The sequence below is a fragment of the Artemia sp. Qi Xiang Cuo genome, chromosome 10, assembly GCF_049724085.1.
Source record: "Artemia sp. Qi Xiang Cuo chromosome 10, ASM4972408v1, whole genome shotgun sequence".
Taxonomy (NCBI): Eukaryota; Metazoa; Arthropoda; class Branchiopoda; order Anostraca; family Artemiidae; genus Artemia; species Artemia sp. Qi Xiang Cuo.
This window is the reverse complement of record NC_142803.1, coordinates 25132025-25276203: the sequence shown is the minus strand read 5'-3', so window position 1 is coordinate 25276203 and position 144179 is coordinate 25132025. Positions and strand designations below refer to the sequence as shown.

General features: G+C 35.4%; 1 protein-coding gene across 1 annotated transcript; it reads left to right on the top strand.

Moving 5' to 3' along the window:
• The first annotated feature begins 38399 nt into the window (after nucleotides 1-38399).
• Nucleotides 38400-142393, top strand: LOC148947612 (uncharacterized). The gene is made up of 10 exons (XM_089095952.1): nucleotides 38400-38537; nucleotides 45421-45563; nucleotides 51607-51749; nucleotides 62574-62716; nucleotides 68929-69071; nucleotides 75748-75890; nucleotides 117600-117700; nucleotides 133750-133849; nucleotides 139041-139135; nucleotides 142205-142393. Exons 8-10 carry the CDS (start codon nucleotides 133753-133755, stop codon nucleotides 142391-142393), a joined length of 381 nt encoding a protein of 126 aa, XP_088952078.1. The 5' UTR covers nucleotides 38400-38537; nucleotides 45421-45563; nucleotides 51607-51749; nucleotides 62574-62716; nucleotides 68929-69071; nucleotides 75748-75890; nucleotides 117600-117700; nucleotides 133750-133752.
• Nucleotides 142394-144179: the final 1786 nt, after the last annotated feature.

Sequence of the window (144179 nt, the reverse complement as noted above, 5' to 3'; positions counted from 1 at the left end):
ATATAGATTCGTTTTTAAAATTAATGGTGCTCCTGACTTTCAGTTGATAATACCTGTTTTTTTATTTAATTTCTTATCGCTTAACTAAAATTTCTGGGGACTCTGGTTTACAATAAAGATAAATTTCAAGTTCCCACCTTACCTATCCATAATGTATCTTTTCGCAACTGTGAGCATATGTTTTGACCCCCCCACCAAGGAACAAATCCCGCATGACCACGTCAGCATACGTCCTTATACCACCGCCTCTCCGTAAACACTGGGGAAAGTTCATACCGTGCAGCCCGTTCCTCGGGAAATGTGTAGGACAACGCCATCATCAAAGAAATATTGATCAGATTTTTGTATATGATGAAAAAAATGGATTTATAAATTTTTTAGTTACTTAAAAAAGTATAGTTTTCAATATCTTTTAGAATGAGCCCTCTCACGATATTGTAGGATTACTGGATTTATACAATCACCCCTGGGAAAAAAAACAACTAAATAAACATCCGTGGTCGTCTTTCCTGAAAAAAAATACAAAATTCCAATTTTCCCAGCTATTTTCAAAAACAAAAAAAAAGTTCTGTACTATTATATTATCTACAATAAACGCACAAAGGGAAATTTAATTAAATCTATTAAAATAAAACTAAATATTATGAAAATATGCAAAGTTTCTTCTTTTTTTATGGGGATTCAAAAAACGTATGGTCTCTTACTTTATTAACCTTGCCAATCCCTCGTTAATATCAGATGGAACTTTTCATTATTTTTAAATTTAATAAAGGAACAAAACAAGTTTTTTCAACTAAAAGTAACAAGCAAAAATAACACTTAAAACTCAAAAAAAATACCAAAGAAGCCTACATAATAGATCTTTTTTTCTTGAAAACAAAATTACAAAACTCCATATTTTTGTAGAGTGGAGCTTGAAACAACTACAGTAGGATAGTGTTTACGCTGAATATAATTTTTTTATTGTCATTAAGATAATACCACTTTTGGGAATTTTTCCCTCTATTATCAAAATAAAGTGAAATTTTTTCATTAATTTAAAGGTTAATTGGTTACACTACATATAATTAAATTTATAAAATTGTAATCAGAATATCGATTACCGAATTTGGTTGCGTCAGGTTGTCTACGTCTGCCGTTTTATGGAGTGGTGGTTACTACTGAGCCGGGTCGCTCCATAATTACAGTTAGTAAAAATGACATTTGTGTTGCCTTGATAATTAAAATTCAAACTAAAACAAATGAATGGTATATTTAAATAATAAATTTCAATTCAATTAAAATGTTTTATACTTATTGTAATAATATTTTAACTTATTTGAATGGCTGTAACTAAAAAAGCTTCTTTAATAATTTTTTTTTCTTGTTTGTCACTTCGGAAAATATCCATCATTTTTTTGAGTGTGGGAGGGGGGGGGGTTGATCAGAAGCTGCTCATGAGAAAATGCAAAGAAAATATAACATTTCTTGTAAATGGCTTAATTTTTGGAATTTATTAGATCAGACCGAGAAAAGATCAGACCGGGAAAAGATGAAAACTGACCAAAAACAGATCATATTGGACAAGGAACAGATCAGTGCAGACCGAGTACAAATCATTTCATACCCAAAACAGATCATATAACACATAGAACAGATCAGATAAGACCAGGAACAGATCAGATCAGACCAAAAACAAATCTGGTTTAGGCCAAGAACATATCAGATTAGATAGAAAACAGATTATATCAGACCGATAAAAGATCGGATCAGACTGAAAACAAACCAAATAAGACCAAGAACAGATCAGATCAGACCAAAAACAGATCAGACCGAGAAAACATCAGATCAGACCGATAACAGATCATATTAGACCGAAAACATATACAATAAAATCGAGAACAGATCAGACCGAGAAGACATCAGATCAGACCAATAACAGATCATATTAGACCGAAAACATATCCAATAAAATCGAGAACAGATGAGACTGATAAGAGATCAGATCATACCGAAATCAGACAAATAACATATAAGATAAGGACAAAAACTGATCCGACAAAAAACACATAAGAACAGACATATAAAAAATCATTTAAGAAATACCAGTAATCGTATACACTCAAGAACATTTTATGTAGAAAAACCCAAAGACCATAGCAGCCAAAGAACCGCTTGTAGTAGACCAATAAAATATCAGAACGGATATACAAGAGACCAGATCAGAACTAAACCATATCAAATCAGACAGAGAACATATCATATCGATACGATATCAGATCAGAATGAAAACTGATCAAATCAAATGACGAACATATATATCATACCTAGATCATAGGAAATTAGACCAAGAATAGATCATATAATACTAAGAACAAAGAAGATAAGACAAAGTAAATATCATGCTATATAAAAAACTGATCAGACTGTACCAAAAACAGATTAGATCAAACCGAGAACAGATCAGATAAGATCAAGAACATATAACTTCAGACCAAGAACTGGTAAGATAAGACAGAGCAAAAGCAAGATCAGACCAAGAAAAGATTAGGTCAGATCGGAAATAGATTTGATAAGACCGAGAATATATAATATCAGACCGAGAACAGATCAAATAGGACAGAGAAGAGATGACACAGCACAAATATTAGATTTTAGATCGAGAAGAGATCATATCATATCAAGAACAGATCAAATTAGAAGGAAAACATATCTTTTCAGAACGAGACCAGACCAGCTGAGATCGAGAACGAACAGATGAGACCAGGGCCAGATCAGACCAGACCAAGAAAAGATCCGATCAGACAAGGAACAGATCAGTTCAGACCGTGAACAGCTCAGATCAGATCGAAAACATATCAGTTGTGACTTAGAAAAGTTCCGATAAAAGAACAAAAACGTATCAGATAATACATAAAACATATCAGATCAGACATAAAATAGATTATAGAATATTTAGATCATATAAAATCAGTCTTAACAAAGCTCCTATCCCATATAAATAACAGATACTAGTAGACCAATATTATAAGATTTAATACTGTAATCATTTAATATTTTAAATTTACAATAAAATAAACTATCTATAACAATTAATAAGAGACAATCCCCAGAACATTCTCGAACAAGAATATTTGAAATCAGACTAAGACACTATAACACAGAGAACAGTTTATATTAGAAAAAGAACTTATCAGATCATAAAAAAAAAATATATGATCAGACAAAGAAAAGATCAAATAACTTCAAGATCAGATTAAATCAAACCAAGAATAGATCATAGCAGACCAAGAGCATATCAGTTCAGACACAGAACAGATCGGATCAGACCGAGAAAAGATCAGATCAGACTAATCGAAAAAAAATCAGATCAGAAAGATAAAAGATAAACACAGACCTTAAACAGATTAGAGACAAAAATGACAATATAACATCATACGGATACAAGGAGATCTAATACCCATGCCTGTAGCTATCAGACTGAGGAAATATATGATAATAGACAAAACTGAGTATATCACACAAAGCAAGTAGAATATAAGACACCTACAAAATCATGATAAACCGACCATAGATCAGATCATAAAAATAACAGCTTAGAACTGAACGATAACACATCGGATCAGATCAAAACACGATAAAGTAGTACCGAGAAGAGAACAGATAAGACAGAAAACATATCGAATCAGACCGAGACCAGATTTCAACCTTAACCTGCTGGATCAAAATTCTGCTTCGGCTGCAGATTTTTTGTCAATGATTCTTTCTGCGGGAACTCTAACTTCAGTTTGTATACCAACCCGAGTTACTCAGATGTATGCATCACTTATTGATAATATTTTTTCGTCACTAGATGTCTTAGATAATTCCCTGCATAAAGGTGGCAATAGACCCCTCATCAAGAAGGCACACTTGTGCCTCTATAAAGAGGCAACCCACCACAATGTTAAGCGATTTCAGGTCCTAGAGGTCGCAGAGAGACGGCGGTAATCGCATTTTGTAGCCCAAGCTCAAACTAAGAAACTTGCAAAATTTCATCCTCCTCCGACTTTATCTTCATGGGGTAAACTGGGCCGGAAGTTTCGACCCTCCCACCACAGCCCCCCTTTAACGTTGTCCGATTGGGCTGAAATTTAGAAGTTAAGCTTTCCTAGGACCCGGGAGCTTATCTTCGAAATTTCAGCTCAATCCAATCACTCCGTCCCTGTTTTCAAAAAACCAAATATAGCCACTTAAAATTCATCATCATTTCTTTTTATTTTTCTTAGCCACGCCTACAGGCCATAGTTTGCACCGGATCCGGTTGAATGAGGACTCATTCGAAGCACAATTCGACCTGTTAGGGCCTTTTGATATTTTCAGACCGAAAAAATTATCCCCCGAATTTACATTTACGAAAAACCTCGTTTTCCTATATTAGCCCATGTTAATTTTTCCCACCACAAACCCCCTTTTACGTTGTCTGATCGGGCTGAAATTTAGAGGATAAGCTTTCCTGGGGCCTGGGAGCTTATCCTCGAAATTTCAGCTCAATCTGATCACTCCTTCCCTGTTTTCCAAAAACCAAATATCAAGTTTTTTGGGAATTTGCTTGCGTCGAAAATAGCTTGGATTTACTAAAAAACAATTACTATTGTGTCTGTATAGTCCATCGATTGATACTCCAGACTGTCAGGCGGAAAACCCGGGTTCGATTCACCATCAGAGCAAATTTTTTATATACTGAATTTAAACTTTAAAAAGAAACTCAGTTTCTTTTTTAAATTATTTGAAAAAAATTACGTTTTCTAAAGAGTTAAAGAGGCTGAGTTACAAGGTCGACCCTTAAAACGTACAGGGATTAGGAGGCACAGTGGGGGGGCTGTTAAAGAGGCTGAGTCACAAGTTCGAACCTTAAACGTACAGGGATTAGGAGGCACCCTGTATGACGTGATTTGAGTATTCAGGAATTAAAAGCCTTAACACAAGATTGTTCAAGAGCGGGGGTTTGGGGGGCGGCAGCCCCCCAACTTTAACTCCTGACACGATCAGCTAACAGTTAGTCAAGCAATAATAAGTAATAAACTGTACAAAAACGTGCAGAAATTATTTGAAAAAAACTACGTTTTCTAAAGAGTTAAAGAGACTGAGTTACAAGTTCGAACCTTAAAATGTACAGGGATTAGGAGGCACCGTTGGAGGGCAACTGCCCCCCAAACCCCCCGCTTTCGCAGCCTTTAAATAAAAAAAAAATTTCTTTAAACTGAAAGTAAGGAGCGACATTAAAACTTAAAACGAACAGAAATTATTCCGTATATAAAAGAGGCTGTGCCCTCCTCAACGCCTCGCTCTTTACGCTAAAGTTTTTATTGTTTAAAAAGAGTTGTGAGAAAGTCAAACTTTAGGGTAGCAGGCCCATGCCAAACAACTCTGTTGATAAGACCATTTAAACTGTATTAATTAGGGAAAGGATTTGAAAATATCAGAATCGACTTCAGAGGACACGTTATATCATGGGAAGATGTTTTTAAAATCCCCCTTCCCCCCAAACTCAAATTTTCCAAAATTCTACTTTAGAAGCTTTTTAAATATTTCTAAAGCACTAATAGATATAGTGCTGAAAACATCAGAATCGACTTCATAGGACACATTATATCAAGGGAAGAGGTTTTTAAAATCCTCCTTCCCCCCAAACTCAAAATTTTCCAAAATTCTACTTTAGAAGCTTTTTAAATATTTCTAAAGCACTAATAGATAGAGTGCTAAAAACATCAGACTCTACTACAGAGGATACGTTACATCACGGGAAGAGGTTCTTAAAAAATCCCCCCAAACTCAAATTTTCCAAAATTAGACTTTAGAATGTTTTTAAAAATCTAAAAAGCAATAATATATATAGTGATAAAACCAGGAGAATCAACTCCAGAGAACACGTTATATCACGGGAAGAGGTTTTTAAAATCCCCCTTCTCCCCAAACTCAAAAATTTCCAAAATTTTACTTTAGAAGCTTTTTAAATATTTCTAAAGCACTAAGAGATAGAGAGCTACAACATTCAGAATCGACTTCAGAGGACATGTTATATCACGGGAAGAGGTTTTTAAAATCCCCCTTCCCCCCTAACTCAAAATTTTTCAAAATTTTATTTTGAAAGCTTTTTAAATATTTCTAAAGCACTAATATATAGTGCTAAAAACATCAGAATCGAATTCAGAGGACACGTTATATCACAGGAAGAGGTTTTTAAAACCCCCCTTCCCCCCAAACTCAAAATTTTCCAAAATTCTACTTCAGATGCTTTTTTAATATTTCTAAAGCACTAAGACATAGAACGCTACAAACAGCAGAATCGACTTTAGAGGACACTTTGTGTCATGGGAAGATGTTTTTGAAATCCCCCTTCCCCCCAAACTCAAAATTTTCCAAAATTCTACTTTAGAAGCTTTTCAAATATTTCTATGGCACTAATAGATAGAGTGCTAAAAACATTAGAATCGACTTCAAAGGACACGTTATATCACGGGAAGAGATTTTTAAAACCCCCCTTTCCCCCAAACTCAAAATTTTCCAAAATTCTACTTTAGAAGCTTTTTAAATATTTCTAAAGCACTAATAGATAGAGTGCTAAAAACATCAGAATCGACTTCAGAGGACACGTTATATCACGGGAAGAGGTTTTTAAAATCCCCCTTCCCCCAAACTCAAAATTTTCCAAAATTCTAGTTTATAAGCTTTTTAAATATTTGTAAAGTGCTAAGACATATAGCGCTACAAGCATCAGAATCAAATTTAGGGGTCAATTTATGTAACGGGAAGATATTTTTGAAATCCCTCTTCCCCCCAAACTCAAAATTTTCCAAAATTGCTACTTTAGAATCTTTTTTCAATATTTCTAAGCTGCTAGGTCATAGAGATTTACAAACATCAGAATCTACTTTAGACGACACTTAGTGTCATGTGACGATGTTTTTGCAATCCCCCTACCCCACGAACAAAAAATTTTCAACAGGTTTACTGTAGAAGCTTGTTTAAATATTTCTAAAGCGCTAAGACATAGAGCGGTACAAATATCAGAATCAACTTGACAATTTATGTCATGGGAAGATGTTTTTGAAATCCCCCTTCCCCCCAAACTCAAAATTTTCCAAAATTGTTACTTTAGAAACCTGTTTAAATATTTCTAAAAGCGTTAAGACATAGAGCGTTACAAACATCAGAATCAACTTTAGAAGACAATTTATGTCATGGGAAGATGTTTTTGAAATCCCCCTTCCCCCAAACTCAAAATTTTCCTAAATTGTACTTCAGAAGCTTTTTTAAATATTTCTAAATCGATAAGACATAGATCGATACAAAAAACAGAATCGACTTTAGAGGACAATTCATGTCATGTGAAGATGTTTTTGAAATCCCCCTTCCCCCAAACTCAAAATTTTCCAAAATTCTAATTCAGATACTTTTTTAAATATTTCTAAAGCGCTAAGACATAGAACGCTACAAACATCAGAATCGACTTTAGAAGACAATTTGTGTCATGGGAAGATGTTTTTGAAATCCCCCTTTTCCCCAAACTCAAAATTTTCCAAAATTCTACTTTAGAAGCTTTTTAAATATTTCTAAAGCACTAATAGATAGAGTGCTAAAAACTTTTGAATTAACCTTAAATGACACTTTGTTTCACGGAAGAGGTTTTTAAAACCGTCCTTCTCCCTAAACTCAAAATTTTCCAAAATTCTGACTTTAGAAGTAGTTTACATATTTATTAAGAACTAATATATATAGCGCTACAAATCTTAGAATCGACTTCAGAGGACAATTTATGTTACGGGAAGATGTTTTGAAATCCCCCTTCCCCCCTAACTCAAAATTTTCCAAAATTCTACTTTAGAAGCTTTTAAAATATTTCTAAAGCACTAATAGATAGAGTGCTAAAAACATCAGAATCGACTTCAGAGGACAAATTATGTTACGGGAAGATGTTTTTGAAATCCCCCGTCCCCCAAAACTCAAAATTTTCTAAAATTCTACTTTAGGAGCTTTTTGAATATTTCTAAAGCATAAAGACATAGAGCGCTAAAAACATCAGAATCGACTTCAGAGGACACATTATATCACGGGAAGAGGTTTTGGAAATCCCCTGTCCTAACAACCACGACATTTTCATAATTTTTAATTTAGAAATTATTTTAAAGATTTCTAAATCTCAAATAACTGGAACGCTATAAACCCCTCAATTGATTCCAGAGGACAATGTATGTAATGGGAAGAGACTTTTGGAATCATCTATCCCCCAAAACTCAAAATTTTCCAAAATTCTACTTTAGAAGCTTTTATAATATTTCTAAAGCAATAATATATAGAGTGTTAAAAACATCAGAATCGACTTCAGAGGACACGTTATATCACGGGAAGATGTTTTTTAAATCCCCCTTCCCCCCAAACTCAAAATTTTCCAAAATTTTGACTTTAGAAGCTTTTTACATATATCTTAAGCACTAATAGATAGAGCGCTACAAATATTAGAATCGACTTCACAGGACAAATTATGTTACGGGAAGATGTTTTTTAAATCCCCCTTCCCCCCAAACTCAAAATTTTCCAAAATTCTACTTTTGAAGGTTTTTAAATGTTTCTAAAGCACTAACAGATAGAGTGCTAAAAACATAAGAATCAACTTCAGAGGGCACGCTATTTCACGGGACGAGGTTTTTAAAATCCCCCTACCCCCCAAACTCAAAATTTTCGAAAATTCTGCTTAATAAGCTTTTAACATATTTCTAATGCACTAATAGATAGAGTGCTAAAAACATCAGAATCGACTTCAGAGGACACGTTATATCACAGGAAGATGTTATTAAAACCCACCTTCACCCCAAACTCAAAAATTTAAAAAATTATAATTAATTAGATTTTTAAAAATTTCTAAAGCACTAATAGATAGTCCTAAAAACATCAGGATCGACTTCAGAGGACACGTTATATCACGGGAAGAGGTTCTTAAAATCCTCCTTCCCCCAAAACACAAAATTTTCCAAAATTCTACTTTAGAAGCTTTTTAAATATTTGTAAAGCGCTAATACATAGAGCGCTAAAAACATCAGAATCGACTTTAGAGGACAATTTATGTCATGGGTAGATCTTTTTGAAATCCCCTTCCCCCCAAACTCAAAATTTTCCAAAATTGTTACTTTAGAAACTTTTTTAAATATTTATAAAGTGCTAAGACATAGAGCGTTACAAACATCAGAATCAACTTTAGAAGACAATTTATGTCATGGGAAGATGTTTTTGAAATCCCCCTTCCCCCCAAACTCAAAATTTTCCAAAATTTTTAATTTATAAAATTTTTTAAATATTTATAAAGCGATAAGACATAGAGCTTTACAAACATCAGAATCAACTTGACAATTTATGTCATGGGAAGATGTTTTTGAAATCCCCCTTCCCCCCAAACTCAAAATTTTCCAAATTTTTACTTTAGAAGCTTTTTTAAATATTTCTAAAGCGCTAAGACATAGAGCTTTACAAACATCAGAATCATCTTTAGAGGACAAATTATATTACGGGAAGAGGTTTTTGAAATCCCCGTTCCCCCCAAACTCAAAATTTTCTAAAATTCTACTTTATTAGCTTTTAAAATATTTCTAAAGCATTAAAAGATAGAGTGCTAAAAAAATTAGAATCGACTTTAGAGGACAAATTTTTTTATAGAAAGATGTTTTTTTAATTCCCTTTCCCCAAAAACTAAAAATTTTCTAAAATTATGCTTTAAGAGCTTTTTAATTATTTCTAAAGCATAAAGAAAAAGAGTGCTAAAAACATCAGAATTGACTTCAGAGGACACATTATATTACGAAACGAGTTTTTGAAAACCCCCCTTCCACCCAAACTCAAAATATTCCAAAATTCTACTTTAGAAGCTTTTTAAAATATTTCTAAAGCGCTAAGACATAGAGCGCTACAAACATCACAATCATCTTTAGAGGACAAATTATATTATGGGAAGATGTTTTTGAAATCCCCTTTCCCCCCAAGCTCAAAATTTTCCAAAATTCTACTTTAGAATCTTTTATAATATTTCTAAAGCACTATTAGATAGAGTGATAAACACATCATAATCGACTTCAGAGGACACGTTATATCACGGGAAGATGTTTTTAAAATCCCCCTTCCCCCCAAACTCAAAATTTTCCAAATTTTGTCTTTAGAAGCTTTTTTAAATATTTCTAAAGCGCTAAGACATAGAGCGCTACAAAAATCAGAATCATCTTTAGAGGACAAATTATATTATGGGAAGATGTTTTTGAAATCCTCTTTCCCCCCAAACTCAAAATTTTCCAAAATTCTACTTTAGAAGCTTTTAAAATATTTCTAAAGCACTAATAAATAGAGTGCTAAAAACATCAGAATCGACTTCAGAGGACACGTTATATCACGGGAAGTGGTTTTGAAAATCCCCCTTCCCCCCAAACTCAAAATTTTCCAAAATTCTGCTTTAGAAGCTTTTTAAATATTTCTAAAGCGCTAAGAGATAGAGTGCTAAAAACATCAGAATCGACGAGGATATTTACATCTGTTAAGAAGCGACTATTTCAAATGCAGGGAAAACACATACTAAGTTGACCAATCTTTCCAATATATTTATAACCCAATTCACTGTTGTCTTTGTTCGACTATTCCCGCCGTTTAACAATGAAACAATTAATTAAAGCCGCAATAGATATTACGAGTTACAGCTTCAGTCTGTAAATGACAATTATTGAGATTAGTCCCCGAAGCCTCACCACGCCGAAATGACGGCGGCGAATATGTGATTCAGTATCGGCGGCGCGCCGCCGCCGATTTTAGACCGGCGGCGCGCCACCGCGCGCCGATTTTTGTAATTAAAAATAATAATAAAAATTCCACTTCACCAAGCACGTTCAACCTCGATTTTAGTAAGGATTTTTAAATGGTTGGCTAAAAACATACAGGAACAATATGACAAAACAAGAATTTTTTGGGCCGTGCGGAAAGTGTTTATGTTCACCGTCGATCAGACCAAGTAGAATTCTCATTTTTAGCCACTAGACCCAGGGAAACCTATGTTGTTAAAGGAAGTGAAAAAAAACAACAAAAAAACAAATAACCACATCGAAAAAACACTGTATTCAAATCAGATACAATGGCTTAACAACACCAACAATTTTAAATCAGCGGTTACATCACTTCAGTTACAATTGATGTAACAAAAGTCAGTTTGTTCACTCTGCCTGGAGCAATTGATCTTTTTGCAGTCACTATCAGTCCTGTCGTGCTAAAAAGCCGTTTAGCTGGGGCACATGTGGCCGGTACAGGCAGAACTTGACGAGCGTAAACTGCCACTCGCGGGATCTAATAATAGTACTGGCTCTTGGGGTCCCACAGAATGCCGCAAATGGGCTTCTTCTTTGTATCTGCTGAAATAAGTTGTTTTATAAAGGAGAACAAACCTGTACCTTGACCAGAGGGCTCCTGCGCACTACACTACAGGAGGAACCAAACTGTACCTTTATCCTCTTTTCTTATCAACACGGAATAAACATTCGAAATCCTCTTCTGAAGGAATTGGTATGACGTTTTAATTCAAAGTTTAAGGCTAATTCAACTTCGTTGTCCACTGCTAACTGTGCGAAAAAATGTAATTCATTTCTATAGATATATTTCTATACAAGCTCTAGATAATCTACCAAGCGGGAAACTACCGCAAATCAGCATCGATAAATAAATGAAACCCAAAACGAACAAAAATAACAATAAATAACTGAGTCAAACTCAAAACGTGCAGAAATTAACATAAGTTGGGCTCAAAACCCCCAAGCTTTCCCAAGGCCAGAACATAATTTTCACTTTACTGAAAAAATATAAATGTTCTTACTTTTATAACTTTGATAAATCAAATAATATTAACATTTTGATTACTAAATATCAGTATATGTATACTAAACTGACAATGAATATTCATTTGTATTTTTGTCAGTAAAGTACAAATTATGTTCTTGCCTTGGGAAGGCATAGGGGTTTTGAGCCCAACTTATGTTTATTTCTGCTCGTTTTGAGTTTGACTCGGTTATTTATTGTAATTTCTGTTTGTTTGGGATTTCATTTATTTATTGATGATGGTTTGTGGTAGTTTCGTGCTTGGTAGATTATTTGATTTTATTTTTGCTCATTTTTGGTTTAATGGAGTTCTTTAATTTTCTTTGAAAAAACTTATTTTTTGGAAACAGTTTTTTTAATTGATTTCGGTTTGTTTTATTTTGACATAGTCTTTTTAGGGAAAAAGAAAATCATACTTCAAATCTTTTCTTTTTTGTAAGAATTTATAGTTTGGCTTGCTATTTGTATGCTGGAAAACAATTTTCAGCAAAATTTAACAACATTGACCCTTATAAAAATCTGGACACAAATAATAGTGTTTAATTTAGTTTCATACCTCCTCTAGTTGACCTTAAATGGAAAACTTGATAACATTCGCAAAAAAATTTTTTTACTTTCTTTGATAGCCTGGATACACTTACGTTATTTTGATTTGGTCAAGTTTTAAGAGCAGAAGAAGCCCTGAAAGTTTGAGCATAATACCCTCAGTCATTCTTGGGATACTGCTGAGATGCCTTATTGGGAAATAGTATTAACACAGTGCATTTAGATTGAATCTTATGGTAATATTTACTTTTTAAAAATAAAGGCAAATTGGAGTATGGGCGTGGGAGGGGGATTAGTTTCCCTCCAATCACTATCGACTATTAAAAAGGACATCAGCCCTTTCTATTTTCAATCGAATGAGCCCTTTTTGAAGTTCCTACGACAACTTCTTCGATACAAAGTGCCCTGGTCTAAACAACAACAACAACAAAAAAATGATGCATTATACCCACATCGATCTCTACTATAAAAATGTCAAGCCTTCCAATCACTTTCGATTATTAAAAAGGGCACTAGGCTTTTCGATTTCCAAACTAATGATCCCTTTTTGAGTTTCTACGACAACGCTTTCTATAAACACCGTATATGCCCGCCGGGCATACATTACAACCCTTACCCTAAGGGATGCGAGGGTGGTTGTCATCCTCTAAGACCTAATTTCCAGAACTTTCAACTACGTTAAACAAAATGGCTATCTCAAAATTTTGATTGTATGTGTTTCGGGAAATGGTGGGTGTGGAAGGGGTGTTAGTTGCCTTCCAATAATTTTTAACTAATAACAAGGGCATACGCCAATCCAATCTTTAATTGAATGAGCTGTTTTCAAAGTTCCTAAAACAACTTCTTCGATATGAAGTGCCCTGTTCTAAAGAAAAAAATAATAAATAATACATTGTGCCAACACCGTTCTTATATACCTCCAGGGCATAACTACAAAACCCTTTCCCTAAGGGTTGTGGGGGAGTAGCCTCCTCAAAAACACATTTTCTCTCTGGAAATCAGTTACTCTGAACAAATGGCTATCTTAAAATTTTGATTGGATGTGTTTGGGGAAAGGGTGGGCGTGGAAGGGATGTTAGCTGCCCTCCAATCACTTTTGACTATTGAAAAGGGCACTAGTTATTCCAATTTCCAATCGAATGAGCCCTTTTTGAAGTTTCCACGACAACTCCTTCGATACGAATTGCCCCGGTATGCAAAACAAAAAAAAATAAATAAATAATACATTTTACAAACATCGCCATTTTCTGCCACCTCGAGTGCACAGCCTATAACTACATCCTAAAGTGCTTATTGTGCTTTGACTATCCTCTTTTCATACAAAAAATCAGTACGACACAAGAAAGAAATTTTGAGGTGGATGGTAAACTGTTTGTTTCAAGAAAAATTTTTTCTTCTCCTTCCTACGAACCGATATACATGGTGATCCGAAGATGACAGTATTTATTTTTAAGAAACAGATGAGCCGGAATAACGGGCGAAGCCCGGTGGGCGATATTGATCCCAAAAAAAGAGAGAAAAAAACGGTGGTGGATTAGTGCCACCGCCGCCAATAGACTCAGCGGGGGCGTCAGCACGCGGAGGAATACTCGGGGGCGCGCCGTCGTTTTTTTTCGGCGGCGCGCCGCCGATTTTCGGCGCGGCTTCGGGGTCTAATAGAGATATGTCTTGCAATTTTTGTGAAATAAATTTCTGTGGTGGTATCGTTCAATTTTCTACTGTTGAGGCAGTCTTAGAGTTGTATTATAACCATGGCATGTTATTGAGAAGCAGGAACTTCGATATTTGTGGCCAGATTTGCGTAAAATATAGAAATTTGTTCCGTTGCCAGAAGTCTAGGATTATACCTATCCGAGGTGGCCGTGAATATTCTCAGGTTAAGTGTAATTTTTCAAAATCGATCTATGACAAAACATGGATGGCTCGTTCACACCTTTCTGAGCTAGAAAATTTCCGTTTTTTGATGATTTGTCTTCAAATACCGCCTCCAAGGGAGGATTTCATGATCAACAATGTTACTTGTTCTAAACAAGCCTTTATGGATTAGAGTCGGTTCTGCAGAAAGGTTTGTATGTACATATTTCATTCAAACTCCGCTCCTTTTGGAGGGAAAGAGTCATTGTTTAGATAGATGAAGCCCATTTTGGGAAGCGTAAATATAATAGTGGTCGGATCGTCAAGGGTAAATGGGTATTTGGTGGAATAGAGCGAGGAATTGGTAATTCATTCATGGTTTCTGTGCCAGATAGAAGTAGTGCCACGTTATTGGGAATTATCCAAAACCAATTCTTGCCAGGGACATCAATTATCAGTGACTGTTGGAGGGCATAAAATTGCCTGTCTAGCCAGGGCTCTCAACATTTACACGTCAACCACAGCATAAATTTTTCTGACCCTGCAACGGGTGCTCACACACAAAACATCGAAAGAGACTTGCGTGACGTTCGAGACAATATACCCAGATATGGCAGAAGAGAAGAACATATGGAAGGATATCTGGCAGAGCACTATTTAAAAAAAAAATATTCAATCTCCTTGAGACTGCACCATTTCATGAAATATACATTGGAGCTTTATAACCCCAACTAATTTGTTTTTTATGGGTATTATTTACTAATTAATGTTTAAAACATTGTAACAGAAAATTTGGCAATTTACAGTATCTAACCTCATTTGTTCTTAAAGCAGTTCAAATGTTTTTGTCCAAATAGTTTAGTGTAGCAATCTTCATTCTTGAAGCTACGAGACGTTATTAAAGTGTAAATAGGGAGGGGGAGAAAGGGGGCAGAAGTACATATTTGACTATAGATTATTCGGTACTTTTGCATTATAAATAACCCATCACTATACAAGAAAGAAGTTAAGTTTGGTTACTGCTAATTAAATAAAATAAAATAGGATGAAAATATAATAGTTTAGAAACAAATTTGGGCTATATCTTTGCACATTCGGGGGGGGGGGGGTAAAGCATAGCATATATTAAATATGTAACCTAACCCAGGTACCTCTTTCCCTCCCTAAACTAAAAAAACAACAGTTTAAATATTGTAAACGCAATAAGAAATCACGCATTGCGATCCATTTGTCCAACAAATACCCGTTTGTCTGGTTTCCTTGTATGATCTATAGCGGTGGATTATTTATACTGCATAAGTACTAAATAACCTATACGTGTCTTGATTACTTGGTTTGGAAATCCCTGAACATTTTGAGTTGAGTAACCACATAAAATATATTCAAATAGCTTTATTCAATAATGTTGAAAAATTTTGCTTTTCTTTTTTACATCAGCTATTCAAAATATGTAGAAAATGTTGGAACTTATATAAAAATTTTCTTTCGAGGGTGCAAAGGTTAGTTGAAAGGAGATTTGATAGCGGGGGGGGGGGGGGCGCGGGCGCGGTGGTCAACAACCTGCTCGCGGTGCCCCTGCTTATACTAATCTAAGCTGACCATTTCGTTGCAACGTGTTGCACCGGAATAATACTCTAAAATCTGGTTGATAAATTGCCTGTCTAATAAATTTGTCTGAGTTTCGTAAAAGGGGAAACAACCCCTAAAAGTAAAAGATTTTAATAAAACTCATACCATCAAATTTGTGGTTCTTGGCGAATACCCGCCGGAAAATCCCCCCCCCCCGGAAAATACCTCCCCGCAGAAAATACCCCCCCTCCCCACGGGAAATACCCTCACGAAAAATCCCCCTCCCCCCAAAAAATACCCCCGTGGAAAATACGGCTTTTCAAATTTCAAATTATCAACCAGATTTTAGAGTATGAAGGGGGAATGGGATGAATGGTAAGGGGGATTACTAAAACTTTGAATAACCTTTAAAAATTTGTGAGTTATAGCAACGGAACCTTGCAAAATAGATCTTCTGTTTAAATGAAGTACAACAAAATTGTTCTCAGCTTCAAAAATTTGCTCAATCCCAACTTATGAGGTTTTAAATATATGCAAATACATTTCCTAAATTTTAACGCTCTATGTCTTAGCGATTTAGAAATATTTAAACAAGTTTCTAAAGTAATAATTTTGGAAAATTTTGAGTTTGGGGGAAGGGGGATTTCAAAAACATCTTCCCATGACATAAATTGTCAAGTTGATTCTGATGTTTGTAACGCTCTATCTATTAGTGCTTGGAAATATGTGAAAATCTTTCAAAGTAAAATTTTGGAAATTCGTGAGCGTGGGGGGAAGGGGGGTTTCAACAACATCTTTCTATGAAACAACTTGCCCTCTAACGTTAAGTCTGATGGGTTTCCCGGTCTTTTTCGTAGCACTTTAGAAATATTTAAAAAAGCTTCTGAAGTAAAATTTTTGAAATTTTTGAGTTAGGGGGGAAGGTTGATTTTAAAACCATCGTCCTTTGATATAAAGTGTCCTCTGTAGTTGATTCTCATATTCTTAGCACTATCTATTAGAGCTTTAGAAATATTTAAAAACCTTCCAAAATAAAGTTTTGGAAAATTTTGAGTTAGGGGGAAGGGAGATTTTAAAACACTCTTCCCGTGATATAACGTGTCCTCTGAAGTCGATTCTGAAACTTGTAGCGCTCTATCTATTAGTGCTTTAGAAATATTTAAAAAAGCTTATAAAGTATAATTTTGTAAATTTTTGAGTTTGGGGGGAATGGGGATTTTCAAACCCTCTTCCCTTGATATAACGTGTCCTCTGAAGTCGATTCTGATGTTTTTATCACTCTATCTATTAATACTTTAGAAATATTTAAAAATCTTCTAAATTAAAATTTTGGAAAATTTTGAGTTTGGGGGAAGGGGATTTTTAAAAACCTCTTCCCGTGATATAACGTGTCCTCTGAAGTCGATTCTGATGTTTTAGCACTCTATCTATTAGTGCTTTAGAAATATTTAAAAGCTTTTAAAATAAAATTTTGGAAAATTTTGAGTTAGGGGGAAGGGATTTTCAAACCTCTTCCCGTGATATAACGTGTCCTCTGAAGTCGATTCTGAAACTTGTAGCTCTCTATCTATTAGTGCTTTAGAAATATTTAAAAAAGCTTCTAAAGTAAAATTTTGGAAATGATTGCGTTTAGGGGGAAGGGGGATTTTAAAAACCTCTTCCCGTGATATAACGTGTCCTCTGAAGTCAATTCTGATGTTTTTAGCACTCTATCTATTAATGCTTTAGACATATTTAAAAAGCTTCTAAAGTATATTTTTTTAAAATTTTGAGTTTGGGGGTGAGGGGGATTTTCAAAACCTCTTCCCGTGATATAACGTGTCCTCTGAAGTTTAATCTGATGTTTTTAGCACTCTATCTATTATTGCTTTATAAATATTTAAAAAGCTTCTAAAGTAGAATTTTGCGAAAATTTTGAGTTTGAGGGGAAGGGGGATTTCAAAAACATCTTCCCGTGATATAACGTGTCCTCTGAAGTCGATTCTGATGTTTTCAAATCCTTTCCCTAATTAGTACAGTTTAAATGGTCTTATCAACAGAGTTGTTTGGCATGTGCCTGCTACCCTTAAGGGTAAGGGTTTCTGATAAGGAAAGTGTGACATCACAACAAACCTGGTTTCATAAACCATAAAGAAAGTCGGCATGGGTTGAAAATTAAATGGCTTAGGATTTAAATAGGATTTTGGAATATATTTTAATGAACAAGGTTAAAAGCAGAAGTTTTGTAAGTTAAGCAGTGATTTATATTTATTATAGTAATATAGGATGAAATATGAGTTAAAAACAACTAGTAATGTGCAGTAATTTAACATTATATAGAGTGGGGGGATGAGTGGAGGTAGGTACTTCAAAGTACCTTCCCGGGACAAACCTTAGCATGTACATCCATCCCTGAAAGTTTCATTTTCCTAACCCAACCCCTTTCCAAGATAGCCAAAAGTAACTAAAGTAGAATTTTACCCTCGTTTTAAAGGTCATCAAAGGTCAAGACCCTCTAGAGAGAGAAGGAGTGGAGGTGGGTACTTCAAAATATCTTCCCGGGACATACTTTAGCCTGTAGACCCATCCCTGAAAGTTTCATTTTCTTAACCTAACCCCTCTCCAAGATAGTCAAAAGTAGAACTTTACCAATTTTATTTCTGATGTAAATGAGAGGTAAGTTTAAACTTTTCCCCCACCCCCCGAATGTGCAAATATAAAAAAAAGGCATCGAATGGAATATTCACTTTAGTCGTAACTCAATAATATGATTTGGTAAATATTTACCTCGAAATCACTTTGGCCTGTCACAAAGAACTTACCTCTTTATTCACTTTGTTTCAAATATCAAATTTATCCTTTATCTGGTAAGTAATACAATCCCGTCCCGTCGAAATCTCGTTATCAACTGGGCTTAAAATGCCCTTCTCTCTTCGCCTTGCAATAAACAAGTAAGTTGTTACGTTTTACTGGATAACATCTTGTTAACCCAATAACCAGAAAATTATTTTTAATGGGGTGACAACTCTAATGAGTTTTATTTTTAAATGGGAGTATTTTAATTGTTTTGAGTTTTGGATTAGTAAAACAGACAAAGTAAAGGTGGTACTGTTGTACTAAACGGACTCTTTTATGTAGTGCTAGTTTTGTTAATTATAATTAAATAAAATAAAATAGTATTTTAATATTTTATTTTAGAATAATTTGGTATAAATTTATTGGCCCATGCGGGGGTGGGGGGCATAGCATTGCTTATATTAAATACGTAACCTGAATTAACCTAGGTACCTTTCCCCCCAAAAAAACAACACTTTTAATATCTTATACGCAATTAAAACTGTATTTCTCTAGGTGTGTTGAATCATCCCATAAAAACGGGTTTTTCATCGCGTCTCCAGTTTGACATTCCATATACACTAGATAAAAGAGTCCGTTTAGTACAACAGTACCGTAAAGGTTTTATGTCATCTTTCATTGTCTTGAATAAAGCTTAATCATATGTATGCTTTATTTATTGTATCTTTATCTGGCAAGTTTCAGGTAAGCACATTTAGGGCAGAACACCTCCAAACCAAAGGCATCGACAGAGTAGGTCAAGGGTCATCACCTCCCACTCAACCTTGACAACCAAAAATAATCAAACAATGCAAAATTTATATTTGTATTCAATTTCGAAGAATACGAAATCCTAAGGACAAAACAACTTATAAGCTTTCTGGCTTCTTATGTTCTGCCCTAATTTCCATGACCTATTTTACACGAGAAAAAGAACTTTTAGAACCTTCTAAGCTCATAGGTCCTCACCAACATATTTTGAGATGAGTCTAATTAACTTTGCCAGCTGGCTGGTTATTTTTTTCAACCGTACCAAGGACAGTAAAAATAAAAAAAGATTTGGTTGAATTTGTTTAGCGGAAAATCCCAAACCCCATATATCTTTTAAAATAAGTAAAAATTAGGAATTCAACATTTAACGAAAAAAAAACTCCATAAGCAGCTTCCAAATAAAATAGAAAATGTGAGTAAAATTTCAGCAAAAATGACACCAAAACAGATAAGAAGGTGAAACATTCCATTGAAGGTGTAGTCGCCTTGAGGAATCAACAGATTGTTCCTGTTCTAATTCTTAATGACGAAAAGGGTTTTCAAATTTAACTAGTTAGTTTTGCTTATTTATCTCCAATGTTCAGCGTGGCAGCACTGACGCAAAAGAGCAATGCTCTAAAAACTTTATAATTTTCAAAAACCATAAAAAAAATCTTAGAAAATGGCACTTTTCAAGTATGAATCGACCCAAGATGAGTCTACGGGGCTAGAAAAGGTAAAAAGTTCTTATTTAGTGTTGTTGTCCCTTTTAGGTCATTTTGTGCATATACGAGATACAAAAATGAAGTTGGTAAACTCTCCACACTCTGAGTTGCCACATTATCAGTTTTTTTCTTTTTGTCTGTTGGCAGAAAAACCTACGATGCCCCCTCATTCTTGACATTTCTGTCTATATACTGAGTCATCCGTATCTATCTTATGAGGCTTTGCTTTGCTTCAAGAGCAGATTCAAAATTTCGTTCGACGCTTCTATTTTAATCAAACAGTTCCTGATAACGATGTGTAAGTAAGAAGCGACCCGGCTCAATAGTAACTGAAACTCTAAAAAACGGAATTTTTTTTACCAATAGTTATATCAAAAGAATCGGGTTTTTATGCTGATTTCAAATATATAAATTTGATACCCATCAAAGGTTACGAGCCTGAGAAAATTTTCCTGATTTTCGAAAAAAGGGGAAATAGCCCCTAAATGTCAAGTGATCTCAATGAAAATCACACCATCAGATTCAGAGTATCAGAGGACCCTACTGTATAGGGTTCAAGCCCCTATATGCAAAAATGTGGAATTTGTATATTTTGCCAGAAAAAAAATCACGAATGCGTGTTTATTTGTTTGTTTTTTGTTTTGTTTTTTACAGGGGTGATCTTATCGACCCAGTGGGCCTAGAATATCGGGAGAGGGCTCATTCGAACAAAAATAAAAAGTTCTAGTGCCCTTTTTAAGTGACCCAAAAATTGGAGGGTGACTAGGCCCCCTCCCCCGCCCTTTTCTTCCTAAAATCGACCAATCAAAGTATTGAGATAGTCATTTTGTTCATCATAGTTGAAAAGCCTAATAACTACGCCTTTGGGTATAACATGAGTAGAGATGACCCTAAAGGTCCCACGACTACACCAAATATGGGCATAGAGTCATTAGGGAGAACAAGTGGTTAATAGGGTCAATGACCTAACACCTGTGCTGTCAGTCATTAATAAAATTGTTTCCGGGCAAAGTTTAATAATGTCTGACAGGTGACGTCAAGTTAATTAATGTCTTTGGAGTTCGACCAGAATTGTTTCCAGGGCAAAGTTTAGATCACACGTGACAGCTGATGTCATGATTGATTGATTTGACACGAAAGGGGAATTAATTTGTTGTATCTAAGGGGAATTATTGATTCACGAAAGGGGGATTAATTTGCTGTTTCCAAAGAGAATTGTTTCCGTGCGAATGTCTAAATTAATGGCTTTGGAGTTCTACCAAGAGAATTGTTTCCGAGCGGATGTTTTGATCTTAGCGATGAATTGTTTTAGCGCGGGAATCAGGTTTCTTAGTAATTTGAAATGTGTCATCGCAGAGATGCCAAAAACAAAAGGAACACGCTTAAATTACGTTTAGGGATTATTTGGGCTAAACCGTTTTAGACATTTTATGGAATTATTTCGGCGAAACAGTTAGAGACATTTTAAAAGATGATTTAAAAGATGATTTTAGAGGAGAATTTGAGGGTGAAGCTCAGTAGTCATTATAATACACAAGTTCCATTTTAAAAACGTTGTGAGGTCTTCTACCCCAACCCCAAAGGGTTCAGATCCCCCCAACCCCACCCCGAAGGAAGACCCCGGTGTTCAAATGTCCCCCGGGCCCCCCAAAGGGCCCCCGGCGCCCCACAAGTTCCGGAACCACCCTGTGAATGTATTTTTGAGGTGTTATTATATCTTTTCAGATCAAATTCTTATTTTAGGGAATAATTTCGGCAAAACACCTAGAGACATTTTAAAATATAATTTTTGAAGATATTTTAGCGGAGAATTTGAGGCACAAACTCTAAAGTCGTTCTAATACATAAGTTTCATTTGAACAGTGTCGCTAGGTCCTCGAACCGAATCCCGACAGGTTCTAATTCCCATACCTCTACCCTGAAGGATGCCCCCGGTTTACAAAGGTCCCCCACGCACCCAAAGGACCACCCGGCCTTCAAGGGCCTCCCCGACCCTCGAGGCCCTCCTCGGGCCCCGTCTTTCGTTGATGTGTGTTGTCTGAAACTTATGATTTGGGATATGTAAATTACTAGTTCGGACTTTTCTGAGCTAGATTTCTTAGTCTTTTGTTGGTGTGTGTTGTCTGAAACCTATGATTTGGGATGGGTGGATTGCAATTTTGGACTTTTCTGAGCTGGATTTCTGAGCCGTTCATAGGTGTGTGTTGTCTGAGACTTATGATTTGGGATGGTTAATTGCCATTTCTGTCTTTAATTAGCTAGGTATCTTAGCCTTTCATAGGTGTGTTTTGTCAGAAAATTATGATTTGGGATGTGTAGTTTGCTATTTGGACTTTTCAGAGCTAGGATTCTTAGTCCCTAATAGGTGTTTGTTGTCTGAAACCTATAGTTTGGGATGAGTAGTTTGCTATTTCAGGCTTTTATGAGCTAGGTTTCTTAGCCTTTCGTAGGTGTGTGTTGACTGAAACTTATGATTTGGGATATGTAAATTACTATTTCGGGATTTTCTGAGTTGGATTTCTTAGTCTTTCATAGGTATGTGTTGTCTGAAACCTATGATTTGGGACGTGGGGTTTGCTATTTTTGACTTTTCTGAGCTGGATTTCTTAGCCTTTCATACCTGTATGTTGTCTGAAACCTATCTTTGGGATGAGGGGTTTGCTATTTTCGACTCTTAAGAGTTAGATCTCTAATCCTTCTATATGCGCGTGCTGCCAGAAAATCATGATTTGGGATGTTTAGTTTGCTTTTTGGACTTTTCAAAGCCATGATTCATAGTCTCTCATAAGCGTTTGTTGTCTGAAACTTCTAGTTTGGGATGAATAGTTCTCTATTTCAAGCTTTTCTCAGCTAAGGTTTCATAGTATTTCGTAGGTGAATATTGTCCGAAACTTACGATTACGGATATTTAAATTACAATTTCGGGCTTTTCAAAGTTAGTTTTCTTAGTTTTTCGTTGGTGTGTGTTGTCTAGAAACCTATTATTTGGGGTGTGTGGGTTGCTATTTTGGACTATTCTGAGCTGTATTTCTTAGCTTTTCATAGGTGTGTGTTGTTGTTGTCTGAAATATATGATTTGGGATGGTTAATTTGCTATTTTTTACTTTTATGATCTAGGTTTCATAGCGTTTAATAGGTGTGTGCTGTCAGAAAATTATGATTTGGGATTTGTAGTTTGCTTTTTGGACTTTTCAGAGCTAGGATTCATAGTCCATCATAGGTGTCTGTTGTCTGAAACCTATAGTTTGGGATGAGTAGTTTGCTATTTCAGGCTTTTCATAGTCAGATTTCTTAGTATTTCGTAGGTGTGCGTTGTCTGAAACCTTTGATTTGGATTGTGTGGGTTGCTATTTTTTTTACTTTTCATAGCTAGATTTCTTAGTCTTTCGTAGGTGTGTGTTGTCTGAAACCTATGATTTGGATTGTGTGGGTTGCTATTTTTGACTTTTCTGAGCAGGATTTCTTAGCCTTTCTTAGGGGTGTATTTACTGACACCTATGATTTGGGATGAGTGGTTTGCTATTATTGACTTTTCTTAGCTGGATTTCTTAGCCGTTCATAGGTGAGTGTTGCCTGAAACCTATGATTTGGGATGGTTAATTTGCTATTTTTGACTTTTCTGAACTAGGTTTCTTAGCCTTTTATAAGTGTGTGTTTTCAGAAAATTATGATTTGGGAGGTGTAGTTTGCTTTTTGGACTTTTCAGAGCTAGGATTCTTAGTCCCTCATAGGTGTTTGTTGTCTGAAACCAATAGTTTGGGATGAGTAGTTTGCTATTTCAGGCTTTTATGAGCTAGGCTTCTTAGCCTTTCGTAGGTGTGTGTTGACTGAAACTTAGGATTTGGGATATGTAATTTGCTATTTCCGACTTTTCATAACCAGATTTCTTAGTCTTTCGTAGGTGTGTGGTGTCTGAAACCTATGATTTGGGATGCGTGGGTTGCTATTTTTTGACTTTTCTGAGCTGGATTTCTTAGCCTTACGTAGGTGTGTGTTGACTGAAACCGATGATTTGGGAATGAGTGGTTTGCCATTTTTGACTGTTCTGAGTTAGATTTCTTAGCACTTCATAGGTGTGTGCTTTCAGAAAATTAGGATTTTGGAGATGTAGTTTACTTTTTGTACTGTTCAGAGCAAGGATTCTTAGTCCCTCATAGGTGTTTGTTGTCTGAAACTTCTAGTTTGGGATGAGTAGTTTGCTATTTCAGGCTTTTCTGAGCTAAGGTTTCTTAGTATTTCGTAGGTGAATGTTGTCTATTACTATTTTGGGCTTTTCTGAGTTGGATTTCTTAGTCTTTCATAGGTATGTGTTGTCTGAAACCTATGATTTGGGATGAGTGGTTTGCTATTTTTGACTTTTCTGAGCTGGATTTCTTATCCCTTTCATAGGAGTGTGTTGTCAGAAAAGTATGATTTGGAATGTGTTATTTGCTTTTTGGACTTTTCAGAGCTATGATTGTTTGACTTTCATAGGTGTGTATTGTCAGAAAATTATGATTTGGGATGTGTAGTTTGCTTTTTGAACTTTTCAGAGCTAGGAATCATAGTCCCTCATAGGTGTCTGTTGTCTGAAATCTATAGTTTAGGATGAGTAGTTTGCTATTTCAGGCTTTTCATAGCCAGATTTCTTAGTCTTTCGTAGGTCTGTTTTGTCTGAAACCCATGATTTGGATTGTTTGGACTATTATTTTTTTACTTTTCATATAAATATTTCTCTGCATTTCTTAGGTGTGTCCTGTCTGAAGCCTATGATTTGGATTGTGTGGGTTATAATTTTTTGAATTGTTTGAGCTGGATTTCATAGTCTTTCGTAGTTATATGTTATCTGACAACTATGATTTGGGATGAGTGGTTTGGTATTTTTGACTTTTTTGAGCTGGATTTTTTAGCCGTTCATAGGTGAGTGTTGTCTGAAACCTATGATTTGGGATGGTTAATTTGCTATTTTTGACTTTTCTGAACTGGATTTCTTAGTCTTTTTTAAGTGTGTGTTTTCATAAAATTATGATTTGGGATGTGCAGTTTACTATTTGGACTTTTCAGCGCTAGAATTCTTAGTCTCTCATCGGTGTTTGTTGTTTCAAAACGATAGTTTGGGGTGAGTTGTATTTTATTTCAGGCTATTATTAACTAGATTTCTTAGTCAGTCGCAGGTGTCGGTAGACTAAAACTTATGAATTGGGATAGCTAATTTGCTATTTCCAACTTTTCATAACCATATTTCTTAGTCTACCGGAGGTGTGTGATGCCTAAAACCTCTGATTTGGGTTGTGTGTATTGCTATTTTTGACTTTTCTGAGCTGGATTTCTTAGTCTTTTGTAGGTGTGTGATGACTGAAACCGATGATTTGGGAATGAGTGGTTTGCCATTTTTGACTTTTCTGAGCTAGATTTCTTAGCCTTTCATAGGTGTGTGCTTTCAGAAAATTAGGATTTTGGAGATGTAGTTTGCTTTTTATACTTTTCAGAGTTAGGATTCCTAGTCCCTCATAGGAGTTTGTTGTCTGAAACTTCTAGTTTGGGATGAGTAGTTGGCTATTTAAGGCTTTTCTGAGCTAAGGTTTCTTAGTATTTCGTAGGTGAATGTTGTCTGAAACTTATGATTTGGAATATGTAAATTACTATTTCGGGCTTTTCTGAGTTGGATTTCTTAGTCTTTAATAGGTATGTGTTGTCTGAAACCTATAAATATGAATTTTCCACTTAACTTTCAAGTTCTTCAAGACACTAATAAGATAAAGTTCACTTCTAAATTTTTCCGTAGAGGATAGAAAAAGTTATACTATGATTTGTGATTATTTCCCTTGAAGATAAAAAGTTTCACTTTAATTATAAATTTTCTTAAATTAAGTTCCGACTTTTCTCAAAGAGATGAAAAATTTAAAGTTCTGTTCCAAATTTTTCATAGAAGATAGAAAAAGTTATACTTTGATTGTGAATATTCTTCATGAAGATATGGAGCTCCACTTTAATTCTGGCTCCACTTTAATTCTGAGTTTTCTTGAAGAACTGCAAAATGTACAAGTTCTCTTCTGAATTTTCTTAGAGAAGAGAAAAAAAAGTTAGCTCAATTCTGAAATTTACCAATGAAAATGAATAATCATAATTTTCTGACAACACACACCTATGAAAGGGTAAGAAATCCAGCTCAAAAATGTCAAAAATAGCAAACCACCCATCCCAAATCATAGGTTTCAGACAACACATACCTATGAAAGACTAAGAAATCCAACTCAGAAAAGCCCGAAATAGTAATTTACATATCCCAAATCATAAGTTTTAGACAAAATTCACCTACGAAATACTAAGAAACCTTAGCTCAGAAAAGCCTAAAATAGCCAACTACTCATCCCAAACTAGAAGTTTCAGACAACAAACACCTATGAGGGACTAAGAATCCTAGCTCTGAAAAGTCCAAAAAGCAAACTACACCTCCCAAACCATAATTTTCTGAAAGCACACACCTATGAAGGGCTAAGAAATCTAGCTCAGAAAAGTCAAAAATGGCAAACCACTCATTCCCAAATCATCGGTTTCAGTCAACACACACCTACGTAAGGCTAAGAAATCCAGCTCAGAAAAGTCAAAAAATAGCAACCCACACATCCCAAATCATAGGTTTCAGACAACACACACCTACGAAAGACTAAGAAATCTGGTTATGAAAAGTCGGAAATAGCAAATTACGTATCCCAAATCATAAGTTTTAGTCAACCCACACCTACGAAAGGCTAAGAAATCTAGCTCATAAAAGCCTGAAATAGCAAACTACTCATCCCAAACTATTGGTTTCAGATAACAAACACCTATGAGGGACTAAGAATCCTAGCTCTGAAAAGTCCAAATAGCAAACTACACATCCCAAATCATAATTTTCTGACAACACACACCTAATAAAGACTAAGAAACCTAGTTAAGAAAAGTAAAAAATAGCAAATTAACCATCCAAAATAATAGGTTTCAGACAACACTCACCTATGAACGGCTAAGAAATCCAGCTCAAAAAGTCAAAAATAGCAAACCATTCATCCCAAATCACAGGTTTCAGTCAACACACCCCTAATAAAGTCTAAGAAATCCAGCTCAGAAAAGTAAAAAAATTGTAATCCACACAATCCAAATCATAGGTTTCATACAACACACACGTACGAAAGACTAAGAAATCTTGCTATGAAAAATCAAAAAAATAGCAACCCACACAATCCAAATCATAAGTTTCAGACAACACACACCTAAGAAAGAATAAAAAATCTGGCTTTGAAAAGCCTGAAATAGCAAACTGGTTATTCTAGATTATAGATTTCAGGCGATAGATACCTATTAGGGACTAAGAACCATAGTTCGGAAAAGTTCAAAAAGCAAACTAAGCACCACAAATCATTATTTTTTGACTTCCCACACATATTAAAAGCTAAGAAACATATCTCAGAAAAGTAAAAAATAGCAAATTAACCATCCCAAATCATAGGTTTCAGACAACACACACCTATGAAAGGCTAAGAAATCCTGCTCAGAAAAGTCAAAAGTAGCAATCCACCCATCCCAAATCAAAGGTTTCAGACAACACACACCAACTAAAGACTAAGAAATCTAGCTTAGAAAAGCCCGAAATAGTAATCTAAATATCCCAAATCATAAGTTTCAGACAACATTCACCTACGAAATAGTAGGAAACCTTAGCTCAGAAAAGTTTGAAATAGCAAACTATTCATCCCAAACTAGAAGTTCCAGACAACAAACACCTATGAGAGACTAAGAATCATGGCTATGAAAAGTCAAAAAACCAAACTGTACATGCTAAATTTTAATTTTCAGACAAAAAAAACCTATAAAAGGATAAGATACCCAACTCTGAAAAGTCAAAAATTGCAATTCACTCATCCCAAATCAGAGGTTTCAGTCAACACACACCTCTGAAAGTCTAAGAAATCCAGCTCAGAAAAGTCAAAAATAGCAAACCCCACATCCCAAATCATAGGTTTCAGACAACACATACCTATGAAAGACTAAGAAATCCAACTCAGAAAAGTCCGTAATAGTAATTTACATATCCCAAATCATAAGTTTCAGTCAACACACACCTCCTAAAGTCAAAGAAACCTACCTCATAAAAGCCTGATATAGCAAACTACTCATCCCAAACTATAGGTTTCAGACAACAAACACCTATTAGGGACTAAGAATCCTAGCTCTGAAAAGTCCAAATAGCAAACTACACATCCCAAATCATAATTTTCTGACAACACACACCTATGAAAGGCTATGATACCTTGCTAATAAAAGCTAGAAATAGCAAATTAACCATCCCAAATCATAAGTTTCAGACAACACACACCTATGAAGGGCTCAGAAATCCAGCTCAGAAAAGTACAAAATTGCAATCCACCCATCCCAAATCATAGGTTTCAGACAACAAACACTAACGAAAGACTAAGAAATCTAGCTCAGAAAAGTCCGAAATAGTAATTTACATATCCCAAATCATGAGTTTCAGACAACACACCTCACCGAAAGACGGGGCCCGGGGAGGGCCTTTGAAGGTCTGGGGGACCCTCGTAGGCGGGGTGGTCCTTTGGGAACTTGGGGGACCTTTGAGGACCGGGGGCTTCCTTCAGGGTAGGAGTAGGAGGATAGTAACCCTTTGGTGTTGTGGTAGAGGACCTCACGACACTGTTCAAATGGAACTTGTGTATTATAACGACCACAGAGTTTCACCCTCAAATCCTCTTCTAAAATCTCTTCAAAAATCATCTTTTAAAATGTCTCTAACTGTTTCACCGAAATAATTCCCTAAAATAATAATTTGTTCTGAAAAGATATAATAAAGCCTTAAAAAATATTAAAATTGGGGTTCATGCGCCGTTGGGGCGCCGGTGGCCTTTTGGGAGCCTAGAGGACATTTGAACACGTGCAGCTTCATGCGGGGTTGGGGTAGGGGGATCTGATCCCTTTGGGGATGGGTTAAAAGACCTGACGACACTGTTCAAATGGAACTTGTGTATTATAAAAACCATAGAGTTTCATCCTCAAATCCTCCTCTAAAATCATCTTTTAAATCATCTTTTAAAATGTCTCTAACTGTTTCGCCGAAATAATTCCATAAAATGTCTAAAACGGTTTTGCCCAAATAATCCCTAAACGTAATTTCAGCGTGTTCCTTTTTTTGGCATATCTGCGATGACACATTTCAAATTACTAAGAAACCTGATTCCCGCGCTAAAACAATTCATCGCTAAGATCAAAACATCCGCTCGGAAACAATTCTCTTGGTAGAACTCCAAAGACATTAATTTAGACATTCGCTCGGAAACAATTCTCTTTGAAAACAGCAAATTAATTCCCCTTTCGTGAATCAATAATTCCCCTTAGAAACAACAAATTAATTCCCCTTTCGTGTCAAATCAATCAATCATGACATCAGCTGTCACGTGTGATCTAAACTTTGGCCTGGAAACAATTCTGGTTAAACTCAAAAGACATTAATAAACTTGACGTCATCTGTCAGACATTATTAAACTTTGCCCGGAAACAATTTGAGTAGTGACTGACAGCACAGGTTATAGGTCATTGACCTCATTACCCACGTGTTCTCCCTAATGACTCTATGCCCATATATGGTGTACTCGTGGGAACTTTAGGATCATCTCTACTAACATGATCGGCCTACGCCATTTTCTGGCATTATTTAAAAAACAATCAGAAATTAAATAAAAAAGGGGGTATAAAGGGGGTTGCCCCCTCCTCAGCAACTAGTTCTTTACGCTAAAGTTTGAATTTTGTCCCATTTCTTTAATAATGAATCCTGAAACACAAGGGTCATTTAATTAGAACAAGAAGACACTTTTTTAAAATTACTAAAAAACATTAGTGTAAAGAGCGAGGTGTTGAGTAGAAGGTAAGCCTCTTTATATACGTAGTAATTCCTGTTCGTTCTAAGTTTTAATATTGCTCCTTACTTTCAGTTGAAAAAACTTGTTTTTTTTATTTAATGTAACGCCTATAAAACGGATATAAAGAGAAGCAAGTGCGCTTCAGAGCTGCAGGCTAGATGCACCTTCTTATTTAGTAAAGTTTGACTTGCGGAAAATTCTTCCGAGATCTGCAGAACGATGGACTATGAAATTGAAAGTTTTGATCGGGAATTCCCCGGCATAATCTGTCTGCAGAAAGGCAGACATGTTGCACTTTGTTTTTGCTTTAATCATGCAAGGAATCACGACTGACTTAAACAGAGAACCATAAGGTTCTGGGTGCCCCTCCGATACTTTGGCCAACTTCTTAGCCAAAAATCATACATGTTGCGTCTTTTTTTAGCCAGACCGATTCAAGAATTTGTAATCTCTTCAAACCGAGGACCAAAGTGGCCCCAAGATTCCCTGTCCCTTCCCAGTTTCCGATTTTTTTTTTTAATTGATTCAGTAATGTTCCACGTCGTCTAAATTGAGAACCTGCAATGATTTTCAACCAATTTAAATTGAGGCCCTTTATGGTTTGTTCCCCTTCAACACAAGTTGCCCACAGCTTCTTAGCGGATACGTTGCACACCTTCCTTAAGGCGAAATCATGCAAACACTTTCATGTTTATGATTGGAAGTACAAGTAGTACTGTTTTCCTTCAAGCCATAGTCCTTCAATGGAAGATAACAGATTGCATGGGCGACGACACGTGATCGGGCGTGATCTACGACACCTTACCTCTGGATGCTTCGAGGAAGACCAAAGAAAATACACCAATGGAAATTAAACTGGTTTTCAAACAAAGCATATGAAGTTGGCGAGGCATAGATAATATAAATAACAATATTTTCATTAACGGAAGGGAGATGACAGGTGGGTACACAATACTAATTTTCTGAACTGACCAAAAAGAATGACTCAGATTCGTAAACTACCGTTCAATACGTAAAAATGTACCAAGGATTTCCCATGCAAGAAATTTCAAATTTTTAATCGATTTCATTGTTGATTAAATAAGATGTGTTTCAAATGAAAGTAAAGTGAGACATCAAAGCAAGCAGAAATGATCCTGTGCATTAAAGGCATCATATAAACCTATAATTAGGCCTATTGAGAAGGAAACATGTTCTTACTTCATAATGTGCCGACCAAATGCAGTTAACAAATTTTGAAAGCAATTCCACTATACTTTACCCCCAACTTCAACTCTCTAATGTGCAAATATATTGCCCAAGTTATATATTTCGCATCGTTTTGCAACGCGTCACTTCTTTCAATCCGTGTACCTGTAAATTGAATAAACGCTGATGAAATCAAGCTGACGGAAAAATATCCGGAAAATGTGCAATTTGGGCTATGTATTTGCACATTAGGGGGGGGGGGGGTACAGTATTTTTCTGTAATTTTTTCTGCGAATTATAAAGCATGAATTGTTTTCTACGCAAATTTCCTTGTCAATTACTCCAATTCTAAGCTTATACCTAGAGAAGCAGCAGCTCAACTGCCCCCGCCCATGTGTACGAAAAATTCTTGATGCCGGAATTATCTTGCCGTTATCTTGGAAAGTAGGAGAACAAATCTTTTTGCAATCAATTTAGTGTAAACAATACCTGGGGAGTCTTTCCAAACTCATTCCAAGTTCTCCAGCACCACAACGCGCCAGCGTTTATTAGTGAAGAAAAGGCGTTGCTTCTTTCAGGGAGCATAGAGTTTGAAGAGGAGGCGGGTGCGGGACAGGTTCTTCTTCTTTTGAAAAGTCCATTGGTAACCATGTTACTCGTAGGAAACAGTTTTGTATATTCGTTTCAGACTCCCACAAGATAGAATATCTTATGACAGAAGGATCTTAAGGCTAAAGACATAAGGAGCTGACCTGATCTAAAAATCTTTTAAAGGTGGCTAAAATTTTTGTCTTTACCAGTGGAAATCGCCGTTTCAAGTTTTGACCAGTGAAATCAATACGTGCGTGTAGCTACTGTAAAGCATGTGTATTTGGGAGCTTTCTTTTTTGGACAGTACATCTCTTATTTACTAGTCATTTGCCAACTTCAAGATTAAAATCAATGTTAATGTGGTGCTTCCATTATCGACACAACTATGGTATTTGCTCCTACTTAAAAATTTGAGTGAATTGCGGGGTTGAAGTGTGCTGACGTGTTTTGTGTTAATAGCTGGAAAGGCATTTCTTATTTTTGGTTTTGTTTGTTTTCGTCTTGATATTTTATCTCCCGAAAGACTAAATTAAAGGAAGTTCGCTACTTAAGCATTATATCTTACCCACGAAAGAAGTCAAGTTTGGTCAATGCTTTTATTAAGTTTGTTTATAAACTATTATACATCCATGCCATTTTATTTAATTAGCATTAAACAAACTTGACTTTTTAGAAATTCCCATATGGTGCCCAAGTACCGTTTAAACATTGTAAACACAATAAGAAATCATGTTTTGCGATTCATTTATCCATTGCCAATACCTGTTTGGCTTGTTTCCTCTAGTATTTCCTTGTATAGTCTATAGCGGTAAAAAAAAAGTAAGTCAGTATGACAGCACTAGACCCTTAAGGTCCAAACCGGTGGCGCTGATCTCCGTTTCATGGTCCTTCAGTCAGGAAGTGCAATGGGGGGGGGGGGACCAGCCATCTATATCAGTGCATAGGATATAATGAATAAGTACCGAAATTTTAATCTGTAATGTTGAGAAGGAAAGACCCTTAGAGTTCTTAAATTTTTTTTTTATTTTTTTAGGCTTAGTCCCCACTGTCTCAGCTTTAGGCTGGCAGCCACTTTAGAGGATACAACGAATACTATCTTATTGATAAATCACAAAAAGAAATCGCAAAAGGATGGAACTTTGAGGACTCAGCACCTCAATTCTCCTTTACATCCTACATGCCTGATACACATATGACCAATCGTGCTTGTTAAAACACTTGGCATATACGGAATTCAAGCTAAAAAGTCAAAGTCTAGACAGTCTTTAATAAACAAAATCCATCCAAATCTTCAATAATCTAAATCTTTAAAATAAAATCTATCTTTGAGATTTTCTCGAACAATGATGATGGGTCAGAAAAGTTCCTATCTGTTGCTAAGAAAAATACAGATTTTCGGGTGAATCTCATACGGTTGCATAGATTAGATTAAAAATTTATATCAGTGCCAAGTTTATCAGATCAAGTGGGTGGATTAAATCATACCTTTGCGACAGTGTTTCCATTCGACATTGTCCAGAAAGAAGTAAGCAAGCCCAAAAAATAAGTAGATTGGAAGTAGAAACAGTTTCAAATATACTACTCCTACTACTACTAACAACTCACCGCAGCACCAAGCCGTCTAAGGCCAACACAACTAGGCACGCTCCTCCTTCATCCCAATCTATGCAAAGCCTCTCTTTTTACGCCCGCCAAGGAAGTTCCCATTTCCTTTAAATCTTTCTTTATGACGTCCTCCCACCCCAGAAGTGGACGACCTGTTTTCCGTTTAGCCCTAAATGGTTGGCCGGAAAGAACAATCTTCGGAAATCTGTCATCCTTCATCCGCACAACGACCTTTTTTCATTATAAAGCCACTTCAACCTTTTTTCATTTTTTCATCATTCTAATTTTGGTTTGCAAACTTATCTTCCTATTTTTCCAAACTTTTTTGAACTGTGAAAAAACACCCTGAGCCTTGGCTATTCTACTTATAACATCCTCACTGCTCCAACCATCTTTACTAATAATACTACCAAGTTAAAGTGAAACTGTCCACCTGGTCAATCTTTTCGTTACCCAACTTCACCTTTTCATCTTCACTTATTTTTAGCCTTAGTGTCTTAGTCTTTTTAACATTAATTTTCAAACCTATTCTAGCATCCCGAACTCGCAAAACCTCTAAAACTTCATTTAAATATAACTAGAAAATAAGTAGTTTATTCATAAATTGTTTGAAGAATTTGGATAAGAAATTCACCTTTTCAAGGCTCACATAAGGTTTTTCTCTGATAAAAAACTTTAATTGTAAAACCAGCACAAAAACAAAAAGAAACAATATCAGAAGAAATACTTACTAGCAAAGCCAAATGTGATTAGACCAAAAAATGTTTCAAACCCTTCCGACAATAAAGGCGGAATTCACTTAAAAACACTGCTTCACATTTCAAATCTAAAGGGGAAATAGTCATCTGCTTTAGCATTCTGAAACTGTTGCGTCAGATTTAATCCGAATTCAAATTGCTTTTTAAGCAAATCATCAACGAACATGTGGCTGTAACCGCCTTTTCGTTTTATTCCGCACTTCGTTTGAAAGGTAGTGCAAAGGGTGACACTGGCTAGCCGATTGCGCTTTTCCGTCTTAATAGATTTTAAGAGAATAAAGAGTCTTTCTGCTACAACATTTGAAAATGGCAATCAGAAGAAAAATTTGACAGCTTTCAAAACTTTTCCCAAGTTCTTGCGTCCAGTAAGCGTTTTTACACTTGCGACATGTTTCCAGAACACATCTGGGTTAACACTTTTGCAGTCCATGTCATATGGTGGACAATCTAAAGCCAATTCTCGCCACTATCTTTTATTGCTTGCTTTGTTCCATGAAGGAAGTCCAAAGGATGTGAAAAAAGGTTGCTGGGTTTTAGCTTCTCCTGAAAGAGCAAAGACGGATTCACATACTCAACAAACTTGTATATTTCACCTTCAAACGCGAATCTTTTCTGAATTTGTGCTACTGCTACTTTGTAGAATTCTCTGGCCTTACTTTTGACTTTTTCGCTGCTTTCTGCGAATCGGGGATCAGAAATCAAATCCGAAAGGCGGCTTTTGGTGTTCAAAACAAGATAGTTCTGGTCAAGCCTAAAATAATTGTCTTCGCTGACCACGTCTACATCCTTGAGGTTTTTTGGTTCCGAAGATAGGAAGCAGCAAGGAAATTCATGCAAAATGTTTTCACTACAGATTCCACCTGTTTTTGCAACTTGAAAAAAGGCACCTCACCCTGAAAAAGTGTATTGAATTCATTAAGTATTCCAAGAGTATATTCTATACTCTATCCGTACCTTCTGATAGGGATTTCTTAGCGTTGATAAAACCTGGTTGTTACCATGCGGCGGGTCTTCGACTGCTAATTCCGTCCAGGAAAGTGTCAAGGCATTCCATTACTTCATAGGGCCTACTACATTTTGTTTAAAAGAGAGCCATCGTATAGGGTAGAGAGCAACAAACTTTCTTTCCGGAACTTGGGTTTATATTTGAAATTGCTTTTATGCATGTATTCGCTTGGCACTGTGCCTAAAATGGGAAGTTACAGTTTTACAAAGATCCTCTAAGTCCTTTAGGTGGGTTTTTGCAGCCATATTCAGCTCACAAATGGGAAAGATGGAACGAGCACTTCACTATCACAATCCAAGGATACTTGGCTGTGATGAGCGTTGACAAAATGTGGCAATAGCCTGTCATAGAGTTAGTTGTGTCTGCACAAAAGCAGACCCAGCTCCGTAAGTCAACGTCATCCTTTTCCAGCGCTAGCAAACATTGCCTTAGTTTTTCAAATAAGGTCTTCCCTGATGTGTGACCCAAGTGCGTGACGCACCACGTTTGTCACATTCTGTTTGCCCAGAGTATGCCTACTCAGTAGGTCTGGCCCTAGTAGTGACTTTGCTAACTTTGTGAAGTCATTGCATAGGCTCTAAAGCAAATCAAACACTAGAAAGCATGCAATTTTGCTTTCAATCTCCGACAAACGATCTTCAATTGATTTGTCCTGGAAACGAGATCTTGCACATAACATAGTTTGTGCTGAGATCCAGGCTGTCTAACTAGCAAGGTGTGCTGACATTGTGGCATGCTTACGCAAGGCTTCCTTACCCTTAGGGCATCTCAAGTCTTTCTTGCAGCAAATACAGTGTGCCATATCTGAAAACAACATACCAGCAGTATTTCTACCTTGTCTAATTCAACTTCTGAATTTTGTACTGCTCCCCCATTGCTTTCAGTAATTCCGGTCATACATCTTGCTCTTTAGCTCTGATCTGACTGAGTTTTTCAAGCTTTTAAAATTATTCTTTGAGTCCATGCAGTGCTCACTGCTATAAACTTAGGAATATTCCAAAGAATGTTAAAACTAACAGAAGAGTTACATAAAACTAACAGAAGAGTTACATTTTCAAAAGTTTTGAACATACGATTGCTGACATACATTGATTATCTTTAAATTTGTTTTTATATTTTTACACGAAGAATTATAGTTTATTTAAGCTCACTCCAGTATTCATTTTAATTTTGTCCCTTAAATGTTGCAGGGTTTTAGCTCTGATCGGGGATCAGAAATCAAATCCGAAAGGCGGCTTTTGGTGTTCAAAACAAGATAGTTCTGGTCAAGCCTAAAATAATTGTCTTCGCTGACCACGTCTACATCCTTGAGGTTTTTTGGTTCCGAAGATAGGAAGCAGCAAGGAAATTCATGCAAAATGTTTTCACTACAGATTCCACCTGTTTTTGCAACTTGAAAAAAAGGCACCTCACCCTGGAAAAGTGTATTGAATTCATTAAGTATTCCAAGAGCATTTTCTACACTCTATCCGTACCTTCTGATAGGGATTTCTTAGCGTTGATAAAACCTGGTTGTTACCATGCGACGGGTCTTCGACTGCTAATTCCGTCCAGGAAAGTGTCAAGGCATTCCATTACTTCATAGGGCCTACTACATTTTGTTTAAAAGAGAGCCATCGTATAGGGTAGAGAGCAACAAACTTTCTTTCCGGAACTTGGGTTTATATTTGAAATTGCTTTTATGCATGTATTCGCTTGGCACTGTGCCTAAAATGGGAAGTTACAGTTTTACAAAGAACCTCTAAGTCCTTTAGGTGGGTTTTTGCAGCCATATTCAGCACACAAATGGGAAAGATGGAACGAGCACTTCACTATCACAATCCAAGGATACTTGGCTGTGATGAGCGTTGACAAAATGTGGCAATAGCCTGTCATAGAGTTAGTTGTGTCTGCACAAAAGCAGACCCAGCTCCGTAAGTCAACGTCATCCTTTTCCAGCGCTAGCAAACATTGCCTTAGTTTTTCAAATAAGGTCTTCCCTGATGTGTGACCCAAGTGCCTGACGCACCACGTTTGTCACATTCTGTTTGCCCAGAGTATGCCTACTCAGTAGGTCTGGCCCTAGTAGTGACTTTGCTAACTTTGTGAAGTCGTTGCATAGGCTCTAAAGCAAATCAAACACTAGAAAGCATGCAATTTTGCTTTCAATCTCCGACAAACGATCTTCAATTGATTTGTCCTGGAAACGAGATCTTGCACATAACATAGTTTGTGCTGAGATCCAGGCTGTCTAACTAGCAAGGTGTGCTGACATTGTGGCATGCTTACGCAAGGCTTCCTTACCCTTAGGGCATCTCAAGTCTTTCTTGCAGCAAATACAGTGTGCCATATCTGAAAACAACATACCAGCAGTATTTCTACCTTGTCTAATTCAACTTCTGAATTTTGTACTGCTCCCCCATTGCTTTCAGTAATTCCGGTCATACATCTTGCTCTTTAGCTCTGATCTGACTGAGTTTTTCAAGCTTTTTAAATTATTCTTTGAGTCCATGCAGTACTCACTGCTATAAACTTAGGAATATTCCAAAGAATGTTAAAACTAACAGAAGAGTTACATAAAACTAACAGAAGAGTTACATTTTCAAAAGTTTTGAACATACGATTGCTGACATACATTGATTATCTTTAAATTTGTTTTTATATTTTTACACGAAGAATTATAGTTTATTTAAGCTCACTCCAGTATTCATTTTAATTTTGTCCCTTAAATGTTCCTTAAAGGTGTGGTCTAGGAATTTAGCCAAATTTGAATAAATTAGTAAATCTTCAAAGCCCTCTTTAACAGGTCAGAAGAGATATGCTAATTTTTTTTAAGAGTCCAGTTCAAATTCGATGGACTAGGGAATTTTAAGGTTAAAAAGCGATAAACTTTAGTTAGAATATTAGGTGAATAACATTAAATAATAAAACATCTGGAAAATATATCTTGACGAGAGTATCTTGGTATCTTGGTGTAAATTGAGGCCACGGATTACAGCTGGTGATGCGTGAAATTCTGTGATACAGCAATTTTGTATGAAATTATGCTGGTATTAAGACTATGTGAACAGATTCTCCTTTAAGGAACAAGGATAAGTGTATTTTCCCTTTGAGTCCAGTACTCATATCTAGGCTACCCCCTCCCCTTTTTCCTTGGTTCTTTTCTATTTTAATTGTTACCTTTACCGCATTTTTTCCTTTTCAGTGTTATAATTAGTTTTAGTGTGTTTTTTAAGCTTATTTTTTTATTTTTCTTTATGAAGGTGATTGGACTGGAAGTGTCCTCGGATGATGAGATTGGTTCAGTGTCACTTTTGGACGAAGAAACTCCAGAAAGGAATCATCCACCTAGTCATTCTTTAACCATAGATATTCCTGAAAGGAGCTGCGATCATTCAGACTTCCTGTAAGCCTTTTTCCTTTCTCCTTATCTTATCCATTTAAATATAAAAAAGATAGAATGTTGCACTTCCGTTTATTCAATATTTATAGGTGTCCGCGGTAAGGTGAAAGTTTTAAATATTAAAGAACGGATTTCTTCCCTTAGATAGATCCAAAGAAAAAAAACAACCAAACTTGAGAATATTGCACTTATGACAACATAAAATGGCACTAGCTGGAATCATTTCGAAATGCATTTAATATTAGTACCACAATAGTTATAGCGTACAAAGCAAAAAAAAAAAAAATGGAGAGCTTTAGGTTTTTGTTGGAAACCATATATGGTGGCGGTGGCGCCCATATATTTTACGAGCAACCCCTTCGTATAAAAGAGATGGTGATAGAAACTTGGGAGAAAATCTGTCGATTGGAACTGGAAATAGCAAGTTATAAAAATTTTTTTTTAAAGTAAACAAAAATTTGAGGGTAATTAGCACTCTTTACTTCTCAACACTGATTTAAATTAAAATTAAATTGTCCAAGTATAATTAAAGGGGTCAATAAACACGACTTCAGGGACGACGCCCCCCACAGCCATTGAGACAGATTGTAAATAGTTTAACTTTTTCAGTTTTCGCATATAGTTTCAATTTTTATAAGGGGGTATATATTGGGAAAAGGGGGATGCTGAGAAAAAGGAATGATATGTAAGTTCTCATATCCCCTCAACCCAAAATCAAATAAAAATTGAAAGGATAATTTAGGAATAGTTCCACTTTTGGTTTGATCTCTTTCTCGTATATTTTTGTTGCTTTTACGGGTATTTGAATTTTGCAACTTCAAAGTATTTCCTTCAAAATATTTCTAATTATCGTCCAAGTACACATTTGACGGCAAATACTTCGTTTTAAATCTAGATATTAAAAATAATGCAGCATATTGTATAATTTAATCTTTCAGGTACTGGTTGCTTCAGGAACCAGGACCAATCAAATAAATGATAAATCATGTTCAAAATGTAATTGATTAACATATTTATTTCTAAATGACTCTTAATATATAATGATTAAATTGTGACAGTAAAACTATATTAAAAACCGCAGATACTTGCCCACATTTCATACCTCAAAGCTCAACCACACAACACATTTGCTTTTTCTTATCACGTGTGTGATTTACTTGATGGACATTCGAGCACTTGAGAGAATTCCTTCTAATAAAAATCCCGTTTGAAGGGTTTCTCACATGTATGTACTATTTATTTGTTTATGCTTGTTCAAGTGGACCACTTGATAAAAGCATTTCTTACACACATCACATTTAAACGGTATTTCCCCTGTGTGCGTTCTTTGATGTTGAATCAAATTGCCGTCATCAGAAAAGCATTTGTTACATACATCACGGTTTTCACCTGTATGCAGTTTTTATGCTTGTTTAAATGGTAAGATCGAGAAAAGCATGTTACATGCATTACATTTAAGGGGTTTTTCACCCGTGTGTACTCTCTGGTAATCCAATTGTGAGATCGAGAAAACCATTTGTTATATGCATCACATTGAAAGGATTTTTCGCCGGTATGTACTTTCTGGTCTTTAATCAAATCGCCGTATTCCGAAAAGCATTTGTTACAAACATCACATTTAAACAGTTTTTCACCTGTTTGTACTTTCTGGTGGTTAATCAAATGGTTTGATTGGGAAATGCCTTTTTTACACAGATCACATTTGAACGGTTTTTCATCTGTATGTACTCTCTCGTCCTTAATCAAATCACAAGATTGAGAAGAGCGTTTGCTATATGCATTGCATTTAAATGGCTTCGCACCTCTGTGCATTCTTTGGTGGACAATCAACTCGCTTGATGTCGGAAAGCATTTGCTATATGCATTGCATTTGAATGATTTTTCACTGATGGCAGCTGCTACCTTTTCTATAACCTTCACTCAGCTTTTTCAGCACAACGATTGGTTTTGGGCCAAAGATTGTATGTTACTTAATCCATAAGATCTGTCCAAGGTAGAGCGTCTCCTCTCTACAGAAAAGAAACTATTTTATTACAATTAAATAAAAATAAGAAAAGAGGCAGTGTAAAAATTATAAATGTAAACGTGAGATTTCAACAACTATTCCCTAATTGGGATCTATTTTACTTAATAGTTGTAGATTAAATAAGAAAAAAAAGAAAAATAATACCATCATATTAGTTACATTTCACACAGTAAGTAGAGTTGAATTAAAAGAAAAATCTTCGGGATCACACTTGAAACTTCAAAGAGTCATACAGTGTTGTATAAAAAAAAATATTATATGCTTCAATTGGTATTGCCAAGTTAATATCTTCTTCTATCCTTTAGTCCTAGTTTAATTTATATTAACTTTAAAATTAGTTTGTTCTGAAATGAGCGAAAAGTGAACTTAATATACAAAGAATGCCCCGCTACTCCCTTTTATGTTGCTTTTGGAATAGACCTGGGTTTTAAGGGAAAATGTATTCAGCTTTCTATTCAGCAAACAAAAAATATTTCATGGGCAGCACAGTAGTGTTGCTCATGAAAAGAGCCGTCACAGTGTGTTGTTCTTTTTTCACCAAGGCACTTATTGAAGTAAATACTGGGAAAACATCAGACGGGGGCTCATTCTATCGGAAATTTAAACTTTGAGTGTTCTTTTTAAGAGTCAGAGGTGATTTGAACACAATCAGCCCTCCTCTCCCAGAACTTTTTTCCCGAGACCTTCTATTTAAATTTTGAAACAGGCATCTTGTTTAGCATATTTGAAAGCCCCAATAAGCATGTTTCTGGGAATTGCACCCTCCCCCCCCCCCCCACAGTCTTTTGGACAAAATTGCTCTGATCGTGTTCGATTTAATATAGTTGTTTATTTTTTTGAAGACTTTTTTTGTGGAAAGAACATTTTTCAAACTAATTCATAATAAACAGCATTCCTCTGTTGAATGTAGATACTACATATTATTCTGAATCAGGGTCAATTTCGACCACCGTATATAAATAATGTAATATATTATATTTATATACAGTGATTTCTACTAAACTAAATATTAGTGTCCACTTTGGCAACTAAATTAAAAACAGAGAACTCATCCCAACGATAAGATGAAACATTTTCAACGCATTCTAAGGAAAACCAGCAATGGATTAACAGATGTCATCATTAGGATCACAAGCATTAAATACATTAGAAACACTCGAAAACCAAGAATCAACTTCAAATTTTTACTAAAATTATCATTTATTACTGTAATTAATTAAAAAACTTTTCCTACAAAATAAGTTTTCAAAGAAAAGTAAAGAACTCCATTCAACAAAAGATGAGTAAAAATAAAATCAAATAATCTACCAAGCGTGAAACTACCACAAATCAGCATTAATAAATAAATAAAAATCAAACTTAACAGAAATCACAATAAATAACCGAGTCAAACTCAAAACAAGGAGAAATTAACATGAGTAGGGCTCAAAACCCCTATGTATTCCCTAAGCCAGGACATAATATGCAGTTTACTGAAAAAATATAAATGTTTTACTTTTATAACTTTAATAAATCAAATAATATTAACATTTTGATTACTAAATATCAGCATATGTATATTAAACTGACAATGCTCATTCATTAGTATTTTCTTCAGTAAAGTGCAAATTGTTCTGGCCTTGGGAAGGCATAGGGGGTTTTGAATCCTACTCATAAAATTTCTGCTCGTTTTGAGTTTGACTCGGTTATTTATTGTAATTTCTGTCCAGTTTGTGTTTCATTCATTTATCAGTGCTGATTTGTGGTTGTTTCACACCTGGTGGATTGTTTGATTTTATTTTTGCTCATTCTGTACTTTTCTTTGAAAAACTTATTTTGTGGAAAAAGTTTGTTAATTAATTTCTGTTCGTTTTATACTAACATAGCCTTTTCAGAGAAATAGAAAATAATTCTTTAAATATTTTCGTCTTTTTTAAGATTGTATGTTTTGCCGTGCTGTTTGTATGGTGGCTAAAAATTTTGAAGCCTGTTTTGAAGTTTTTACGACAACGCCTTCTATAAAACCTTATATGCCCCCAGGGGATAACTTTAAACTCTTGCCCTGAGGGTTGTGGGGAGTGTCCTCCTCAAAAAAATATTTTCTATCTGGAAATCAACTATGCTGAACAAAATGGATATCTCAAAATTTTGGTTTGATGTGTTTGGGGTAATCTTGGGCGCGAAGGGGGGGGGGCTAGTTGCCCTCCAATCATTTTCGACTATTAAATAGGGCACTAGCCACTCCAATTTCCAATAGAATGAACCCTTTTCGAAGTTTCTACAACAACTCCTCCGATACGAAGTGCCCGGGTATGGAGAAAAAAAGCAAATCATTAACGACCATGTGGCTGTAACCGCCTTTTCGTTTTATTCCGCACTTCGTTTGAAGGGTAGTGCAAAGGGTGACACTGGCTAGCGGATTGCGCTTTTCCATCTTATTAGATTTTAAGAGACTAAAGAGTCTTTCTGCTACAACATTTGAAAATGGCAATGAGAAGAAAAATTTGACAGCTTTCAAAACTTTTCCCAAGTTCTTGCGTCCAGTAAGCGTTTTTACACTTGCGACATGTTTCCAGAACACATCTGGGTTAACACTTTTGCAGTCCATGTCATATGGTGGGCAATCTAAAGCAAATTCTCGCCACTATCTTTTATTGCTTGCTTTGTTCCATGAAGGAAGTCCAAAGGATGTGAAAAAAGGTTGCTGGGTTTTAGCTTCTCCTGAAAGAGCAAAGACGGATTCACATACACAACAAACTTGTATATTTCACCTTCAAACGCGAATCTTTTCTGAATTTGCGCTAGTGCTACTTTGTAGAATGCTCTGGCCTTACTTTTGACTTTCTCGCTGCTTTCTGTGAATTGGGGATCAGAAATCAAATCCGAAAGGCGGCTTTTGGCGTTCAAACCAAGATACTTCTGGTCAAGCCTAAGGTAATTATCTTCCCTGACCACGTCTAAATCCTTGAGGTTTTTTGGTTCCGAAAGTAGGAAGCAGCAAGGAAATTCATGCAAAATGTTTTCACTACAGATTCCACTTGTTTTTGCAACTTGAAAAAAGGCACCTCACCCTGAAAAAGTGTATTGAATTCATTAAGTATTCCAAGAGCGTATTCTACACTCTATCCGTACCTTCTGATAGGGATTTCTTAGCGTTGATAAAACCTGGTTGTTACCATGCAGCGGGTCTTCAACTGCTAATTCCGTCCAGGAAAGTGTCAAGGCATTCCATTACTTCATAGGGCCTATTACAGTTTGTTTAAAAGAGAGCCATCGTGTAGGATTGAGAGCAACAAACTTTCTTTCAGGAACTGGGGTTAATATTTGAAATTGCTTTTATGCATGTATTCGCTTGGCACTGTGCCTAAAATGGGAAGTTACAGTTCGACAAAGATCCTCTAAGTTCTTTAGGTGGCTTTTTGCAGCCATATTCAGCTCACAAATGCGAAAGATGGCACGAGCACTTCACTATCACAATCCAAGGATACTTGGCTGTGATGAACGTTAGTTGTGTTTGCACAAAAGCGGACCCAGTTCCGTAAGTCAACGTCATCCTTTTCCAGCACTAGCAAACATTGGCTTAGTTTGTCAAATACTGTCTTCCCTGAAGTGTGACCCAAGTGCGTGACGTACCACGTTTGTCACATTCTGTTTGCCCAGAGTATGCCAACTCAGTAGGTCTGGCCCTAGTAGTGACTTTGCTAACTTTGTGAAGTCGTTGCATAGGCTCTAAAGCAAATCAAACACTAGAAAGCATGCAATTTTGCTTTCAATCTCCGACAAACGATCTTCAATTGATTTGTCCTGGAAGTGAGATCTTGCACATAACATAGTTTGTGCTGAGATCCAGGCTGTCTAACTAGCAAGGTGTGCTGACATTGTGGCATGCTTCCGCAAGGCTGCCTTACCCTTAGAGCATCTCAATTCTTTCTTGCAGCAAATACAGTCTGCCATATCTGAAAAAAACATACCAGCAGTATTTCTACCTTGTCTAATCCAGCTGCTGAATTTTGTACTGCTCCCCCATTGTTTTCAGTAATTCTGAACATATATCTTGCTCTTTAGCTTTGATCTGACTGAGTTTTTCAAGCTTTTTAAATTATTCTTTGAGTCCATGCAGTACTCACTGCTATAAACTTAGGAATATTCCAAAGAATGTTAAAACTAACAGAAGAGTTACATAAAACTCACAGAAGAGTTACATTTTCAAAAGTTTTGAACATACGATTGCTGACATACATTGATTATCTGTCAATTTGTTCTTATATTTTCACACGAAGAATTATAGTTGATTTAAGCTCACTCCAGTATTTATTATAATTTTGTCCCTTAAATGTTCCTTAAAGGTGTGCTCTAGGAATTTAACCAAATTTGAATAAATTAGTAAATCTTTAAAGCCGTCATTACCAGGTCAGCAGAGATATGCTAATTTTTTTAAGAGTCCAGTTTAAATTCGATGGACTTGGGAATTTTAAGTTTAAAAAGCGATAAACTTGAGTTAGAATATTAGGTGAATAACATTAAATAATAAAACATCTGGAAAATATATCTTGACGAGAGTATCTTGGTGTATCTTGGTGTAAATTGAGGCCACGGTTTACAGCTGGTGATGCGTGAAATTCTGTGATACAGCAATTTTTTTATGAAATTATGCTGGCATTAAGACTATATGAACAGATTCTCCTTTAAGGAACAAGGATAAGTGTATTTTCCCTTCGAGTCCAGTATTCATATGTAGGCTACCCCCTCCCCTTTTTCCTTGGTTTTCTCCTATTTTTAATTGTTACTTTTACCTCATTTTCACCTAATTTTTTTCCTTTTAAGTGTTTATAATTAGTTTTAGTTTGTTTTTTAAGCTTATTTTTATTTTTCTTTATGAAGGTGATTGGACTGGAAGTGTCCTCGGATGATGAGATTGGTTCAGTGTCACTTTTGGACGAAGAAACTCCAGAAAAGAATCATCCACCTAGTCTTTCTTTAACCATAGATATTCCTGAAAGGAGCTGCGATCATTCAGACTTCCTGTAAGCCTTTTTCCTTTCTCCTGGTCTTATCCATTTAAATATAAAAAAAGGTAGAATGTTGCACTTTCGTTTATTCAATATTTATAGGTGTCCGCGGTAAGGTGAAAGTGTTAAATGTTAAAGAACGGATTTCTTCCCTTAGATAGATCCAAAGAAAAAAACCAAACTTGAGAATATTGCACGTACGTCAACATAAAATGGCACTAGCTGGAATCATTTCGAAATGACTTTAATATTAGTACCACAATAGTTATAGCGTACAAAGCAAAAAAAAAAAAAATGGAGAGCTTTAGGTTTTTGTTGGAAACCATAGATGGTGGCGGTGGCGCCCATATATTTTACGAGCAACCCCTTCGTATAAAAGAGATGGTGATAGAAACTTGGGAGAAAATCAGTCGATTGGAACTGGAAATAGCAAGTTATAAATTTTTTTTTAAAATAAACAAAAATTTGAGGGTAATTAGCACTATTCACTTCTCAACAATGATTCAAATTAAAATTAAATAATTGTCCAAGTATAATTAAAGGGGTCAATAAACACGACTTCAGGGACGACGCCCCCCACAGCCATTGAGACAGATTGTAAATAGTTTAACTTTTTCAGTTTTCGCATATAGTTTCAATTATTCTAAGGGGGTATATATTGGGAAAAGGTGGATGCTGGTAAAAAGGAATGATATGTAAGTTCTCATATCCCCTCTACCCAAATTCAAATAAAAATTGAAAGGATAATTTGGGAATAGTTTCACTTTTGGTTTGATCTCTTTCTCGTATATTTTTGTTGCTTTTACGAGTATTTGGATTTTGCACCTTCTAAGTATTTTCTTCAAAATATTTCTAATTATCATCCAAGTACACATTTGACGGCAAATACTTCGTTTTAAATTTAGATATTAAAAATAATACAGCGTGTTGTATAATTTAATCTTTCAGGTACTGGTTGCTTCAGGAACCAGGACCAATCAAATAAATGATAAATCATGTTCAAAATGTAATTGATTAACATATTTATTTCTAAATGACTCTTAATATATAATGATTAAATTTGGACAGTAAAACTATAATAAAAACCGCAGATACTTGCCCACATTTCATACCTCAAAGCTTTAACCACACAACACACCTCAAAATTTGCTTTTTCTTATCACGTGTGTGATTTACTTGATGGACATTCGAGCACTTGAGAGAATTCCTTCTAATGAATATCCCGTTTGAAGGGTTTCTCACCTGTATGTACTATGTAGTTGTTAATGCTTGTTCAAATGGACCACTTGATAAAAGCATTTCTTACACACATCACATTTAAACGGTATTTCCCCTGTGTGCGTTCTTTGATGTTGAATCAAATTGCCGTCATCAGAAAAGCATTTGTTACATACATCACGGTTTTCACCTGTATGTAGTTTTTTATGCTTGTTAAAATGGTGAGATAAAGAAAAGCATTTGTTACAAACATCACATTTGAACAGTTTTTCCCCTGTTTGTACTTTCTGGTGGTTAATCAAATGGTTTGATTGGGAAAAGCCTTGTTTAAACAGATCACATTTGAACGGTTTTTCATCTGTATGTACTCTCTCGTCCTTAATCAAATCACAAGATTGAGAAGAGCGTTTGCTACATACATTGCATTTAAATGGCTTCGTACCTGTGTGCATTCTTTGGTGGACAATCAATTCGCTTGATTTCGGAAAGCATTTGCTATATGCATTACATTTGAATGATTTTTCACTGATGGCAGCTGCTACCTTTTCTATAACCTTCTCTCAGCTTTTTCAGCACAACGATTGGTTTTGGGCCAAAGATTGTATGTTACTTAATCCATCAGATCTGTCCAAGGTACAGCGTCTCCTCTATACAGAAAAGAAACTGATTTATCACAATTAAATAAAATTAAGAAAAGAGACAGTATAACAATTATAAATGTAAACGTGAGATTTGAACAACTATTCCCTAATTGGGATCTATTTTACCTAATAGTTGTACATTAAATAAGAAAAAAAAGAAAAATAATACCATCATATTAGTTACATTTCACATAGTAAGTTGAGTTGAATTAGAAGAAAAATCTTCGCGATCACACTTGAAACTTCAAAGAGTCATACAGTGTTGTATAAAAAAAAATATTATATGCTTCAATTGGTATTGCCAAGTTAATATCTTCTTCTATCCTGTAGTCCTAGTTTAATTTATATTAACTTTAAAATTAGTTTGTTCTGAAATGAGCGAAAAGTGAACTTAATATACAAAGAATGCCCCGCTACTCCCTTTTATGTTGCTTTTGGAATAGACCTGGGTTTTAAGTGAAAATGTATTCAGCTTTCTATTCAGCAAACAAAAAATATTTCATGGGCAGCACAGTAGTGTTGCTCATGAAAAGAGCCGTCACAGTGTGTTGTTCTTTTTTCACCAAGGCACTTATTGAAGTAAATACTGGGAAAACATCAGACGGGGGCTCATTCTATCGGAAATTTAAACTTTGAGTGTTCTTTTTAAGAGTCAGAGGTGATTTGAACACAATCAGCCCTCCTCTCCCAGAACTTTTTTCCCGAGACCTTCTATTTAAATTTTGAAACAGGCATCTTGTTTAGCATATTTGAAAGCCCCAATAAGCATGTTTATGGGAATTGCACCCTCCCCCCCCCCACAGTCTTTTGGACAAAATTGCTCTGATCGTGTTCGATTTAATATAGTTGTTTATTTTTTTGAAGACTTTTTTTGTGGAAAGAACATTTTTCAAACTAATTCATAATAAACAGCATTCCTCTGTTGAATGTAGATACTACATATTATTCTGAATCAGGGTCAATTTCGACCACCGTATATAAATAATGTAATATATTATATTTATATACAGTGATTTCTACTAAACTAAATATTAGTGTCCACTTTGGCAACTAAATTAAAAACAGAGAACTCATCCCAACGATAAGATGAAACATTTTCAACGCATTCTAAGGAAAACCAGCAATGGATTAACAGATGTCATCATTAGGATCACAAGCATTAAATACATTAGAAACACTCGAAAACCAAGAATCAACTTCAAATTTTTACTAAAATTATCATTTATTACTGTAATTAATTAAAAAACTTTTCCTACAAAATAAGTTTTCAAAGAAAAGTAAAGAACTCCATTCAACAAAAGATGAGTAAAAATAAAATCAAATAATCTACCAAGCGTGAAACTACCACAAATCAGCATTAATAAATAAATAAAAATCAAACCGAACAGAAATTACAATAAATAACCGAGTCAAACTCAAAACAAGGAGAAATTAACATGAGTAGGGCTCAAAACCCCTATGTATTCCCTAAGCCAGGACATAATATGCAGTTTACTGAAAAAATATAAATGTTTTACTTTTATAACTTTAATAAATCAAATAATATTAACATTTTGATTGCTAAATATCAGCATATGTATATTAAACTGACAATGCTCATTCATTAGTATTTACTTCAGTAAAGTGCAAATTGTTCTGGCCTTGGGAAGGCATAGGAGGTTTTGAATCCTACTCATAAAATTTCTGCTCGTTTTGAGTTTGACTCGGTTATTTATTGTAATTTCTGTCCGGTTTGTGTTTCATTCATTTTTCAGTGCTGATTTGTGGTTGTTTCACGCCTGGTAGATTGTTTGATTTTATTTTTGCTCATTCTGTACTTTTCTTTGAAAACCTTATTTTGTGGAAAAAGTTTGTTAATTAATTTCTGTTCGTTTTATACTAACATAGCCTTTTCAGAGAAATAGAAAATAATTCTTTAAATATTTTCGTCTTTTTTAAGATTTTATGTTTTGCCGTGCTGTTTGTATGGTGGAGAAAAATTTTGGAGCCTGTTTTGAAGTTTCTACGACAACGCCTTCTATTAAACCTTATATGCCCCCAGGGGATAACTTTAAACTCTTGCCCTGAGGGTTGTGGGGAGTGTCCTCCTCAAAAAAATACTTTCTATCTGGAAATCAACAATGCTGAACAAAGTGGATATCTCAAAATTTTGATTTGATGTGTTTGGGGTAATCTTGGGCACGAAGGGGGGGGGGGGGCTAGTTGCCCTCCAATCATTTTCGACTATTAAATAGGGCAAGATAGTTCTGGTCAAGCCTAAGGTAATTATCTTCCCTGACCACGTCTACATCCTTGAGGTTTTTTTGGTTCCGAAAGTAGGAAGCAGCAAGGAAATTCATGCAAAATGTTTTCACTACAGATTCCACTTGTTTTTGCAACTTGAAAAAAGGCACCTCACCCTGAAAAAGTGTATTGAATTCATTAAGTATTCCAAGAGCGTATTCTACACTCTATCCGTACCTTCTGATAGGGATTTCTTAGCGTTGATAAAACCTGGTTGTTACCATGCAGCGGGTCTTCAACTGCTAATTCCGTCCAGGAAAGTGTCAAGGCATTCCATTACTTCATAGGGCCTATTACAATTTGTTTAAAAGAGAGCCATCGTGTAGGATTGAGAGCAACAAACTTTCTTTCAGGAACTGGGGTTAATATTTGAAATTGCTTTTATGCATGTATTCGCTTGGCACTGTGCCTAAAATGGAAAGTTACAGTTCGACAAAGATCCTCTAAGTTCTTTAGGTGGCTTTTTGCAGCCATATTCAGCTCACAAATGCGAAAGATGGCACGAGCACTTCACTATCACAATCCAAGGATACTTGGCTGTGATGAACATTAGTTGTGTTTGCACAAAAGCGGACCCAGTTCCGTAAGTCAACGTCATCCTTTTCCAGCACTAGCAAACATTGGCTTAGTTTGTCAAATACTGTCTTCCCTGAAGTGTGACCCAAGTGCGTGACGCACCACGTTTGTCACATTCTGTTTGCCCAGAGTATGCCTACTCAGTAGGTCTGGCCCTAGTAGTGACTTTGCTAACTTTGTGAAGTCGTTGCATAGGCTCTAAAGCAAATCAAACACTAGAAAGCATGCAATTTTGCTTTCAATCTCCGACAAACGATCTTCAATTGATTTGTCCTGGAAGTGAGATCTTGCACATAACATAGTTTGTGCTGAGATCCAGGCTGTCTAACTAGCAAGGTGTGCTGACATTGTGGCATGCTTCCGCAAGGCTGCCTTACCCTTAGAGCATCTCAATTCTTTCTTGCAGCAAATACAGTCTGCCATATCTGAAAAAAACATACCAGCAGTTTTCTACCTTGTCTAATCCAACTGCTGAATTTTGTACTGCTCCCCCATTGTTTTCAGTAATTCTGAACATATATCTTGCTCTTTAGCTTTGATCTGACTGAGTTTTTCAAGCTTTTTAAATTATTCTTTGAGTCCATGCAGTACTCACTGCTATAAACTTAGGAATATTCCAAAGAATGTTAAAACTAACAGAAGAGTTACATAAAACTAACAGAAGAGTTACATTTTCAAAAGTTTTGAACATACGATTGCTGACATACATTGATTATCTGTCAATTTGTTCTTATATTTTCACACGAAGAATTATAGTTGATTTAAGCTCACTCCAGTATTTATTATAATTTTGTCCCTTAAATGTTCCTTAAAGGTGTGCTCTAGGAATTTAACCAAATTTGAATAAATTAGTAAATCTTTAAAGCCGTCATTACCAGGTCAGCAGAGATATGCTAAATTTTTTTAAGAGTCTAGTTCAAATTCGATGGACTAGGGAATTTTAAGTTTAAAAAGCGATAAACTTGAGTTAGAATATTAGGTGAATAACATTAAATAATAAAACATCTGGAAAATATATCTTGACGAGAGTATCTTGGTGTAAATTGAGGCCACGGTTTACAGCTGGTGATGCGTGAAATTCTGTGATACAGCAATTTTTTTATGAAATTATGCTGGTATTAAGACTATATGAACAGATTCTCCTTTAAGGAACAAGGATAAGTGTATTTTCCCTTTGAGTCCAGTATTCATATGTAGGCTACCCCCTCCCCGTTGTCCTTGGTTGTCTCCTATTTTTAATTGTTACTTTTACCTCATTTTCACCTAATTTTTTTCCTTTTAAGTGTTTATAATTAGTTTTAGTTTGTTTTTTAAGCTTATTTTTATTTTTCTTTATGAAGGTGATTGGACTGGAAGTGTCCTCGGATGATGAGATTGGTTCAGTGTCACTTTTGGACGAAGAAACTCCAGAAAAGAATCATCCACCTAGTCTTTCTTTAACCATAGATATTCCTGAAAGGAGCTGCGATCATTCAGACTTCCTGTAAGCCTTTTTCCTTTCTCCTGGTCTTATCCATTTAAATATAAAAAAAGGTAGAATGTTGCACTTTCGTTTATTCAATATTTATAGGTGTCCGCGGTAAGGTGAAAGTGTTAAATGTTAAAGAACGGATTTCTTCCCTTAGATAGATCCAAAGAAAAAAACCAAACTTGAGAATATTGCACTTACGTAAACATAAAATGGCACTAGCTGGAATCATTTCGAAATGACTTTAATATTAGTACCACAATAGTTATAGCGTACAAAGCAAAAAAAAAAAAAAATGGAGAGCTTTAGGTTTTTGTTGGAAACCATAGATGGTGGCGCCCATATATTTTACGAGCAGCCCCTTCGTATAAAAGAGATGGTGATAGAAACTTGGGAGAAAATCAGTCGATTGGAACTGGAAATAGCAAGTTATAAATTTTTTTTTAAAGTAAACAAAAATTTGAGGGTAATTAGCACTCTTTACTTCTCAACACTGATTCAAATTAAAATTAAATTGTCCAAGTATAATTAAAAGGGTCAATAAACACGACTTCAGGGACGACACCCCCACAGCCATTGAGACAGGTTGTAAATAGTTTAACTTTTTCAGTTTTCACATATAGTTGCGATTATTCTAAGGGGGTAGATATTGAGAAAAGGTGGATGCTGGGAAAAAGGAATGATATGTAAGTTCTCATATCCCCTCTACCCAAATTCAAATAAAAATTGAAAGGATAATTTGGGAATAGTTTCACTTTTGGTTTGATCTCTTTCTCGTATATTTTTGTTGCTTTTACGAGTATTTGGATTTTGCACCTTCTAAGTATTTTCTTCAAAATATTTCTAATTATCATCCAAGTACACATTTGACGGCAAATACTTCGTTTTAAATTTACATATTAAAAATAATACAGCGTATTGTATAATTTAATCTTTCAGGTACTGGTTGCTTCAGGAACCAGGACCAATCAAATAAATGATAAATCATGTTCAAAATGTAATTGATTAACATATTTATTTCTAAATGACTCTTAATATATAATGATTAAATTTGGACAGTAAAACTATACTAAAAACCGCAGATACTTGCCCACATTTCATCCCTCAAAGCTTTAACCACACAACACACCTCAAAATTTGCTTTTTCTTATCACGTGTGTGATTTACTTGATGGACATTCGAGCACTTGAGAGAATTCCTTCTAATGAATATCCCGTTTGAAGGGTTTCTCACCTGTATGTACTATGTAGTTGTTAATGCTTGTTCAAATGGACCACTTGATAAAAGCATTTCTTACACACATCACATTTAAACGGTATTTCCCCTGTGTGCGTTCTTTGATGTTGAATCAAATTGCCGTCATCAGAAAAGCATTTGTTACATACATCACGGTTTTCACCTATATGTAGTTTTTTATGCTTGTTCAAATGGTGAGATAAAGAAAAGCATTTGTTACACACATCACATTTAAACAGTTCTTCACCTGTATGTACTTTATGGTGGTTAATCAAATGGTTTGATTGGTAAAAGCCTTTTTTACACAGATCACATTTGAACGGTTTTTCACCTGTATGCACTCTCTCGTCTTTAATCAAATCACAAGATTGAGAAAAGCATTTGCTATATGCATTTCATTTAACTAGCGTCGCACCTCTATGCAGTCCTTGTTGCACACTTAACTCGCTTGATGTCGGAAAGCATTTGCTATATGCATTGCATTTAAATGGTTTTTCACGGATGGCAGCTGCTACCTTTTCTATAACCTTCACTCAGCTTTTTCAGCACAACGATTGGTTTTGGGCCAAAGATTGTATGTTACTTAATCCATAAGATCTGTCCAAGGTAGAGCGTCTCCTCTCTACAGAAAAGAAACTGATTTATTACAATTAAATAAAAATAAGAAAAGAGGCAGTGTAAAAATTATAAATGTAAACGTGAGATTTCAACAACTATTCCCTAATTGGGATCTATTTTACCTAATAGTTGTAGATTAAATAAGAAAAAAAAAGAAAAATCTTCGGGATCACACTTGAAACTTCAAAGAGTCATACAGTGTTATATAAAAAAAAGTATTATTTGCTTCAATTGGTAGTGCCAAGTTAATATCTTCTTCTATCCTTTAGTCCTAGTTTAATTTATATTAACTTTAAAATTAGTTTGTTCTGAAATGAGCGAAAAGTGAACTTAATTTACAAAGAATGCCCCGCTACTCCCTTTTATGTTGCTTTTGGAATAGACCTGGGTTTAAGTGAAAATGTATTCAGCTTTCTATTCAGCAAACAAAAAATATTTCATGGGCAGCACAGTAGTGCTGCTCATGAAAAGAGCCGTCACAATGTGTTGTTCTTTTTTCACCGAGGCACTTATTGAAGTAAATACTGGGAAAACAATCAGACGGGGGCTCATTCTATCGGAAATTTAAACTTTGAGTGTTCTTTTTAAGAGTCAGAGGTGATTTGGACACAATCAGCCCTCCTCTCCCAGAACTTTTTTCCCGAGACCTTCTATTTAAATGTTGAAACAGGCATCTTATTTAGCATATTTTAAAGCCCCAATAAGCATGTTTCTGGGAATTGCCCCCCCCCCCCCCACAGTCTTTTGGACAAAATTGCTCTGATCGTGTTCGATTTAATATAGTTGTTTATTTTTTTTGAAGACATTTTGTGGAAAGAACATTTTTTCAAACTAATTCATAATAAACAGCATTCCTCTGTTGAATGTAGATACTACATATTATTCTGAATCAGGGTCAATTTCGACCACCGTATATAAATAATGTAATATATTATATTTATATACAGTGATTTCTACTAAACTAAATATTAGTGTCCACTTTGGCAACTAAATTAAAAACAGAGAACTCATCCCAACGATAAGATGAAACATTTTCAACGCATTCTAAGGAAAACCAGCAATGGATTAACAGATGTCATCATTAGGATCACAAGCATTAAATACATTAGAAACACTCGAAAACCAAGAATCAACTTCAAATTTTTCTAAAATTATCATTTGTTACTGTAATTAATTAAAAAAAATTTCCCACAAAATAAGTTTTCAAAGAAAAGTAAAGAACTCCATTCAACAAAGATGAGCAAAAATGAAATCAAATAATCTACCAAGCGTGAAACTACCACAAATCAGCATTAATAAACAAATAAAAATCCAACCGAACAGAAATTACAATAAATAACCGAGTCACACTCAAAACAAGGAGAAATTAACATGAGTAGGGCTCAAAACCCCTATGTCTTCCCTAAGCCAGAACATAATATGCAGTTTACTGAAAAAACATAAATGTTTTACTTTTATAACTTTAATAAATCAAATAATATTAACATTTTGATTACTAAATATCAGCATATGTATATTAAACTGACAATGCTCATTCATTAGTATTTTCTTCAGTAAAGTGCAAATTGTTCTGGCCTTGGGAAGGCATAGGGGGTTTTGAATCCTACTCATAAAATTTCTGCTCGTTTTGAGTTTGACTCGGTTATTTATTGTAATTTCTGTCCGGTTTGTGTTTCATTCATTTATCAGTGCTGATTTGTGGTTGCTTCACTCCTGGTAGATTAGCTGATTTTATTTTTGCTCATTCTGTACTTTTCTTTGAAAAACTTATTTTGTGGAAAATTTTTTTTAATTAATTTCTGTTCGTTTTATACTAACATAGCCTTTTCAGGGAAATAGAAAATAATTCTTTAAATCTTTTCGTCTTTTTTAAGATTTTCTGTTTTGCCGTGCTGTTTGTATGGTGGCGAAAAATTTTGGAGCCTGTTTTGAAGTTTCTACTACAACGCCTTCTATAAAACCTTATATGCCCCCAGGGGATAACTTAAAACTCTTGCCCTAAGGGTTGTGGGGAGTGTCCTCCTCAAAAAAATATTTTCAATCTGGAAATCAACTATGCTGAACAAAAAAGATATCTCAAAATTTTGGTTTGATGTGTTTGGGGTAATCTTAGGCACTGGGGGGGGGGCTAGTTGCCCTCCAATCATTTTAGACTATTAAATAGGGCACTAGCCACTCAAATTTCAAATATATTTACCCATTTTCTATTTTTATACTATAACTCCTTCTATACTCAGTGCCCGGGTATGGAGAAAAAAAAAGCAAATCATCAACGACCATGGGGCTGAAACGGCCTTTTCGTTTTATTCCGCACTTCGTTTGAAGGGCAGTGCAAAGGGAGACACTGGCTAGCCGATTGCCCTTTTCCGTCTTAACTTTAATATTAGTACCCCGATAGTTATAGCGTGCAAAGCAAAATATTTCTAATTATCATCCAAGTACACATTTGACGGCAAATACTTCGTTTTAAATCTAGATATTAAAAATAATGCAGCATATTGTATAATTTAATCTTTCAGGTACTGGTTGCTTCAGGAACCAGGAACAATCAAATAAATGATAAATCATGTTCAAAATGTAATTGATTAACATATTTATTTCTAAATGACTCTTAGTATATAATGATTAAATTTGGACAGTAAAACTATATAAAAAACCGCAGATACTTGCCCACATTTCATACCTCAAAGCTCAACCACACAACACACCTCAAATTAAATTAATTTCTGTTCGTTTTATACTAACATGGTAAAATTCTGGTAAGAAATATTTGGTAAAATTCTACTTTAGCTACTGTCGGGTATATTGGAAAGGGGTTAGGCTAGGACAATGAAACTTTGAGATGGGTCTACAGGCTAAAATATGTCCCGGGAAGGTATTTTGAAGTACCCAGCTCTACTCCTTCTCCCTATAGATGGCCCTGACCTTTGATGACCTTTCAAAATCTGTTTGTGATAAAAGTCAAACCTTGCAAAACAGATCTTCTGCTTAAATAAAGTACTACAAAATTGTTTTCAGCTTCACAACTTTTCTCAATCTCAACTTATAAGGTCTTAAAGATATACAAATACATTTCCTAAATTTTGAAAAAGAAACACTGATATGGCTTAAAATTCTACTCAAATGATAGAAATTGCATTACCAGAACTAAAGCAAGAGAAAAAAAACTGATAACTGAAAATTAAAGCAAAATGTTGTTTTTATCAAAATTTCAATAGGTGTAAAATTAAAGCAAAATGTTGTTTTTATCAAAATTTCAATAGGTGTAAAATTAAAGCAAAATGTTGTTTTTATCAAAATTTCAATAGGTGTAGACCTGTCATGTAGGCAAATTTTAGGACCCTCTAGAGAGAGGTGTGGAGGTAGATACTTCAAAATACCAGTAAATTTTTACCAAATCATATTATTGACTTACAAATAAAGTGAATATATCACTTGATGCCTTTTTCATGCTCTTTACAAATATAATAATCATTTTTGTTGGAAATTTATTTTAGCCCCCACCTCTATATATACCAATTCAGGGTATATATTTGCACATTAGGGGGTTGGGGGGAAATTTTAATCTTGCCTCTCATTTACAACAGAAATAAAATTTACCCCCCCCCCCTAATGAGCAAATATATACCCTGAATTTGTATAAATAGGGGTGGGAGTAAAATTCATTTCTGACAAAAATGATTATTATATTTGAAAAGAGCATAAAAAAGGCATCAAGTGGTATATTGACTTTATTCATAAGTCAATAATATAATTTGATAAAAATTTGCCAAAATACCTAACCAGGACATACTTTAGCCTGTAGACCCATCGGTAAATATTTACCAAATCATATTATTGACTTACAAATAAAAAGGTAAAATTTTGTTTTGTCAAAATTTCAATAGGTATAGACCTGTCATGTATGCAAATTTCACAACCTCCTAGAGGGAGAAGGAGTGGAGGTAAGTACTTCAAAATACCTTCCAGGGACATATATTAGCCTGTAGACCCATCCCTGAAAGTTTCATTTTCCTAATCTACCCCTTTTCCATGATAGCCAAAAGGGTAAATTTTTACCAAATCATATTATTGACTTATGAATAAAGTGAATATACCACTTGATGCCTTTTTTATGCTCTTTCCAAATATAATAATCATTTTTGTCGGGAATAAATTTTACCCCCACCCTATATATACAAGAAATCTTGTGTATTTGCCACTTTATGTAAGAATTAAGGTTAAGGATAGCTGGGAAATTCAAATCGTCTGTAGTTTATTTTCTATAGGCATTAATCAGTTTTCCCAGATAATTTTTTGACTGTCTAGAGTTGTCTAGTTTTATTTCTTTGGACAGCCCCGACTGCTCATGCATATGCTTTAAGCGGTAGCTGTGTCTGTATGATTCATATTTAGTACTTTTTAATATTCCATCAAAGAATTTCGGCTGGATGTGAAGAAGTAGTGTAATTTTTGAGTATATCTAATGAAATACCGAGGGGGGGACTATATGTGTATGTAAATATAAAATCTTATATGTGTGGTGCTCTATCTATGAATTAAGGTTAAGGATATCTGGAAAGTTCTAGTCGTCTGTAGTTTATTTTCTATAGCCATTAATCAATTTCCCCTTTTGAATTTTTGATAGTCTACAACTGGCGCTAATTTTTTTTTTTTTTTTTTTTTTTTTTTTTTTTTTTTTTTTTTTGCTGGTCTTTTTTAGTAAGCAGTGTTCAAATGTAGCCGACCTGGTCAAACTCCATATGATACTATGATAAATAAGTATACAAAAACGTATACAGTATTTTGTAGCATACAAAAACGCACATCAGTATCAGCTACCGGTGGTACTAAAAGTAGTTTCGACATTGAGTAAAAGTAGTTTCACTTGCTAAAGTTCAAAAAGCATATGCCATTAGCCCCAAGCTTGAACAAAGCCTTCATTCACCTGAAAGTCCTGGGAGCTGTCCAATTTTAACCTGACTTAAGCATTTCGTCCAGACTTTAGAAGGAATCATTTGTCTGTACTGCACTGATGCGACCCATTACTTTATTAAGGTCGTAATAGTTTAAATGATATACATAATTATGAAAATTATGACATAGAACGGTGTATATGAATAGAACTGTGGTTGCTCGCTTTATGAAAATATATTACAAGGAATCAGTCATGGGTGTATGTGCCCCAGAAACGATTGATGTAGACAGCAGAGAAATTTTATAGTAGGAGGAACTAGGGAAGCTCAAGGGTTCCTAAATAGCGACGAGACCACACTGTCTTTCCATCATAAACACAAACAAGAAGTAGAACAATAGGTTTTTGCCCAAAGTCATGGGTGTATATGCCCCAGAAAGGATTGGTGACTGGATCAATCTTTGTGCAGTTCAGGAACAATCATATACAAGGTCCTAGTTCAAAATCTGGTATTTTTGTTATGGGACTTTTAATGTAGGTAATCGTCTACATAACAGGTCTACACCTATTGAAATTTTGATAAAACAACATTTTGCTTTAATTTTTGATTATTAGTTTCCTTTTCTCTGGCTTTAGTTCGGAAAATGCAATTCCTGTTATTTGAATAGAATTTTAATCCATATCTATGTTTTGTTTTCAAAATTTAGGAAATGTATTTGCAAAGCCTACCTTTAAAACCCTATAAGTTGGGATTGAGCAAAGTTGTGTAGCTGAAAACAATTTTGTTCTACTTCATTTAAGCAGAAGATATATTTTTCAAGGTTTCACTTTTGTAACACAAATTTTTAAAGGTCAGGGCCCTCTAAATAGAGACAAGTTGAGGTAGGCCTACTTCAAAAGACTTCAGGAGTTGAGGGTGAGGTACATCAAAATACCTTCTCGGGACATACTTTAGCCTGTACACCCATCCCTGTACACTCATCCACATTAACCTTAAACTTTTTTTTAAACTTTTTTAAATTAATTTCTGTTCGTTTTATACTAACATAGCCTTTTCAGAGAAATAGAAAATAATTCTTTAAATATTTTCGTCTTTTTTAAGATTTTATGTTTTGCCGTGCTGTTTGTATGGTGGCGAAAAATTTTGGAGCCTGTTTTGAAGTTTCTACGACAACGCCTTCTATAAAACCTTATATGCCCTCAGGGGATCACTTAAAACTCTTGCCCTGAGGGTTGTGGGGAGTGTCCTCCTCAAAAAAATATTTTCTATCTGGAAATCAACTATGCTGAACAAAAAAGATATCTCAAAATTTTGGTTTGAGGTGTTTGGGGTAAGCTTAGGCACCGGGGGGGAGGGGGCTAGTTGCCCTCCAATCATTTTCTAATATTAAATTGGGCATTCGGCACTCAATTTTCAAATATATTTACCCCTTTTCGATTTTTATACGACAACTCCTTCAATACGAAGTGCCGGGGTCTGGAGAAAAAAAAAAGCAAATCATCAACGACCATGGGGCTGAAACGGCCTTTTCGTTTTATTCCGCACTTCGTTTGAAGGGCAGTGCAAACGGTGACACTGGCTAGCGAATTGCCCTTTTCCGTCTTAATAGATTTTAAGAGAATAAAGAGTCTTTCTGCTACAACATTTGAAAATGGCAATCAGAAGAAAAATTTTACAACTTTCAAAACATTTTCCAAGTTCTTGCGTTCAGTAAGCGTTTTTACACTTGCGACATGTTTCCAGAACACATCTGGGTTAACACTTTTGCAGTCCATGTCATATGGGGGGCAAACTAAAGCCAATTCTCGCCACTATCTTTTATTGCTTGCTTTGTTCCATGAAGGAAGTCCAAATGATGTGAAAAAAGGTTGCAGGGTTTTAACTTCTCCTAAAAGAGCAAAGACGGATTCACAAACTCAACAAACTTGTATATTTCACCTTCAAACGTGAATCTTTTCTGAATTTGTGTTACTGCTACTTTGTAGAGTTCTCTGGGCTTGCTTTTGACTTTTTCGCTGCTTTCTGCGAAACGGGGATCAGAAATCAAATCCGAAAGGCAGCTTTTGGCGTTCAAAACAAGATAGTTCTGGTCAAGCCTAAGGTAATTGTCTTCGCTGACCACGTCTACATCCTTGAGGTTTTTTTGGTTCCGAAGGTAGGAAGCAGCAAGGAAATTCATGCAAAATGTTTTCACTACAGATTCTACTTGTTTTTGCAACTTGAAAAAAAGGCACCTCACCCTGAAAAAGTGTATTGAATTCATTAAGTATTCCAAGAGCATTTTCTATACTCTATCCATACCTTCTGATAGGGATTTCTTAGCGTTGATAAAACCTGGTTGTTACCATGCGGCGGGTCTTCGACTGCTAATTCCGTCCAGGAAAGTGTCAAGGCATTCCATTACTTCATAGGGCCTATTACAGTTTGTTTAAAAGAGAGCCATCGTGTAGGATTGAGAGCAACAAACTTTCTTTCAGGAACTTGGGTTAATATTTGAAATTGCTTTTATGCATGTATTCCCTTGGCACTGTGCCTAAAATGGAAAGTTACAGTTCGACAAAGATCCTCTAAGTTCTTTAGGTGGCTTTTTGCAGCCATATTCAGCTCACAAATGTGAAAGATGGCACGAGCACTTATAATCACAATCCAAGGATACTTGGCTGCGATGAACGTTGACAAAATGTGGCAACACCCCGTCATAGAGTTAGTTGTGTTTGCACAAAAGCGGACCCAGTTCCGTAAGTCAACGTCATCCTTTTCCAGCACTAGCAAACATAGGCTTAGTTTGTCAAATACTGTCTTCCCTGAAGTGTGACCCAAGTGCGTGACGCACCACGTTTGTCACATTCTGTTTGCCCAGAGTATGCCAACTCAGTAGGTCTGGCCCTAGTAGTCACTTTGCTAACTTTGTGAAGTCATTGCATTGGCTCTAAAGCAAATCAAACTCCACTAGAAAGCATGCAATTTTGATTTCAATCTCCAACAAACAATCTTCAACTGATTTGTTATGGAAGTGAGATCTTACACATAACATAGTTTGTGCTGAGATCCAGGTTTTCTCACTAGCAAGGTGCGCTGACGGTGTGGCATGCTTACTCCAGGCTGCCTTACCCTTAGAGCATCTCAATTCTTTCTTGCAGCAAATACAGTCTGCCATATCTGAAAAAAACATACCAGCAGTTTTCTACCTTGTCTAATCCAGCTGCTGAAATTTGTACTGCTCCCCCATTGTTTTCAGTAATTCTGATCATACATGTTGCTCTTTAGCTTTGATCTGACTGAGTTTTTCAAGCTTTTTAAATTATTCTTTGAGTCCATGCAGTACTCACTGCTATAAACTTAGGAATATTCCAAAGAATGTTAAAACTAACAGAAGAGTTACATAAAACTAACAGAAGAGTTACATTTTCAAAAGTTTTGAACATACGATTGCTGACATACATTGATTATCTTTCAATTTGTTTTTATATTTTTACACGAAGAATTATAGTTTATTTAAGCTCACTCCAGTATTTATTTTAATTTTGTCCCTTAAATGTTCCTTAAAGGTGTGCTCTAGGAATTTAACCAAATTTGAATAAATTAGTAAATCTTCAAAGCCCTCTTTAACAGGTCAGCAGAGATATGCTAATTTTTTTTAAGAGTCCAGTTCAAATTCGATGGACTAGGGAATTTTAAGTTTAAAAAGCGATAAACTTGAGTTAGAATATTAGGTGAATAACATTAAATAATAAAACATCTGGAAAATATATCTTGACGAGAGTATCTTGGTGTATCTTGGTATCTTGTTGTAAATTGAGGCCACGGTTTACAGCTGGTGATGCGTGAAATTCTGTGATACAGCAATTTTGTATGAAATTATGCTGGTATTAAGACTATACGAACAGATTCTCCTTTAAGGAACAAGGATAAGTGTATTTTCCCTTCGAGTCCAGTACTCATATGTAGGCTACCCCCTCCCCGATGTCCTTGGTTTTCTGAGATATTTAATTTTTACTTTTAGCAGCTTTTCACCTTATTTTTTTCCTTTTTAGTGTTATAATTAGTTTTAGTGTGTTTTTTAAGCTTATTTTTATTTTTCTTTATGAAGGTGATTTGACTGGAAGTGTCCTCGGATGATGAGATTGGTTCAGTGTCACTTTTGGACGAAGAAACTCCAGAAAGGAATCATCCACCTAGTCATTCTTTAACCATAGATATTCCTGAAAGGAGCTGCGATCATTCAGACTTCCTGTAAGCCTTTTTCCTTTCTCCTTATCTTATCCATTTAAATATAAAAAAGGTAGAATGTTGCACTTTCGTTTATTCAATATTTATAGGTGTCCGCGGTAAGGTGAAAGTTTTAAATATTAAAGAACGGATTTCTTCCCTTAGATAGATCCAAAGAAAAAAACCAAACTTGAGAATATTGCACTTACGTCAACATAAAATGGCACTAGCTGGAATCATTTCAAAATGACTTTAATATTAGTACCCCGATAGTTATAGCGTACAAAGCAAAAAAAAAAAAAAAATGGAGAGCTTTAGGTTTTTTTTGGAAACCATAGATGGTGGCGCCCATATATTTTACCAGCAGCCCCTTCGTATAGAAGGGAGGGTGATAGAAACTTCGGAGAAAATAAGTCGATTGGAACTGGAAATTGCAAGTTATAATTTTTTTTTAAAGTAAACAGAAATTTGAGGGTAATGAGCACTATTTACTTCTCAATAATGATTCAAATTAAAATTAAATTGTCCAAGTATAATTAAAAGGGTCAATAAACACGACTTCAGGGACGACACCCCCCACAGCCATTGAGACAGGTTGTAAATAGTTTAACTTTTTCAGTTTTCACATATAGTTGCAATTTTTCTAAGGGGGTAGATATTGGGAAAAGGGGGATGCTGATAAAAAGGAATAATATGTAAGTTCTCATATCCCCTCTACCCAAATTCAAATAAAAATTGAAAGGATAATTTGGGAATAGTTTCACTTTTGGTTTGATCTCTTTCTCGTATATTTTTGTTGCTTTTACGAGTATTTGGATTTTGCACCTTCTAAGTATTTTCTTCAAAATATTTCTAATTATCATCCAAGTACACATTTGACGGCAAATACTTCGTTTTAAATTTACATATTAAAAATAATACAGCGTATTGTATAATTTAATCTTTCAGGTACTGGTTGCTTCAGGAACCAGGGCCAATCAAATAAATGATAAATCATGTTCAAAATGTAATTGATTAACATATTTATTTCTAAATGACTCTTAGTATATAATGATTAAATTGTGACAGTAAAACTATATTAAAAACCGCAGATACTTGCCCACATTTCATACCTCAAAGCTCAACCACACAACACATTTGCTTTTTCTTATCACGTGTGTGATTTACTTGATGGACATTCGAGCACTTGAGAGAATTTCTTCTAATGAATATCCCGTTTGAAGGGTTTCTCACCTGTATGTACTATGTAGTTGTTAATTCTTGTTCAAATGGACCACTTGATAAAAGCATTTCTTACACACATCACATTTAAACGGTATTTCCCCTGTGTGCGTTCTTTGATGTTGAATCAAATTGCCGTCATCAGAAAACCATTTGTTTACTTACATCACGGTTTTCACCTGTATGTAGTTTTTTATGCTTGTTAAAATGGTGAGATCGAGAAAAACATTTGTTACATGCATTACATTTAAGGGGTTTTTCACCCGTGTGTACTCTCTGGTAATCCAATTGTGAGATCGAGAAAACCATTTGTTATATGCATCACATTGAAAGGATTTTTCGCCGGTATGTACTTTCTGGTCTTTAATCAAATCGCCGTATTCAGAAAAGCATTTGTTACATACATCACATTTGAACAGTTTTTCCCCTCTTTGTACTTTCTGGTGGTTAATCAAATGGTTTGATTGGGAAAAGCCTTTTTTACACAGATCACATTTGAACGGTTTTTCATCTGTATGTACTCTCTCGTCCTTAATCAAATCACAAGATTGAGAAGAGCGTTTGCTACATACATTGCATTTAAATGGCTTCGTACATGTGTGCATTCTTTGGTGGACAATCAATTCGCTTGATTTCGGAAAGCATTTGCTATATGCATTACATTTGAATGATTTTTCACTGATGGCAGCTGCTACCTTTTCTATAACCTTCACTCAGCTTTTTCAGCACAACGATTGGTTTTGGGCCAAAGATTGTATGTTACTTAATCCATAAGATCTGTCCAATGTAGAGCATCTCCTCTCTACAAAAAAGAAACTAATTTATCACAATTAAATAAAAATAAGAAAAGAGGCAGTGTAACAATTATAAATGTAAACGTGAGATTTCAACAACTATTCCCTAATTGGGATCTATTTTACCTAATAGTTGTAGATTAAATAAGAAAAAAAAGAAAAATAATACCATCATATTAGTTACATTTCACATAGTAAGTTGAGTTGAATTAGAAGAAAAATCTTCGTGATCACACTTGAAACTTCAAAGAGTCATACAGTGTTATATATAAAAAAAAAGTATTATTTGCTTCAATTGGTAGTGCCAAGTTAATATCTTCTTCTATCCTTTAGTCCTAGTTTAATTTATATTAACTTTAAAATTAGTTTGTTCTGAAATGAGCAAAAAGTGAACTTAATATACAAAGAATGCCCCGCTACTCCCTTTTATGTTGCTTTTGGAATAGACCTGGGTTTTAAGGGAAAATATATTCAGCTTTCTATTCAGCAAACAAAAAATATTTCATGGGCAGCACAGTAGTGTTGCTCATGAAAACAGCCGTCACAATGTATTGTTCTTTTTTTCATCAAGGCACTTATTGCAGCAAATATTCGGAAAACATCAGAGGGGGGCTCATTCTATTGGAAATTTAAACTTTGTGTGTTCTATTTAAGAGTCAGAGGTGATTTGGACACAATCAGCCCTCCTCTCCCGCAAATTTTTTCCCGATACCTTCTATTTAAATTTTTAAACAGGCATCTTGCTTAGCATATTTGAAAGCCCCAATAAGCATTTTTCTGGGAATTGCACCCTCCCCCCCCCCACAGTCTTCTGGACAAAATTGCTCTGATCGTGTTCGATTTAATATAGTTGTTTATTTTTTTTGAAGACTTTTTTTGTGGAAAGAACATTTTTCAAAATAATTCATAATAAACAGCATTCCTCTGTTGAATGTAGATACTACATATTATTCTGAATCAGAGTCAATTTCGACCACCGTATATAAATAATGTAATATATTATATTTATATCCAGTAATTTCGACTAAACTAAATATTAGTGTCCACTTTGGCAACTAAATTCAAAACTGAGAACTCATTCCAACGATAAGATGAAACATTTTCAACGCATTCTAAGGAAAACCAGCAATGGATTAACAGATGTCATCATTAGGATCACAAGCATTAAATACATTAGAAACACTCGAAAACCAAGAATCAACTTCAAATTTTTACTAAAATTATCATTTATTACTGTAATTAATTAAAAAACTTTTCCTACAAAATAAGTTTTCAAAGAAAAGTAAAGAACTCCATTCAACAAAAGATGAGTAAAAATAAAATCAAATAATCTACCAAGCGTGAAACTACCACAAATCAGCATTAATAAATAAATAAAAATCAAACCGAACAGAAATTACAATAAATAACCGAGTCAAACTCAAAACAAGGAGAAATTAACATGAGTAGGGCTCAAAACCCCTATGTATTCCCTAAGCCAGGACATAATATGCAGTTTACTGAAAAAATATAAATGTTTTACTTTTATAACTTTAATAAATCAAATAATATTAACATTTTGATTACTAAATATCAGCATATGTATATTAAACTGACAATGCTCATTCATTAGTATTTTCTTCAGTAAAGTGCAAATTGTTCTGGCCTTGGGAAGGCATAGGAGGTTTTGAATCCTACTCATAAAATTTCTGCTCGTTTTGAGTTTGACTCGGTTATTTATTGTAATTTCTGTCCGGTTTGTGTTTCATTCATTTATCAGTGCTGATTTGTGGTTGTTTCACGCCTGGTAGATTGTTTGATTTTATTTTTGCTCATTCTGTACTTTTCTTTGAAAACCTTATTTTGTGGAAAAAGTTTGTTAATTAATTTCTGTTCGTTTTATACTAACATAGCCTTTTCAGAGAAATAGAAAATAATTCTTTAAATATTTTCGTCTTTTTTAAGATTTTATGTTTTGCCGTGCTGTTTGTATGGTGGCGAAAAATTTTGGAGCCTGTTTTGAAGTTTTTACGACAACGCCTTCTATAAAACCTTATATGCCCTCAGGGGATCACTTAAAACTCTTGCCCTGAGGGTTGTGGGGAGTGTCCTCCTCAAAAAAATACTTTCTATCTGGAAATCAACAATGCTGAACAAAGTGGATATCTCAAAATTTTGATTTGATGTGTTTGGGGTAATCTTGGGCACGAAGGGGGGGGGGGGGGGGCTAGTTGCCCTCCAATCATTTTCGACTATTAAATAGGGCAAGATAGTTCTGGTCAAGCCTAAGGTAATTGTCTTCCCTGACCACGTCTACATCCTTGAGGTTTTTTTGGTTCCGAAGGTAGGAAGCAGCAAAGAAATTCATGCAAAATGTTTTCACTACAGATTCTACTTGTTTTTGCAAATTAAAAAAAGGCACCTCACACTGGAAAAGTGTTTTGAAAAAATTAAGTATTCAAATAGCTTTTTATATACTCTATCATTAACTTCTGAGAGTGATTTCTTAGAGTTGATAAAACCTGGTTGTTACCATTCGGTGGGTCTTCGACTGCTAAGTCCGTCCAGGAAAGTGTCAAGGCATTCCATTACTTCATAGGGCCTATTACAGTTTGTTTAAAAGAGAGCCATCGTGTAGGATTGAGAGCAACAAACTTTCTTTCAGGAACTTGGGTTAATATTTGAAATTGCTTTTATGCATGTATTCGCTTGGCACTGTGCCTAAAATGGAAAGTTACAGTTCGACAAAGATCCTTTAAGTTCTTTAAGTGGCTTTTTGCAGGCAAATTCAGCACACAAATGTGAAAGATGGAACGAGCACTTCACAATCACAATCCAAGGATACTTGGCTGCGATGAACGTTAGTTGTGTTTGCACAAAAGCAGACCCAGTTCCGTAAGTCAACGTCATCCTTTTCCAGCACTAGCAAACATTGGCTTAGTTTGTCAAATACTGTCTTCCCTGAAGTGTGACCCAAGTGCGTGACGCACCACGTTTGTCACTTTCTGTTTGCCCAGAGCAAGCCAACTCAGTAGGTCTGGCCCTAGTGGTCACTTTGCTAACTTTGTGAAGTCGTTGCATAGGCTCTAAAGCAAATCAAACTCCACTAGAAAGCTTTCAATTTTGCTTTCAATCTCCGACAAACGATCTTCAATTGATTTGTCCTGGAAGTGAGATCTTGCACATAACATAGTTTGTGCTGAGATCCAGGCTGTCTAACTAGCAAGGTGTGCTGACATTGTGACATGCTTCCGCAAGGCTGCCTTACCCTTAGAGCATCTCAATTCTTTCTTGCAGCAAATACAGTCTGCCATATCTGAAAAAAACATACCAGCAGTTTTCTACCTTGTCTAATCCAACTGCTGAATTTTGTACTGCTCCCCCATTGTTTTCAGTAATTCTGAACATATATCTTGCTCTTTAGCTTTGATCTGACTGAGTTTTTCAAGCTTTTTAAATTATTCTTTGAGTCCATGCAGTACTCACTGCTATAAACTTAGGAATATTCCAAAGAATGTTAAAACTAACAGAAGAGTTACATAAAACTAACAGAAGAGTTACATTTTCAAAAGTTTTGAACATACGATTACTGACATACATTGATTATCTGTCAATTTTTTTTTTATATTTTTACACAAAGAATTATAGTTTATTTGAACTCACTCCAGTATTTATTTTAATTTTGTCCCTTAAATGTTCCTTAAAGGTGTGCTCTAGGAATTTAACCAAATTTGAATAAATTAGTAAATCTTCAAAGCCCTCTTTACCAGGTCAGCAGAGATATGCTAATTTTTTTTAAGAGTCCAGTTCAAATTCGATGGACTAGGGAATTTTAAGGTTAAAAAGCGATAAACTTTAGTTAGAATATTAGGTGAATAACATTAAATAATAAAACATCTGGAAAATATATCATGACGAGAGTATCTTGGTGTATCTTGGTGTAAATTGAGGCCACGGTTTACAGCTGGTGATGCGTGAAATTCTGTGATACAGCAATTTTTTTATGAAATTATGCTGGTATTAAGACTATATGAACAGATTCTCCTTTAAGGAACAAGGATACGTGTATTTTCCCGTCGAGTCCAGTACTCATATGTAGGCTACCCCATCCCCGATGTACTTTGGTTTTTCCTATTTTTAATTTCTGAATTTTACACATTTTAAACAAATTTTTTTCCTTTTAAGTGTTTATAATTAGTTTTAGTTTGTTTTTTAAGCTTATTTTTATTTTTCTTTATGAAGGTGATTGGACTGGAAGTGTCCTCGGATGATGAGATTGGTTCAGTGTCACTTTTGGACGAAGAAACTCCAGAAAGGAATCATCCACCTAGTCATTCTTTAACCATAGATATTCCTGAAAGGAGCTGCGATCATTCAGACTTCCTGTAAGCCTTTTTCCTTTCTCCTGGTCTTATCCATTTAAATATAAAAAAGATAGAATGTTGCACTTTCGTTTATTCAATATTTATAGGTGTCCGCGGTAAGGTGAAAGTTTTAAATATTAAAGAACGGATTTCTTCCCTTAGATAGATCCAAAGAAAAAAAACAACAAAAATTTATAATATTGCACGTATTAAAAAATAATATGTCACTAGCTGGAATAATGTCAAAATGAATTTAATATTAGTACCACAATAGTTATAGGGTAGAAAGCAAAAAAAAAAAATAGAGGGCTTTAGGTTTTTGTTGGGAACCATAAATGGTGGCGGTGGCGTCCATGTATTTTACCAGCAACCCCTTCGTATAAAAGAGATGGTGATAGAAACTTGGGAGAAAATCAGTCGATTGGAACTGGAAATAGCAAGTTATAATTTTTTTTTAAAGTAGACAAAAATTTGAGGGTATTTAGCACTCTTTACTTCTCAACACTTATTTAAATTAAAATTAAATTGTCCAAGTATAATTAAAAGGGTCAATAAACACGACTTCAGGGATGACACCCCCTACAGCCATTGAGACAGATTGTAAATAGTTTAACTTTTTCAGTTTTCCCATATAGTTGCGATTATTCTAAGGGGGTAGATATTGAGAAAAGGTGGATGTTGGGAAAAAGGAATAATATGTAAGTTCTCATATCCCCTCTACCCAAATTCAAATAAAAATTGAAAGGATAATTTGGGAATAGTTTCACTTTTGGTTTGATCTCTTTCTCGTATATTTATGTTGCTTTTACGAGTATTTGGATTTTGCACCTTCTAAGTATTTCCTTCAAAATATTTCTAATTATCATCCAAGTACACATTTGACGGCAAATACTTCGTTTTAAATCTACATATTAAAAATAATACAGCGTATTGTATAATTTAATCTTTCAGGTACTGGTTGCTTCAGGAACCAGGACCAATCAAATAAATGATAAATCATGTTCAAAATGTAATTGATTAACATATTTATTTCTAAATGACTCTTAATATATAATGATTAAATTTGGACAGTAAAACTATACTAAAAACCGCAGATACTTGCCCACATTTCATCCCTCAATGCTTTAACCACACAACACACCTCAAAATTTGCTTTTTCTTATCACGTGTGTGATTTACTTGATGGACATTCGAGCACTTGAGAGAATTCCTTCTAATGAATATCACGTTTGAAGGGTTTCTCACCTGTATGTAGTTGTTTATGCTTGTTCAAATGGACCACTTGATAAAAGCATTTTTTACACACATCACATCTAAACGGTATTTCCCCTGTGTGCGTTCTTTGATGTTGAATCAAATTGCCGTCATCAGAAAAGCATTTGTTACATACATCACGGTTTTCACCTGTATGTAGTTTTTTATGCTTGTTAAAATGGTGAGATAAAGAAAAGCATTTGTTACAAACATCACATTTAAACAGTTTTTCACCTGTTTGTACTTTCTGGTGGTTAATCAAATTGTTTGATTGGTAAATGCCTTGTTTAAACAGATCACATTTAAACGGTTTTTCACCTGTATGCACCCTCTGGTGTATAATCAAATCACCAGATTCAGAAAAGTATTTGCTACATACATTACATTTCAACGGCTTCGCACCTGTGTATATTCTTTGGTGCACAATCAATTCACTTGATGTCGGAAAGCATTTACTACATGCATTACATTTGAATGATTTTTCACTGATGGCAGCTGCTATTTCTTCTATAACCTTCTCTCTCAGCTTTTTCAGCACAACGATTGGTTTTGGGCCAAAGACTGTATGTTACTTAATCCATCAGATCTGTCCAAGGTAGAGCGTCTCCTCTCTACAGAAAAGAAACTGATTTATTACAATTAAATAAAAATAAGAAAAGAGGCAGTGTAAAAATTATAAATGTAAACGTGAGATTTCAACAACTATTCCCTAATTGGGATCTATTTTACCTAATAGTTGTAGATTAAATAAGAAAAAAAAGAAAAATCTTCGGGATCACACTTGAAACTTCAAAGAGTCATACAGTGTTATATAAAAAAAAGTATTATTTGCTTCAATTGGTAGTGCCAAGTTAATATCTTCTTCTATCCTTTAGTCCTAGTTTAATTTATATTAACTTTAAAATTAGTTTGTTCTGAAATGAGCGAAAAGTGAACTTAATATACAAAGAATGCCCCGCTACTCCCTTTTATGTTGCTTTTGGAATAGACCTGGGTTTTAAGTGAAAATGTATTCAGCTTTCTATTCAGCAAACAAAAAATATTTCATGGGCAGCACAGTAGTGTTGCTCATGAAAAGAGCCGTCACAGTGTGTTGTTCTTTTTTCACCGAGGCACTTATTGAAGTAAATATTCGGAAAACATCAGAGGGGGGCTCATTCTATTGGAAATTTAAACTTTGTGTGTTCTATTTAAGAGTCAGAGGTGATTTGGACACAATCAGCCCTCCTCTCCCACAACTTTTTTCCCGAGACCTTCTATTTAAATGTTGAAACAGGCATCTTATTTAGCATATTTTAAAGGCCCAATAAGCATGTTTCTGGGAATTGCACCCCCCCCCCCCCACAGTCTTTCGGGCAAGATTGTTCTGATCGTGTTCGATTTAATATAGTTGTTTATTTTTTTTGAAGACATTTTGTGGAAAGAACATTTTTTCAAACTAATTCATAATAAACAGCATTCCTCTGTTGAATGTAGATACTACATATTATTCTGAATCAGGGTCAATTTCGACCACCGTATATAAATAATGTAATATATTATATTTATATACAGCGATTTCTACTAAACTAAATATTAGTGTCCACTTTGGCAACTAAATTAAAAACAGAGAACTCATCCCAACGATAAGATGAAACATTTTCAACGCATTCTAAGGAAAACCAGCAATGGATTAACAGATGTCATCATTAGGATCACAAGCATTAAATACATTAGAAACACTCGAAAACCAAGAATCAACTTCAAATTTTTACTAAAATTATCATTTGTTACTGTAATTAATTAAAAAAAATTTCCCACAAAATAAGTTTTCAAAGAAAAGTAAAGAACTCCATTCAACAAAGATGAGCAAAAATGAAATCAAATAATCTACCAAGCGTGAAACTACCACAAATCAGCATTAATAAACAAATAAAAATCCAACCGAACAGAAATTACAATAAATAAACGAGTCACACTCAAAACAAGGAGAAATTAACATGAGTAGGGCTCAAAACCCCTATGTCTTCCCTAAGCCAGAACATAATATGCAGTTTACTGAAAAAACATAAATGTTTTACTTTTATAACTTTAATAAATCAAATAATATTAACATTTTGATTACTAAATATCAGCATATGTATATTAAACTGACAATGCTCATTCATTAGTATTTTCTTCAGTAAAGTGCAAATTGTTCTGGCCTTGGGAAGGCATAGGAGGTTTTGAATCCTACTCATAAAATTTCTGCTCGTTTTGAGTTTGACTCGGTTATTTATTGTAATTTCTGTCCGGTTTGTGTTTCATTCATTTATCAGTGCTGATTTGTGGTTGCTTCACTCCTGGTAGATTAGCTGATTTTATTTTTGCTCATTCTGTACTTTTCTTTGAAAAACTTATTTTGTGGAAAATTTTTTTTAATTAATTTCTGTTCGTTTTATACTAACATAGCCTTTTCAGGGAAATAGAAAATAATTCTTTAAATCTTTTCGTCTTTTTTAAGATTTTCTGTTTTGCCGTGCTGTTTGTATGGTGGCGAAAAATTTTGGAGCCTGTTTTGAAGTTTCTACTACAACGCCTTCTATAAAACCTTATATGCCCCCAGGGGATAACTTAAAACTCTTGCCCTAAGGGTTGTGGGGAGTGTCCTCCTCAAAAAAATATTTTCAATCTGGAAATCAACTATGCTGAACAAAAAAGATATCTCAAAATTTTGGTTTGAGGTGTTTGGGGTAATCTTAGGCACTGGGGGGGGGGCTAGTTGCCCTCCAATCATTTTCGACTATTAAATAGGGCACTAGCCACTCCAATTTCCAATAGAATGAACCCTTTTCGAAGTTTCTACAACAACTCCTCCGATACGAAGTGCCCGGGTATGGAGAAAAAAAGCAAATCATTAACGACCATGTGGCTGTAACCGCCTTTTCGTTTTATTCCGCACTTCGTTTGAAGGGCAGTGCAAACGGTGACACTGGCTAGCGAATTGCCCTTTTCCGTCTTAATAGATTTTAAGAGACTAAAGAGTCTTTCTGCTACAACATTTGAAAATGGCAATCAGAAGAAAAATTTTACAACTTTCAAAACATTTTCCAAGTTCTTGCGTTCAGTAAGCGTTTTTACACTTGCGACATGTTTCCAGAACACATCTGGGTTAACACTTTTGCAGTCCATGTCATATGGGGGGCAAACTAAAGCCAATTCTCGCCACTATCTTTTATTGCTTGCTTTGTTCCATGAAGGAAGTCCAAATGATGTGAAAAAAGGTTGCAGGGTTTTAGCTTCTCCTGAAAGAGCAAAGACGGATTCACATACTCAACAAAATTATATATTTCACTTTCAAACGAGAATCTTTTCTGAATTTGTGTTACTGCTACTTTGTAGAGTTCTCGGGCCTTACTTTTGACTTTTTCGATGCTTTCCGCGAATTGGGGATCAGAAATCAAATAAGAAAGGCGGCTTTTGGCGTTCAAAACAAGATAGTTCTGGTCAAGCCTAAGGTAATTGTCTTCGCTTACCACGTCTACATCCTTGAGGTTTTTTTGGTTACGAAGGTAGGAAGCAGCAAAGAAATTCATGCAAAATGTTTTCACTACAGATTCCACTTGTTTTTGCAACTTGAAAAAAGGCACCTCACCCTGAAAAAGTGTTTTGAATTCATTAAGTATTCCAAGAGTATATTCTACACTCTATCCGTACCTTCTGATAGGGATTTCTTAGCGTTGATAAATTGTTACCATGCGACGGGTCTTCGACTGCTAAGTCCGTCCAGGAAAGTGTCAAGGCATTCCATTACTTCATAGGGCCTATTACAGTTTGTTTAAAAGAGAGCCATCGTGTAGGATTGAGAGCAACAAACTTTCTTTCAGGAACTTGGGTTAATATTTGAAATTGCTTTTATGCATGTATTCCCTTGGCACTGTGCCTAAAATGGAAAGTTACAGTTCGACAAAGATCCTCTAAGTTCTTTAGGTGGCTTTTTGCAGCCATATTCAGCTCACAAATGTGAAAGATGGCACGAGCACTTCACAATCACAATCCAAGGATACTTGGCTGCGATGAACGTTGACAAAATGTGGCAATAGCCCGTCATAGAGTTAGTTGTGTCTGCACAAAAGCAGACCCAGCTCCGTAAGTCAACGTCATCCTTTTCCAGCGCTAGCAAACATAGGCTTAGTTTTTCAAATAATGTCTTCCCTGATGTGTGACCCAAGTGCCTGACGTACCGCGTTTGTCACATTCTGTTTGCCCAGAGTATGCCTACTCAGTAGGTCTGTCCCTAGTAGTCACTTTGCTAACTTTGTGAAGTCGTTGCATAGGCTCTAAAGCAAATCAAACACTAGAAAGCATGCAATTTTGCTTTCAATCTCCGACAAACGATCTTCAATTGATTTGTCCTGGAAGTGAGATCTTGCACATAACATAGTTTGTGCTGAGATCCAGGCTGTCTAACTAGCAAGGTGTGCTGACATTGTGGCATGCTTCCGCAAGGCTGCCTTACCCTTAGAGCATTTCAATTCTTTATTGCAGCAAATACAGTCTTCCATATCTGAAAACAACATACCAGCAGTATTTCTACCTTGTCTAATCCAACTGCTGAAATTTGTACTGCTCCCCCATTGCTTTCAATAATTCTGATCATACTTGTCGCTCTTTAGCTTTGATCTGACTGAGTTTTTCAAGCTTTTTAAATTATTCTTTGAGTCCATGCAGTACTCACTGCTATAAACTTAGGAATATTCCAAAGAATGTTAAAACTAACAGAAGAGTTACATAAAACTAACAGAAGAGTTACATTTTCAAAAGTTTTGAACATACGATTGCTGACATACATTGATTATCTTTCAATTTGTTTTTATATTTTTACACGAAGAATTATAGTTTATTTAAGCTCACTCCAGTATTTATTTTAATTTTGTCCCTTAAATGTTCCTTAAAGGTGTGCTCTAGGAATTTAACCAAATTTGAATAAATTAGTAAATCTTCAAAGCCCTCTTTAACAGGTCAGCAGAGATATGCTAATTTTTTTAAGAGTCCAGTTCAAATTCGATGGACTAGGGAATTTTAAGTTTAAAAAGCGATAAACTTGAGTTAGAATATTAGGTGAATAACATTAAATAATAAAACATCTGGAAAATATATCTTGACGAGAGTATCTTGGTGTAAATTGAGGCCACGGTTTACAGCTGGTGATGCGTGAAATTCTGTGATACAGCAATTTTTTTATGAAGTTATGCTGGTATTAAGACTATACGAACAGATTCTCCTTTAAGGAACAAGGATACGTGTATTTTCCCTTCGAGTCCAGTATTCATATGTAGGCTACCCCATCCCCTTTTTCCTTAGTTCTTTCCTATATTTAATTGCTACTTTTACCTCATTTTCACCTCATTTTTTCTGCTTTTAAGTGTTTATAATTAGTTTTAGTGTGTTTTTTAAGCTTATTTTTTTATTTTTCTTTATGAAGGTGATTGGACTGGAAGTGTCCTCGGATGATGAGATTGGTTCAGTGTCACTTTTGGACGAAGAAACTCCAGAAAGGAATCATCCACCTAGTCATTCTTTAACCATAGATATTCCTGAAAGGAGCTGCGATCATTCAGACTTCCTGTAAGCCTTTTTCCTTTCTCCTTATCTTATCCATTTAAATATAAAAAAGATAGAATGTTGCACTTTCGTTTATTCAATATTTATAGGTGTCCGCGGTAAGGTGAAAGTGTTAAATGTTAAAGAACGGATTTCTTCCCTTAGATAGATCCAAAGAAAAAAACCAAACTTGATAATATTGCACTTACGTCAAAATAAAATGGCTCTAGCTGGAATAATTTCAAAATGAATTTAATATTATTACCCAGATTGTTATAGCGTGCAAAGCAAAAAAAAAAAAAAATGGAGAGCTTTAGGTTTTTTTTGGAAACCATAGATGGTGGTGCCCATATATTTTACGAGCAACCCCTTCGTATAAAAGAGATGGTGATAGAAACTTGGGAGGAAATCTGTCGATTGGAACTGGAAATAGCAAGTTATAAATTTTTTTTTAAAGTAAACAAAAATTTGAGGGTATTTAGCACTCTTTACTTCTCAACACTGATTCAAATTAAAATTAAATTGTCCAAGTATAATTAAAAGGGTCAATAAACACGACTTCAGAGACGACAACCCCCACCGCCACTGAGACAGGTTGTAAATAGTTTAACTTTTTCAGTTTCCACTTATAGTTTCGATTATTCTAAGGAGGTAGATATTGAGAAAAGGGGGATGTTGAGAAAAAGGAATGATATGTAAGTTCTCATATCCCCTCTACCCAAAATCAAATAAAAATTGAAAGGATAATTTAGGAATAGTTTCACTTTTGGTTTGATCTCTTTCTTGTATATTTATGTTGCTTTTACGAGTATTTGGATGTTGCACCTTCTAAGTATTTCCTTCAAAATATTTCTAATTATCATCCAAGTACACATTTGACGGCAAATACTTCGTTTTAAATCTAGATATTAAAAATAATGCAGCATATTGTATAATTTAATTTTTCAGGTACTGGTTGCTTCAGGAACCAGGGCCAATCAAATAAATGATAAATCATGTTCAAAATGTAATTGATTAACATATTTATTTCTAAATGACTCTTAGTATATAATGATTAAATTTGGACAGTAAAACTATATTAAAAACCGCAGATACTTGCCCACATTTCATCCCTCAAAGCTTTAACCACACAACACACCTCAAAATTTGCTTTTTCTTATCACGTGTGTGATTTACTTGATGGACATTCGAGCACTTGAGAGACTTCCTTCTAATGAATATCCCGTTTGAAGGGTTTCTCACCTGTATGTACTATGTAGTTGTTAATGCTTGTTCAAATGGACCACTTGATAAAAGCATTTCTTACACACATCACATTTAAACGGTATTTCCCCTGTGTGCGTTCTTTGATGTTCAATCAAATTGCCGTAATCAGAAAAGCATTTGTTTACATACATCACGGTTTTCACCTGTATGCAGTTTTTATGCTTGTTTAAATGGTAAGATCGAGAAAAACATGTTACATGCATTACATTTAAGGGGTTTTTCACCCGTGTGTACTCTCTGGTCTCTAATCAAATCGCCGTATTCCGAAAAGCATTTGTTACATACATCACATTTGAACAGTTTTTCCCCTCTTTGTACTTTCTGGTGGTTAATCAAATGGTTTGATTGGGAAAAGCCTTTTTTACACAGATCACATTTGAACGGTTTTTCATCTGTATGTACTCTCTCGTCCTTAATCAAATCACAAGATACCTAATAGTTGTAGATTAAATAAAAAATAAAGAAAAATAATACCATCATATTAGTTACATTTCACATAGTAAGTAGAGTTGAATTAAAAGAAAAATCTTCGTGATCACACTTGAAACTTCAAAGAGTCATACAGTGTTATATAAAAAAATATGATATGCTGCAATTGGTATTGCCAAGCTAATATCTTCTTCTATCCTTTAGTTCTAGTTAAATTTATATTAACTTTAAAATTAGTTTGTTCTGAAATGAGCGAAAAGTGAACTTAATATACAAAGAATGCCCCGCTACTCCCTTTTATGTTGCTTTTGGAATAGACCTGGGTTTTAAGCGAAAATATATTCAGCTTTCTATTCAGCAAACAAAAAGTATTTCATGGGCAGCACAGTAGTGTTGCTCATGAAAAGAGCCGTTACAGTATATTGTTCTTTTTTCACCGAGGCACTTCTTGAAGTAAATATTGGGAATACATCAGACAGAGGCTCATTCCCTCGGACATTTAAACTTTGAGTGTTCTTTTTAAGAGTCAGAGGTGATTTGAACACACTCAGCCCTCCTCTCCCAGAACTTTTTTCCCGTGACCTTCTCTTTAAATTTTGAAACAGGCATCTTGCTTAGCATATTTGAAAGCCCCAATAAGCATGTTTCTGGGACTTGCACCCCCCCCCCACAGTCTTTTGGACAAAATTGCTCTGATCGTGTTCGATTTAATATAGTTGTTTATTTTTTTTGAAGACTTTTTTTGTGGAAAGAACATTTTTCAAACTAATTCATAATAAACAGCATTCCTCTGTTGAATGTAGATACTACATATTATTCTGAATCAGAGTCAATTTCGACCACCGTATATAAATAATGTAATATATTATATTTATATACAGTGATTTCTACTAAACTAAATATTAGTGTCCACTTTGGCAACTAAATTAAAAACAGAGAACTCATCCCAACGATAAGATGAAACATTTTCAACGCATTCTAAGGAAAACCAGCAATGGATTAACAGATGTCATCATTAGGATCACAAGCATTAAATACATTAGAAACACTCGAAAACCAAGAAGCAACTTAAAATTTTTACTAAAATTATCATGTATTACTGTAATTAATTAAAAAACTTTTCCCACAAAATAAGTTTTCAAAGAAAAGTAAAGAACTCCATTCAACAAAAGATGAGTAAAAATAAAATCAAATAATCTACCAAGCGTGAAACTACCACAAATCAGCATTAATAAATAAATAAAAATCAAACCGAACAGAAATTACAATAAATAACCGAGTCACACTCAAAACAAGGAGAAATTAACATGAGTAGGGCTCAAAACCCCTATGTCTTCCCTAAGCCAGAACATAATATGCAGTTTACTGAAAAAATATAAATGTTTTTACTTTTATAACTTTAATAAATCAAATAATATTAAAATTTTGATTACTAAATATCAGTATATGTATATTAAACTGACGATGCTCATTCATTAGTATTTTCTTCGGTAAAGTGCAAATTGTTCTGGCCTTGGGAAGGCATAGGAGGTTTTGAATCCTACTCATAAAATTTCTGCTCGTTTTGAGTTTGACTCGGTTATTTATTGTAATTTCTGTCCGGTTTGTGTTTCATTCATTTTTCAGTGCTGATTTGTGGTTGTTTCACGCCTGGTAGATTGTTTGATTTTATTTTTGCTCATTCTGTACTTTTCTTTGAAAACCTTATTTTGTGGAAAAAGTTTGTTAATTAATTTCTGTTCATTTTATACTAACATAGCCTTTTCAGGAAAATAGAAAATAATTCTTTAAATCTTTTCGTCTTTTTTAAGATTTTATGTTTTGCCGTGCTGTTTGTATGGTGGCGAAAAATTTTGGAGCCTGTTTTGAAGTTTCTACGACAACGCCTTCTATAAAACCTTATATGCCCTCAGGGGATCACTTAAAACTCTTGCCCTGAGGGCTGTGGGGAGTGTCCTCCTCAAAAAAATACTTTCTACCTGGAAATCAACTATGCTGAACAAAATGGATATCTCAAAATTTTGATTTGATGTGTTTGGGGTAATCTTGGGCGCGGGGGGGGGGGCTAGTTGCCCTCCAATCATTTTCGACTATTAAATAGGGCATTAGGCACTCCAATTTCCAATAGAATGAACCCTTTTCGAAGTTTCTACGACAACTCCTTCGATACGAAGTGCCCGGGTATGGAGAAAAAAAAAAACACTTAGTGCCCACCTCGCTCTTTACTTAGGCAGCGCGCTAGCGCTGCCTAAGTAAAGAGCGCCTGTAAGTAAAATTCTGAGTCACTAATATATCCAATAGCTGGTTCTACAAGGGTATATACTTCTATACTAATTTCTTTCAATTTTGGTTCATAAAATGAGCCACTAGCATCCTATTCTTAATTAAATAAAAAAAAACAAGTTTTTAAAACTGAAAGTAAGGAGCGACATTAAAACTTAAAACGAACAGAAATTATTCCGTATATGAAAGGGACTGTCCCCTCGATTAGAGCTTAGTCTTTCAAATGAAAATATGCTTAAGAGAACTTTTTTCTGACTGAATCTTCTGCAAGAAATTTTAAGGGTGGGGAGGGGGCTATTTTCTGCAAGGATGGAATTTTCCAGAAGGAATACTACGGGGAGGTGATATACATTACACGGGAAAAACATTCCCGTCAGGTGATGGAATTTTTCATGGAAGGTGAGCCAGACTTACCAGTATTATTCGAAAAACAGTTCGAATTTAATTAAAAAATAAGTTTTTTAACTGAGAGTAAGGAGCAGCATTAAAGCTCAAAACGAACATAAATTATTCTGTTTTTGATACCTTGCTCTTTATGGTAAAGTTTGGCTGTTTTTCCCATTTTTTTTAAGAACGACTCTTTAAACGCAAAGTCTTTTAATTAGAATAGGAAGCTTTTTTTAGAAGAGCAAAAAATTTAGCGTGAAGAGCAAGGTATTGAAGATGGGGCATCCCCTCCATATTTATTTATTTATCTATTTATCAATACCAAAATACAGTAAGCTTTAACAAGCTTGTCGCACTAAACAATTATAAAAAAGTCTATAACAATTTCGATGACATAACAAAAACATAGATTAACGTAAAATATTGGAAACATAATAACTGAAACATACAGTAACATACCAAACTAACGGAAACATACCTGTTAATAATTGAAACATACCAAAAGATAAGCCTACAAAATAACTGGAAACTCACTTTCACAAATCAGCTAATACAAAAGTAAAAATATTCTTAAAACGGATTGTGATAGGACCTAGTATAGAAATCTGTAGAGGTTAAACTACTTTTGAAAGACTGGACCGTGGTACTTGCAACTATTTCTGATGGAAGTGAATTCCAAGTCTTCCACATTTGGCTAGACAAAGAGTTTTGGCCTATTCTTTTCAGTGAACATGGTGGGTAAATTTTGTGTTGGTGTTGACGGGTAGTACTGTATTCTGTAAAAGTGAAAAAGTGAGTTGGAGTGGTATTATCGATATTCCTAACAATGCGGAATGTATTTATTAGGTCGGCTCTATCACGTCTGAACTGGAGAGTAGGCAACTGTTGTCTTTGCATTCTCTGGTGGTAAGGTAAATGACTCAGGTATGGTATGAGTTTGGTGACCCTACGTTGCACTCTCTCAGCCCTCTCTCTGTCTCTCTTATTAAGGGGATATCATACTGATGAGCAATACTCAAGTGTTTGACGTACAGTGGATACATAAAGTGAAATCAGTGAATGAAGATTAAACTTAGAAAAAGTGCACCTTAGACGTAGTAATTGGTAATTTGCCTTATGGGTGATATCTGATACATGTTTATTAAATTTGAGACTTGAATCGAAGCAAATCCCAAGGTCACGAACATATTCCACACTTGAAATTGATTTACCATCAACGAAGTAATGGTAATGTTGAGGGAGTCTATACAAATAGTGCACAGCATTGCACTTGGTTTCATTAATGAACATAGAGTTGGCAGTACACCACTAGCCCAGAGCAACCCAATCCTCTTGAAGAAAAGAAATCTCATGTTCACTCATGACTGACCTGTAGATTTTTACATCATTTGCAAACATTTTAAAGGTCGAACTCCTAACAACGCCTGGCAAATCGTTGATAAAAAGGTAGAAGAGCACTGGCCCAAGACAACTGCCTTGTGGAACTCCACTTATGACAGATATAGGTGATGACAGAGCATCACCTACTGCAACCTTTTGGGTTCTATTTGTAAGATGATCCGTTATCCATGCTTTAATTTGTGGGCCAATACCGTATAGTTGACATTTGTTTATCAGAAGTGGGTTGATAATTTTCTCAAATGCTTTGGAAAAGTCAATATAAATACAATCAAACAAAATACCATTATCAGCCATCAATTGAGAATCATGAATCACTTCAAGAAGTTGCGTGTTACAAGATCGTCGTTTGTGGAAACCATGCTGAGCAGAATCCCATAAATTATTTTCCTCAAAATGTGCCTGGATTCTACTCACCACATTTTTCTCCATTATACGGGAAAAGATTGATGTATTTGAAATTGGTCTGTAATTATTGAAACGGGACTTTGAACCATTCTTGTACAACGGTCTAATGATAGTTCTTTTCCAAGCTGAAGGACATTTACAAGATGAGAGACAAAAGATTAAAGAGATATGTGAGTAGTCCAGCAAGCACTGATGCGAGTTCACGTAACATCACATTGGAAAATCAATCAATATCTGGTGCCTTTCCTGGATCAAGATTTCGGAGTGTCAGATAAACCTGCTGGACTGTAAACTCTGAATCATCAAATTCTTTTGCTAAATTTGGAGGAGTAAACTGAGTGTGTATTTTGGTGTGTGTTTGAATAAAAACTGAACCAAATACCTTATTTAAAAGTTGTGATTTTACAAAATCATCTTCTATATGTGATAAAGTTTCAGGATCTATAAAGGAAATGGATGATGGGGATTGTCAAACTTGATTCCTTCTCACATATTTCCAAAATCTTTTTGGGCAACTTTGGACTGATGCTATAACATTTGTCTCCACCTCTTGACGCTTTAAACGAAGGAATTTAGTTGCTCTATTTCTAGCTCTTTTATAATTTAACCAAGAATCGAAGGTTTTAAATCTTGAATGATCACGCCATCTATGGAATATACGGAATAATTTCTGTTTGTTTTGGGTTTTAATGTTACTCCTTACTTTCAGTTGAAAAAAAATTGCTTTTTGTTTAATCCGTTAGTCAGAAACAAGTGTAAATGCTTTGTTATTTCCTTGTTTGAAAAAAGTAGTGTTTTCAACTTCTCTATGTCACGTATTAAGAATTAAATATATTCTTCTCTATATTCTATATATATTTTCTATGTTGGAGCCAATTTTCTCAAATCCAGTGAAAATTAAAGTGGAAACTGAAAAATAAGTAATAAATTACCCTAAACGCAAAAATATACTAAAGAAAACTGTCCTATTTCTCTGAATAGTTGAATTATGCAGGCTTAACTTAATTTTGACAAGATTTTTTTTACAGAAACTAAATTTCAACTTTGCGGGGGTGGGGTAAACTTGGGTCTAGAGGGAGCAGTTGCTCGCCCAACCACATAGTAAATTACACCCCTGTAGACTACGCCAAAAGAGCTACCCTACCATTGGATCTTTAATGAATGCTCCTCATTGATATTATGGCTAATAACATCACATTTTAATTTTCGCCTTGTTGTGAGACCATATATAAGCTGGTTCCAATGTAACTGAACCACCGTGTAACTGAACCACTGTAACTGAACCACCATGAAACTGAACCATCGTGCATCTGAACTACCATGCAACTGAACCCCCTTTAAATGAACCGTCATGCAACTCAACCCCCGTGTGACTGAACCACCGTGCAGCTGAACCACCGTAAAACTGAACCATCATGCAAATGAACAAACGTGCAACTGAACTTGACCCCGGCATCGCCCCGATAAGGGAAGACCGGCGGCGGCGGGGCACAAAAAAAGCAGCGGTGGTACGCCGCCGATGATTTCGCCACACCGCCGCTGGTGAAATTTCGGCGGCGCGTAAACATTAAGGTTTACAATGTTGACCGCAAATATTAATGTTTTCATCAGTCTTCCTCCAATCCCAGCTTGAATTTACAAAAGATTCTGGTCTATTCAAGAGTTAAAAACTCCGCAAGTCGCTGGCTGAACGCTGGTCTTCTTCGATATTCATCAAGAGAAGTAGAAATCTGGTAGAAACGAAATGGCTGTGGCGTTTCAGAACCCTTGCATAATAGTTGAAATAATAGATTCGTTGTGGCATTCAATAAGATACAAGGAATCTAATTAAAAAGGAGCATACACGAGCAGGACCGAATTTTTATGCTGATTTCAATTATATAAATTTCATCAAGTTTAGTGTTACCCATCAAAAGTTACGAGCCTGTGAATATTTGTCTTATTTTCAAATAAAGGGGAAAAGACCCCCAAAGTCATAGAATCTTAATGAAAACTACACCATCAGATTTAGCGTATAAGATAACCCTGTTGTAGAGATTTAAAACTCCTATATGCAAAAATGTGGAATTTTATATTTTTTTTTCTGCCAGAAGAAAGATCATGGATGCGTTTTAATTTGTTTGTTTTTGTTTTTTTTTTCTACCCAGGGGTAATTGTACCGACCCAGTGGTCCTAAAATATCGCGAGATGGCTCATTCGAACGGAAATCAAAAGTTCTAGTGCCCCTTTTAAGTAACCAAAAAATTGGAGGGCAACTAGGCTCCCTCCCACGCTCATTTTTTCCCAAAGTCACTGGATCGAAATTTTCAGATCGCCATTTTGTTCAGCATAGTAAAAAATCTAATAACTTTGTCTTTCGATGTAAAATGACCCGCCACAACCCCGGGGGAAGGGCTGCAAGTTGTGAATTTTGCCCATTGTAGTAGTATGTACATATTGAATTTGCATAATGCCCCTAGGAATCTCTATGTTATTTGCGTACGCCTCTACACCTTTTCAAAGAGATTCAGAACTCCTTCACATGGCCTTATACTTTGCTTAATGCCCCTAGGAATCTATGTTATTTGCGTAAGCCTCTACACCTTTTCAAAGAGATTCAGAATGCCCTCACATGGCCTTATACTTTGCGTAATGCCCCTAGGAATCTCTATGTTATTTGCGTACGCCTCTACACCTTTTCAAAGAGATTCAGAACTCCCTCACATGGCCTTATACTTTGCGTACGGCCCTAGCAATCTCTATGTTATTTGCCGGGACGTATACACCTTTTCAAAGAGAGTGAGCATAACTTGATTGGTGATTGGGATTTGAATAAAAGGAATAGTTTTCTTTACAATTCATATTAGTGTGAGAATTGAATTCAAAGAGAATAATTAATTTGAGAAGATATTAGTAGAGAAAAATGAAAGGTGCATTTACATTATTGGAGATTAATGATGGAGCCGACAACAGCAGCAACGATATACGAGTACCCACTGTGGCTGTGGAAATAACCGCCGGTTGTAGACTATACTTTGAATAGGACGCTATGTATGCAAGATACATGATATCATTAAGAAAATTTAAACAGCAGGAGTAGCTATGTTCTGCTGGAAAAGTGAATATTCTCCATATAAATAAACTTCGGTCAGCATTAGATGTCGTATCAAAATTTATTGACGAGAACAAAATGCATCAGTGAATATTATTATTGTAATTATGTTCAATAAAATTGTTTCTAAATCAAAGGTATTTTTCTTTCTATAGTAGACTAGCGTATATTTTTTAGAATAGAAAAAATTCTGGTTAGTCTGAAGTTGGTTGTGAGAGAGTTAGGACTCTAAAAAATGGATAGATTCGAGGAAGAGCGAATCATGGGTATCTAGTTCTTATGGAAAAACTTTGATTCTAGATGACGATTTTCTAGAGCTGTCTATTCAAAGAAAGATATTTTCTCGGGGAATGCTTGTCGATATAATGAAAACTGATTCTCCATCATTAGACTATTGTATGAAGCTTCTATGTCGTGGTCCAAATGCATTTACACAATTTATTGATATATTGATCACGACACGGTAAAATGATATTGTGGATATGCTTTTAAACATTAGTTTAGAAATTTAGGACTTTTTTCATAAGAAAGTTGGTGCTCAAGGATGATTTACTCCAATCTCTCTCTCAGACAATTTTTTGTTGTTGCAAACTCATTTTCATAGTGGCAGTGAGAGTGACAACACATGACAAAATGTTCTATACATGTTCGCTATGAATGTACACACAGGGCAGCTGGTCATTATGTGAGAATTGCACAATGATTGATGAGTATGATGAAAAGTGTAGATTATGCAACCCATGTAAATTGCATAAAGGATATGCTGTACAAATTAAAGGTTGTAATTCCTGTCATGAAGAGGTGTGTGACTCTCATCCTAGTGGAAACCTATGCTTCAATTATCACTATGATAAATGTAATCAGTGGGAGAACGCATATCCCGGTATGATTGGAAAGAATCCTAACCGTGATTTTAGTTTATTGCTACGAGATTGGTATCGTCGTGGTTTTAGATTGTTCTTGGAGGAGGAACCGGGTCAACGATTCAACTGCTGGAATAATAAAAGAATATGGTTTCTGCGTTATTGTTGTGAAGTCAATGGGCATTATCATTATAAACCAACTGATTTTTATTAGGCTCTGATGGAATGTGATTCAACACTTGAGGACACTGTTTGTGAAACTGCTGCCAATAAGTAAATCGAAACTTGTGAAATCTAAAGAATGAATGAGAATAGTATCATTGACTATGCAAAGAGATATGACAATAGTGAAGTCACGCTCTACTGTAGAAAATGTGACCCTGACATTGCAGTACATCAGGATCAGTACACTGTGAATTCAGATAATCTACCTGCACTAGTTGTTGTCGACAAATACCTATACCTAGTAGAAGATGAAATCTAAAGAGTAGAAAAATCGTTTTATCATGTATATAAATTTTTTTTATTATTAATAAACAATTTCACATACATTTTTAGAAAATTTTATTCGTAGGGCACTGAAATTAATATTAAATACGCTTGTAAGTTTATTATCCACTGAAAAATCGTTCAATCGGGGTAAGTCAACGTAGAGATTAAGAAACACGTTGTAGGGATAGCCGCGGCATCTGAACATGAGAAAGAGTAGTGCACGAAAGACCAATGTCTTATTCCTTAAATCTTGTACTCTTCGTTGATTTTGAATAATGGTTGTCCCACTACTTTCAATAAAGTTGCTGATGTATGGAGCGTAGAATTTATACGATAGGCCAAGAAGATCAAAGAATTCAATATTCTTCGCTGTTTGAAAGATGCATAGCCAATGGCCAGTCTTCAAAGTCGACAAACAGCTATTAACAATGATTAGGGAATTGTTAACACTTAGAATTTTTTCAATGAAGTACGAAGGCATACAGTAGTAGCTGTGTTGGAAACTACATAAATCAATACTAAAAATATTGATTTTTTGTTACGTGTTAATTGTACGTAGTCTAGTAGAGCACTGCCGCCGATTGGGATTTCCCAATAGGTTTAAAAATGACTTAGTAATCTTATCGCGTTGCGGTAAGTCAGCGTATTGGCAAATGTAAACTCTTATCGTACAATCCCTGTCTGTTCTATAGTCATATCTTTAGTCCCCGAATTATCCAAAATTATTGCCCGTCCAACTTTTTAACATACTCAATCAATTATTCCAATTTTAAATAATTGAAAGTAAGGAGAAAGAGGGTACATAGTCAATTCAAACAGATTTCGGGAGGATTTTTTGTCAAAAGATAGAGTGTACAGTGGAATACCATTCACTTTGCACACAAGGCTAGATAGACCGAAAAAATTAAAATCATGGGGGGATTCAGTCCAGGATCCAACGGCACTGCCACTCTTAAGAAAGGCCAAAGCCAATTTTGATGGGATTTCTCCATTGATAAATGATGAATCGCTATAGCTACGAGAACTAGTGGCAATGTGACGTTGATTGGTGATCGTATGGGGGACAAAAAGTTTAACGTTGTTACCATTGGCTCTTAGATTTTCCACTGGCGATGAGCCAGAGGTCATAACATGTTGTTTTCGGACGTGGAGAATCGCCGATGTGCTATTGAGATTTGCATCGGGTGCTGCAGGAAGTGTTTTTCTCAAAATGAAATTCGATGGGGTCATCTGTAACTTTATGTCAATCTTGACATTGGGGGGTAGCCATTGATATATATTGAATATCTCATGATTTAATTTTCCAACTAGATGATACTCCTGGGTCACCGCAGTAGTCAACTCACCGTCAGTATCAACACCTGATCGATATTCATAGCCCAATGATTGTCCTCTCAACTCCTTGTATGCCTTTGTTGTCATCTTCATAAATTGTATGTAGCTTGCATTGTTGGATAAATTATTGCTAGTGCTCACCAATGTTCCATTGATAAATAAATTAATTTGTTTGAAAAGGTTGTGTAGAATACAGTTTTCGTAGGAGAGACCATCGCCAGCATTTGGAGTTGTATTATCTGACTTTTTCTTCACCGTAAAAATTAAATCAATAAATGTTGATGACAAATCAATGAAATAATCTTCATTGGAAAATATTTGAAAGTGTGTATTGTCCGAGAGGGGTTGTTGGGGGTTAAAATGTTGTTAGTAGCAATACTTGACACTGACACTAACATTTTCGGCAATGAATACATTCAATGAGGAACTGATTGATGGATATGATTCCTTGTGGGGGAGATAAGTCATCTTAAGAGAAGAAATCCCTCTTTGATCTAACAATCTTTTTCTTTTTTTCTTCTGCTTATTGGCCTTCCTTGTTTTATTCCTCAAAGTCCTTGTTGATGTCCTTCGCTTCCCACCTGGGTGGAGACTGATGAGTGAATGACGCGCACGCATCCTTTTCAACCCCTCCTCATTTTGCCGAGATTTTAATTGCTCATCAACGGCTCTTGCTGAAGATCTAATATTTTCCTTAACACTCTCCTTGAAATTCTTGCTCGACCCCCAGTCCTGTAGTGGGGAGGCAGCAAAATTTGATTCTGCAGGTGCCAGATATTTTCTGGCAAGGGGTAACGCAGAACGAAATAGCCTAGCAAACCAGCTAAAATGACTATAGCCAGACATTGTAGCAAGACCCTTATAGTAGTCCAATCCATTGCAGATTTCACTTGGACTCAAAGCACTAACATAACAATCAATATCGGGACAGACAAATGGAATTCTTCTATTGTTCATTCTAGGTGATGGTACTATCGTTGACAATGGGTCGAAAATGACATGTAATCACTGCTAAGCCTTTTGTTATTGCTAGAGGATCAACCCAATTCACTTCTTAGTGTTAACTGACAGAGTTCCAATTACGAAGTGTTTACAGGAACATACAGAAAGTACATTATATATTAGCGATGAATAAGTTCATGAGTTGTTTTTCATTCAAGAACACTTAGGAGGAGTACATTTGAATTACCGACTCTCGACGTTTCCACAAAGAATGCATAGAGAAATATGCAAGAGTCCGAGGTGAAACTAGGTGGATAATCAGCAAAAATAACTTGATCCATCCCGTAAACGGTGCCAGCATTTTTCCCATTGATCGTGTTCTGTTTAAAGCCAAGAACGTCTCTCAGATTATCATTGAGAATAATTATTTCAGTGTCAACAGGTGAAGTAATGTAAATCCTATCATGTTCCAATGAATAATTAAAATGGAATGTACCATTCCTACGATATGAGATTTTTCTATTGATTGTACGACACAAATCTATCATATTATCGTATTCAATATATTGCAATTTGGCATGTGGATATTCGCTAGATTTAAGTGCTTCAACCCATTCATAGTCGACAAAGAGTGTCCAATCGAATGGTATAACCTTCATATCATACACAAGATCCTTTCTCAGGATGTCATAGGTATTTTTGAAAATACAGTCGACAAGAACAACTTCATACGCACCGTCAAATTTGATGGCGGGGGAGAGTTTTGTCCTAAAATCACTTGTCGCATTCAAGTCGTTGTAGAAAGGATCGGAGACGTTGGACATGAAAGCTACATAGAAATCATTTGGCATTGTCAATATCTTCAACACCGATCCAAGAATCAAAATCAGAGTTGTATCCTAGCCACCGAACAAGCAGCTGTTTCTTACACCTGCGAGTATGAGTCTTTAATATCTTTTCAATTTGATAGATTTCACTATTATTTTTAACTTTTTCTAGTTCATAGTCACAAAGGCCGCCGAGAATCTCTTCATCTTTGGTATCACGCAGGCGATAAGTTATGGGCTTAGTGTCTAGGATTCTTACCACTTTAAAAAGTTCTGTGGACCACAAGTAATTCCCCTTTTCAAAAACATTAGTTGTCCTATTAATTCAAACAGTATCACCAACATTGAATTTATTTTTCTTCTTGACAATCGTTTCATTGGAGTACTGTTTAAGAAAGGTGTCAATTGTATCATGATCAGAATGACAAACTTCCGTTGGGCTTGAGTTGGACAATGATCGATGAGGTCGTTTCTTACTAATCAACATGATTTTATCTAGATCATGAATTAAAGCCGATTTATTTTTCAAGGTACAATATCTTGAAATTAAAAGTCGAATAGTTCTTATCAATCGTTCGGCCAATGCAGCCTTTATAGGACTATGACTATGATAGAGCAGTGCATTATATTTCACTAGTACTTTTGCAACATGGGGATTAACAAATTCACTACCGCGATGCGTTTGAATTTTTTTATATGAATCCTGTTCGAGAATACTTTCAATGGCCTGAGCAACTTCAACACCTCTCTTTGATCGCAATGGAATTGTATATGCATAACGACTATAAACACTGATTGCAAGTAGAATGTACTTTTACAGTGTATTGTGACGTCTTTGAATCTGATCTAGAGCCAGTAGAAATTCTGTCATCTTTTGCTACGTGTAAAAGGGTTTAGATTTTTGATATTCTGTAGCGCAAAGTCTTTGATGTCTGTAAAGAGTTTAACTTCACTAATTTTCTAGAAATTCTCGTAAAATTATAGTTCGAACATACGCGACTTTTTAAATAGTGATGTGGGAACTTAAACTCCCCACTTCACCAATATTTTCATAAACACCTTTCAGAACTTCAACCATTTTGAACGTAAACACGTTGTGTAACGTCTGCTACCCTTTTGTATACTGGATGGTGATGGTGACATGAAACGTTTTCGATTTTTCCTCGCCGCCATTGTCAAGTTTTTTCCGCTAGGTGTGCTAGTATTTTCCAAGATTGATTTAAAATCTTCTTCTTCTTCTTCTTCTTCATGTTCATATTTTAATGGTGTCGATGTTGATGATGTTGAAGATACATGTTCATTTAATTTTTTTAGAATTTGTCTGTTGCTAATAAGACTTTTGGGGAAGTTTAATGTATTTAGAAAGTTGTATAGATGAGCGTCAAATGATAATAGTCCTTTACGATTTGTAACCATATCATAGATTAAATCAAGTAGATTATAGCTCTTGCACTGAATTATAATCCCTTTCCCATTGCTCTCAACTTGAATATGATCTTGACCACTTTCCATGAGATAGGTTAGGGGTCGTGTAATTTGTTCACGATATGAGTGGGGCCTTACATTTACAATTTTCAATACAATTGAATCCAGTTCCTCCTTCTTTTATTGTGTTCCAGCAGCAGCAGACTCTTGAGAAGATGATTCTGTTTTGCAATCAATACCAGCAGCAGCAGTGGGCTTCGATCGATAAGTCTTGTGTTTATCGACTTGGCGAAGGGCATCTTGAAGTAAAAGCATTTTTTTATCATCCTCAATATTGTTATTGTCAAGGAATTTACTCAGATTGTTCTCAAAGTGTTCCACGGGTGAGAGAGCGAGTTCTATTGGAGTCAATTTATAGGGTTTTGACATCTAGAGAAAACTGTTTACAAGTCCTGCAATTTTCGGCAGTAAAAGTGTGAAAAAGCTACCACCTGCCTGAAGAAGACGTTTCTTTTTAAAATTCTTTCCTTTCTTTTTAGAGGCCACTGTACGTAAAATGGAACGATGTTGCTTTGCCTGTTGCTTAACTACTTCCGGCAGTTGAACATTACCCTTGGTCAAATTTAAACAAAGTTCATATATTAGGTTAATGAAATTATTGTCACTACCATGTTTGAGTATGGCTTTCCTAAGCGGAGGTTTTGAAGTGCTTAGAACTGAAAACAAATGTCTATTTACATGTAGTTTCTTCAGTGTCATGATTGCGACTAATAGTTCTTTTTAGTGTTCACCGGAAGATATACTGTAATTTCATTGTCGAAATTATCTGTGACTACACGCAGATCCTCGGGTGTATTTTGATTAAGATCCAATAGGATATAACCGTGGGTTTTATTAGTTGCCTGATTGTATGCCGAGAGCAGAAATTTAGGGGTACCTGGATGGATTCGTTTATTGAAGGTTATTAGCTAACGAGAATCACGAACAATTCTTTATATGTTATATGAGGTGCAGTTCAAAGCAAGTGTTTGTATAAAATTGCTCTGATGAAAGAGGTTGTGTAGAACTAGAGTAACGGAAATCTGATCATGATGAAAGTGAACAGTGAACAGTTGTAGCATTTCCTGGGACCATTGTTCAATAGATTCTGCCAGATCGTCAATGATCAGCCAAGAGTTTGGTTCAATAATGCTGAAAACACCAAGTCCCTGTATGAATTGTATCTGCACAAAACCCGTGGTGGCAGCAATTGCTTTTATTTTATCGTATGACTCCTGCCAAACACTGCAACAATAGTAGATTTTTTCAGCTTTTCCAGATACATTTAATAGCAATTTTGAATTATTTTAGTTAAGAGAGTTGTTTTGTACGACATTGACGGCCAAAACAAAAACGATCTGAATGGTGTTTTAAATTGATACATGTTCCCTTCAACAGTTCACTCGGCGGACAACTAACTGTAGACCATAGTTGTCTAATGACTAAATAATTTCCCCTACTCTGTTCAAGAATAATAATAATAAGAAGACGAATAAAAGAATCATATTCTCTTTTATTATATGCATAAGCACATTAAACATGAAAAAATACACTTTTAATTTATTTATAATAAAAAAATACAACATTTACATAGGCACAGAGAGAGAAAAACACTTAAATAAATACTTTTTTTGTTTATTTATAGAAAAAAATAAAACATTTGTTTAAAGCACTTAAAATAATATCACTTTTTTTTAATGAAACATGTATATTTACAAAAACAATCTGCTCTAAGTTAAAAAAAATATGACTTTGGTAGTGGCAGTACACCCCCCACTGGCGGCCACACTCCCCCCCCCCGGGCCGCGCGGCCCCCCCAAGGTTTTAGGAAAAAAATTAATGGACTTTATTCAAAACGAGACTTTACCTATGGATAACACATTCGGCCCGGTCTGAAGTTAAATAGTGTCCAAGGGGGGGGGTAGTCAAACCGTCTTGACAAACATAGACCTTGTCGGAGATGGTACTCATGGCAATTTTTTCTACATTTACAGTAAAGTTCCTGTAGTTGAGGGAACGAATTGCCAGCAATTTGACTGGTGTAATAGTATTTTGAACAATACAATTTCTATAAATGTCCATTGAAAATCTTATCTATACAGCGCATGGGCACCCCTTTGCAATGTTTCTTAATTTCATCGTCGTGTTTCTGTATAAAGTACACCTTCGGACTTACAAACACACCACGGGAAATCATGTCGCTTCCTATTTCTGATTTAAAAAATAAAAGCTGATTTGGCACCCGACGTTTCACTAGTTCTGGGTAAGGCCCACTCCAAGTGGTGTAGTCCATCCGTGAGCTGATAATTTCACCTTGCGCCAAATCATCAATTAGATTTAGGGTTTTTACTTTTAACAGTAGAGAATCTGTGTTCCCGTAGCAGACCTCTACTTGCCCCTTTTTCGGCCACAGTACCCTAGCCACATTGTAGTAGAATTCCAACATGAGCTTTTTAGAGATCTCCAAGATCGCACTGCCTGCAGCAATATTTTTATTTAATACAGTGCGTGTTTTTTTTTCTATTCAATAGTACCAGGTCTGGGCCAACGATTATAAAAGAAGTGTAACTTGGGTGGGTGATAATTCAAGCACAATGTTCGGGATCAGTCACGATGTCATAACGGTTCTTATTGCAAACACTCTCGCACAATTTACTAAAAGCTAAATTCAAAATGAGCTTATAAAATTCTTTTTAGGCTTTTGTCTGCGCTGCAGAACGTTTCTTGACAAAAGTGTCAACAAACGTTTTCAGATGGGGTTTTTGGCTAAACTGGAGCGCTCTGTGAACCTTTGTGACGTTGAAACCGTTGTTGAACATCCATTTTAAAGTCACATGATGTACAACTATATTTTTTTTCAGCAGAAGGTCAGCAATAAATTTTTGTTTTGAAGGTGACCAATGCAATCCATCCACCTCGACTAAACGCCTATTGCGAGGGCTCAAACAGTCCTTAGTCACAGGTCTATCGATGCGCGGGAAAACAAAATCCTTTACTGAATCGTGAAGCTCAACTGGTATCTCCCCATCAATTTCAAAAAACCATCCAACCGGTCCATTATTCTGTATACTCCCAAGGGTGGGGAAACGGGGAGCTTGAGGGTCATTGATCCCATTATGGTCACCACAAGGTCGTGCATAAGGAGACATGCCGAAGGGGTGGAGAGGATTCATATCAAAGAAAACTGCATCGGATTTTGTCCCCGTCTTCTCTCCTGTTGGATCAATTTCCAAGAGACGATCCCCAAGAAAAACAAATCCACCCCTCATAGACCTTTCGATGAACAGATGCTGATCAATATCTGTGATTAGCTCAATGTTTCTCCCACTAATTTTTAGGATGAGTTCTATCACCAGATGAGGAGGCGAAAAATAATATCCCAAATTAAGATTAAATTCTCCATACATTTTTTCCGTATTTTTACGCATAATGTATAACAGAGGTAACAAGTCACTCGACAAATAGAATTTGCAGTAGTCAAAGCCATTTTTACACCCTCCCTCTGCCCAAACTTTCCTAGAAAAACTTTTTTCGTCGGGGGTGCGCCTACGGATGTATAGACAATCGAAAAACAATTAAATCGAAGGAATAGTATCCTTAGTAACTTTCGACATGGAACAATAATAATCAAAGGTATTCTTATCCTTAACTAACAGTCGATAACACGAGTCACATGGAAATTGCTGCTTGAGAAGGGGAAAGCGTTCCAGTCGTCATCGTTTTTCTACACTTGAATTGTTTTTCTCAATGATTTGGTTGAAACAATGGTTGAATCGGAAAAGTAAATTTTATTCGTTTGTTCAGTAGTGGAATCAGCAAATTTCAACATTAATTATAAGAAAGTGACCTTTCTAAACGATCTAGGTAGTATATTGTAGGGAAATCTGTCTATCACCCATGCATTATCCACTGTTACATTTCTTTGAAAATGTGCCATTTCTGGTAGCACATACTTCAGATCCTAGTTAGAGTTATGTATAAAAACCGGAAGAAGGAGTTGCTGTTTAATTTTTAAATTACATGAATTGTGAGCCCACCCCCGAAAGTTACTTTTTCCCGTTGAATTGGGGTCAATAAGGTGATTATGATCCTGGACCGCGTCTTTTGGGGCAAGAACACCCCTACAAACCCAACAAATTGTCCCCTTTTCTAGTGCCAGTTGCTCCTTATCTGATAATGTCATTGGGTAGTTGGTGTGACGCAATCGTGAAATTGCGCCGTTTGCTGTTTTTATTAAAGATATCAATAACTTTTCCATACTAACCTCCTCATCCATAGCCAAAAAAAAACTATTCCAACTGCATTTTATTATTGGAATGACGACGGGCATGCGCATAGGAACACGCAACTAGTTTGTGTTCCTTGACTATATTTGGCCTTGATGGGTCTGATACCTCCACCAGTCTTGATTCACAATCTAAAGATATTTTATCAACTTGTAGCAGGGAATTTTGGAAATTTTTAAATTGTAAAGTATCTTTGCCTTGTGCCGGCATTTCAATTCGTTGATTCCCAAGAATTTTGCAATTCCTCATGTGGTCTGAAAATGTTCACTCAGATCGAAATGGGGAAAGGCACATGGGGCAATAGAGACGTTCTCCTTTGTTCTTGCCTTGGGATAGGAGTCGACTTATTGCTGTAACGAGGAAAAATGACCATAGGAATTTACATCTTTGGGAGGCTCATAAATAACCCAAACCCAATTTTTAACATTATCTACCATCGGTGTCCTAACTGAATACAAAACTCCTTTTTTATTTGGTTTCTTTCCCCCATTTACACATTCTGTGTCATACTGGAGAACAACCACCCCCAACCCAAGATTTTCATTTGCTTTTTCAAATATGGTTATTTCTTTCAAGGACACCGGATGTTCCCCCTCTACACAATCAAAATTTACTTTAGGGAAATTTTTTCCACTGTTACGTGCAAGTCCATCGAGATTTTTCATTGATGAATCTTTGTTTAATGTTTTATGGGCTGCTGCTAAAAATGCATATTTAAAGCATTGCAGCCCTGTGTCAAATTTGAAACCTTGAACCCCTCCTGTAGCCGACAAATCTGGGTGGCATTTTATTTGTCGACTACCCCACCCTCCCCTAAAAATGAAGTTTTTTTTAAATCGACTGAGATTCAGATCCATGTGTTCAATGTATAAAATTGTGGACCCACTTCCCCTCTCATTAAACGTGTCCAAAGTCAATATTAATTTATTTACCCAGTTGAAAAATTTGTCCTCAAATTCATTTAGACCAGGGTAAAAAGTCTGGTTGCCAGTTGAAAAATGAAAATAAAAAATATCCCTGGATGTCCCCTTTTGTAAATAAACTTTTTGATTCACTGATGCTTTAACCCCCCCTTTACTCCCCCAATTCTGAATCTGAATCTCAGTTTCTGCTCGAATTCTGTCGATGTAGCTATGGAGAACATTCACAGGGTCTGTTAAAATAATGCCCCTGTCAACCACGTTTTCCTCGGGAGGGTTAAAATCTACCCTATGTCTGCTACTTAGAGCAGACTCAAACAAATAAAATTCACGTAATTCCGGGGACATGACACTATTTTCATGTCCTGCACCTATTTGCACAGGACTCAATTCACTAATAGTAAAACTATCGTCAAAAATATCCCCGGAAAAATTAGATCCAACAACTCGCATTGTTGTATTACTACTACTACTACTACTATTATTAGTACTAGGTGTATCATTAAGGGGAATGGTGGGGGGTGACATAGAATTGTCAATAACACCATCCCCCGTCTGTTCAATTACATTAGATGGAGATGGCATAAAGTCTCCTAGGCTAGTTACCATGTCTTCCAGTGTGTTTGGAGACAGCTGATCGAGCCAGACTGTATTGTCCTGTGACGTAATTTCTATATGGGAACCCGGTTCAGTTGCACTACTAACATCACCTAAATGCTCACACATGAATCTATCTATCCATTCTGGATCCTCTATCATATCAAAGTCACAAGTTAAATCATCTACGCTAGCCATCTCCCCAAAAACATCATTAAGAAAACCTCTATGCCATTCCATATTGTCTAGAACTAATGCTGATGGTTCATCTCTGAACTCCACTGGTGGTGTTAGAATTGGCTCAGTATATGCTGATGTTTCATCGCCCAATGGCGGTGTTATTTCATTAATCTATAAAAAAAGGAGCTTATTTTTTATGTGAAATAACCATTATTTCATAAAGTTGAAAAATCATGTTAATTTCTAGTCATATGTTTACCTGGATGAGGGCTGGATGGTCCTTTTTAGAGCCCAGGGGGACCTTTGGGGACCGGGAGCTTCCTTCGGGTTTGGGATTGGGGGATTGGAGCCCTTTCGAGTTGGGGTAGAGGACTTCACAACGCTGTTCAAATAGAACTTGTGTATTATAACAACCCTAGAGTTTCAGCCTCAAATCCTTTTCGAAAACATCTTCTGAAATCATATTTTCAAATGTCTCTAACTGTTTCACAGAACTAAGTGCCTAAAATTTCCAAAACAGTTTCGCCCAAATAATCTCTAAACGTAATTTCTGTATGTTCCATTTGTTTTTGACATCTCTGTGCCGTCACATTTGAAATTATTAAGAATCCCTTTCTCACGTTAATATCTTCATCTCTAAGATAAAAACATCCAGTTATTTGAACCACTTTGTAACGGGCGATTCACATTCATTTTATACTTGTCTGATTAACATTCAAATTTTCAACCTTTCCGATGGCTTATTTTGATAATGGTTAAGTAGGCGCAAAGTTAACTGCAAACATATCCTAGTTTAAGAATGTTTGCTCAACAGCCAATTGTGAAATAGTGGTTTGTTTATATAGATTTTGTTTAATGAAATAATGGAATTTTGCATTAGAAAACATCTTGCTTAAAAGAGAAATTACAGGTAAGGTTTATAAATCTATAGAAAAGTATGATAATCTATTTGATACTTCTGCATTATAACCACTCTTTTATACTGCTAATTAGGTTAATGCTAATGAAAGAAAATAAAATAGGATTATTATAGAATAGTTTAGAAACAAATTTAAGTTTAGTTTTACTCATCAAAAGTTACGCGCTTGAGAAAATTTGCCTTATTTTCGAAAATACGGAAAGAAAAAAAATATGTACATTTACAAATTCAGACTGCACTTGTACATCTGAAGTCCCTGGCAAGAGGAGTGTCCTCCCAATCTTGACCAGATGAGGCTGATGCATTATATGAAAGCATCCATTCCCTCTTAAATTTTCTACCAGGTTGCATAGTGGTCTGTATAGAGCTGGCACTTGGCTTGATTGAATTTAATGGTTCGATTACTCCTGTCTCGGCAAAGCTTTTAAAAATTTACAAACGATTTAAGAATTAAAGCTTAGGTAAATAAGCTTAGGCACTTTTTCTACAAAATAAGTTTTTCAAAGAAAACTCAAGCATAGATGAAATTGTATATATGTAAGGTTAAAGCAAAAGCTTTTGAACAGTTTTTGTCCCAATCTGGCCCAGTTTGAACTTCCTGCATTCAAAATTTGGTCCAAATTAAGGATCTAGATCCACACTTCTAATCCCCCTCCCCCATCTTCTAAGAAGTAGATAGATCTCCACATACGTGACATGTGTATACAAATCAGCTAGAATAATCTTCCTCATTGAATTTGAGGATGCTCAAGGCTGTATGAATCAGGATTTTATTTCATATTTATATATTTTACTTGGTATTTGGTATTCCACTGGTAGCGTTGATTTTCACCAAAGCTGGTGTTTATAAAGGCTTTAGTAATAGCTTAAAACCATTAAAACTGGTAAAACAAGGCGAGTACATGTTCCGCACACGATGTTTGAGTTCCAATAAAACTGGTATTTTTTGTATTGTATACAGGCCTATAAAATTTGTAACACCCAGAAGGTTCCTGTATCTCATTACCCTAAATATATGCATGCTAATTCAGTTATATTGTGCCGCAAATTTTTACATGTCAATCACGTAATATCATTATTCACCGCAAGCATATAAGAAGTCGATTTACTAAATTATTAAAGTATTTTAAGAATATATATTTAAAACTTGCGTCGATAATCACAGCTAGCTCGCCAGATTCCTTCTCTCCTTCGGAATGCGGTGTGGGAGGAATTACAGTTGGTCTGGTTGCATTCAATGATTCGATTAATCCCGTCTCGGTTTTATCCTGAGTTTCATCCAATTTTGCACGTTTTTGCTGCGATGGCCGATCAACAGCATTCTAAAATAAAAATCATTTTCAGTTTTCAAACTATTTAGCTTATGAGAGGGCGCTGCCCCTTCAATATCAGTACCAAACCCCCAAAAGTTGAAAAAAATGACACAATTTAATTAGCTACTTCAATTTTTACTTATCCAGAATATTAATGGAGGGCACTGGGCCTTTCAATTCCATAGTACCAAACACAAAAAGTTGACAATTATAGATCTTTTTTTTATATGCAAAGCTTTTAAAACTTTTTATATACCTAAATTGCGAAATACTTAAAATCACAGAAAAAAGGAAGAAAAGAAGACTCCGACATAACCTAAACCAAAAAATTATTGAGTATATGAAGGGGGTCACCCTCTAGTCAATATCTCACCCCTTTACGCTAAAGTTTTTTTAGCACTTTCAAAAGAGGTATCTATTCTAATTAACCAGCCTTTGTGATTCAAGAGTTCGTGATTTTAACAAAATTCGAACTTTAGCGTAAAGAGCGACGTATTGACTAGGGGTAAACCCCTTAATACATGTGATAGAAACATATAAATATAGAAGTTTCGTTATGTAAGTTAATTCGTAAGTAAATTCATAAGTCAATTTTGAAAAAGCCATTTAGTCAACAAATTTGTAAACATGCTCTTCTTAATCAGATAGTGAGAAAACATCCCTTTTCAGGTAGAAGAACGTAGTGATTTGATTATTTTATTGGTGAAACTACTCGCCCTGTTTGAATATTAACACCTTTTTTCAGGTGGAAAGGATGAAAAGCGAAACTGACTGGTCCTGTTTTCAATATTTACCGAAATTTGAAGAAAAAAAAACAGGGACTTTTTAATTAGAATAGGAAGCTTTTTTGAAAGTGCTAACAGCTTTAGCGTAAAGAGCATGATATTGAGGAGGGGATGACCCTTCATATCCGGATTAAATCTGCCGAAACTAATATGCAAATTCTATTTTAATTTTTCATATACAATGAGCCACAATCAAAGTGAACCTGCCTCTTTTTTTTGAATATTTACTAAAATTGAAACACATGGACTGTTTAATTAACATAGGAAGCTATTTAAATGAGCTAACAGCACGGTGAAAAAAAAGCGTAAGTAAGGAAGGTAAAGGAAATTCTTCCTTAACTTAATGGCGAGACAAAAATAGATTTCTTTTTTATTATAATATAAGAAAATTTTACTCACCAGAAGTCGCTTAGAAGATTCAATATCTCTATCAATGTAAATGATTGTAAAATATAGATACTGATAGAACAAATGAACTATTCAAACTGTATAAAATTATAATTTAAAACTTGAATATATACAAAAAAATAACTGAATATATTAACACCTAAACAAGACACACTGGTTTTCTGACACGGATTTACCCTAAAAGGCGTGCATACCATATATATCATGAAGTAGAAATCTAGTCTACGTAAATTATGTAAGAAACTTGTCCTTCATAACATATTACACAGTTCCCAACTAGCATGAGGCAAGAAAAGTATAAGGCCATGTGAGAGGATACTCACTCACTTTGAAAAGGTCTATACGTCCCGGCAAATAGTATAGAAATTCCTAGGGTCGCAAACAAATTGCTATTGAGGCAAGCAAAGTATAAGGCCATGTGAGAGGGTACTCACTCTCTTTGAAAAGGTGTATACGTCCCGGCAAATAGTATAGACATTCCTAGGGGCATTATGCAAAGTATAAGGCCATGTGAGGGAGTTCTGAATCTCTGAAAAGGTGTAGAGGCGTACGCAAATAACATAGAGATTCCTAGGGGCATTATGCAAATTCAATATGTACATACTACTCATTGTTTACATATAGTATTAGTTTTAGGGAAGTATATATCCATTTTTTTGGGGGGATTGTGTTTGGGCTGGATTTCTAAGGGGGGAATCTTCCTTAGGGAGGGAAATTTCTGATGAGTGAATATTCTAGGGGAAATGTTACCCTGGGGGGTTTTGACAGAATTACTATACGAAATTCTTTTCAATTGTCTTGCATTCTATTTGCCAAATTTTATATATGGAGATGTTCCGGGGGGATTATCCGGGGGCTTTTTTCCGCTTGTTTTGTTTTCTGAGAAATAATTTTCAAGGAAGGGGGCATTTCTGGAGTGACCGAGAAATCGAGCATAGATTAAAGTCTTATTCCAATGAAAAATCTGATGTCAATCAAATGTCAATCTGAGTAAGGTATTGTTGAAAGGTCTATTATGAGCACAAGCTAAAAAAAAAAAAAAAAAAAAAAATCCAATGTAAAAAGAAAATAATGAAAAATAGTTTATTTGTAGACACTTCCTTTTTTTTCATTATCTCCTATTTACATTGTTATCATCATTTTTTTAAACCCATCAACGCATATATGCCATTTCTGCTGTATGCATTTATATATTAAATATTCATACCGTTGGTCGTAGACAGAAACACTCCTGGAGAAGGGGTTGAGAGTCTTTCTGGGAAGGAGGGTTAAAAAAAAAATTTATTGTATGCACCCAAATACCAGTATTTAACAATAGATAGTATTTTCTCAAAACAACTTGCAGAGTGAGGACTGTACAACGTAGGGTGAGGACAATCTTATGAGGGTGCTTGTTGCTTTATCAGCCCAAACACATACATGTTTATATTTGTTTTAATGTCACATGCTTCATTTCAAATTTATATCCCTAATATGTTCTGGTCAATTCTTAAATAGATAACAATAGCTCAAAGGATGAATTACAAATAAGATAATAAACAAATAGATGTGTTTTTTTTTATTTCTATACATCTGCAATAGGGTGCCTCTGGGGGGGGAGAAGGACTTACGTAATTTTACCCTTTATAAAATATCAGAAATCACACTAAAAGATACCTCTTTGTCAACACAGCTTATTAAATATCTTTATCTCTAAGGAGAATTTCAGGGTGAATTGGCTATAAGCAATTTGACACAGAGGAGGGGGGATTCTGAGCGAGGAAGGAACTTTCTGGAGGGACGGGGTGAGTTCAATTTACATTGGATGTAATTTCCATGGACGAGTTCCATGAGGGCGAGGGGTCTATTTCATAGAGGGTGAGCCAAATTTACCGCCATTATTTGAAAAACGAACAGAAATTATGCCATATATGAAGGGTTGTCCCCTCCCCCACCATACCTTATTCTTTACGCTAAAGTTTGACTGTTTACTAAAATTGAAAAACAGGAACTGTTTAATTAGAATAGGATGCTTTTTTAAAAGTGCTAACAGCTTTAGCGTAAAGAGCATGGTATTGAGGAGGAGGCGACCCTTCATATCCGATATAAATCTGCCAAAATATTATACAAGTAGTATTTTAATTTTTCATGCACGGTGAGCCACAATCGAACCTACATCGAACCTAAATTTAAAAAAAAAAAAAAAAAACTTAAGCGTAAAGAGCGAGGCATTGAGGAGGGGACAGTCCTTTTCATATACGGAATAATTGCTGTTCGTTTTAAGTTTTAATGCCGCTCCTTACTTTCAGTTAATAATTTTTTTTCAATTTAATTCCACAAAGACGATACTTTTGTAAACATATGAAGAACCGTGTATATTGCAATTGTATCTGTCTGGTTTATATGCAAAGTAAATACATTCTAAGACCACTCTGGCTATACATGACAAATGAAACTCAGAGAGGAAAGAAAAAAAAATAAAATGAAAAATAAAAAAAGGTGAAAAAACGAGGATTTTGTCAGCCAGTGGTGAACTATGAAGAATAATAAATACGCATATATTTCGACAAGGACCTCCGCCAAGTCGTCCTCAATGCTAAACAAAAAAAGAAAAAGAAACCAACAAAAATCGAACCTTTCGAATTTTACTTGCCAACGACAGAACAGAAACTAAACAAGAACCAGGTTGAAATCAATGAAAAAGGAATTTACCAAGATGATTAGGCAATAATCCTTAGTTTTGCTATAGCTTTGGCTGGCCTAAAAATTCGTTCATCATTTGATGTGCAAATAGGTTCTTTCAAGTTATACCGGGTGAAAATATTGATTGAGTCCTTCAAAATTAAACTGTCGTAAATTGGGCTTAATGAAATATCACCAGTATCTCTATTTATTGCTAAATTTCGGTTCATGTATTTTTTTTTATCTCAATTACCTCTTTAAAAGTTTGTGGTAGGCCATTTACAGTAGATATTAAGGATGCCTCGTCAAAAAGAACCAGATGGGTCGGATTTACGAAAATATGCGAAGCCAATGTCGAATCAAAGTTTTCATTGTTATTTTTCGGTCTCAGAGCCTTATCTATTGAATTTTTTTCGGTGTGACACATACATTTTCGGGAAATCCACGAAAGTTAATGTATGGTGCAAGCCCTGCTTGATTTTTCATCAGGAAAATCGAAATACTTAACCACACAAGAAAAGAAAAGCTCTGACTTTGCTGGACGACGTAATAAAGAATTGCCGCAAAATTAATTCAAAGTCAACCGAACGCCACCACCTCTGCCAGTGGCGGCGTGCGTGCGGCGTGCCGGCAGCGGTCAATTGTGACTCTCATTGGCGGTATTCGGTCGATGTGCGGGCGTGGCACCGGTGTCCAAACTGAACCCTCGTTCAACTCAACCACCGTACTTATATTGGGTAAAACACTGGTTAGAATCTTTACATGTTCAACCTTGTTAGAATTGTTTGCTTTTTAAAGTCTTGATATAAATGACTAACAACCTTGTTGTTAGTATTAGTAGATATAAATGACTGTCAAGATGATTTATAAAAATGTTCTGTTTTGTTGTCTAAAAAACAGAAAATAGGACGTTATAAACTCTTAAAGCCAGATTTATTTGTCTTTTTTTATGTCTGTTAATGGGGTTCCCTTTGCCCAGTCACTGTCTACGGGTCTAAGCGTTTACCCCCCTCCCCCGTGGAAAATAACCCCTCCTCCACCCACGGAAACCCCTCACCTGAAAAATACCCCGCTCGTGAAAAATTATGGTTTTCAAAATTAAAATATCTTATTTGAGTTGTGTTATTTTTTAGTTTGATTAAGAAATGCTAAGGGAAGTGAAAAAGAGGAATATATGTGTAAACCCCCCCCCCCCTCCGTGCACAAAATTCTTGCTCGTGGAAAATCTTCTAGAAAACCCCCACGTAAAAAAGTCCGCATGTTTCAAAATGACCAATACTATCTTTAAGCAATAGACAAATAACAAAACTAAAAAATGAACTGAAACTTCTGCAATGGGGTTATTTGATTGTTTTGTAGCTAAGGAAGGAGGGAGATACCTCAAAGGGTGCATTTTGATGCCAAAACATCTTAGCTCTCATTGAGCCTTCAGATAAACACAAAATTAGCTCTAAGGGAGAGACTACATGAGGATGGAGGGAGAAATTGTTTGACAATCCCCAGGCATTTCTAGTCTTTTTATACTCCGAAAGTGATTGGAAACTAACCAGCCACGAGGGATATTTTTTGGGGGGAGATTTTTTGGGGGGCCGACAAAAACGCTATTTTCTCTTTGTGTTTGGAAACTGGTGATTTGAATTTTTTTTTCTTACATGAATCAGACCTTCCTGAACGTTGAGTAATAAAAATCTGTATTAAAAAGGGCGGCCGGCGTTTACCTCCCCGCGGAAAATACCCGTGAAAAATAAGGCATTCCAAATTTGAGAATTTTATTTAGTATTTCATTTTTTTAATTTTCGTAGCGGGAAGGAATTTTGGTAAATGTGTATTATGCGCCGCTCACTCAAGTTTATGCTGCGTAAAATTTGAGAAGGAAGTCGGAGGAGGGGTTTACGTGGGAGGATCTTTCCATGGAGGATGTTTCCTTGGGGGAAGGGACATTTCTATTAAGGGATACCGGATTTCCCAAAATCATTTAAAAAACGATCAGAAATTAAATAAAAAATATTTTTTTCAACTGACAGTAAAGAGCAACATTAAAACTTAAAAAAAAAGAAATTATTACGTATATGAGGGGGTTCGCCCCCCTAGTCAATACCTCGCTCTTTACGCTAAAGTTTTTTTTAGTACTTTCAAAAGAGCTATCTATTCTAATTAACCAGCCTTTGTGATTCAAGGGTTTGTGATTCGAACAAAATTCGAACTTTAGCGTAAAGATCGAGGTATTGACTAGGGGGCGAACCCACTCATACACGTAATAATTTCTGTTCGTTTTAAGTTTTAATGTTGCTCCTAACTTTCAGTTGAAAAAAACTTTTTTTTATTAAATCTTCATAAAAAGCGCAGAATAATTGTACCTAATTTACCCCCCCCCCCAAATGTGCAAAAATATAGCCCAAATTTGTTTCTAAAGTAATGAAGAAATACGTTTGTTCTCGAGTTTTAAACATCCTAATCTTAAGTTAGTGGCGTATAACACACAAGTGTCAAATTTTTTCATGGAGAGAGAACTTTAACGCAAAGAGCGAGGTCTTGAGGAGGAGGCAACCCCTTTCACCAGTTGAATTTTTTTTTATTTAATTACTTACAGATAGTATTTGTTAATGGGAAACATAACTTCTTAAAGAAAGTAAAGAGCCTCATTAAACCAAAAATGAGTAGAAATGAAGTAAAATAATCTTCAAAGCAAAAACTATGGAGTATATTAGAAAAAAAAATTAAAAGATATAAAATATTTTTATACGAAAAAGACTATATCAATAAAAAATGAACGGAAATTGATATAAAAAACTTTCAACAAAACAACTTTGTCAAGGAATAGTAAACAGCCTCATTAAGCCAAAAATGAGTAAAAATAAATTCACATAATTTTCCGAGCGTAAAACTACCACAAATCACCACAAATAAATGAACTGAACCCAAAGCAAACAGAAATAACAATAAATAACCTATTCAAACTGAAAATAGCAACAATTAGCATGAGTAGGGCTGACAACCTCCCCACCTCCTAAAGACCAGAACATAAATTGCACTTTACTGAAAACAGAATACATTTTAAATGTTTTCATTTTTTTGTTTACTTTAACAAATAAAGAAGTATTAAGACAGAGAATATGTATTAAACTGACAATACACGGTTTTTTAGTTTTTTTAAAAGTAAAGTACAAATTATTTTCTGGTCTGAAGAAGACATGGGTGTTGTCAGCCATACTCCTTTTACTTTTTGCTCGTTTTGAGTTTGACTATTTGCTATCTATTGTAATTACTGTTAGTTTTGGGTTTAATTTATTTGTAAATGGTGATTTCTGGTAATTTTACACTTGGAAGATAAGAAAAACAAACTCGTTGAATTTGAAACCACTTTTGTCCGTAAAAACTTAAACAATTTAGGATTTCTTGGTTTCCAAAGCCAACTATCAAACAGTTCGTGGTAATGAACTGTATGTAAGGAGCGGCTCAATGGTAACCGAAACTCTAAAACACATAATTTTGATACCAATAGATACATCAAAATAATCAGATTTTAATTCTGATTTCAAATATATAAGTTAAATCAAGTTTAATCTTACCTATCAAAAGTTACGTGCCTAAAAATTTTGTCTGATTTTAGAAAAAAGGGACAAAGCCCCCTAAAAGCTATAGAACCTTAATGAAAATCACATCATCACATTCAGCGTATAAGAGAACCCTACTGTAGAGGTTTCAAGCAACTATCTACAAAAATATGGAATTTTGCAAATTTTGCCAGAAGAAAGATCACGGATGCGTGTTTATTTATTATTTTTTTTTCCAGGGGTGATAGTATCAACCCAGTGGTCCTAGAATTTCGTAGGAGGGCTCATTGGATTTCCCATCATTATTAAAGAAAAAGATCAAAAATTAAATAAAAAAACAAGTTTTCAACTCTTTAAGCCAAAGATTTTTTAGTACTTTCATAAGAGCTATTTATTCTAATTAACAGCCTTTGTGATTAAGAGGTCATTTTTAAGAATTGGTAAAAAAAATTCGAACTTTAGCTTAAAGAGCAAGGCGAACCCCTAATATACGTATTAAAAATCTATGAATAGAGAAGTTCGTTACGTAAGTTAATTCGTAAGTTCCGTACTAATAAAACGTTCGCAAATGAAATTAAACAAGTTTCGAGAAAGCCATTTAACCAAATAAAATTAAAACTAATATTCATTTTTTTTTAATTGTTCGTGTACGGTGAGCCAAAATCAAAACCTGCATTAATTCAAAAACGATCAACAATTAAATAAAAAACATAAGTTTTTTTTAACTGAAAGTAAGGAACGACGTTAAAACTTAAAACGAACATAAATTATCCCATATTTGAAAGGGGCCGTCCCCTCCTCAACGCCTCGCTCTTTACACTAAAGTTTGACTTTCTCACAACTCTATTTTTTTTAAACAATCAAAAACTTTAGCGTAAAGAGTGAGGCACTGAGGAGGGGACAGCCCCTCTCAAATACGGGATACTTTCTGTTTGTTTTAGGTTTTAACAACGTTCCTTACTTTCAGTTAAAAAAAAATTGTTTTTTTTATTTAATCCTTTCAAAGGATAGCCAAACCTTCTTAATCTTTTTGGTGCGATATGTTTTAGCTTAATTTTGATGATTTTTTGCCTATATTTTTTTCTTCTTTTTTTAATTTGGCACCCGCTACTGCCAAAAATTGCAGAAGCTCATATGGAAGTCTTTTCAACACAAATACATTTGTGTTTTTTTTTCTTCTATCTTTTTTAAAAGATATTTCTGGTATGTAATTTCTCTTTTTCCCGTTCCTTAGCACTTTGCAGCGAAACTAAAAAAAAACACTCAAATAAAAATTTCAAATTCAGAAACCTTATTTTCCACTGATGGGGAGAATATTTTCCGCGAGGGTTTGTTTCCGAGGAGGGGGTATTTTCCGCAGGGGTTACTTTCCGTGGGAGGACATTTTCCGGGGGGGGGGGGTTAAACACCCTCTATTCGCTACTTTCATTTATGTTATTTTACTGTGTTCATTGCCATATATTTGGCTTTAAAATACAATTATTTATCTATCTATCTAATATTCCGAATAATTGAACCAAACACATTTTGCATGCCGACCCGCTCTGCTTTACCCCCCCCCCCCTAATGGGCAAATCTATAGCACAGATCTATTTCTAAAGTAACAAAGAAACTAACAAAAAAAACTGTTGTGTTCTCGAATTTTACAAAGCGCAAACTTCAGAGAGTGGTGCATTATACACAAGTACCTAAATTCCTTCCCCCCGAGGAAATTAAAAAAAATGAATCCTCGAATTTGGAAAGCCTTATTTTCCACGGGGGGTATTTTCTGGGGGGGGGTTATTCTTCGGGGGAGTAATCGCCGGGGGAGGTGGTAAACGCCTAGAACCGTTGAAAATACCGGAACTTTGAGAATTTAGATAACAAAAAACTCGTTTTTTGTTGCGCTTTCTTTTAATTAATGAAAAAAAAATCTTTCGAAAAACAATTTTTCAAAGAAAAGTAAAGAGCCGTATTAAACCAAAGACTATCATAAATAAATTCCTATAATAATTCGAACCTAAAATAATCAGAAATTACTACAAAAAAAGAAAAATGAAACACAAAACGAACAGAAGTTAAAACAAACAATGATAGAAAACATGGGGTTTCGGGGGAAAAAACGTGAGGCATGCAAAAAAGTGGTTTTCCTTGTTGTGCAAGGAAGGGGGCTCTAATTTCCTTATTCTAGGTTTTTGACCATACTGACTCCAACGGTATACTTTTCATTTTGATCTGATGTCATTTAAGAGGGGCTTCAGGATTTTTTTTTTAATCACCTTAGATTTCTTTTCGAAAAAATAAATAAAAAAAAAACAAGTTTTTTTTTAACTGAAAGTAAATAACGACGTTAAAACTTAAATCGAACAGAAATTATTCTGTATATGAAAGGGGCTGTCCCCTCCTCAACGCCTCGCTCTTTACGCTAAAGTTTGATTTTCTCACAACTCTATTTTTTTCAAACAATAAAAAACTTTAGCGAAAAGAGCGAGGCGTTGAGGAGGGGACATCCCCTTTCATATACGGAATAATTTCTGTTCGTTTTAAGTTTTAACGTCGTTCCTTACTTTCAGTTCAAAAAACTTGTTTTTTTATTTAATTTTTGAACGTTTTTGAAGTAATGCAGGTTTTGATATTGGCTCACCTTACATGAATAATCAAAACAGCATCTGCATATTAATTTTACTTTTATTTGGTTAAATGGGTTTCTCGAAACTTGTTTAATTTTATTTACGAACGTTTTTAATAGTAATAAATATACGTAACTTACGAATTAACTTACGTAACGAACTTCTATATTCATAGATTTTTAATAGGTATATTAAGGGGTTCGCCCCCTGGTCAATACCTTGCTCTTTCGGCTAAAGTTAAAATTTTATTCCAATTCTTTAAAAATAGCCCCTTAATCACAAAGGCCGTTAATTAGAATAAACAGCTCTTATGAAAGTACAAAAAAATATTTGGCTTAAAGATTGAGGTATTGACTAGGAAGTGAACCCTATCATATACGTAATATTTTCTGTTCGTTTTAAGTTTTAATGTTGGTCCTTACTTTCAGTTAGAAAAACCTTTTTTTTATTTATGTAATTTCTGATCTTTTTCTTTAATAAATATGGGAAATCCGGCGCCCCCTTTATAGCAATGTCCCTTTCCCCATGAAACTTCCTTCATGGATAGATCCTCCTATATAACCCCCCACCCACCCACTCCCCACCTACCAGAAAAAATCCCCCTGAAAACGTCTGTATACTTCCCAATAAACCCCAATACATAGCCCAAATTTGTTTCTAAAGTAATGAAGAAATACGTTTGTTCTCGAGTTTTAAACATCCTAATCTTAAGTTAGTGGCGTATAACACACAAGTGTCAAATTTTTTCATGGAGAGAGAACTTTAACGTAAAGAGCAATGTCTTGAGGAGGAGGCAACCTCTTTCATATATGTAATAATTTCAGTTCATTTTAAGGTTTGATGTTGCTCCTCACTTTCAGTTTAATTTTTTTATTTAATTAATTACAAATAGTATTTGTTAATGGAAAACATAAGTACTTAAAGAAAAGTAAAGAGCCTCATTAAACCAAAAATGAGTAGAAATGAAGTAAAATAATAATGCTACTATATGAGAATGAATAATGAAGTAATGCTACTATGTGTTAGCATTGGGTGAAGTTCATAACTTTGCATCGTGACACTCCGCCCATCTCATTTCGCACAACTTCACAAGCTTCCTCACAGGACTATTGGGATAAAACGACAGCGACAGCTCCTACAAACATATTCTTTCGTTTTGGCGAGGATGATAAAAATGATATAATCAGCTGTATAGTAGCAAAGGTTGACCTAACAAGTCCTACCGTACTAGTTTTACATAAAGCCAAATTTAAGTTGTGAGATGCGCAGTGGGTGCAGATCACATGCGGATATTTTTTCCTAATTTCTGCCTGTGCACCAGAATAGCAGCCTGACATGTTGCTGGTCCCATCAAAACCAACCCCCACGCATTTCTCCATTTTTAAGCCGAACGCAATGCATTGGCCGCTGATTTGTTTCGCTACTGCAGAGCCGGTGAGATTTCCGCAAACAGAAAACCCGAGAAACCGCTCTTCAAGTAAAATACGAGTTTCATATTAGTATCTGACTACAAGAACTAATTAGGCTTATCAGCATGTATATCAATAACTGCACAACGAACCTGAAGAATCCTTTGACGCTATATACTGATGACTGCAAGCTCCTAGGACTGGCCCAGAACGACCTAAATCTATCAACTATACAAGAAGATCTGAACAAACTATCTAGATGGTCATTGGATTGATGTCTACAGTTCAATGCCTTAAAATGTAAAGTTCTACATCTTGGACGCAATAATCCAAAACTTGCATATCACATACGAGACGCCCAGCTTGAGGCAGTCAGTGAGGAGAAGGACCTGGGGGTTATTGTTGACAATGAGCTGAAGTTTCACTGCCACACACGAGCTCAAGTTGCAAAAGCAAACCAAGCCCTTGGCCTCATAAAGGGAACATTTACCACCAGGAAGTCGGGAGTGATTACGAAACTGTACAAGCCATGGTCCGTCCTCACCTGGAATTTGGCATGACCCTAGCCTCTCCGTACTATAAGATGGATGTGAAAGCACTTGAGAGTGTCCAAATAAAAGCAACTAAGCTTATCTCTGCATTCCGAGAAAAATCTTACGAGGAACGTCTCACCTTACTCAAACTCCCTACCTTAGTATACCGTAGGAAAAGAGGAGACGTAATAGCAACTTGTAAGTTGCTACAAAATGACCTATTAAGTCACATCTTTTCCCCGTCCTTCTCAAGTACCACAAGAGGACACACCAAGAAGCTGAAGGCCCCCCGTTGCATCAAGCGAGAGCGCCAACAGTTCTTCTCAGTCCGTTCTCTCCTACTCTGGAACAGCCTATCCAAAGCCACCGTCCAATCTAAAACTCTAGATGCCTTCAAGAAAGGAGTTGATCAAGACTGGGCCAACGCCGAATGGAGGCTGAACTGGGATGTCAAATCATAACCTTGAAACACCACCAGCGAAATTTCTACAGGAGGCTCAAAACCACCTTATCTCGCTGGACATGCCATTTAAGGTAATTTAAGGTAATTTTCTTTCTTTCCTCTCACGTGACCTTTTGGTTTCAATGCTTAGCTTACACTGGAATTATAGCAGCGTCTGAAACTGAATGAACTATCGCCTCTTAGTCCGATTCATTATCGCAATTCATTCACTGCAGAGAAGATAGTGCTTATAGCTGCAGGGGTTAAATAGTTAGAAAAATTTCTTGACATCTTGTTTGATTACAGGAGGCGATTGCATGTTTGATGATAAAATAATGATATAAGCTTGCTGGAGAAATGGATAGCCATTTAACAAGAAATGAAAAAAAGAACAGGTGTTGCAAATAACTTAAAAGCGTGAATATTTTGGAACTTACTATATTGGCACTTAAAAAAAAGAAGAAAAGAATTTTCTTTTGGAGGGGGGGGGGCGGGCCACTCCCCCCCCCCTCGGATACGCTACTGTCCGCCTCCTACCCTATTGACTCCAAAGGCAAAGGGGGTCACTCTTTTTCGTGACTAGTCTGTCTACACTGTCCAAAAAATAACGCTGTAGCCTCTGTAACAACAAGTTAGTCTTTCTAAGTCAAACCAAAACAGGTTCCAAGAATCTCAATTATAATAAAAATGCTGAGAACCGTATACTCACAGGTATTGGTAGCGTTCAGGATACGGAAGCAAGAAAAGGGACTTTAGAGACCTTTATCAATTTAAGGAACCAAAAGGGACCTTCTAGTTTATGATTTGTGCAGTGTATATCCCTCCAGAATCAATTAGTTATAGTTGGTAGGAGGATACGTTAGACATTTTGTGTTAAGAGGCGTTTAAGTATAAGATGCTGTATAAAGATTACAATTGTATATTTTTAAGGTGACTTCAATGCACACACAAGCGAGATTTTGGGGACCTGGATAGGTTCTTCGCAAACTGAATAAGAGGATGATGGTATGAATGATGAGAATATGCAAGGAGATTTGAAGATGTATGGAAAACAACAAGTGAGGACCGGTCAAGGTGGAAAAATAATTGGGGAACTAAACTTTTAGATTTTTGTGGAATTAAGAAGTTAGAAATTTTAAACAGGTGGTTGGGAAAAGATAAAGAAGGGGTGATTTTACAGGTTTTGGGGTTGATGGTCCCAGTGTTATTGATTATATTTTAGTTGATTTCAGCCTTTGGGTAACATGTGGGGCCTTTGGAGTGTTGGGAGTTGTGGGGTCTGGTCATCAGCCTATTATAGCAGATATATGGGTTGATAGGGCTATATAAAGCAATGACAGGAATATTTATGATAGTATTAGATCTAATTACATTAAGAATAAAATTGAGGTAGATGAAATTGGGGAGGATAAGGTGGTTAAATGTCTAGAGGAGAGTGTAGTTGAGAGGAATTTGGAGGAAACTAAAAGAATCATAGAGAATGGCCAAGTAGATAAAAATTTAGGACAACAATACCAGATAATAGGTAGTTTAGAGACTAATAATTTAGCAAATGGAGGAATGGCAAAAAAATTAAAAGAAGTGGTGGGAGCACTAAGAAAGCTGAAAAAGAATAACGAGGAATCTGTTCTTCTGATGTATTGACAGAAGCACAGGGAATACAAATAGACACTTCAAAGTAAGAAGAGGGAACAAGATAAAGTCAAGATCTTAGAAATTGAGAAATGTTTTGTAACAAAGAAAAAAAAAATTCTGGCAACTAGTAAGGGGATTTATTAACCCTCCTACTACAGAGCAAATACTGGGAGCTGATACCTGGCCCAAATACCTTGAATCATTGGATAGCATAAAGGATTGTGGACTGGAGGATTTATCACAGAGTTTAAGCTAACAGGTGTGCTACCCACCGAGAGAGGAGGATTACAAACTTATCTCACCATTGACACATTAGTAGATTGGTAAAGCCCTGAAGTCTATGAAGGGAGGATTGACAGCGGGACAGATGGCATCCCAAGGAAAATTTGGAAGTGGGGAAAAACATATTTTGCTGCAATTTTAATTAGTTCATTTTCAGCTTTGGTAACTTTATGTAAGTGGCATGAAGAGTGGGGTTTGTCAGTTATGACATCAATATTTAAGAAGGGGGATAGGTCTCATCATAATAATTATCAAGGAATTCATTTAGGAAATAGTTTACCCCCCCCCCCGGCTGAATGATGTTGCCTTATTTTATATTGTTTTTTCTGATATTTCTATTATATAGCATTAAAGTGCCAATTAGACAAGGTTTGCCCTCCCCTGGAATTATGCTTATGGGCACCCATGCTCAGGTAGGAGGTGGCCATACTAAAAGAGTGTATTAGATCCATGTGGACTAAGCCATATATATGGGGGGGGGGGGGTTGTCCAGGGCTTTAAGATATGGGGGACCAAGTAAGTGGATTTGTTGAAAGGATTTTACAAGACCAAAAAATAGGCTATAAGCATGGCAGGCCCAGCATTCACTTTCGAATTCACTGGGTCATTATTGTCAGTTGAAGGAGATTTGGGGTGAAGTTTGACTTTTTAAGGTGGCTTTGAACAAAAATGAAATAAAGTTATTGATTGAAATGAGGGCTGATAGTTTGCCACTGGGACAAAGAAGACAGTCAATTGGGAGGGAAAGGTCAAAGGCTAGTCCTTATTACTGTCTTATGTGTGGAGGTTTAGATGAGAGTGTATATCTCGAACTTTGAAAGAGGTTCATGCGGAGCTTGCCCTCCCCCTAGCAAAACTGTTCCAGAAGTCTCTTGACACGAAACAAGTCCCTCAAGATTGGAGAAATGCGAATATTACACCTGTTCACAAGGGTGGTAGCAGGAACTGTGCTGCCAATTACCGACCAATTAGCATCACCTCAACAGTCAGTAAAATCCTCGAAGGAATTGCAAACACTGCTGTTATGAAACACCTGATTGACAATAAACTACTTACCAATAAACAACATGGATTCAGATCTGGACCCTTGGTTGAGACAAATCTTATTGACGCATATGAATGTGTCACCGAACTGCTAGACCAGGATATCCCTGTTGATATGATTTTATTAGACTTTGCAAAGGCTTTTGACAAAGTTTGCCATCGTCATTTGAGGGCTAAACTTTTAGCTACTGGGATACATGTGGAGATTGTTAAATGGGTGATGCAGTTCCTCTCAGGAAAAAAGCAGAGTTAGAGTGTTTGGGGATAACTGGCAAGACTTTTTCTCTGAAGTTGCTGGAGTTGATAGTGGCGTGCCCCAGAGAATAATCTTGGGCCCAAAACTTTTCAATATTTACATTAATGATTCTCCACAGGCTGTAAAAAATAAGATGAGCCTCTATGCTGATGATGCAAAGCTTATTGTACCCATAGAGTTAACAGCGACTCGAGCCACTAGACAGGGAGACGCGAATGCACTTTCACTTTGGGCCTCCCAATGGACGCTTGAGTTTAACATCCAGAAGCGCAAGGTGGTATATGTCGGGACAAAGAATGAGACGTGGCAGTACCATATGAGTGGGGGGATGGCTCTAGACAATCGATTGGTTCCTTGGTAGCTGAAAGAGATTTGGGAATAGTTGTCGATGAAGAATTAAAATTCAACAAACACACCCAAACAGCGGTTGCCAAAGCATCTCAGACCCTCAGAATAATTAAGCATACAGTAAATAGCAGATCATCTAAAGTTATGACGAAGCTGTACAAGGGTCTTGTACGACCATTGCTGGATTTTGGGATGTGTGTTGCCACGCCTCTGAATAAGAGAGACCAAGAGAAAATAGAATCTGTTCAAAGGCACTCAGCCAAAGCTATTGATGGATGCAAGAACCTTGACTATCCATCCAGCCTGAACAAACTACAGCTCCCTACACTCGTCTACAAATAGCAGAGGGGTGATGTCATTATGGCTTACAAGCTACTGCATGCTGATTCCTCTTCTCAGAGTCCTTTACAACTTGACGAATCATTCATGACTAGAGGACATAGTAAGAAGCTACTCAGGAAGAGAGCTCACAGCAGACTCCACAACCACTTCTTTTCCAATAGAGTGGTGGGCCTCTGCAACAGTATTTCCAGTGCAGATGTCACTACTCCCTCTGTCAATGCATTCAAGATTGCCATTGATGAAAATTGGTCCACCAAACCATGGAAAACAGAGTGGGACGCCGCCGAACCAGTGACTCCCCATCATCACTGATCAGTGACTCTACAGGATCTTTCCTTATTTTGCTGGACAATGCGATTTAAGGTAATTTAAGGTAATATCACTTGATGTGTGAATGTGAGGAGCAGAGTGATTGCAGACTTGAAGCAATTGGTAGGAGGGACTATGGTTATGAGTGGTTGGTGATAGTGTGTGCAGATGAGTGTCTTATGGGTGTCAGAAGCTTGTCACAATTCCTTTGTCTCACAATGAATCATAGAATTAGATTTCTGTAGTATTATGTTAGGATTTGTGCAGTTTCTTTGTAATTGTTCTTTCTATACATTTTTGCCATGGCCTATGGGCTTTTAGTGCAAATAAATTCTATTATAAAGCAGTACTTGTAATAAACTTAATTTGATGCAAGGCATGCTAAGATTGCTCCATTATATAGCAGAAGTATACCCCTAATAGGTCCGAAAACAGTGTTTATTTTACTTTCAAGTTATGTAAGACAGACTATGATCTGATGAAGCTTACCATAAATTCCTTTCAGAACTGAACTTGGGACACCCACATAAGTAATTAGAATAATAGTTAGACAGCAGTAATTTTTTTTAAGGGGAGAGAAGAAAGAGAAACAGTTAAATTCTAGTTAAGGGATTCTTACAACCTTGGATAATTTTTGAATTAGGTGAATGAAACTTTCAGAATTGAATCCAAAGCCAAATATGTACCATAGGAAGCATATCCATCTGGAGAGGGAGGGCAGCTGACTGAGTGAGGTCACTGGAGGGAAGTACCACAGCTTGGAAGTTGCTCACCTAGACCAAATTTTTCACTTTGATTTGGCTTTTTTGCTTATATTGGAGTTGGAAGGGAGAGGGGCGGCCGTAATTAATTTGACTCTGGGTACTTCAAACCCTAAGAACAGCTCTGCTGGGAAAGTATTGCCAAGCTACCCCTTTCTCGGGATAGGGCTTAGAAGATTGCATTTATGAGTTATGACAGAATCTGTCTTAATTCTGACAAACACTATTTTAGCTATATTTTTAGTTTTCAATGTTTTCCTTTCTGTTTGTAAATACAGTTCATACTATCTTAGAAGAGTTTTAAGCAATATCTCAGTAGAATTTTAAGCAATATAAAAATTTTTATCTTAAAAATAGAAGTAGACTTGCATATCTAGAGAATTTGGGTATTTTCCCATTATGCAGACACCTTGGGTTAACCACTATAAAGTAGACAAGGATAGTATAGTTTTCATTGCATATACGATATTAAACTGTGGTGTTTTTGGGGTTTAGGAGGGGGGGGGAATGTACCTAGGTTAGGTTGCGTATTGAATATATACAATGCTTCTTCCCCCTCCCTCTAATATGCAAACATATAGCCCAAATTTGTTTATAAACTATTATATATTCATCCTATTTTGTTTTAGCCATTTCATTAGCCTTAATCAAACTTGACTTTTTAGAGGTTTCCACATAATGGGAAAGTACCGAATTTTGCTCACCAACTCAACCTTAGCACTTTCCAAAATGACAAAAAGCCCACAAACAGGAATTAGTCATTCTGCCAAAATTTGAATAATTTTGCTTTCCGAGGGTTGTTTCAAATCCTTCTAATTTGATGTGCAGCTGTTAGTTTTTTTAATCATGTAAAAATATATTTTTTAAAAAAAATAAAAATTGAAAATGGTTTTTCAATACACCAATCTGCTATTTGTTTTATTATATAAAATATTGATTGTATTTTTCTTTTCAGCACTTTGAGAAGAAGCCTACATAACACGTCACGTAGTCAATTAGGACTGTGGCAGACATTTGAACTCTCAGGAAATTTAATTAGTCTGCTACTATATAAAGGTAACACTTGATGCCTTTTTTTATGCTCATTACGAATATAGCAATCGTTTTTGTCGTAAATGAATTTTACCCCCACCTACCAATTCACGGTATATATTTCATTATTAGGGGGGGGGGGGTGGCTGTAAATTTTAAACTTTCGCTGTTCTTATTATTGACCTACGAATAAAGTAAACGTACCACTCGATGCCTTTTTTATGCTCTTTCCAAATAGGCTAATAGGCTTAATAATTTTTTTCGGAAATGAATTCCCCCCGGACATCCACCATATGGCTAATCTGGGAGCAAAGTCCATTTGTGATGCAAATGGGTGTCATATTTAGATTGAGGATGCAATTCTAGGTATATATTTGCACATTAGGGGGGTGGGGGTATAGAGTATGTGAATATATAGGTCCTAAGAAATTCATGAATTTCTTAGAAAAACTGGAAAAACAAGGAAAGAAGTGAAGATAAAGGCTCTCCCCCTGCAAAATGTGTTAAATAGGATTATTCTGCATTTTATGGACTAAAAATTGTTTTCTGAATATGTTTCTTTATGTCCAGATCGACTCTTATGCTTAAAATTCTGATTGGCCGGTTGGCTAATTTAAAGATTTGTATATATATACACTGTCAAATTAGCCATCTGGTGGTATCCCATTCCCCCCCCCCCCTCCTATAGGCTATATAATAATTCAGGGCATATAGCCTCTTTGCACATTAGGGGTGGTGGTAATTTTAAACTTACCTCTCATTTAGCTTGCATCAAATAATTTTCCCTCGCCCCCCCCTAATGTACTTAAACATACCCTGAATCAAATTTAAGAACCCCTTAGATTTGATACCATAGCTTAGATTTGATACCATAGCCTAGGCCTAGCAATTAAATTAAGGTAACTTTGAGGCCTAAGGAATTTTTTTATGCAGGCTAGTTTCTTGAATAGGCCTTAGGAAGTTTTAAAAAACCAAGGTAAAATCCTAGACAAGTTACTTTTTGTTATCTTGGAAAGGGGATAGGTTAGGGAAATGAAACTTTCAGGATGGCTGTACTGACTAAAGTATGTTTAGTCTCTTTAGTCTGTTAGTATGTTTAGTCGCTGTTCTTATTATTGACCTACAAATAAAGTAAACGTACCACTCAATGCCTTTTTTATGCTCTTTCCAAATAGGCTAATAGGCCTAATAATTTTTTTCGGAAATGAATTCCCTCCCCCCTCCTATAGGCTATATAATAATTCAGGGCATATAGCCTCTTTGCACATTAGGGGTGGTGGTAAATTTTAAACTTACCTCTCATTTAGCTTGCATCAAATAATTTTACCCCCCCCCCTCTAATGTACTAATACATACCCTGAATCAAATTTAAGAACCACTTAGATTTGATACCATAGCCTAGGCCTAGCAATTAAATTAAGGTAACTTTGAGGCCTAAGGAATTTTTTTATGCAGCCTAGTTTCTTGAATAGGCCTTAGGAAGTTTTAAAAAACCAAGGTAAAATCCTAGACAAGTTACTTTTTGTTATCTTGGAAAGGGGATAGGTTAGGGAAATGAAACTTTCAGGATGGCTTTACAGACTAAAGTATGTCCAGCAGAGGTATTTTTGAAGTAGGCTACCTAGGCCTTCTCCCTCTTACTCAGGGCACTGACCTTAGATGATCTTTGAAAGCCTATGTGTTATGGCAGTGAAACCTTGCAAAATAGATCTTCTGCATAGCCTAGGCCTAAATGAAGTGCAAGAAAAGTATATTCAGTATTTAGAAAAGTAGGCTAATTCTACTCAAAAAACAGGGATTGAATTTTCAAAACTAAAACCAGAGAAAAAGAAACTAAAAAGTGAAAATTAAGTCTTTTTTTGGTAAAATTCTGCTTTAGCTATATTTAACTATCTTGGAAAGAGGTTAGGTTAGGAAAATGAAACTTTCAGGGAGGGTGATGGGTCTACAGGCTAAAGTAGGGTAAAAGACTTCTTTTTGAGAAAGACCACTTTTCTTTCACATTCTGGAAAAATAGCAATGAGTTTTTGAACCACCCCTTTTTGCTACAACATAAAGCAATGTGAGGGCAGTAACAAGAACCCTGCTGTCTTGGTTAAATTTTCACCAATGATTTGTCAGCATAAATGGAAAATATGGTCTCTGTTTTGAAAAGAAAAAATTATATTTTAATATCTGTGATTTATAGAATAAACATCAAGCAATAAAAGTTACATTTTTAGAATCAGAAGAAAATCAGATTTCTGTTAATATGTGAGTAAAAGTGAAACACTAAAAGGATATAGCCTACTTCATTTAAGCAAAAGATCTATTTTGCAAGGTTTTACTTCTATAAAAAGATCAGGACCCTCTAGAGGGAGAATAGCCTTATGTAGAAGATTTTGAATGAGCTTTACTTCAATCACATATAGGCTAATTGCAACTTGCCAACCACTAACTACTGAACTACCTACTTTGTAAGATAGCAAAATGCCCACTATCTACAATTTTATCTTTGACAGTATCAGTGAGGGTAAAATTTGGTAAAGTTCTACCAAATCATATTATTGAGTTAGAAATAAAATGAATACACTATTCGATGCCTTTTTTTATGCTGATTACAAACATAATAATCATTTCTATTGGAAATGAATTTCAGCCCCCCCCCCCCCCAATATATACCTAACCTAACCCAGAATTGGCATATATAGGGGGGGGGGGCGGAAATTCATTTACGATAGAAATGCTTATTATATTAGTAATCAGCATAAAAAAAGGCATCGAATGGTGTATTCACTTTTGTCCTAACTCAGTAATATGATTTGGTAGAACTTTGTACCTTGCCTATATTACAGGTCTATCCCTGTTGAAATTTTGACAAAACAACATTTTGCTTTAGTTTTTGATTATTAGTTTCCTTTTCTCTGGCTTTAGTTCAGAAAATGCAATTCCTGTTATTTGAGTAGAATTTTAATCCATATCTATGCTTTGTTTTCAAAATTTAGGAAATGTATTTGTATAGCCTACCTTTAAAACCCTATAAATTGGGATTGAGCAAGGTTGTGTTGCTGAAAACAATTTTGTTCTACTTCATTTAAGCAGAAGATATATTTTGCAAGGTTTCACTTTTATAACACAAATTTTTAAAGGTCAGGGCCCTCTAAATAGAGACAAGTTGAGGTAGGCCTACTTCAAAAGACTTCAGGAGTTGAGTGTGAGGTACATCAAAATACCTTCCCGAAACATACTTTAGCCTGTACACCCATCTCTGCACACCCATCCACATTAACCTAAGTAACTTAACCCTTTGTATACTTATTTCTTGTTAAAAGTCATTTTTTAAAGTCAATCTGTAAAACCTTCCAACTAAGGTCATTTGGATTAGCCTATTCATAATAGCCTAAGTTTAGGCTATTTGTTTGGTTGTTGTATCTTCATTTTGGCTTTTCTTCTTCTTCAGATATAGGCTTTGGATAAATCCATTTAAATCTATTGTTTGATTATGTCAGGGACATCCTTGGAAATCAAGTAGAATAATTAGACTATTATTATAGAATTTATGCATCATTGATGAAACCACCTATATTCTAGCAGTTCAAGACAGCTCTGAACAATTCGGCATCATCGATTGAAGAGAGTTTGCTTTGTGTTAGTTGGTTAATATTAGGGGTTAGCTTAAGGCACTTGAACATAGCAGATGAAGTTAGCCATTCTTTTTTTTATGGTTGAGAGTTGTCATAGGGCAACCAAAAAGAACATGGCTGATGGTCTTGTTATGGGTTTGGCATAGGTGGCAAAGAGGGATTGTTACCATTGGAGTGGCTGTGTTTTGGAAGTGATAAGTTTGGCAGTTAAGACCTGTAGCATTTGATCTTATTCTGTGGTACATCTTTGGGTCTTTCTGGGTTTTGAATGGAGTAAGGTTTGGTGGGCTTTGGTTTGCTAGATAAATTTTTAGGCGCCAATGGTTTATATCTCTTACTGGGATAGGCCTTCCAGATATTATTTCAAGCTGAAGGGCAGATTTAGCTATTTCATCTGCCTTGTGGTTTCCTTTAATGCCTATATGACTTGGAATGTATTGGAATTTCGTGGATATACCTTGTTTAAGTAGTTGGTTAGACAGTACAAGAGTAGGGGAGACATCATTGAATACTGTGTGTCTGAATACTGTGGTGATATTGAGGCAAGGGCTGATTTCGGGTCCAAATAAATTATAATAGGGACGTTTCTTGGAGGGTTTGGCATCTTTATAATGGTTTCCAATGCAATGTTGATGGCAGCTATTTCAGCTGTCATGATGCTCACATCATTTTGGAGCCTTTCTACAGCTGCTATACATAAAGATGGGAAGTGGACTCCACAAGCAGTCCTTGATTCTGTTTTTGAGCCATCCACAAAAATTATAAATTCTGTATTAAAATTCCAAATTCCAAGATATTTAAACTCCTGGACTTGTTCAATTGTTTTTCTGTTGAATTTAAGGATCAAAGGTGAGTTTGATATGGCCTAATTACTAATTTGCTATTAGTCCCAATTTCTCAGCCTTGTATGCTATGGTGTCAAGTAGTAGTTGCAAACGTTGCGTCACCTCTTTTAGAAGTACTATGTTGTCTGCAAAGTCTAAGTCTGTGAGCTGCTGGCCACTGACTTTTACACCAAAGCCCAATGCTTGTATTAGGACATGATTAGGAACAGGGATAACACACATCCTTGTTTCACCTCAGAGAGAATCTTGACGAATTGTGTCTCCCATTTTCTGTTCAGACACAACATTTGCTGTCTTTGCAGAGGTTCATTATTATTTGGACTAGTTTTTTAGGTACTTCATAAAATTTCAAAATCTTTCATAAAACATTGCAATTGATGGAGTCAAACACTTTTTCAAAATCAATGAAGAGCAGATACAGCTTTTTATTACATTCCCTTGACTCTTTCACCATAAGTCTAAGGATGAAAATAAGGTAAGAACATGATCAACCAGGCCGGAACCCATGCTGTTCTTCCCTTAGATGTGAGTCAAGAGCTGCTCTCAAACGCTGCAATAAAATAGAGGCCAAGAGTTTACTTGGCACTGAAGTCAGGTTGACCCCCCCCCCCAGTTCTCACAGTTAAGAGCATCTCCCTTCTCAAACAGTTTGACTAGAATGCCTATAGTTCAACCACGGGAAACCTTTTCCATGCTCCAAACTGCTACTAGGAGAGCAGTACATACATTGAATCGGGCTCGAAGGGATGTCTTTATCATCTCTGCTGTTATCCCATCAACTCCCGATGCACGGCCATTTTTAAGCTTTTTCACAGCTGCTTCTACCGCCACAATGCTGGGAGGATAAGTATTTACGTCTTTTTGTAAAAACGGTATGTCAAGTAGTTTCTTGGTTATGGGGTGGGGGACAATCAAGAATATTTTCAAAATGGGATGCCCGTCTTTAGTCTCCTTTCTTGGGATCTGAAATTACGTTCCCGTTTTAATCTTTAACAAGTGATGAGATTTTCACTTCTTTTCATCATCTATCTCATTGGTTAGTCAGTAAACCATCCTGGAGTTGCCTTTCTTTGCAGCCTCTTTGGCAAGTGCTGCTTTCTCTTCTATCTGGTCTCGCTTATCTCTTCCTGTACTCTTTCTGACAGCTTTATCCTCTTCTTTATAGTGAAGCTGCAGATGGTCTTTATCTTCAGGTCTTGACGCATTCTGGATATCTCTCTTTGTTTCCATGTGCTGTTCAATGAATTTCCAGGTTTCGTCCAATATCCATTCCTCCCTTTTTTGTTTTCTAATATCCAAGACTTACCTTGCCATATTATCAACCATATATCTGATACCATTATTGTCAGTTTCATGTGTTAGATTCAAGGCCTCATTTCTGTTTTTCAGAGAAATACAGAAATCCTTTTGTAAGTTTTGGTTTCTAGAGTTTGTTGGTGTCAAACTGCCTATAGGTACTGGTCACTTTCTTTTTTTAGCTTTCAATTTTATTTGTATTTCAGCCATCATCAATATATGGTCTGAATTAACGTTAGCTCCTCGAAAACCACCTATGTCAAATAAGCTGCTTTTCCAATGTCTTTAAATTAGAAAGTAGTCGATTTGGTTATTTATCTGACCATCTAGGGACACCTATGAGTATTTGTGGATTGACTTATGCTCAAACAATGTGCCACCTATGATCAAGTCGTTGCTCAGCGTGCAGTCTACAAGAAACATTCTGTTTTTAATCATAACTTCTATACCATGTGGGCCCATGGCGTCTGGGCAATACTGACGGTCTGCTCCAACTTGAGTATTGAAGTCGCCCACAACGCAGATATCATCACGTCTGGGCACATCTTTGATAACCGCTTGTAACGTTTCATTGAATTTGTCTTTTTATCTTCGTCGGCTTCATTTGTGGGAGCATAGCAGGCAATGATGGTCAGTTTTGTGTGGTTTGAGATATATTGGACCGCCAATAAACGTTCGTTTATAGAGTTCCAGTTCACCATTGCAAAAGAGTTTAACTCCTGAACTCTTTTGAAGTAGGCCTACCTCAACTCCTTCTCTATTTAGAGGGCCCTGACCTTTAAAAATTCGTGTTATAAAAGTGAAACCTTGCAAAATATATCTTCTGCTTAAATGAAGTAGAACAAAATTGTTTTCAGCTACACAACTTTGCTCAATCCCAATTTATAGGGTTTTAAAGGTAGGCTATACAAATACATTTCCTAAATTTTGAAAACAAAGCATAGATATGGATTAAAATTCTACTCAAATAACAGGAATTGCATTTTCTGAACTAAAGCCAGAGAAAAGGAAACTAATAATCAAAAACTAATGCAAAATGTTGTTTTGTCAAAATTTCAACAGGGATAGACCTGTAATATAGGCAAGGTACTTTGGTAAAATTCTACTTTAGCTACTGTCGGGTATATTGGAAAGGGGTTAGGCTAGGAAAATGAAACTTTGAGATGGGTCTACAGGCTAAAATATGTCCCGGGAAGGTATTTTGAAGTACCTATCTCTACTCCTTCTCTCTCTAGATGGCCCTGACCTTTGATGACCTTTAAAAATATGTGTGTGATAAAAGTGAAACCTTGGAAAATAGATCTTCTGCTTAAATGAAGTACTACAAAATTGTTTTCAGCTTCACAACTTTTCTCAATCTCAACTTATAAGGTCTTAAAGATATACAAATACATTTCCTAAATTTTGAAAAAGAAACACTGATATGGCTTAAAATTCTACTCAAATGATAGAAATTGCATTACCAGAACTAAAGCAAGAGAAAAAAAACTGATAACTGAAAATTAAAGCAAAATGTTGTTTTTATCAAAATTTCAATAGGTGTAAAATTAAAGCAAAATGTTGTTTTTATCAAAATTTCAATAGGTGTAAAATTAAAGCAAAATGTTGTTTTTATCAAAATTTCAATAGGTGTAGACCTGTCATGTAGGCAAATTTTAGGACCCTCTAGAGAGAGGTGTGGAGGTAGATACTTCAAAATACCAGTAAATTTTTACCAAATCATATTATTGACTTACAAATAAAGTGAATATATCACATGATGCCTTTTTCATGATCTTTACAAATATAATAATCATTTTTGTTGGAAATTTATTTTACCCCCAACCTCTATATATACCAATTCAGGGTATATATTTGTACATTAGGGAGGTGGGGGGAACTTTACTTGCCTCTCATTTACATCAGAAATAAAATTTACCCCCCCCCCTCCCCAATGTGCAAACACATACCCTGAATTGATAAATATGGGGTAGGAGTAAAATTCATTTCTGACAAAAATGATTATTATATTTGGAAAGAGCAGACAAAGGGCATCAAGTGGTATGTTTACTTTATTCATAAGTCAATAATATAATTTGATAAAAATTTGCCAAAATACCTAACCAGGACATACTTTAGCCTGTAGACCCATCGGTAAATATTTACCAAATCATATTATTGACTTACAAATAAAAAGGTAAAATTTTGTTTTGTCAAAATTTCAATAGGTATAGACCTGTCATGTATGCAAATTTCAGAACCTCCTAGAGGGAGAAGGAGTGGAGGTAAGTACTTCAAAATACCTTCCAGGGACATATATTAGCCAATAGACCCATCCCTGAAAGTTTCATTTTCCTAACCTATCCCCTTTCCAAGATAGCCAAAAGGGTAAATTTTTACCAAATCATATTATTGACTTATGAATAAAGTGAATATACCACTTGATGCCTGTTTTATGCTCTTTCCAAATATAATAATCATTTTTTTCGGAAATAAATTTTACCCCCACCCTATATATACAAGAAATCTTGTGTATTTGCCACTTTATGTAAGAATTAAGGTTAAGGATAGCTGGGAAATTCAAATCGTCTGTAGTTTATTTTCTATAGGCATTAATCAGTTTTCCCAGATAATTTTTTGACTGTCTAGAGTTGTCTAGTTTTATTTCTTTGGACAGCCCCGACTGCTCATGCATATGCTTTAAGCGGTAGCTGTGTCTGTATGATTCATATTTAGTACTTTTTAATATTACATCAAAGAATTTCGGCTGGATGTGAAGAAGTAGTGTAATTTTTGAGTATATCTAATGAAATACCGAGGGGGGGGACTATATGTGTATGTAAATATAAAATCTTATATGTGTGGTGCTCTATCTATGAATTAAGGTTAAGGATATCTGGAAAGTTCTAGTCGTCTGTAGTTTATTTTCTATAGCCATTAATCAATTTCCCCTTTTGAATTTTTGATAGTCTACAACTGGCGCTAATTTTTTTTTTTTTTTTTTTTTTTTTTTTTTTTTTTTTTTTTTTTGCTGGTCTTTTTTAGTAAGCAGTGTTCAAATGTAGCCGAACTGGTCAAACTCCATATGATACTATGATAAATAAGTATACAAAAACGTATACAGTATTTTGTAGCATACAAAAACGCACATCAGTATCAGCTACCGGTGGTACTAAAAGTAGTTTCGACATTGAGTAAAAGTAGTTTCACTTGCTAAAGTTCAAAAAGCATATGCCATTAGCCCCAAGCTTGAACAAAGCCTTCATTCACCTGAAAGTCCTGGGAGCTGTCCAATTTTAACCTGACTTAAGCATTTCGTCCAGACTTTAGAAGGAATCATTAGTCTGTACTGCACTGATGCAACCCATTACTTTATTAAGGTCGTAATAGTTTAAATGATATACATAATTATGAAAATTATGACATAGAACGGTGTATATGAATAGAACTGTGGTTGCTCGCTTTATGAAAATATATTACAAGGAATCAGTCATGGTTGTATATGCCCCAGAAACGATTGATGTAGGCGGCAGAGAAATTTTATAGTAGGAGGAGGGACCAGGGAAGCTCAAGGGTTCCTAAATAGCGGCGAGACCACACTGTCTTTCCATCATAAACCCAAACAAGAAGTAGAACAATAGGTTTTTGCCCAAAGTCATGGGTGTATATGCCCCAGAAAGGATTGGTGACTGGATCAATCTTTGAGCAGTTCAGGAACAATCATATACAAGGTCCTAGTTCAAAATCTGGTATTTTTGTTATGGGACTTTTAATGTAGGTAATCGTCTACATAACAGGTCTACACCTATTGAAATTTTGATAAAACAACATTTTGCTTTAATTTTTGATTATTAGTTTCCTTTTCTCTGGCTTTAGTTCGGAAAATGCAATTTCTGTTATTTGAATAGAATTTTAATCCATATCTATGTTTTGTTTTCAAAATTTAGGAAATGTATTTGCAAAGCCTACCTTTAAAACCCTATAAGTTGGGATTGAGCAAAGTTGTGTAGCTGAAAACAATTTTGTTCTACTTCATTTAAGCAGAAGATATATTTTTCAAGGTTTCACTTTTTTAACACAAATTTTTAAAGGTCAGGGCCCTCTAAATAGAGACAAGTTGAGGTAGGCCTACTTCAAAAGACTTCAGGAGTTGAGGGTGAGGTACATCAAAATACCTTCTCGGGACATACTTTAGCCTGTACACCCATCCCTGTACACTCATCCACATTAACCTAAGTAACTTAACCCTTTCTATACTAATTTCTTGTTAACAGTCTTTTTTTAAAGTCAATCTGTAAAACCTTCCAACTAAGGTCATTTGGATTAGCCTATTCATAATAGCCAAGTCTAGGCTATTTGTTTGGTTGTTGTATCTTTATTTTGGCTTTTCTTCTTCTTCAGTTATAGGCTTTGGATATATCCATTGTTTGATTATGTCATGGACATCCTTGGAAATCAAATAGAATAATTAGACTATTATTATTTAATAATAGAATTTATGCATCATTGATGAAACCACCTATGTTCAGGCAGTTCAAGACAGCTCTGAACAATTTGGCATCATCAATCGAAGAGAGTTTTCTTTGTGTTAGTTGGTTAATATTAGGGGTTAGCTTAAGGCGCTTGAATATAGCAGATAAAGTTAGCCATTCTTTTTTTATGGTTGAGAGTTACCACAGGGCAACCAAAAAGAACATAGTTGATGGTCTTGTTGTGGGTTTGGCATAGGTGGCAAAGAGTGCTTGTTACCATTGGAGTGGCTGTGTTTTGGAAGTGATAAATTTGGCAGTTAAGACCTGTAGCATTTGATCTTTTTCTGTGGTACATCTTTGGGTCTTTCTGGGATTTGAATGGAGAATGGTTTGGTGGGCTTTGGTTTGCTAGATAAATTTTTAGGCGCCAATGGTTTATATCTCTTACTGGAATAGGCCTTCCGGATATTATTTCAAGCTAAAGGGCAGATTTAGCTATTTCATCTACCTTGTGGTTTCCTTTAATACCTATATGACTTGGGATGTATTGGAATTTGGTGGATATACCTTGTTTAAGTAGTTGGTTTGATAGTACAAGAGTGGGGGAGATATCATAGTCTGGGTAGTCTGAATTCTCTGGTGATATTGAGGCAAGGGCTGATTTTGAGTCCAAACAAATTATAAGAGGGGTGTTTCTTGGACGGTTAGGCATCTTTATAATGGTTTTCAATTCAATGTTAATAGCAGCTATTTCAGCTGTTATGATACTCACATCATTTTGGAGCCTTTCTACAGCTGCTATACATAAAGATGGGCAGCGGACTCCACAAGCAGTCCTGGATTCTTTTTTTTGAGCCATCCATAAAAATTATAAATTTTGTATTAAAAATCCAAATTCAGAGATATTTGAACTCCTGGACTTGTTCAATTGTTTTTCTATTGCATTTAAGGATCAAAGGTGAGTTTGATATGGCCATGATCTTTGATTTACCAACGTTTACTATTAGTCCCAATTTCTTAGCCTTATATGCTATGGTGTCAAGTAGCAGTTGCAAACGTTGCTTCACCTCTATTAGAAGTACTATGTTGTCTGCGAAGTCTAAGTCTTTGAGCTGCTGGCCACTGACTTTTGCGCCAAATCCTGATGCTTCCATTAGGACGTGAGTAGGAACAGGGATAACACACATCCTTGTTTCACCTCAGAGAGAATCTTGAAGAATTGTCTCCCATTTTCTGTTCAGACACAAAATTTGCTGTCTAGTTTTTTTAGGTACTTCGTTTTTTAGGTACTTCATAAAATTTCAAAATCTTTCATTAAACATCGCAATTGATGGAGTCAAACACTTTTTCAAAATCTATGAAGAGCAGATACAGATTTTTATTCTATTCTCTTGACTCTTCCACCATAAGTCTAAGGATAAAAATAAGGTCAGAACATGATTTACCAGGCAGGAATCTATGTTGTTCTTCCCTTAGATGTGAGTCAAGGGCCGCTCTCAAACGCTGCAGTATAATAGAGGCCTAGAGTTTACTTGGCACTGAAGTCAGGTTGATCCCCCTCCAGTTGTCACAGCTAAGAGCATCTCCCTTCTTAAACAGTTTGAATAGAATGCCTATAGTTCAACCACGGGAGACCTTTTTCATGCTCCAAATTGCTACTAGGAGAGCAGTACATACATTTAAGCAGGCTCGAAGGGATGTCTTTATCACCTCTGCTGTTATCCCATCAACTCCCGATGCACGGCCATTTTTAAGCTTTTTCACAGCTGCTTCTACCGCCACAATGCTGGGAGGATAAGCACTTACGTCTTTTTGTAAAAACAGTATCTAGTAGTTTCTTGGTTATGGGGTGGGGGACAATCAAGTATATTTTCAAAATGGGATGCCCGTCTTTAGTCTTCTTTCTTGGGATCTGAAATTACGTTCCCGTTTTCATGTTTAACAAGTGATGAGTTTTTCACTTCTTTTCTTCAACTATATCATTGTTTAGTCAGTAAACCATCTTGAAGTCATCTTTCTTTACAGTCTCTTTGGCAAGTGCTGTTTTCTCTTCTATCTGGTTTCGCTTATTTCTTCTTGTACTCTTTCTGACAGCTTTATCCTCTTCTTTATAGCGGGGCTGCAGATGGTCTTTATCTTCAGGTCTTGACGCATTCAGGATATCTCTCTCTCTGTTTCCATGCGCTGTTCAATGAATTTCCAGGTTTCGTCCAATATCCGTTCCTCCCTTTTTTGTTTTCTAATATCCAAGACTTACCTTGGCGTATTATCAACCATATATCCGACACCATGATTGTTAGATTCAAGGCCTCAATTCTTTTTTTCAGAGAAATGCAGAAATCCTTTTGTAAGTTTTGGTTTCTATAGTTTGTTGGTGTCAAACTGCCTATAGGTACTGGTCACTTTCTTTTTTTTAGCTTTCAATTTAATTTGTATTTCAGCCATCATCAATATATGGTCTGAATTAACGTTAGCTCCTCGAAAACCACCTATGTCAAATAAGCTGCTTTTCCAATGTCTTTAAATTAGAAAGTAGTCGATTTGGTTATTTATCTGACCATCTAGGGACACCTATGAGTATTTGTGGATTGACTTATGCTCAAACAATGTGCCGCCTATGACCAAGTTGTTACTCAGCGCGTAGTCTAGAAGAAACGTTCCGCTTTCAATCATAACTTCTATACGATGTGGGCCCATGGCATCTGGGCAATACTGACGGTCTGCTCCAACTTGAGTATTGAAGTCGCCCACAACGCAGATATCATCACGTCTGGGCACATCTTTGATAACCGCTTGTAACGTTTCATAGAATTTGTCTTTTTATCTTCGTTGGTTTCATTTGTGGGAGCATAGCAGGCAATGATGGTCAGTTTGATGTGGTTTGAGATATATCGGACCGCCAATAAACGTTCGTTTATAGGGTTCCAGTTCACCATTGCCTTCGATGCACTAGGTGACATCAAAACTCCAACTCCAGCGCAGTGTGTTGCAGGGTCTCCACTAAAAGCCAAAGTGTATTCATCGTCAAGTTTTCTAGTCTGCTTCCTGTCCATCTGGCTTCACTTAGGACAAGTAAAAAACTATCAAAACCGAAGTAAAAACAATTTTGGGATAGGGATTGAAACTCTTGAATAGATTTAGCACTAATCTTTTGGATTTATTAATTGCTTGGAACTTCTTCTGAAGCATAAAACTCATCTCCATCTCCCCACCGCAAGGTTGCAGATCTTTGGCAAATGCATAAAAAAATGTAAGAAACAAATAAAAGTTAAAAAAATGATGTACCGCATATATGAGCCCAGAGGAAAGTGTTATAGGACCATACATTTGTTAAATCCTGATTTAAATAAGCTTAAAATATTTTTATAAATCAAAACTAAAGAAAAACAATCCTAGTACAACTTAAAAATGTCTTTAAACCATTGAATTTTTGTTTTCAAAACTTGGGAGTCAAAGAAAATCATACTCAGTCCAAAAGTAAGGAAGTAAGTTTTTTTTGTCTAAGTTACAACAAGTGACCTGGAAATAGTTCGTTAGGGTGGGATTAAGAATCAGATCCTTTCCAGTGGCAACAGGAATCTGTTGGTCTTTCTCTCTTGGAAGGTGACTCCTCATTGTACTATGGGAGGCTGGGGAAAATAGTTACTAAATGTTGCGTTGGAGTAATGACAAAAAATCAACAAGTACTTTCCTAAAAAAAAAAAAATTAAAAAACAGTCAAAAGCTGACCTGATCATTAGTTCATTGGCATTTGTTATTAATCAAACACGCTGCTACACAAGTTCCTATTGCCCTTGAAATCCAACATTGCCATATTTTGTAAATCTCAAGAATATGCCTCCATAACTGTCAAATCTCTGGCAATTCATGAAGATTTAGTGGGGCACAACGTAATTTTCAAAATCTAGGGGGGCAATTTGTCAGATTTTTGATTATTTAATGAAAATACCAAAAAGGGCGTTTTCCAATAAAAACAACCCAAAAAAGGTATTTTTCAACATACAGGAAAGACATATAAAATTCGCCCAATTTACGCCACTGTAGTCAGTTCTCAATGAGTCAGGGAACCAGAAGCGTACTTTTGGAATGGAAGCCAGTCTCCCCAAGGGCTACAAGAATCAGATATAAGTATAATCTCACAATTCTTATAATTATCTCAGCTTATGCCCAGACTTGTGGTGCTAGTGAAGTTATTAAAAATAAATCCTAACCATACTCACAACCTCTTATTTCCATAGCTACCGATACCTTTCTAGGTAGTGATCTAATGTCAAGAAGTTTAAAAAAGCAAAAAAAAAAAAAAATAGCTTTGACTTAACAGGCGTCAATAGTCCTACCTACACATAAAAAAGGATAGGAAGATTAATGTTCCTTAAAATCGGTCTAGAAGACTAATATTATAAGAGAACTCTGAGATTGATCAACCCTAACACAATAAGGGCCGACTTTGAATTTGTTAGTGGAGTACAGAAATCAACTAGTCCTGTTTCTTAAATAGCACATAATAATCATTGAAGCAAATGAAAGCACAACTATCATTAGTTCCTGGCTGGCCACCAAAGGATCAAGCTAGTCACGTTAATGTAAAACTGGCCCCATTTATCAAACCATATAAAAATGTTTCTAATATTTGTGTTGGATCAAAGATGTGAGGATTGGCAAAGATTGGTGAGTTTTGCTCTATTGAATTGCCTTATGATCGCTGGTGCAGTATTTCATGACAGACTTAGTCATCTACTAAGATAACATTATAATATGGGTTGTCAGCTGGACTCGAAATTGACTTTTTGTTTCTTTTTTTCTTTTTTTTTCAAATCCAGCAGTAGAGGAAAAACATTGCTTTGCAATGTTTATATTTCATGTATTCAATTAAATTATTTTTTACACTGATTGTCATAAAAATTGCACATGGGATGTTGCATTAATTTAGAAATAGTTGTGCAACATCAAAATATAGTTATGAGCTACCCACTTCCTAAAATTTCACTGCTCCCCTTTTTTCATTACTCCACTTTCAAAAATTGCATTACTCTCCTTTTCTGCTTGGATACCTATCACAATTAGCTTTTTCTTTTGCTAGAACAAGCAAAGCTGCAAATTATTACAGAAGCTATTTGTATACAACGATAATAATAGAGGAAGGAAGGGGCGCTCTAACCCCCCTTCCTCTGGAAGACCAAAATATATAAATTTTGAGAACCTTTTTTCTACTTTAGGGAGAAATATACTACTTTTTAGACATTATCCCCTCTCTTTGAAAAAATGCTTGGACCCCTCTCCCTGTGGACAAAATTCTACAAACACCCTTGGCCGAAGGGAAGTTGGGCTTTTGTATAGGGGATAACATGCAATTAGATTCATGCTTATATGCAGTGAACTTTGTGGTACACATGCATATTATGATTTGTCTGTAGTCTCCCATAATTTCTGCTTATTTCCTGAAATTTTTACATTTAGAGAATTCTTTTAACCCACCAACCCTCCTAACTACATTTCTATCTGCATGACTCATAAATATAGGTTTTAATTCTCATGGAGTAGCTATGTTTTGTTGTTTCTAGGTTTACAAATTGTTTCCACAGTTTTTATGCTATTCAGAATATCTCCCGGAGGCAATTCCAGATATATAAGAAGACCTTTTCATAGAGGAATAAAAGAATGACTCCTTCTATGTGCATTCAGGGGATTTATAGGCATATATAATTCGTAAAATGCTTGAATCCAGGTATTGGAGCCTAAATAACTCATTTTTAAAGTTCTAGTCTAGTCTACAGGTATTTTAACCCCCTTCCTTTTCCTAAGTGAAAGGTTTTTTTTATCTGTTGATTTTTTGTTCAAGCATTTTTTCTGTGTTTCAGACAATGAGTAAAAAGCAAGAGAATGAAATTGGAGAAATATGGCAAAGAATATGGCAAAGACGACTGGGTGACACAGATGAAGATGAAGATGACTTTGAAGGCAAATAAAATACTTTTTTAATTTATGCACAAGCCAAATATAATGGGAAACTCATAACAAAACAAATAATTTTTCTTTGGCAGCTAGTTCAAGTCAAGTTCGGCCATTTTTAATTCGATTAGCAAATGCATTCAATTTACGGAAATGTAGAGGAGCAGGGGGCAAAATGTATTTTTAGAAATCTAGTGGTGGGGATGGCAAAAGGTATTTTGGAAATATAGGGATGTATATAGGGAAATTAGGGAATACCAAAAAATGTATTTTTACAAAATTCACAATTGCCTCCGCCTCCTTCTCTACGCCCCTACCAATAAGAGAGCAAATTAGGGCTTTATCAGCCAAATGCATAATATATAACAATATAAAGAAAAAGCAACATATACACCAGATACAAATAAATTTATAATCTAGAATGCCAGGATGAGTTCAAAATTTCTTGTTACTAATTAAATTATTTTAAACATGAAATTACCAAAAGCTGTGATTTATTATTTAAAACATGATATAAATGTAGGCAGTGTCCACCTTCCACTGCCCTTGAAGGCAATGAAAATTTTATACATTCAGAATTTTTTTTTTTTTTGGAAAACAAAATTAGGGGTCTCTGTGAATTGATGTGTTCCGTTTGTATTAATAGATTATCTTGAAGGCTTTTTGGTGAGTTTTTTTTCTGCACTGTAGTGTTTGGGTGATGGAAAAAAGAAAGATAAAACTAGTCTTAGACAAGATAAGTTCAGGAAATATAAGTTAAGGTTAAAACCAAAATATGTATTAAAATGTTTTTGGAAAAAGAACCAAAAATCATTAAAAGTGAAAAAAAAAACCGTCACAAATAAAAGAGCACAATTGACACTAAAATGAATATAACTACACAAAGGGGAAAGACAGAAACAAAAGGGTACACATATTATTTGTAATTTGACCTTATAAACTGGGCTATTATAATGCTTGATATGTAACTTGTCATGAATTTTTGTGTGTCTCTCTGTTATTACGAAACAGCCTTTGGTTTTCTTATCGAACATTTCGATTCTCTTGGGAGGGGTTTTCTCTGTTAGGATGACCTGAAAATATATTATTGTTTATGTTGGTTTAATTTTGAACCATTGCCAACGCAGAGACATAGATCCCAGTAAATTTGCAGGTGGCACAATAATTTAGCTAGGATGAAAGTGAAAATGTCATTTGATGCCTTTTTTTATGTTATTTTATAATACAATAATCGCTTCTGTCGCAAATTGCATCTTGAGCCCTTAAAGAGGCCCCGAAGGTATTTTATATGAATTATGAAAGAGCATAAAAAAAGCATCAAATGATGTTTTCACGTTCATCCTAGTTATATTATATGACCCATTGCAAATTTACCTTGAGCTTTAGCCCCCCCCCCCCTAATGTGCAAATATATACCCTGAATTGGAATTTACCCTGAATGGTTGACGGCAAAGTTTCGAATCGTAAAATTCAGCGCTATTTTTTTCGATGACATTTGAAAACTTGAAACGGTAGCAAACCGGTTTGAGTTGAGATGCCTAATAAATGAGGTATGAATTGTTATGAATTTGTATTTTGGAAAATATTACTCTTGAACAACTTATTTATAAACCAGTGATATGTTTTTAACCACTTTTCAATAACTTAACTAGTGTTGATAACTCTTTTGTGTGGTTAAGTAAGTAAGTAAGTTTATTTGTAACCCGCAATATAAAATAATTTCGGAGTAAAAAAAAAGAAGAAAAAACTAAATAATATTATCCACATAATAAGGAAAACACAACATAAATAACTTAACAATATACATAGAATCACTAATCTGGAAAAAAATAAGTGAGGGGGTCACTGGCACATATCTTCCTTGGAGTATTGGTCCTCAGATCCTTAGCGATGTTGTCAAGTAGCACTAGAGGGTCGATAAGTCCATAATAAGAAATAATCTTGTGATTTCTGTACCACCTTGGGAAATATAGCAGGAATTTACAATATTTAAAATAGCCTCTCATTAGCTGAAGACGGTCTTTTTTGTGCATTAGAGGCTAAAAACCGGAAAGAAAAAGAATTGAAGGAGAACAAAAACTATGGTAAAGTTTACATAAGCCTCGGCGGCTGTACCTCCCTCTTAGGCGAGATTATATCATATGAGAATGGAATGCACTGCAGCGCACTAGCAACCAGAGACGAGCATGTAGTCGAAAGTGTATCAGAAAAAGTAATTCCAAGTCATTTCAACTTTGAGACACACTTGAGTAGAATTGTACCCACATGTAAAGAAGGAGCAGGGTTAGAAGTATTAAAACACAGAAATTCGCATTTTGAAGCATTTACAGAAAGCCCAATCATACTCAAAGCATTAATCAGAACATTTAGGTTCTTTATGAGGCCTGACCTATTATGACTAACTAGCAGAATATCATCAGCATAGGCAATGTGACTAACAGCAGTATTTTCTTAAAACACAGTAGGAGACAGCATTCGCAAACAGTCCGCACGCACAGTTTTAAAAATATATGGAGACAACACACCACCTTGCCTGACCCCTTTCTTTACTGAAATAGGCTTGGATATATCAGACATCCATTTTAACCAAACCAACGAATTGGAATACCAATATTGAAGAACTTTTACTATGGAAGAATTAACTCCTGCTTTAACTAAGCAGCGAAGCGTTGGCAAATGTACAACGTTGTCAAAGGCACCCAAAATATCAACCGAGAAAAAAATAAAGTGGCCTTTTTTGCATTTTTGTAGAGACTAGTGACTGACTAAGTATATGACGGGCTTGAGAACAACCAAAAACAGGCTCTGAACCCAACTTGATAATCAGAAATATCAAATTTAGTCAAAACTTCAGGCAATACGACATACTCGAACAGCTTGCTCATGAAACAGGCACTGTAATTGGTACTGTCGGGAACTAACGACTGGGCTAAATAAAACAAAATATCGCGAAGAAAGGAAGAAAAGGAGGACAATTAAGAGCTAGTGAAAAAATTGAAAAATTATGCAAATATTTCGGTCAAGACCTCCGCTTGACCGTCCTCAGTGCAGAATAAAACTGATAAAAATATAAAAACCAATCCTTAAAATAAAAACACCAAGCTAAAATTGGACAACCCTTTCCTAGTAACGGTGAAAGGAACGGTCAATATAACCATATATTGACAATATATGGACTTGCCAAAGAACTCGGGGAACAGTATTATGTAATAAGGAAGAAAACATTGACTGGATAGAATGATTAAATGTAGAAAAAACACTAGTAAAATGAGCAGCAAAATCACTGATTTTGATAATCGAAATGGTAGCAGGCACACACTTGCTGCTATTAATTACATTGGACCAAGACTTCTGATTCAAGGGGCCATCCAAACCATTCAGGCGGGCTTGACGCAAAGAAGATCTAAACTGACGTTTCGAATTTTGCTTAATTTTAAATAGTTCACCAGGCTTGGGCCGATCACAAGCAATCCAAAGGCGAAGCCGAAACTTCGCGCGTTGTCTAGCTTTTTTCACTTCTGGGCACACATTCCATAACGGGTCCAATTAACGATTTAAGATGCAATTTGCGACAGAAGCGATTATTGTATTATGAAAGAGAATAAAAAAAGGCATCAAATGACATTTCCACTTTCATCCTAGTTAAATTATTGTGCCACCTGCAAATTTACCTAGATCCCCTTGTCTGCCCTTCAAAGTCTGTAATTCAAATTTGTTCAGAAAATAGTCACAGGGAAGTAAAAAAGTAAAACAAAAATGTCTTGAGAAGACTAAATTTTTATTTAATGGAAGTTTTCCAGAGCTGCACATGTTGTTCAACTTTGTATAAATAACTAAAGTTAAATTGTCTGAAAAAAGAAACATCAGACTTGCCCTAGTTTAGTTTTAATGGAACTTTTAATTTAACTTACAAATCCTGTCAGCAGCGTCACTTCTTGGAAATTTAGGGGAGGGGGAAAAGATATATTTTTCAAAATCTAGGGAGGGGCAGTTAAAAAAAAAAATTCATTGAAAATACCAAAAAAGGTATTTTTCAAGGAAAATACCTCAAAAAATTATTTTCAAAATGGGAGGGGGAGGGGGAGCTCCCCCTCCATTTGACAACCCCTGCATCCAGTCCTCTTTTCTTAAATACCAACTGAAAAAAAAAGATCCTGGAAATGGACTATTGCAACCAATCGGGAATAATCATTATCATGATTGACACTGGTCAACTGAATTGATGATCAAATCCTCCTCGACATCACTGATTTACATAATAATTAAAGAAATTTCCCACATTTCGGTTTTAATAGGCTAGGAAATTTGTTTCTGTCTATGGGTTTAATCTTGCACCATCTTCAATACAGAAAAAACGACCCTTTGTCTACACTTTAAAGTCTATAATCCAAAATTACCTAAAGAAAAGTCATTGGCAGGTTACCTCCTTTTGGCGCGTTGATAATTTTCTGGTGAAGCATATTATACATATACAGAGATTTGTACTACAATAAACAAGAAAAAGAAAGAAAGTGATTCTTTAAATAGAATATAAAAGAGAATTTAAAAGAATAAAGCCTTAAAAAAAACCTGGAACTATGTTTAAATGTGCTAAATATACGAGTATATTGCTAGTTAACTATGTGTCCAGAATAAGCATTCTATGCTCCTATATAGCATTATCGATTCTACAACATTTGATTATGCAGCATTAGAATGGGATAGGGGCAGCCCCCTTCATATACGGAATGATGTATATTCCTTTATGTGCTATTTAAGTTTTACTGTAAAGAGAATATGGAAGTGGTATCCCAGTTTATGTAAGAAATCCCTGAATATGTAAGTGGTATCCACACAAGTTTTAGGTATAAGGGAGCCATACATTACGAGATATAGTGAAAAACATCCTGTTTGATTTTCGGTTTAAAATTCGAAATGTAGCTAGTTTTGTTACAATTTTTAAGTTTGAGATTTTCTATGTTTTTTAGTTTTGTTTCTTTTTCTTTGGTACAGTTATAGTTTTTTTTCTTGATTATCTCCCTTTTCGGTGCAAATTTGCTTTTTGCTCTCTTTTTTTACTCCTTAAAATTTTTTTTTTTCCTATTCCATCGAGTCCGAATCAAATTAACAAAAGAAAAGATCAGTTTCCTAAATTGGTAAAAAAAAATGTTTCCTAAATTGGTATTTGTTATTATTTTTTTTTTTTTCTAATCTCTTCTAGCCAATGAAATTGTAGTCGACTACAATGAAATTGCCGGAGCTACTAGGAGTCGACCTCCGCAAGATATCAAACGTTCAATCAACAGAAAATCAACAGTACGTATGAAACTTATATCTTTAGGAATCTCCTGACCGCTTTTCGCTTCTTCCATCAAGTCACTTTCTTTGAGGAAGAACTAGTGGGGCTTGTTATTCCGTTCACTAATATTAAGAAGGCTGATTATCTTTTACATAACAGTCTTTACATTAACCTCCTCCCAAAGAATTCCGGTTAATTTTAGAAGAGTTGAAAAATTCAGTAGCTGAAAGATAGATACACCATTTGATTTGCCCCATGAGTAACGAGATGCTACTTGCCTATCCTTCTGCTAAAAAGTAGGTAGTGGATACTGACCACTGGTGTATCCAGGGGGCCTGGGGAGCCTGGGTCCCCGAGATTTTTTCTGCCCTTATCCCTTGTTTGTTTGTTTTTCTTCAGTTTTTCACTTTTTTAAATTAATGAACTTTTTTTAAAATGGTTATTTATCTGACTATCTAGGGACACCTATGAGTATTTGTGGATTGACTTATACTCAAATAATGTGCCACCTATGATCAAGTCGTTGCTCAGCGTGTAGTCTACAAGAAACGTTCTGTTTTCAATCATAACTTCTATACGATGTGGGCCCATGGCGTCTGGGCAATACTTACGGTCTGCTCCAACTTGAGCATTGAAGTCGCCCACAACGCAGATACCATCACATCTGGGCACATCTTTAACAACCGCTTGTAACGTTTCATTGAATTTGTCTTTTTATCTTCGTCGGCTTCATTTGTGGGAGCATAGCAGGCAATGATAGTCAGTTTGATGTGGTTTGAGATATATTGGACCGCCAATAAACGTTCGTTTATAGGGTTCCAGTTCACCATTACCTTTGACGCACTAGGTGACATCAAAACTCCAACTCCAGCGTAGTGTGTTGCAGGATCTCCACTAAAAGCCAATGTGTATTCATCGTCAAGTTTTCTAGTCCGCTTCCTGTCCATCTGGCTTCACTTAGGACAAGTAAAAAACTATCAAAACCGAAGTAAAAACAATTTTGGGATAGGGATTGAAACTCTTGAATAGATTTAGCACTAATCTTTCGGATTTATTAACTGCTTGGAACTTCTTCGGAAGCATAAAACTCATCTCCATCTCCCCACCGCAAGGTTGCAGATCTTTGGCAAATGCATAAAAAAAATGTAAGAAACAAATAAAAGTTAAAAAAATGATGTACCGCATATATGAGGCCAGAGGAAAGTGTTATAGGACCATACATTTGTTAAATCCTGATTTAAATAAGCTTAAAATATTTTTATAAATTAAAACTAAAGAAAAACAACCCTAGTACAACTTAAAAATGTCTTTAAACCATCGAATTTTTGTTTTCAAAACTTGGAGTCAAAGAAAATCATACTCAGCCCAAAAGTAAGGAAGTAAGTTTGTTTTGCCTAAGTTACAACAAGTGACCTGGAAATAGTTCGTTAGGGTGGGATTAAGAATCAGATCCTTTCCAGTGGCAACAGGAATCTGTTGGTCTTTCTCTCTTGGAAGGTGACTCCTCATTGTACTATGGGAGGCTGGGGAAAATAGTTACTAAATGTTGCGTTGGAGTAATGACAAAAAATCAACAAGTACTTTCCTAAAAAAAAAAAAATTCAAAAACAGTCAAAAGCTGACCTGATCATTAGTTCATTGGCATTTGTTATTAATCAAACACGCTGCTATACAAGTTCCTATTGCCCTTGAAATCCAACATTGCCATATTTTGTAAATCTCAAGAATATGCCTCCATAACTGTCAAATCTCTGGCAATTCATGAAGATTTAGTGGGGCACAACGTAATTTTCAAAATCCAGGGGGGAAATTTGTCAGATTTTTGATTATTTAATGAAAATACCAAAAAGGGCGTTTTCCAATAAAAACAAACCAAAAAAGGTATTTTTCAACATACAGGAAAGACATATAAAATTCGCCCAATTTACGCGACTGTAGTCAGTTCTCAATGAGTCAGGGAACCAGAAGCGTACTTTTGGAATGGAAGCCAGTCATCCCAAGGGCTACAAGAATCAGATATAAGTATAATCTCACAATTCTTATTATTAATTTTTTTAATAATACATTTTTTATTAATATTAAAATATAATATATTTTATTATAATTAATAATAAAATAATTGAATTTTATTAATAATAAAATCTATTATTAATATTATAAATTTATTATCAATACACACCTTTTTAATTTATTAATGCAATTACTTCATTGAATGAAATTTATTTGTTAGCTTAGACCCATATGTAAGGTGGGAGCTTTCGGGAGTGTGCCCAATCATCCAAAAAATTCCTATTTTAGGGGGATTCGGTGCTATCTTTTTCATTGAAATCATTTATTGGTGTTTTTCCTATCAATTAAGGTTTCCCCCTCTCTAATGTTTTACCAGTTCTGATATAGGATCCTCTTTGTTGGTTCTTCAAACTATTTAAAGGTTATTAATTTATTAAGAGGTTATTAAAGGTATTAATTTATGATTATTTATATTATCTTATATTAACTTATCGGAAAACTCTTTCCATGGATCGGGCACTGTGCATTGATATGCTACAGACCAGAGAGTATTGGTAACTCATAAGCATGAAAAGTGGCGCTAGAGTCAACAAAAATCAACGCTATCTATTGTTTGGCGTTTTGTGGCAGCTTTGAGTTTTGTAGTCGTTTGCTGTGAAAAACTGAGATCAGACACTATTACTAATTACCTAACCTTTACCATTATATTTACTAATATATCAATTAAATAAATTTTTCTTAATCTTATACTGATATTTGTAAAGAACGTCATATGCTAGATGGCGTCAATGTTTTTTTCATCGATACTAGAGCCAGTTTCTACTCTTACCTTCTGTTCACTAAGACAGGTGTGTTGCAGAAAATGCAACACGTTTTTTTCAGCACTGCATCGTCGCAGCGGTGAAACTGCAGACTCAGTTGAAATCAAAAGTTGCATTTCCTAGAAAAAACATTGACGCCATCTAGCATTTGGCGTTCTTCGCTATTATGGTCCTATATTTCAAATTTACCATGATCTTTCCATTTGGTCACTTTTTCTGCATATAAGTCAATAAATTCAATTTTTATATTATAAGGCAAGAATTCAAGGCAAAAAGGGGAAGGCGAAACCTAAAAAAAAAGCAAAACCAACTGTAACTACAAAGAAAGCGGCCACAGATGATGTTGACACAGATGACACAGATGCTGAAGTTGGTTTACTCTCTCAGCAGCAGCAAAAGATTGAAGTAGTGGAAATAAAGGAAGATGAATCTGAAGGTAGATAAAATACTTTTTAATATATGCACAAACCAAATATAATGGGAAACTCATAACAAAACAAATAATTTTCTTTGGCAGCTAGATCAAGTCAAGTTCAGCCATTTTTTAATTCGATTAGCAGATGCATTCAATTTTCGAAAATGTAGAGGAGCAGGGGGAAAAATGTATTTTTCGAAATCTAGTGGTGGGGGGGGGGGCAAAAGGTATTTTGGAAATATAGGGAGGTATATAGGGAAATTAGGGAATACCAAAAAATGTATTTTTACAAATTCACAATTGCCTCCGCCTCCTTCTCGACGCCCCTACCAATAAGAGAGCAAATTAGGGCTTTATCAGCCAAATACAAAATATGTAGCAATGTAAGGAAAAAGAACCAAAAATCATTACCAGTGAAAAAAAAACAGCCACAAATAAAAGAGCACAATTGACACTAAAATGAATATAACTACACAAAGGGGAAAGACAGAAATAAAAGGGTACACATATTATTTGTTATTTAACCTTATAAACTGGGTTATTATAATGCTTGATATGTAACTTGTCATGATTTTTCTTGTGTCTCTCTGTTATTACGAATCAGCCTTTGGTTTTCTTATCGAACATTTCGATTCTCTTGGGAGGGGTTTTCTCTGTTAGGATGACCTGAAAATATACTATTGGTTATGTTGGTTTAATTTTGAACCATTGCCAACGCAGAGACATAGATCCCAGTAAATTTGCAGGTGGCACAATAATTTAACTAGGATGAAAGTGAAAATGTCATTTGATGCCTTTTTTTATGTTATTTTATAATACAATAATCGCTTCTGTCGCAAATTGCATCTTGAGCCCTTAAAGAGGCCCCGAAGGTATTTTATATGAATTATGAAAGAGCATAAAAAAGCATCAAATGATGTTTTCACTTTCATCCTAGCTAAATTATGTGGCCCATTGCAAATTTACCTTGAACTTTACCTCCCCACCCCCTAATGTGCAAATATATACCCTGAATTGGAATTTACCCTGAATGGTTGACGGCAAAGTTTCGAATCGTAAAATTCAGCGCTATTGTTTTTTCGATGACATTTGAAAACTTGAAACGGTAGTAAACCGGTTTGAATTGAGATGCCTAATAAATGAGGTGTGAATTGTTATGAATTAGTATTTTGGAATGTATTACTCTTGAACAACTTATTTATAAACCAGTGATATGTTTTTAACCACTTTTCAATAACTTAACTAGTGTTGATAACTCTTTTGTGTGGTTACAAAATGAAATATCTTTGGGGCCCCATCAAGGGTTTAAGATGCAATTTTCGACAGAAGCAATTGTTTTATTATGAAAGAGAATAAAAAAGGCATCAAATGACATTTTCACTTTCATCCTAGTTAAATTATTGTGCCACTTGTAAATTTACCTAGATCCCCATGTCTGCCCTTCAAAGTCTGTTATTCAAATTTGTTCAGAAAATAGTCACAGGGAGGTGAAAAAGTAAAACAAAAATGTCTTGGGAAGACTAAATTTTTTATTTAATGGAAGTTTTCCAGAGCTGCACATGTTGTTCAACTTTGCATTAATAGCTAAAGTTAAATTTTCTGAAAAAAGAAACATGAGACTTGCACTAGTTTAGTTTCAATGGAACTTTTAAATTAACTTAGACATCCTGTCATCAGCGTCACTTCTTGGGACTTTAGGGGAGGGGGAAAAGATATATTTTTCAAAATCTAGGGAGGGGGGTAGTTAAAAGTTTTTTTTTATGAAAATACCAAAAAAGGTGTTTTTCCAGGAAAATACCCCAAGAAAGTATTTTA

Excerpts from the sequence above, each read along its gene's own strand:
- LOC148947612 (XM_089095952.1), top strand. The coding sequence starts at position 133,753 with ATGAGTAAAAAGCAAGAGAATGAAATTGGAGAAATATGGCAAAGAATA. Across the intron at positions 133,850-139,040 it reads AGATGAAGATGACTTTGAAG|CCAATGAAATTGTAGTCGAC; the intron begins GCAAATAAAATA and ends AATCTCTTCTAG. Across the intron at positions 139,136-142,204 it reads CAATCAACAGAAAATCAACA|GCAAGAATTCAAGGCAAAAA; the intron begins GTACGTATGAAA and ends TTATATTATAAG.